Genomic DNA, 135,275 nt, shown 5'->3' with positions numbered 1-135,275 from the left:
TTGCATGATCTCAGCAGCACAGAAAAAGAGCTGTTTGGAGTCCCAGGAAGAGAGGGCAATGGTGCTGTAAATAGTGGGGGAGATCCAAATCCCAAAGGCTACTCCATGCATGGATCTAGGAAAATGGATGTGGGTCTCCATTTTTACTAAGGCCCAGAGCCACAAAGCTGCTTAGGCACTTACATCTGGGTTTAGTCCCCTACATCCCAGGTTTAGGCATCACTGTGCTCCAGAAAAACCTCTGTTCAGCTGCTACCTCACCCTGTAGGTGCCTAAATTTTCACTGTAAAAGTTCCTTAGGTACCTACAGTTCTGTCTGTGGACATGAGCGCTGCTGCCTTACGCTAGGTATCCAGATGCCTGTCTCCTCCCTAAGCTGCAGCACAATCCTGAAATTGGGGTGCCAAGCCTGGCAATGCCCATGACACCTGCAGAAACCTGATTCAGTAGGCATGCCCAGAGCATGGCAATGCCCAAATGCCTTTGTGGTTCTGGGCCTTAGTCAGTCACTTCTCAGGGGAAATTCCCATTGAAGTGAAGCAGCTGAGACTGTGTTTCTTTGATTTTTGCAAAAGATTAAGAATAACCAAAAAAAAACCCCACCCTGAATCAAAGGCAAGTTTCCCCCTCTCACCAAACCCCTGTTTCTTTAGCAAGTGGGAAAAGGGACAGTTAACCAGATTTTGTTTTTAAAAGGTAGGTATGTGATAGAATCATAGTCTTTAAGGTCAGAAGGGACCATTATGATCTTGCTTGTTAGAGTAATGCTACTCCCCTGCTGCTCTGGTTGCAAACACAGAGCACTAGGGGAGGAAAAAAACGATGGCAACATCTTGACTTTAGTCAGCAAAACCATTTCTCAAATTAAATAACATTTCCTAATAAGCAGAATGTGTATGGAAACCTAATGCACAGAGTAACCAGCTGAGGAAGAGGAGGCTAACTGTCCACAGATGGCATAATAAACTGGGTTTTGTATGGCACCTTCAGGCCTTCACCCAGGGCAGCTAAGCTCAGTGCCACCTGATTGTCACTTAGTTTTACAGCTAGGTTAAAGAAGGCAAAAGGGTTTGTTTTGAGCTGTTAAAGTGACTTACCTGTGATCATAAGGGGTGCTAGATTCAGCCTTGGCATAACGCGACTGATGGAACAATTTGCACAGAGCTGAATATGCCCAGGTGTGTCTATGGGTCACTCAGGTCAGACTCCAGATGCTGCTGAGTCCCAGGCCTTTGCACTAAGCACTAGCCCAGAGGGTCCCAAACTTTTTTCCCTCAGGCCCACCTCTGCAGCTACAATAGGCTCCGTGGCCCACTATCAACACACCTCTGTCAGGGAGAGGGGTCCCATGGGGCACGCACAGCCCATCACCTCAGCAGGGATCAGGGCCAGCGAGCAGGTGAAGGGGCCAGGTAGGTGTCACAGCCAACCCCTGCGTACATCTTCCATCTCAGCACCTCACTGAGTGCCTTGCACCTGGTAGCCCTGCCCTAGTCAACCACCCACCACCCTGGCACACCTCACAGGCACCCACCTGCCCGAGAATGAGGGAAGGGCTCGAGGGCCACCAGTGCTGGGCAGAGCTAGGCACTCTGGCTGGGCCTGACTGTTACCTTGATGGTCCCAATCACAGGGTTGTAGACTCCAGGCCATGGGCAGTGGGTACTGCAGGCCAGGGGAAGCTAAGCCTCCCCGAAAAGCCACATGTTGCCCCCAGCTCATGTGCTGCCTCGAGGCCCCTTCCTGCTTCCCACTCTTTCCCCTGTGGCCTCAGCCCAGGCTGCTCCTCTTCCCAGAAGCAGGCGGGGGCTAGGGTGGGCCAGCCAATGGCCAGGGACTCGGGGCGGCTGGGGCCAGTGCTTGGGCTGCCCAGTGCTGGGGCCGCCTGGTGCTGCGGGGCTGGGGATGCTCAGTCAGAGGGGCCTGGGGCTGGGGTGAGGGGGCCAGCAGCTGTGGCTTAGGGCTCTGGCAATGGCAGGCGGGGTGGTGCCTTGGGCAGAAGGGATGGGGGCTAGCCTCCCCTTCACACACTGCCCATACTACAGGCAAAAACAGCAAAACCACTGAGGCCTGGTCCCTAGGCCAGGGGTGGGCAAACTTTTTGGCCCAAGGGCCACATCTGGGAATAGAAATTGTATGGCGGGCCATGAATGCTCACAAAATTGGGGTTGGGATGAGGGCTCTGGGGTGGGGCCAGAAATGAGTTCAGGGTGTGGGAAGGGGCTCCGGGTTGGGGCGGAAGAGTGGAGTGCGGGGGGTGGGGTGGGGAGTGAGGGCTCTGGGGATGAGAGGTTTGGGGTGTAGGAGGGTTCTCTGGACTGGGACAGAGGGATTCGGAGGGCAGAGCAGGGCTGGGGCAGGGGTTTGGGGGTGTGAGGAGAGGCTCAGGGGTGCAGGCTCTGGGCAGTGCTTAAACTGCTCCCGGAAGCAGCAGCATGTCCCTTCTCCAGCTCCTATGCACAAGCATGGCCAGGCAGCTCTGCATGCTGCCTCGTCTGCAGCCACCGCCCCTGCAGCTCCCATTGGAGTGCTGTAGGGGCCATTGCAGTGTGTAGGAGCTGGAGCAGGGCCATCTTGCGGCTTCTGGGAGCTGCATGGAGTGTCCCCCTCCCCCCCCCCGAACCCTGCTCCCCAGCTGCAGAGCTGGAGCACCAGAGAGGGGCAAGCCCCAAACCCCATGCTCCAGCGATGTGGCAGCTCAGTGCAGGACCAGCTGGAGAGTTACCATACTTCAAGTTCCCAAATAGAGGACACTACTGGAGGGAAAGGGGGCAGCTAGACAAGGGGTTACAGTTAGGGGGCGTGCTGGAGGGGGTGTGTGTGTCTATTGGGCGGCGGTATTTGGGGGGGGGTGCTGGAGGAAGACTTTGGGCCTCACTCTCAAGGTGGTGGGCAATGTCGCCCCCTGTCCTGGTAGCAGGATAGCTAGCACAGGCCCAGGATGCAGCACCAGCCCATTAGTCAGTGCCTCCAGGCAGGGTGGGGACGTGGGGCCTGGCCTTGTCATCCCTCCCAGCCAAGTTCTGGGGCCCCACAGCGAGGCAGGAGGCCTGGCTGCGAGGGGCTTGGTGGCTCCGCTTATGGCCACGAACCCTCCAGCTGCTGTGTGTTGGGGCTAGCCATGTCTCCTCACTTGCTGCGCACCACTCAGCAGCGCTGCTTTGTCCTCTACTACCTACCGTGGGCGCTGGGCTCCCCCAGCCCTGGCCACCACTACACTTTAGAGGATTGGGAGGGGGGCAACACCGTGCCTAACCCCAACTCCACCCATGACAGACCACCCAGGACTGCCTCACAGCCCATCGGTTAGGAACCTCTGCACTAGCCCACACTTCCTCCTTTAGCACTTAATCCTGGGAGATGCTGAACACACTCACGGCCCATTAAAAGCAATGGCAGTCCCACGAGGTGCCCCTGGCAATATCAGGCTCTTACTGTTTTGCAGCATGTGCAATGTCCTTGCTCATGTAAAGTCTATAATTCACTACCTCTTACTACAGTAACTGGGCTACATTTTGGGGGCTCTTCAGAAATGTGCAAGGTTCAGGTATTGCATTCCTAAAAGTCTCGGAAAATCTTCAAAGCACGTAAATTGTTGCAGCCGATGAAGTGAGCTGTAGCCCACGAAAGCTTATGCTCAAATAAATTTGTTAGTCTCTAAGGTGCCACAAGTCCTCCTTTTCTTTTTGTAAATTACTTAGGCACCTACGTCCCTTTTTCACTCCACTTAGGAGTCCAAGGTAATGGCTGCAATAGGAGTGTTTCACCCGTGTGGGAGTCCCAGCAAGTGAGCAAGGCATGCCTCATGCGGATGCTGTTTATACTGGCAAAGTTGTGCTTTGTAGCAGTTTAGTAAAACTACCTCTACCCTACCCCGCAAGTGAAACAAACTGTACTGGTAAATGTGCATGGCGGGTGTACTGTATAGCTGCCTCTAAACAAGGAGCATCTGTTAGCACAGCTAGAGTCATCAGAGATCGCACCCCAGCTGTCTGGCAGAAGGCTTTTTACAGTGTGGCTCTGGCCTCGGCCTCACTGATGGGCAGTGGGATGTTGCACGCCACTTTCGAAAATGAGCCTTAAGCCCAGCTCCTCAAAGGTATGTAGGCGATTGACTTCAGCGAGCGTTACATACCAAAATACAATTGCGGCTCTGTGCCAAAGTCACTGAGGTGCTTTTTTAAAAAAAATGTTTCATTCATCAATAAAGTGCCTGATAAGAATTTTCACAGTCTAGTCCATAACGCAGGTAATAAATAATTATTGCTTTCCAGCTGCTAGATCTTAATTATTGTCGTTGTGGCTTTTGGATTATTAGGCTGCATGATAAAATGCTGCCCCCCTGAAGCAGTTCCGTGTTCCGGCTGGAGTTTCCCTGGAGCACTACTATGTGGGGGCTTGTAGTCTGAGTATTTTTTGTATTGCTTGCTGTGCTTGCAGGAGAAAAAACAACAATGCCCATTTCAGCAAATGTGTAAAGGGGATTGCCTTCTCTGTAATAATATTAACGTGCAAGATTTTTTTTTAGTCAACAATGCTTAAAATAGCTATTGGGAGGAAGGAAAGGGCAGGGGCCAGCAGCTAGTTTGAGCACGGAAAGCATTTTGTCCAAGAACTTGCTTGTTGTATATAGATTAAGCGGCTCACAGTAGTGCAACATTTGCGTTTCACCCAGCCTGGCAAGATGTAACTGAGCATCATCCCAGTCATTCTGATATGCTGCAGCTTTAAATAAATCAGTCGCTTCCAAGGCACTTTCTTTCAGGTTGAATCTGTTGTTTTTTGATGAGTAGTTTATGATACATAGGCCCTTTGGGCCAATTCTGTTCTCAGTTAAACTAAATAATTCAGCTGTAGTTTGAGTGCTATCGAGTTAAATGCAGTTAGTGCAGTATTTAGCTCACTAACTACATTTGATTGTGGGCCAAATTCTCTCCTGGTGGGAAGTGGTGGAACTCCAGTGACATCGGTGGCGGTTGGCTCTTTATCTTCCTATTTTAAATGTCCTTTGTGCTTCTATACCAGTGGTGGGCAAACTATGGCCCACGGGACTGTCCTGCCCAGCCCTTGAGCTCCTGGCTGGGGAGGCTAGCCCCCGGCCCCTCCCCTGCTGTCCCCATTCCCCCCCCGGCCTCAGCTCGTCGTGGCACCCGCGCTCTGGGTCGCGGGGCTGCGAGCTCCTGACGGACAGCGGTGTGGCTGACTCCGGCTGGGTGGCACGACTGCCAGACGTGCTGCTCTAAGCGGCATGGTAAGGGGGTGGGGAGTGGGGGGGGCTTGGCTTAGGGGCAGAGGATCCCGGGGGGGCAGTCAGGGGACAGGGAGCGGTTGGATGGGGTGGAGGTTCTGGGGATGGGGGGGGGAGAGGGGTGTGGTCAGGGGATGGGGTGTTGGATAGGTGAGTGGGAGTCCGGGGAGGGGGGCCTGTCGGGGGCGGGGGTGTGGATAGGGGTCGGGGCAATTAGAGGACAGGGAGCATGGGGGGTTGGATAGAGGGAGGTTAGGGGAGGGGCTGGTCAGGGGACAAGGAGCGGCGGGGGTTGGATGGGTTGGGTGTTCTGGGGGGGACAGTCGGGGGCGGGAAGTGGGAGGGGGCAGATAGGCTGTTTGGGGACGCACAGCCTTCCCTACCCGCCCTCCATACAGTTTTGGAACCCCTGTTCTATACAGAATAGTCTTGGTTTAGGGACATTGCTTTTTGCTTTCTTTTTTTTTTTAATATTACAGTTATTCCCACCCCATTGATGGTTTTAGACATTCTAAGGACTTCTCATTGTGTTACACTAATTTCCACTGTTTATCTGATGTATGCTTTATATTTGTCATTGTCTATGTTATACAATGAGTTAGATCATTTACACACACACACAGTTTTAAAAATATGTTTGTGTACATTTCTCCGGAGAAACTGTTCTTTGGGGTACGGTTAATTTTACAGTAGCTGTCTTATGCCATGTTTAAACAAAGATTGCTGGGTAGAATTTGCCAGGATTATCCAATAGTAACTTTATTAACTCCATATAAGTATTTGCAGGTGAAACTTAACACAGCAGCAGGAAACTGGTTGGGTGCTAAGAACAGTTGCTCTAGCACTTGCTGCTTTTGCATGTGCTTCATTTAAAGATGTTATCTCCTTCAGTCAGTTTTTCTAGTTTCAGTTTTCAGTAGTAGTTTTGCTCACATGCCCCACTGTTTTTTTAAAACTTGAAAAAAAAAATCCCACAGTCACTTTTAAAATAAACTATTTTGTTCTTGCCATGTATCTGCAACAGAAACAACACGAATGGCTGTGACACAGCTACAGCAATTTGAATACTTTCCCAACCAGGAAATATGACTCTCTACCAGGGCAGGAAAAGGTTAGATCCTTTTTGGACTGATAAATATTGGGCCAAATTCTTTCTTGGTGTAAACCACACCATTGAATGGCATTAAAACATATTTACTTCCGTGTCTGTGCTGGAGCCAGCCTATTTGCATAGGATGTACTGGACCAAGTTCATCCATGGTGTAACTCCACTGACTTTTGTGTAACTTTACAACTAATACACTATTTTTTTCAGTCACGGGAAGTAGCACTGCTGGTAAATTACCTCCCCAACATCCTCAGCTGTCTTAATTACAAGCCTCTGAAGTATGCATATAAAAAATCACCACCCAGAAGACATTTGTACCTTGGGTTTTCTTCTTTGCACCAGAAAGCAGTTAATGTATGGAATGATTTGAGAACGGAGGGATCCATATGTTGCTATATCATTAGCACAGATAGGAATCTTTTCCACATTCATTTTTTGGTTTCCATCATGTTTTGCTTCCTCCTGTGACTAACCATCTTTAACAAGTGGGTTTTTTTTAAAACCAGTTCTACCTTTCACACTGTCACACTAATGCTGCCTTAAGACCACTGCATAAATCAATGGCCCGATCCTGTGTTCAGCCACAACGATGCATTTCCCGCTGAAGCTACAGAGATTTGTACCCTTTCATCCACATGAAGAACTGGGCCCATGGGCACTTCCAGAATTCCAATGTAGAATTTGTATTACGGTGATACCCAGAGGCCTCAGTCAGCATCGAGGCCTCATTTGCTGGATGATGTACAAGATTCAGTCTTTACCTTTTAGATTAACATCCTGTAGTTTAACATCTTGATGTGGGAAAATCCTGTAGTAATGCAGTGGCCTAACCAGGAAGGCAGGAACAACTTAGTGAGCTGAGTAAATCATGAAAGCTGAGATGGCCCAACATTTTGCAATGAGTGAATGTTTTTGCCTCAGTTTGGTATGTACAGGAGGAGTATGTGAGGGGGAGAGTTTATGAGGGGAGTTGAGGCCTAAAAGGATCTACGAGGGTACAAGGAAAATAAATTAATCCGACAATGTTGTATGTGAGGAGTAGGGAGCCTAAATCAGTGGTACAAAATAGGGTAGCCCCTTTGCCCCCCAAGACACAGTCCAGTGTCCACACAGTACATAGAATATAATCCACAAATCAGATATATAATTCTAATGCCATTTGTTCTATACTGCAGATCTTCAAGGTGAAGAAGAATGGGCCTTACTTGGGCCATTGCCTATGCAAATTGCAACTGTCCTTTCTGTATCTGAAATTTATACTTTTCATTTACCAAAACATTCTCTGCCCCACTGGTTTCAGTTTCCAGGTGGGTGACTGTATACAAATTGCTGGCATTTAAAACATGTAGTATTCAAGGAATGTACTACTCAAGCCAAACCTTTTGCACATGAAGATTACTTGTCATACGGAAAAGTAGGAGTTGATAATTTACCACACTGGCTGTTGCCAAAGCACAACTAGAAAGCCACCAGCTGTGTGTGAACGGAAGTTTTATAGTCATGCTGTTCCCTGATAGGAAGTTTCTGAGAAAGCTTTGTATTTTCTTCAGTTGTTAACTGTCAGAATTTTGTGGTCCAGCATTCTAGTATTTCTATATATATTTCTAGATTCTAGTATAGTATCTCATCAATAACCAGGAATAACATGCAAAGCATTGGTATTCTTTGGAGAGACACGGAGAGAGGGAACAGGGAACTAATGTAGCATAGTAATACTTACATTACTTAGCTACTGGTTTGTGCTACTTCAGCAGCACAAAATAGCCCTAAAGCCAGCTTAACCAGCAGCCTGAGGATTCCCCCTGCACTAAAGAATCTGGTAGTGCTGTAGAGCAGAGGTTCTCAAACTGTGGTCCATTCAGGTGGGCCATGGATAGTTCCCTCTAAGGTACATGCCTGGGCAGCCACACACAAAAGAATACAGGGCCATGCACTTAATTAGTGGAGCCGCGCAGGCGTGGCTCCACTGATTAAGTGCTTGGACCCTGGAGAAGACACACATGTAAGGTGAGGTGGTGGCCTTGACGGGAATAGGGGGTAGGTGGGAGGGGGCAGTGGGGTGAAAAGAGGGGATGGGGGGAATTTGGGATGTGCAGGGCTGCGGCGGCCAGAGAAAGAGGCTACTTTCTCCAGCTCCAGGGCTGTGGCTGCCAGGGAGACACCCCCCTGCCCCTTCCCAGCCCCAGCTTGGGGGCTAATGTGGCCTGGGAGAGAGGGCACATCCATCATATTAGAAAGGTAAGACTACGGACATTGAAATATGAGTTGTGTGCTTTTATTTATAAAACAAAAAAACTTTAATTATTATAAAGTTTTTTATATATATAGCGCTTTTATCCAAAGCACTTTACAATAGTTAGCTAACGGTACAAACAACGTTTGGAAAGATCATTTAGTGGTCTGCTGAGACCCTCTGCAATTTTCAGGCGGTCTGTGGAAAAAAAAAGTTTGAGAGCCACTACTGTAGAGCCTTCTACAGTAGACCCTGGCTGGCCCTCAACGTAAGGGGCATGCCCAGCTGTCAGAATGGCCCCTTGGGGGCAGTGAGCATTCAATGTAAGTTAGCATACCTGAGACTCCGCTACTCTGTGCCAAGGGAGAGGGCCTGCACAATCTGACTCCAGTTCAGCCAGATTGAAGGACCTGGCCTCAACGCTCTGAACTAGATTTGGGGCCCAATCCTGAGCAGCCTCCATGCTCAAAGAAGTCAGTGGAAGTCGAGGATGCTCAGATCTCCTAGGAGAGCATGCAGAACAGGCTCCTTAAATCTCTTATAACTTACAGATATACATTACTACATATGCACAACATAGTGTATCTTATATAATTATAACTTACATATATACACTACTAGATATGCACAACATAGTGTATTCTATTCCTAATGTAAATTCTTGCAAGGGGGAGGATAAACCAATTTTTAAGGCGTCTCACCCTTTAGCTCTGTTTTCCTGCAAGGTCCCCACTGCTACAGCTCCTGCAGTTTGAGACATCTTGAATTTTATAGAGGCATACAGTTTTCACAGCTTCCTTTCTCATTTGTTAAGCTTAACTTCCAGAAAAATTAAAATATTCCTGCATTGTTTGAGTACAGATTGAAAATCTATTATAAAACAGTTTAGAAAACCCAGTAAATTATGAACTGGTCAATCCTTTAGGGATTAGTATTCTGCACTGCTGCACTAGAGACCCAGGTTTGAGTCCCAGCCTCACTCTTCCTCATTTATGCTGGTAGGGACTGGGAGTATTTAATAGGAAATATGCTCTGCCCCAAGGGAAGGTGGATGTCACATTCCTGAAGAGCACCTCCTCTGGCGAGTTAAGGGATGGCACTGGAAGAACTCTAAACAGATTGCCCAGACATCCTCATCCTGAAGGCCGGTGATGTAAAGCACAGCAGGGGTGGTGCAAGACACTCCAGACTTGCACCACTAGTTTGGAAATTTAAGATAAGGAAGTTACCAAATTCACAGGATTTTTGTGATGATTAATTCACCAAAAGTATAGCTCTCTGAGATCCTTGTATAACACACTGTACACATATGAGATATGATTGTAATATGTCACCAACACTGCCTCATGTGGTCAATGAGTCAGTCCTGAATGGATGTAATTGCTATAACCCCAGTGGGCCATCATTTATACAGATTTACATAATTTCAGACCCCAGACTGACTGGGACAGAAAAAGGATGTTACAGATAGCATAGGGCTATACTTAAACCCAGCCTGGGGCACACACATGAATCACACTGATTTAACTAAATGGATATCTAAATCAATTTTGCTGAATCAGTGCAGTCCCTTGTGCGGACACTCATTAAATTGATTTAAGCATTGTTAATATCAAGTGAAGGTAATTCAATGTAAGGCACTCTGAGGGTATGTCAACATTGCACACTCTCTTACGGTGGTTTGTAGAATACATGCACTGCACGCCCCGCCCCGCTTCCCCCACAGGGGTATAAATAGCAGTGTAGATGCATTGCTTAGCCACATACAGACATGCCAGAACCTCAGGGTATGTATCCTACATGTCTTTTGCCATGCCCAAGCAGTGCATCCCCTATCTACACTGCTATTTTTAGCATTGTAATGTCCCGCTTCCTCCATGTGACATAGCCTTTCCCTGCTCCCTCCCCCTTTCAGAGCCTTTCACTGCTGCTTGTAGCTACACATCACAGTGTAGATGAAGCCTGCTTTTCACTGAAGTGTGTAGCTACACATACCCTACACGCAGCCACCAGTGTAGACAAGGCCTTAAACCGATTTAAGAGGTACCCACACAAGGGAATTGCACTGATGATTTTAGAAACCAATTTAGTTAATTTCTGTGTGTAGACAACCCCTTATTATTTGTAGATTTTCATTTTAATCCTCCTCCATCCCCCATCAAAGGGCTGCTTTATACTTAGTAGTTCTCTTGAGACTCCTATTCTTTTCTCTGTCAATATACGTAAAATCATGAGCTGGAAGTCAGCTCAGTTTAAAAAGTATATATATATTCAGGCTGGGGTCACTTCAGGTAAAAACTACGGCATTGATTTCCCTTCCCTAAGCAACAACAAACCCAACTTCAGCCATTCACTAGGAAACTGCAGCCACTGCCAGAAGCACATTGTGTGTTAGCCATGGCAAGCTGTAAACAGAACAGTTTTTATGCTCCAGCACAGCACAAGGTGACATGTAACATAACTGAATGCAAGTGTCTGACCTTTCGATTGGCTTCTTTCACTCTTAGAAGGACTTGCAAAGGAAACCATAGGTTTTCTTGACTACAGCTTGCTATTTGTTTTTTCCCTTGTTTACATTAACTCTAAGAGATGTTACTAGGAAATACCATGATATTCATAAGCCTGAGCCAAAAAATAAAAATCTACCCCTCATTCCAAAATGAACTCATCCTCCTCTATTCCTCTGTATTAGGAAACCAATTTTAAATGAGGATTTAAAACAGTTTCCATAAACACAGGCCCCAATTAAAGAAAGAACTTAAAGCATAAAATGGGACTATTCATGTACTTAAAGTTACACACGTATTTAAAGCACTTGCCTGAACTGGGACGTCAGTTGTGCAGACCAGATTGAATGGCGCACAACACTGCTCACACACAAACCGACTGAAGAGTAACCTGAGCCTGAGCCACCTAATTCTGCTGCTTATTTTGACCAAAAGTGTTACCAAAGTTTAATAAGTCACAGGTGGGTCTCTTTTGCTGGCCTCCTCCTCCCTGGCCTCCCCATTCCCACCACTGAGTGCCTTCACAGCTTCTTCTCACCTTTTGCAGGATCCTGGGTATATTTCAACACCTTGCCCAGAAGATCAAGAAGGTTTAAATAAATACAAAATTAATACGATACATAATACAAACTAAAGAGCTCTGGGAAAATTAACAGAATTAAATAGAGTGTTTTCAAAGATCATTTTAATGCCTTTTTTGGGTACAGTCTTTATTGACCCAGACTTCAAGCCTTCTTAGCGCTGAATGCTTTCCCCTCCCACTGGCATCAAAGGGAGTTGTGTAGGCTCAGCATCTGCCAGGGCTGCACCCAGAATGAAGCAATGATCTGATGATGCGGATACAAGTGTCATGACTAGAGATGGGCTGGAGTTGCAAAGATTGGTCTGTGGCGGAACTTTGCCAACGTTCAGGGATGTTGGAATCTTTTGGGTTCCACAACAATAATGCTTAGCATTTACGTGGTGCTTCGCAGTTCAAAGGCACTGACTGATTGACTCTCAAACCATCCCTGGGAGCAGTGGTGCAAGTAAGCCAGTACGGTCAGGTTCGCTGTACCATTAAGACATTTATTGCTGGAACACTATACCAGAAGGACACATTTTCAAGAATTAATTGTTGAGCCCTGCGCAGATAAAAATTGATATCTGAGGATGTGTATCTCCACAGATAGCACTCGGTATCTGCTAAACCGCAGGGCTCTCCGGAAACTGAAGCAGCGAAAGGAGTAGAACATGGGGCTGCCACTCCCAGGAGCCAGCGCCCTGTGCTGGCAGCTCCTCCGGCGTGGCTGTACCTCCCCCAACACCTCCATGCAGCTGCATCTCCTGTCTGGAGTCTGTACAGCCCCGCCGGAGGACAGGGGAGGGGGCGGGGATCGGGGCAGGGAGCCTGGGAATAGCAGCCCCATGTTCTGCTCCTTTCACCATTGCGGTTCCTGGGAGAGCCCTGTGGTTCCACAGATACCGATTTATTTCCACGGAAATCCGCATCCACAGGGTATAAATGTGTATCTGAGCAGAGCTCTAGCCATGGCACATTTTTTGTGAGGGGGGGGGTGAGGGGGTTGGTACCATACCACTAAGAGTTAAAATCTACTTGCACCACTGCCTGGGAGGTACGTAAAGTAATTGTGTCCTCATTTTACCTTTAACAAAATCCATACACATGTAGAAACTGAGGCAGAGAGGTGAAGTGACTTGCCCAAGGGTACATAGCAAGTCAGTGGCATTTCTAGGAAGAGGCTGCAGGAGCTCCACGAGACCTTTAGATCAGAAGAGCACAAAACCAAATAGGTACTAGCCATAATCATCATCCATTGACTTCAGTGGGAGAAGGAATGAATCCTTAAACAGCATTAATGAACTAAGAACCAGAAGTAGCAATATAGCAACAGGGCTACTGCACTGTAGTGTCACTATCCCTGCCTGCAGAGACTGAGTATGCTGCCTCCACAGTGCTTCCACTCATTTATAAAAAGTGGGCCAGTCGAAGTGCCCAGATCCTGACTGTACATTTGTGGACCTTCAGTAGGCCATGCACAGTGATGACTGGTGTGTTTCCATCTGGTGTAGAAAACAAATCAAAATGCTCAGGCTTAAAATTCTTCTGTACCTGTCCTGTACATTAATTTCACTTACCCACACAAGTTATTTTACGTGTATCACCCATTAAATCTATGTTTTACTGGTCACTCAGGATAAGAGAGGGCTGTGTACAGCAAAACATTCAGCAGACTTTGAACTTAAATTACCACTGTGTACCACTTAACCATGGAATCCACAAAAGCTCATCTGAAATATTGTATTGGATTAAACACAAGTATCCCACTGTACTTTTCCATTAACTTTAGAATCATTAGTGAGGACCACAGCCATCTAGAAGAAAACTTCTCTAGGCTTAATTCCAGTGTATTTTTTAAAGAATCTCTGAAGAAGAAGAGTTGGATGTGCATAATGTGCCTTTTCCTTGCTCACACTCAGAAATTTTAGAATTGCTTAGCGTGGAAGGTGCTGACCTTGTGGCTAAATGCTTCCTCGAGGTAAATTCAGAGAGCTTGAATCGGTTACTAAGATTGCATAAGAGCAAATTATTGTCTAGTACATTAAATGAGTTGGACATTCTACTCTCTGGATGATGTTACATAGATTTTCTGAATTTGCTGGACCAAATTCATCTGTGGTGTAACTCACTGATGTCAGTGAAGTTAGACCAGTGGTAAACTAATCCACCAGTCACTCAAAGTCTGTATATATCAGATTTTCCATATTGTATGAGATGCTTAATTGCTTGATCAAAAAGTTGTTTTCTCCACATGCCATAGGAAGAACCAGGGATATATTCTTCATGCTACAGTATTTCCTTTGAAAGGTCTAGTTACTAGAAAGAGGAAGCATAGCCCCATGGTTAGGCCACTAGCCCAGGACTTGGGAGACAGTGGCTTAATTTCCTGTTCTGCCAGATTTCCTGTGTGACCTTGCATAAATCAATCATTTAGCCTCTCCATGCCTCAGTTCCATATCTGTAAAATGGGGATAATAGCACTTCCTTCCCTCACAGGAGTGTTGGGAGAATAACTGCGTTAAAGACTGTGAGGCAATCAGATACTACGGTAATGGTGGGGGCACAGAACTACTGAAGATAGACAGACTCTGCTAGGGAGGCAGCATGGTCTAATGCAGTGGTCCCCAAACTTTTTATGTCATGCCCCCCCTTATCTGTAATGGGATCTGTCCTCCCTCCTGGTAGCTGCGGTTGGGAGCTGGGGCCAGAGCCACAGCAGGGGGCTGGCATGGGAACCGAGCCACAGCTGGGGACCAGGAATGGGAGCAGGAGTGGAGTTGCAGCCAGGGCTATGGGTGGGGCTGGAACAGGCCTGGGTGGTAGGGGCGCCGGAATGAGGGAGGGGCGGTGGGCCCAAGGGCCCATTGCCTCATCACTTTTAAAAGTGGGAGGGCTATGCCTCCCACTTTTTACTGGCTGTAAGGGTCAGTAACAGGGGAGTGGGGGCGGAGAGGAGTGAGAAGGCGGGCGATGCCTGGTGGGGGGGAGCGGTGATATGGGGGGCGGGGACTGTGGCCCTCCCACTTTTAGAAGGGGCACCTCTCTGCCCCCATGGGGGCTGGCCTGGGCCTCACTGTGTGCCCCACAGTTTTGGGACCACTGTTCTGAGAGTAATAGTACAGGATTGTGAGTCAGGAACCTTGGCTCTGTACCTGTCACTTCATCTTTCTGTGCTGCAGTTTCCCCATCTATAAAAATGCATGCTTTGAGATCCCCGGCTGTAAAAGCGCTATGTAAGTGCAAATTATTGGCATTAGAAATATATGCTCATATTTTCAGAAATGTGCTTATATAATTTGCATGCACAACAACAATTGCATGCAAAATCTTAAGAACTGCATTAGCCTTGCATGTGAATAATTACACACACACACAAAAAATCACTCACAATTTTAGAGGCAGTTTGAGGCCCTTTGAAAATTTGGGCTAACAGGTCACTGGGTTACTAAATGGAGACATGTTCGTACCATATTTGCACTACCAGTACTGTGTGGTAATGATATTGAGTGATTAAAAATAAAAGCCAGCTAAAACATGATGCATTAGATGCACACAGGCTTGTACAAAACACGATAAAAGAAAAATTTCAAGTGTAAGGGTGCCTGCCTACAAAATTGAATCTTAGATGTTAATAAGTGATTGACATTTGTGTGCTTTACACAACTTGCTCTGCTAGTCACACTGTTCCCAAGTTACTATAGTAACTACTTACTTGGCTGCCTTGCCACAGTAACTCATTATAGTAACAGTAGGGAGAAATTAGTATTGAGGAAATTACAGTTACTCACACCTTCTTGTCAACTGTCTGTAATGGGCCACTCTTTTACCACTTCAAAAGTTCTTTTTCTCCCTTGGTATCCTTCTGTTAATTGATTTATCTTGTTAGACTGACCTCACACTTGATAAAGCAACCCCCATCCTTTAATGTATTTATACCTGCTCCTGTATTTTCACTCCATGCATCTGATGAAGTGGGTTCTAACCCATGAAAGCTTATGCCCAAATAAATTTGTTAGTCTCTAAGGTGCCACAAGGACTCCTCGTTATTCCCTAGGAGGTGATTAGAAGATCACACAGACATAAAAGCTATCCAGTGAAGTGACTATATGTATGCTGTGTGTTCTCACAACTTATTGTTGACATTTAATTCAGGAGTAGTACGCTGAAGAGTAACACCCTCTTCTATTTTTTCTATTCAATGAACAGTAAAGATAAAAAGCAGGAAGTGACAACCCAGCTGATCTGAAAACAAGTAACACTCAGGACCCATATATAGCACTTTCCCCCTCCAATGTTCTTGCAAACATTAGCTATGGTACTCAGACACAATGTTTGAAAAGTGGTCATGAATTCTGGCTGCCTCATTTTTTTTGATATTGAAGATGTCTCAAATTGGGCGCTCAGAAATGAAGGTATCCAAGATCAGTGATCCTTTTTGAAAATTTGGGCTTTAATGTCCAGGCTCCATGTCAGTCTAGTAGAAGAAAGAGCTGGGAGGTTCTGAATAGCCATGCTGAGTGGTATTGAAAAGTTTTCCCTATTTCAAGTAGCCTCTGGCACAGATATGCATAGGGATTCACCACATGTTTGAAAAATACTCAAATTTGTCCTGATCATTTTCTTAATTGTTCCTAGCCTTTTCAACATGTGTGTGCAGGTGATAGGATTTTTCTGGAGATTTACATTATCTCATTGTTTTGCCAGTTTCTTTACCACACCCTGATGTTCTTGGTTGATATTCTGTTTGATTAGATGGAATTATGAAGTTGGGCAGATTGAGAGTGTGGCCTCTAGTACTTTGCTTGTTTGTGAGAATATTTTCCAAGAAATCTATAGGCCGGATTCCCCTTGCAAAGGAAATTCTTCACTGACATAAAGCTGGTGGAGACAGCTCATGCATCAGCCAGCTCCTGCCAGAAGGAGGAATGGGGGAAGGAGAAGTGTGCTGAAGATCCACTCTTTTATGCCAGTCGTCCATTGACATAAGTTCCCTTAGGAATCTTTGGTCCAAGCAGATGACTCCCTCACCTGCTCTGGTGCAATGAGCAGAGCAAGGATCCAAGGGAGAACTGAGCTCAGAAGTCATGGAGTGGAAGTAGGCCTCAGAAAATACCTTGGGTTACTACTGTATTTTTAAATTCTGGCATGATATGAATCCAGAGCTCATCAATTTGAGGATAGGCTGAGGTCTAAATTGATGTTACAACTCTTGTAGCAGCTTGACTGCAGTGAAATAACTTTCAAATATGTCAGGGCATGACATGTAATCAATATGGTAGCTGCAGGTCTCCTGGTGACACTGCTTGGTGGAGCTGGATAGTGTAGCATTTAGTAGACTAGAATATTGCCTAATGATCTGCAACCACCTCTGTGGAAATAGAGGTCTGGCCCACATATCTGTGATGAATAAACAGCAGTGCCAGCTCTGTTAGTTTTTGCTGCTTGAAAACCAGGTAATAATTTCCACCTCACAGAGCTTGCCGTCTCCATAGGCAACATGCATTGAGGTGATTGAGCAGTTACTAAACATTCTGAAGCCCTGGCTGACCACTTGTTTACATCCCAAGTCCATTGCACCGTGCTTGTACTGTAGAACAAGATATCTTTAGCTTGCTTAAGATCATACATTATTTTTCTCTGCAAGGCTGTATAGAAGTATCTGTACATTTCGTGGGAAGAGATCAGCCCGCACAGGAATTCTACACTATTTTTAGAGGCATAATTCATGGAGTCCTTGCTCTTTGATGCTGCCATTATTTGTTTGGAGCAGGCATGTGCATTCCTTCTGCAGAAGTTTCTGGTAGTTCTCATTGCAGTGGCTCTTTGGACATGATAAAGAAAAAAAACGGGCTTCGGATACCTCACTCAAGAGATTGGGGCCCCACCAGAGAGGGGAAAATAGGAAAAGAAACAGGAACTTCTTTGTGAAAGAAAATCACCACAGAACTGAGAGAAGAAGTGAAATTAAGGTAAAAATGGTTGTTTTTAGGAAAGTTTGTAAATATGCTACTCTTGTAGCTCAGCAGTTCCCAAACTGTGATCAGTGGACAGCTGGCTGGATTGATTGTGCTGGTTTCAACTCCTTGTTTCCAGCTGCAAAACTGCACTGAACATCATCTAAAAATCACATTAAATATTTCCCTGTTACTTTTCCATACAGAGGGTTGGAGTCAATGAGGGAATGTCTTGATTAAAATGTAGTCCACACTATGAAAAGGTTTGAGAATGCTAGAGCCTGAGTGTTCTGGCTCTCGCTACTAGTAAAACATTACGTGAATGCAGCTGCAACCTTAGAATGCCTGCTATTATAAACATAATAAGTCAGATGCTTGTCTCAGCATGGAATAAAATAACACATGGACTATTATTCTGTGTACCTGAGAGTTCAGAAGCAGAAACAAGCATATCTGTAAAGGCAGCAGGAAAGAAATACCGAGATAAAAATCAATAATGGCAAAGTTCACTATTCTGTATTAAAGCTGTGCATTAAAATTTCTCTAAAACACATGTGCTGTCATAGTAACAGTGGGCCAGAGTTACAAAAGGTAAATAAGAACATAATATAAGAATGTAAGTGTGCTGGAAGATCATGCCAAGGCCCCTAGGCCTCAGCTGAACACTGACAAATACATAACTGTACCCTGTGTGTTAGCATTGTTCAGATAGGTATTAGAGTTTTATATCTAGACTTTATGAAATGCTTATAAATTGCTGCATGCAATAAATATCACTCATACTACCTGTATCCCATGTTATGGGGTAGTATTTCAGTGTTTGCTCTGTAACTGTAAATCACCAGACCGGGGGGAAGCATTAACAAGTGTGAAATATTAATTTCCAATAGGAAGTGTTATCTTTTGCCTTACAAAAGAAGGTCCATCTACAGAAGACAAACCATTGTGGAACAACAGAAGAGAAAAGGCTTTGTGGATTGCTCCCTCTCCCCCACTCCGTGAAGAAGAGATGTGCACCTGAATTCCGCCCAACAGCTGAATTTACAACTAGAAGCAGAATGGGAAAAGGAATCAAAAGCCCTAACAACAAGGAACTGTATCTTTTATGTTGCTTGCAGTCTGAGGGGAAAGGATTATTGACAAAAGCAAAAGATAAGCAAAAAAATCGCCCGTGCTTAGCCTGGGTTAGCCCTAAAGGACATCTAGAGCTTGCTTGTTATAGAAGCTTCTATTGCCTTTTGAAACTTATGACTGTAACTTGTTTGCATATATACCTGCTTTAACCTTGTAAAGAAGAGTTATTTCCTTTTCCTAGTTAATAAATCTTTAGATAGTTTATTATAGGATTGGCTACAAGTGTTGTCTTTGGTGTAAGATGCAAGGTGCAATTAACTGTAAGTGGCTGGTCCTTTGGGACTGGGAATAACCTGAATATTGTTGTGATTTGTGGTATAAAGGACCATTTATCACAAAGGCAGGCTTAGCTGGTGACAAGATAAATTGGAGTACCCCAGGGGATTGTCTGTGACTCCATGGTTAGGCTGTTATACTGTTTGAGGAGAATTCACTTGATACTTGGTGGGGGAAAGCTAAGTATAGAACTCACACCCAGTTTGGGGTTTGTGCCCTGCTTTTTAACAGTTGGTACTGTTTAAACCTCATGCTCTTGAGCCAATGTAGGACAGCTTGATAATCAGAACAGCCATACTGGGTCAGACCAATGGTTCACGTAGCCCAGTATCCTGTCTTCCAACAGTGGCCGGTGCCAGATGCATCACAGGGAATGAACAGAACAATTACTGAGTTATCTATCCCATCCTCCAGTACCAGCTTCTGGCAGTCAGAGGTTTAGGGACACCAAGAGCATGCAATTGCATCCCTGACCATCATGGTTAATGGACTTATGATCCATGAATTTATCTACTTTTTTTAACCCATTTATATTTTTGGCCTTCACAACATCCCCTGGCAATGAGTTCCACAGGTTGACTGTGCATTGTGTGAAGTAGTACTTCCCTTTGTTTCTTTTAAACCTGCTACCTATTAATTTCAGTGGATGATCCCTGATCCTTGTGTTATGTGAACAGGTAGACAAACACTTCCCTATTCACTTTCTCCACACCATTCATGCTTTTAGAGATCTCTACCATGTCCCCCCTTAGTTGTGTCTTTTCAAAGCTGAACAATTCCAGTCTTTTTCATCTCTCCTCCTATGGAAGATGTTCCATACTCTCTAATCAGTTTTGTTGCCCTTCTCTGTACCTTTTCCAACTCTAATATATCTTTTTTGAGATGGGGTGACCAGAACTGCATGCGGTATTCAAGGTGTGGTCATACCATGCATTTATATAGTGGTGTTATGATATTTTTTGTCTTATTCTCTTTCCTACTGGCTCCTAACATGCTGTTAGCTTTTTTGACTGCCGCTGCACATTGAGCAGATGTTTTCAGAGAACTATCCACAATGACTCCAAGATCTCTTGAGTGAATCTACTGTGAAAACTTGAACTATATATTTAAGTTACTTAGGAAATTATATGAAAGCCATAATATACCCCACAACTTCCATAAGAGAGAATCTTAATCTGTCCCCATAATATCAGAGAGTAATATGTCTCCTCACAGAAATTAAATGAATATACATCATCTCTTGATAGTCTGGCGGATGTAATGCTGATCCTTATATCACAGACTTGGTAACCTTCTCATCCTTTGGGTAATATTTTGCATCTATTGCCCTCAGAACTAGGCAGTATTATATTCCTTGACCAAAGCTATGTTAAGATGGAGTTAAGGTTAAAAATACATGTAAGTAACCCTGAGTAAAAGACATTACAGGGATGTTGTAATTATCTAAAAAAACCTAAGCACTATACAACACAGGAATATTAGAATTCTTTTAAATTTAACCTTAAATCTGAATATTTCATGGTAGGGTGCAATGGGTTGCTCTACTCACCTCTGGATAGCACCTCCTTGTGGCTCATCTGGAGAATTAGGCTGATACCCCTTCCGTCAGTTTCTCCTCTGTAGCCCCTCTCTTTTCCTCAGGAGATGCAGTGTCCGCTTTGTGACTCCGCCCCCTGGTTAGGTAACTATTGTGGTTCCCCCTTCCAGGGGGAGTGTATCACAACAAGCTTCCTACTCTCCAGCAGTCTCAAGCAGTCTTCTGCTTCATTGCCTCTTAGGGCTTGTCTACGCTTCAAAATTAAGTTGACTTTATCTAATTCAATCTTGAGCCTCGGAATTAATTAAGTCAATTGTGCATAGCCACACCATACTCATTGTCTTGATGGAATGCGTCCTCACTAGCAGTGCCTGCATTGATGCACAAAGCAGTGCATCGTGGGTAGCTATACCAAAGTGAAACTTGCCGCCGTGTGTTTTGGGAAGTTTGTGCAATGCCTCATGGGACCAAAACATTGTCGCAGGGGAGAATGGGAACATTGCATCAGCATCCCATGATGCACTGTGCTCCCTTCCTCATATCAATGGCAAACAACCCAGTGGTTTTCGTGCCTTAAAACTGCTGCGCGTACGCCATAACCCCAGAAGCATGGAGCCTGCTCAGCTGTGCACTTTTGCTGTGAGCATCTCAAACACCTCGCATCTTCTCCTGCAGTATTTCCAGAGCCGAAGTAGGGTCCACCGTGCGGAACATAGCAACGTCCTGCAAACAGCCCTGTTGCAAGCCATTGAAAAAAACAATTCACAGTTGCTGCTGGCAGTCACAGAGCAGCTGCACTCTGTTGAGAGCCGTTTCTAGTCCTGTGAAACAAGCATTGACTGGTGGGACCGCATTGTTTTGCAGGTATGGGATAACGAGCAGTGGGTGCAGAACTTGCGAATGCAGAAGACCACCTTCCAGGAACTTTGTGCAGAGCTTTCCCCTGCCCTGCAGTTCAGCAACACAAAAATGAGAGCTGGTCTGACAGTGGAGAAGTGAGTGGCAATTGCTATTTGGAAGCTTGCAATGCCAGACAGTTACCAGTCAGTGGGGAATCAATTTGGAATAGGTAAATCAACTGTGGGAGCTGCTGTGCTCCACGTGTGCAGAGCCATTAATTGACTTCTGCTACAAAGGGTAGTGAGTCTGGGAAATGTGCAGGACATAGTGGATGGTTTTGCCACAATGGGGTTCCCTAATTACGGTGGGGCGACAGATGGCATGCATATCCCCCTCTTGGCACCAGACCACCTTGCCAAAGAGTACATAAACCAAAAGGGATACTTTTCAATGGTGTTGCAAGCGCTGGTGGATCATACGGTTAGGATAGGATGGTTCATGGGAAAAGTTCATCACATGCACATCTTTAGGAACTCGGGTCAGTTCAAAAGGCTGCAATTCGGGACTTTCTTTCCAGACAACAAAATGAACATTGACGATGTTGAGATGCGTATTTTCTTTTGACTTTTCAGAGAGCCAAATTTTTCAAAAAAACATTTTTTTAAAAAATTGGTTTTGGGTCAACCCAAAACCAAATTTTTTCTAATTTTTTTGGAATTGCCAGCAAATCAGAAACTCCATTATTTTCTCAGCTCTACACTGATCTACTGTCATCTCTGTTCATTGACCAGCAAGGCTAAAAATTGGTCCAGTAATTCTCTTAATCAAGGAAGCGATTACATAGGCACAACACTATTTCTGCGCAAATCCTCTAATTATCACTGGTTCTATATTAAGTGAGGTCAACTGGAACAACTTGCTAAAGAAACAAAGACAGGTTTAAAAGACACACATCTTCTGTCCACTTAAGTGACACAATGTCAAGAACTCTTTTAAATTAGATCCCCAACAAATGCAAGATGCACCAAAATATAACACACAATTGACAACCTGCCTGTGAAAGAAATGGAACTGTTCAATTAATGCACTGTGCCACACACCAAACTATGGCCCCAGCCCACAAATTACTCCAGCATGTACTTTACTTAGTACGACTACTCAAGCATGAGCTTAAAGTCCTTTGCTTATAGGAACAGATCTATTAACGAAAATAGATCAGATGCTGATCTCAGTTATACTGGTGTTAATCTGGCGTGATGCCACTGAAATCAAGAGTAACTCTGGATTTATATCCTTGTAACTGAGATCAGAATCTGGCCCAGTATAGGTTTGTGTAAGATGGTTATAAGTTCAAGTGCTAGTGGAAATTTTTCATCATATATTTAAGAATGTCATGCACATGGTCACCAGTTAACAATAACCATATACTTGAAACAGAAATACATACTGTACTATGTACTAATTACGTACTGGAATACATCTGAAACATTAAACTAATAAATCAGATATACATGAAACATATCATACAAACAGTATGTAGTAAATCAAACTAAATATTAAACATTGCAGTATAATACAAAGCAGGAAAATTCAGATTTAGGAGGCCTAATTCACCCAGTTGAATCGTAGAGTATGGTAGATCAAACCCCTTTGAGAGTCCCTCTCTGGCTTTCATATGAATATATATCTGTCAGACCAGACCATCTGTCTCTTGGCAGCATTTTGAGCAGTCATATGGGGGAATTACAGTAGATGTCTCAAGTGTACTTTCTTGGGCCTCAGTCATAACTCTAGCTAAAAAATATTAGCTTGCTCCATAGCCAACACGTCTGTATATGTATTAGTGCACTAGTGTATTAAATCCCTGTCCTTCAAACATTTATGCATGGGAGTAACTTTGCAAATGTGAGTAGTCCAGTTTGGTTCAATGGGACTCGGGCAAGTAAAGTAACTCCTGCTCATTAAGGCTTAGAGGGGCAGAGCCTTGTAGAGGAAAGGCTGAAAACACAATTATCTCACAATACAAATACTATAGTATAGCATAGAATACTGCTGTATTTTTTTTTTAATAAGTGCAAACAACACTGGGGGGAGGGGCCTGAGATCCATGCTCCTCATGATCATTATTTCTTTAAGTTGTACGTGGGAAAATACCACACTGGGCTGCATTTCAAAACACAACACTGTGCTTTTCAATTAAGAGAAAGGGTCAGATTCTCAGTCCTTCCTATTGTCTCAGCCTAATAAAAATGAAAAAGAGTCCATTTGCTGAAGGTAAAGAAATATCTTCAGATGCTAATATGTCTGGTACATTTAGCTTTCTGAATATCAAAAGACCAATAGCATCTTACGATGTTTTATAATGTTCTGATATATTTTGGTGTTTTCCTTTAGAGGCCAAGAATTCTTAAGCCCAATTCCTTTTGATAAATGTTAGTTAAAAATATATCTTTTTCTTTTTTGACCCATCTCTGTGGTATTTTCTTTTGTGGACCTGCTATATATGTCCTGGTCTAACTGAGCTGTATCGTAAGCCAACTTTTATGCATTCCAGGGGTTGCTGAGGGACCAGAACGGCTCTAGACATAAATCAGAGTAGCTTCAGAATTTACAAGCCGGGGATCACTCCTACAAAAAGAAACCCTTTTTCTGTAGCCAACCCCGCTGTGCTAGGAGCTGAAATGGTGATGTGCTGAATCAGTGCATTTGCGGCTGTCCTGGCCCACCCCTCCCTGGCCTCCACTAACTTTTGGGGCTGTGCTGGTTGGGTGCAGACCTCTCTGGCAGGAGGCTATGGTGTGGACATTATGGTGTTCAGTGATCACTCAGTGCAAGAACGCTGCTTTATGCCAAATCCAGTTCCAACTGGCTGTGCATAAGAACAAGCGCTTCTGCCAGGACACTCTGTTGGGGAAGTTCAGCCCTTAAAGGCACAATTCCCTGTACCACAGCTAGGCCTTGTGCTGTTCCAGGCTCCAAGCAGACTTTCTCCCCTGGGACTGTGCCAAGGTCTGTGCTGGCAGAATGAGTCCAAGCCCCTTCGACATGTTTAAACCCAGCTTTGCACAGCTGTCGAGAATTTATCAGTCCAGGCACAAACACCTACTCACTGGCCCTTTGCTACAATAATTGCTGGTGAGGGAAAGCTAACGATATTTTACTTGCCCCTCAAGAAAATTACTTGCCTTGACAATAATTGGTTTAAACTATACATATGTTGGGCTGTGTGTGTGGTCTGGTGAGACAGCAATTAATATGGTTGTTTGTTAGGCTGAAAGAAACAGACCTGGATGTCAGAGGCGTCTGACTGGAGAACTCCTCCTGTAACTAACATTCCCTTGTCTTTGGAACGGGTTCCTCTGGGCAGTTGTCAGAGCCCTGTGTTCTTTAGGGGGTGGCTCTGGGTGCAGTGAGTTGTTTAGAGGTCAACTGGCTTTTTATTTGGTTTGGAGCTCAGAAGTTTCTGAAGTGCGTATTTGTTTGTGTTTTAATCTCTGCCACTGCAGTACTGGGCTGCCACAGTGACAGACACTAGAGAGATTAACAAATAAATAATGCATCTTGTCAGAGCCATAAAAGTAACAAGCTGAGACAGAGGAATAAGAATTTTGCTAGAACTATTTTTAATGACCTATCTACCAATCAGGGATAGTTTCCCATTTCTTCTAGATTCCCTCCTTATCTCACCCAATCTCCTTAGAGAGCTAGAACAGAGATTATTTTTAAAATACAAGAAGGTATCTGTGTAACACAGGTTACCAAGGGAGGCTTTGGAATCCCCATTACGGGAGGTTTTTAAGAACAGGTTAGACTGTCAGGAATAGTCTAGATATACCTAATCCTGCCTCAGCACAGGGGGCGGACTAGATGACCTGTTAGGGTCCCTTCCAGCCCTCCATTTCTATGATTCTATAAACAGCTTTCTCAATTAAATTGCCCAATAATCTCAGCTAAGTGTTGCATGAACCACAGCAGGATAGGGCCCTGAACATTTCAGGAAAGAAAGACAATTGGTGCAGGATAAACACTAGGCTGCTCTGCTCTGAATTACACTGGTTCTCCTACTAGGTCAATAGACCTTCTTGACTGAATTACAGCTTTGAATTTCGTGGGGGATCATTCATCTAATGGTATACAGACTTTATTGTTGATAACTAGGTGAGGACTTATGACCCCTTAAAACTGATGAACTGGGAATAGACTACTAGTAAGGCTTGAACAGCTAGTCCTGGAAGTAAGGTCCCGATCCTGTAATGTGTTGAGCACTCTCAATTCCTACAACAGTTAATGGTTTATGAGGGCACCCATCACCTTTATGGAGGCAATGGGCTTGGACCTATCTGTACCAAACTCAGCATCTATCCAGATCATATACAGTGTCAAAAACCTGCTCTGTCTGTGGTATAGCCTGGCACTTTATTTGGCATCATGCTGCACACAGGTGCAGAGACTTTTCCATCTGTCTGGAGACGTTACTGTGAATGGTTCCTGGAAACTCTGACTCTTATCTTCTTGCAGCAAGCACTGCTGTGTGTTGAGTATTGACATGAGGTATTATATGAGCCTATCTCCTAAAGCAGTTTACGAAGAAAATAAAAAAATAAATTAAACACTGTGACGCAGGAGTTAACAAACAACTTATCCTGCAGTTTGAGAACCTTTGTGGGGTTTTATTTTTAGTTGGGCATGGGGGGAGCAGAGATTAGTTTATATCTAGCGGCACATCTGGGACTTGTATGCAACAATGCGTGTGTATGTCCGTGACAGTGGCAGCAGCAGAGGGTGAAATGTCAAAGCGGAACTTTCCAGCTGAACCCTTCAGTCAGTCACACAGCTGTAGTGTATGAAAGGGGAATGAGCTTCAGTATTAACCAGAGCTGTTGGCAGCTGGGCTAGAACACTGGCTTGCATTTCTTTTTATTCCATTCTACAGTGTATTTAAATCAAGACAAGTGCTTTTTCTCCTTTAACCCTGGCCTTTCTCCTTTAACCTCTTGTTTAAGAAAGCATCTAAATCAGATGCAAGAGGAATAAGTCACCCTCCTTCTCCAGACAGAACACTTCAGACTTTTTTCAGTAATTTTACAGCTGAAATAAAATGTTGCAACCATGTTTCAAGTGTAAGGAGGATATGGGGGTCCAGGTAGGGAGCAGGGTGCCCGCAAACCTAACTGCACCACCTCAGAAATAAACTCAGTAAGGGTGTGTGTCCAAATATATATCTTTGCAAATTTGCCAATTTCTAGCCACAGATTTTTCACTGACAACCTGTCCCTTTAGCCTAGCCAAAACCTATGCAAGAATCAGGGCTGAGGTACATCCATAGAAATCACTTGCTCACATCCTATTTTGCCCTCCCTATCCCATGTGGTCTACTAGGATGTGCTGTGGAATCCTACATCCAGAAGTCCATTCAAAAGTTCCAACAGCTCCTTCAGTTTAGTGAAGAAAGTTAGCCTCCATAACCTACATAATTCTACATAATTCTAGCAGCAAAAATCCCTTTCCAATCCATCTAAAAGTGATTCCATCAAACAGTTCTTGGCAAAAATGTGTTTTCTTCTCCCCATTGGTCTGATGGGATTCTCACATCTCTCTTTGCAGTCTATAGAAATCAGTCCTTCTGTGTATATAACTAATAACATGTATCCCCAGGGCAGGTAATGATGTCACTCACTGATTAAACGGAGCGCTTGGTTTCAGCTCACTTCTTAGAAAGTATAAATCAGTGCCGTAAAACATTCTGCAAAGTCACTGCACGTATTAGACAGTGAAGAGCTGATTCTAGACTGTGGCCCGGAAAACTTCAGTTTGGTTGTTTAACATCCAGGTCTGAACTACACATAATAATATAGACTCAGGTGCAATCCTAAATCCAGAAAGGCCAGCCCTGTGCTAAACATAGAGACTGTAGCATTCTCCTCTCAATGCTGGGGATGGTATCGGTCTGACCTTTCTTCCACTACTGTCGTTGGCTGGTCCCCATTAGACTGCATGAACTTTCAGTGCACGCAAACAGTAACCATGATGCAACTTAGTCACATATTACATTAGGAAGCACTGCAAGTTTAAAAATAGCTTTCCTCATTGGAGTACAAACTACTCATGCTCCCGGGAGGGGGCGAGGGAAACAGTAGGCAGAGGCTCCACCAAGCTGTTTGTATGATCCTAAATACAATACTCAGGTTCAGACAACACCCAGGTATTGTAGGAAACTGATTCAGAGACCAGCTCTGATCTCATCTTCACTGACTTGGTGCCAGGATAATACCATTATTAACTTAAAAGGATTAACTCTTGATTTACACTTGTGTCAGCTAACTCAGAATCTGACCCTGAAAAGCACGTATTAAATTATTTAAAACCTGTATTCAGAAACAGCAGAGCCCTGCTAATTGGCACTAATGACTGGAAGACCCACTGCGAGTGACTGGATTTTGTGAATCAGCAAACCAAACAAAGACTAAAAAACAAGGCTATTGCCTGACAGGATGTGAATTGGATATTGGTTTTAATTAGTGATGACAGACAGTTCACAAGATACCAGTAACTAACTGTACTCCCATATATTGAGTAAACATAATAGTCTTAGTAATATGACTCTGTACAGCAGCTGCTATTAAACCTTTGCTGAGGTATAGCTGAGAGGAGATTGAATTCTCTAGAAATGCAAGATTTTGCTTCCTTGCTGAAGTGACATGAACTGCGCCACCTAGCTTGGATTTTGAGAAGAATGCTGGAGCAATTTGTATAGTGGGGGTGCTGAGAGCCATTGAACCAAACTATAAACCCTGTATATCAGCGGTGGGCAAACTTTTTGGCCCAAAGGCCACATCTGGGTGGGGAAATTGCATGCAGGGCCATGAATGTAGGGCTGGGGCAGGGGGTTGGGGTGTGGGACGGGGTGCGGTGTGCAGGAAGGGGCTCAGGGCAAGGGCTTGGGGCAGAGGAGGGATGCTGGGTGTAAGAGGGGGCTCCGGGAAGGGGGTTGGTGTGCAGGAGGCGGTGCACAGTGCGGGAGGGGGCTCAGGGCAGGGGGTTGGGGTGCAGGAGGGGTGCGGGGTGCAGCAGGGAGCTCAGGGCAAGGGGTTGGGGTGCAGGAGGGGTGCGGGGTGTGGCGGGGGCTGGGGTGCAGGCAGGGGGCTCAAGGCAGGGAGTTGGGGGTACGGGGTGTGGGAGGGGTTTGGGCTCCGGCCCAGCACTGCTTACCTGGAGTGGCTCCGGGGTGGCAGCAATGTGCACCAGGGCCAGGGCAGACTCCCTGCCCGCCTGCCCTGGCCCTGGCCCCGCACCGCTCCGGGAAGCGGCCAGCACCACGTCCCTGCGGCCCCTGGGGGAGGGGGGGCAGAGAGCTCCGTGCCCTGCTCTTGCCTGTGGGTACCTCCCCCGAAGCTCCCTATTCCCGGCTAATGGGAGCTTCGGGGGAGGTACCTACAGGCACCACCCTCTTCCACCCTCTCACTTCACGACTTCAGCCAAGCTTCACAGTCATCATTGCTGTGTACAGTTGTCAAGGTTCCTCCCCCACTCTGAACTCTAGGGTACAGATGTGGGGACCAGCATGAAAAACCTCCTAAGCTTATCTTTACCAGCTTAGGTCAAAACTTCCCCAAGGTACAAAATATTCCACCTGTTGTCCTTGGACTGGCTGCTACCACCACCAAACTAATACTGGTTACTGGGGAAGAGCTGTTTGGATGCGTCCTTCCCCCCAAAATACTTCCCAAAACCTTGCACCCCACTTCCTGGACAAGGTTTGGTAAAAAGCCTCACCAATTTGCCTAGGTGACTACAGACCCAGACCCTTGGATCTTAAGAACAATGAACAATCCTCCCAACACTTGCACCCCCCCTTTCCTGGGAAATGTTGGATAAAAAGCCTCACCAATTTGCATAGGTGACCACAGACCCAAACCCTTGGATCTGAGAACAATGAAAAAGCATTCAGTTTCTTACAAGAAGACTTTTAATAAAAATAGAAGTAAATAGAAATGAAGAAATCCCCCCTGTAAAATCAGGATGGTAGATATCTTACAGGGTAATTAGATTCAAAAACATAGAGAACCCCTCTAGGCAAAACCTTAAGTTACAAAAAAGATACACAGACAGAAATAGTTATTCTATTCAGCACAATTCTTTTCTCAGCCATTTAAAGAAATCATAATCTAACACATACCTAGCTAGATTACTTACTAAAAGTTCTAAGACTCCATTCCTGGTCTATCCCCGGCAGAAACCAGCATATAGACAGACACAGACCCTTTGTTTCTCTCCCTCCTCCCAGCTTTTGAAAGTATCTTGTCTCCTCATTGGTCATTTTGGTCAGGTGCCAGCGAGGTTAACTTTAGCTTCTTAACCCTTTACAGGTGAGAGGAGCTTTCCCCTGGCCAGGAGGGATTTCAAAGGGGTTTACCCTTCCCTTTATATTTATGACAACAGTATTAAATTGTTTGTTTAAAACTTATACTGTGTATATAGTCTTTTGTCTGGTGAAAAAAATTTCCCTGGAACCTATCCCACCCTCCTCCCCATTTAAAGTAATTCTTATGGGGAAATTGGATTCGCTTAACATCGTTTTGCTTACAGTCACATTTTTCAGGAACATAACTACAACGTTAAGCGAGGAGTTACTACTGTATCAGCAAATTGGTCTAATGATACAAACAAGAACTGAGTTTTAAAGGTTAAAGGCTGCACCGTATAACTGATTTTAAAAACTGTTGACCAGGACAGCACTGCCAAAGTTGAGGAACTTTTGGAATCCGTCAAATGACTTATGTCCACAGTGAGGTGTGAGAAGGACTGCAAAAAGGGAAACAGATGCAGCCATGTTGTCGGGCTTTCTGTTTTCTCCACACCCAAACCTTCCTAATTCTTCAGGGAAAACGCAAATCTTCCAGATAACTAACAATGGGCTGGGTTATTCAAGTGTAATAAATTGGGTCACACAATTGGTCACCAACCCTAATCCACAGCAAGAAAAAAAAATTTCCTGTGATGCTTCTAACCAGTCATTACTTGGTCCAGTGTCTGTCTGTGCTGTTTGCTCTGCTTAGAAGTATTTCCTGAGTAGAGGGCCTCTAGTCTGTATAGTATCAATCACACTGTTAGTGATTAAACAGTGCCAAGGAGTTAATTCTAGTACATTGGAGTACACTAGGGAGACTGGAGGAGCAGTTTACACATGTGAAATGGAGTTAGCGTGGGTGTGATTAGCCACTTTTACAGAAAAAACAAATGATTCAGGAGGATCTCATATGTTTGGCATCTTCTAGAGCAGTGGTTCTCAAACTGTGGGTCAGGACCTCAAAGTGGGTCATGACCCCATTGTAATGGGGTTACTAGGGCTGGCGTTAAACTTGCTGGGGCCCTGAGTCCGACTGACTGGAGCTGTAGCCAAAGCCTAAGGGCTTCAGCCCTCTGTGGCGAGGCTCAGGCTTTGGCCCTCCTGCCCAGGCGCTGGGGTTTTGGCTTTGGCCTTCCTCTTACCAGGGGTGCCAGGGCTCAGCTTCGCTCCCCTTCCCTCCCCCCAGCTTGGGTCATGTAGTAATTTTTATTGTCAGAAGGGGGTTGCAGTGCAATGAAGTTTGTGAACCCCTGTCCTAGAGTGATCAGGCTTCCTTAGCCTTTATTTTACCAAAGGATTTCTCTGCAAAACAGATAAAATTTCTTTATCTAAATTAAAGTCACTATTTCAATGTATATTATTAAGAAAAATGAATACATTTCAAACACTAATTGTCATGAGATCATTAAGTTTGATCTTGACCTACCCAATAGCTTATTAATGCATTTCAAAAGTAATTGTCAGCTGAGAGATTGCTATTTGAATTGGACATCAGCTCCCAGAATGTTCAATGAGCACATCCCCAGCACAGGGCTATCCCATTTGTCGCTGTGATTCACCACAAGGGGCTTTGCAAAGGGCTTACAGAACATTATGGTCCAGTGCAAGGTTGTTTATAGAAACCAAAGAAGAACCATAGTCCCTTCCTCCCCCCATACATGTGCTAAATTATATCTGACACAAAAGAGAAAGTTTGATGTTTACACTTAACCTCAACTTCACTTTCATTTGCAGAGCTAAAAACAGGAGGTAACAAAAATAGATTACAAGGCTTGGGCACAGGTTCAAGTTATTAATGATGCAAGTGCAAAAGTTCACTTGACGTTACAGTATAATTCTTGGCTGCTCTAACATACATTTTGCCCTTCTTATATTCTTTTTATAAATACTTCTGTTCTTTTTAATGAGATTTTAGTACTGATGAAGGGAGCAGCATGACAGCCTGATGTCCTCCTTTAGTTGTAGATCCCCCAACATTAGACATGTCAAAGTTTGAAATTCAGGTTAAAGTAAATCTTATATATATGTGGAAGGAAAGGACCATTTCAAGATCTCCTCTACTAGTTTTGTCTTGTGTCTCCATAAGGTGGGACAAAGGCCAGTGTCATGATTTGAGATTCTGAAGGGTCAAGGGGAGGAGATTACAAACAAGAAGGAACTGGGCACAATATCTAGCAAATTCCAATCTGAATTGCAGCAAGGTGTGAAGGCTTGTGTGTTGCCAAGCCAGGAAAGTGTGCAGTGTGGGTAGGAGCAGAGGAATGGTCACATGGGAAAGTGGCAAATCTTCGTCTCCCAGGCTTGGGATAGTGCCCTGGAATACAGAGATAATTTAGGACACCTGCTTCTTCCTCATGTGATTGGGCCTCTACTACCACCCATACCACAGAAGGAATTGGAGTCATAGGCTGGTGATGTGATACAAACATGATTCCTTCACAACATAAGAGTCTGTTGAAGAGGGTGGGTGGGGCTTGGCTCAGCACATGTGAACAGGGTAATTTTGAATGACCTGAATTTGTACCTGAACCATTCACCTAGTCTTAGTGTCGGATCCAACAGGCATAAAAGTCCATGACTATTGATTTCACTGGGAGTTGAGATAATGTTTGCATTAGGGAATTGCAATACACCACAACAATGTGCAGAATAAATAGTCATGCCACAAAGCTCAGGAATAGCATGAAAGGTGATTATCATAGGTCAGCTAACGTGAATTCACAAGTTTCAGGTTTGGTTTAACGGCACCTAGCTCAGGTAGGGTAGGATACCTAGCTCAGGTAGGGTAGGATTTCTATCAGAGCTACTCTCTGGAGCCTAGTAAAAAATGGAAAACCATCTAAGACCTCACTGATATACCAGGAACAAAGTGTAGAATTATGTACAAAAGTAACTGCATTCAAAAATAAAACAATGTAAAATTTTAGAGCCTGCAAGACCACCCATTCCTACTTCTTGTTCAGCCAATCGCTCAGACAAACAAGTTTGTTTACATTTACATTTGCCTGCTTCTTGTTTCCAATGTCACCTGAAAGTGAGAACAGGCGTTTGCATGGCACTGTTGTAGCCAGTGTCACAAGATATTTACATGCCAGATGTGACAAAGATTCATAGGTTCCTTCATGCTTCAACCACCATTCCAGAGGACATGTGTCCATGAATCATAGAATCTCAGGGTTGGAAGGGACCTCAGGAGATCATCTAGTCCAAACCCCTGCTCAAAGCAGGACCAATCCCCAACTAAATCACCCCAGCCAGGGCTTTGCCAAGCCTGACCTTAAAAACCTCTAAGGAAGGAGATTCCACCACTTCCCTAGGTAACCCATTCCAGTGCTTTACCATCCTCCTAGTGAAAAAGTTTTTCCTAATATCCAACCTAAACCTCCCCCATTGCACCTTGAGACCATTACTCCTTGTTCTGTCATCTGCTACCACTGAGAACAGTCTAGATCAATCCTCTTTGGAACCCCCCTTTCAGGTAGTTGAAAGCAGCTATCAAATCTCCCCTCATTCTTCTCTTCTGCAGACTAAACAATCCCAGTTCTCTCAGCCTCTCCTCATAAGTCCAGCCCCCTAATCATTTTTGTTGCCCTCCGCTGGACTCTTTCCAATTTTTCCACATCCTTCTTGTAGTGTGGGGCCCAAAACTAGACACAGTACTCTAGATGAGGCCTCACCAATGTCGAATAGAGGGGAATGATCACGTCTCTCAATCTACTGGCAATGGTCCTACTTATACAGTCCCAAAATGCTGTTAGCCTTCTTGGCAACAAGGGCACACTGTTGACTCATATCCAGCTTCTTGTCCACTGTAATCCCTAGGTCCTTTTCTGCAGAACTACTGCCTAGCCACTTGGTCCCTACTCTGTAGCCATGCATGGGATTCTTCCGTTCTAAGTGCAGGACTCTGCATTTGTCCTTGTTGAACCTCATCAGATTTCTTTTGGCCCAATCCTCTAATTTCTCTAGGTCCCTCTGTATCCTATCCCTACCCTCCAGCGTATCTACCATGCCTCCCAGTTTAGTGTCATCTTCAAATTTGCTGAGGGTGCAGTCCATGCCATCCTCCAGATCATTAATGAAGATATTGAACAAAACTAGCCCCCGGACTGACCCTTGGGGTATTCTGCTTGATACCAGCTGCCAACTAGATATGGAGCCATTGATCTCTACCCGTTAAGCCCGATGATCTAGCCAGCTTTCTATCCACCTTATAGTCCATTCATCCAGCTCATACTTCTTTAACTTGCTGGCAAGAATATTGTGGGAGACCGTATCAAAAGCTTTTCTAAAGTCAAGGAATAACACATCTACTGCTTTCCCCTCATCCACAGAGCCAGTTATCTCATCATAGAAGGCAATTAGGTTAGTCAGGCATGACTTGCCCTTGGTGAATCCATGCTGACTGTTCCTGATCACTTTCCTCTCCTCTAAGTGCTTCAGAATTGACTCCTTGAGGACCTGCTCCATGATTTTTCCAGGGACTGAGGTGAGGCTGACTGGCCTGTAGTTCCCCAGATCCTCCTCCTTCCCTTTTTAAAGGATGGGCACTACATTAGCCTTTTTCCAGTCATCCAGGACCTCCCCCGATCACCATGAGTTTTCAAAGATAATGGCCAATTGCTCTGCAATCACACCCGCCAACTCCTTTAGCACCCTCGGATGCAGTGCATCAGGCCCATGGACTTGTGCTCATCCAGCTTTTCTAAATAGTCCTGAAACACTTCTTTCTCCACAGAGGGCTGGTCACCTCCTCCCCATATTGTGCTGGCCAGTGCAGTAGTCTGGGAGCTGACCTTGCTCGTGAAGACAGAGGCAAAAAAAAGCATTGAGTACATTAGCTTTTTCCACATCCTCTGTCACTAGGTTGCCTCCCATATTCAGTAAGGGGCCCACACTTTCCTTGACCTTCTTCTTGTTGCTAACATACCTGAAGAAACCCTTCTTAGTTACTCTTAACATCTCTTGCTAACTGCAACTCCAGTCGTGATTTGGCCTTCCTGATTTCACTCCTGCATGCCTGAGCAATATTTTTATACTCCTCCCTGGTCATTTGTCCAGTCTTCCACTTCTTGTAAGCTTCTTTTTTGTGTTTAAGATCAGCAAGGATTTCACTGTTAAGCCAAGCTGGTCACCTGCCATATTTACTATTCTTTCTATACATCGGGATAGTTTGTTCCTGTAACCTCAATAAGGATTCTTTAAAAAACAGCCAGTTCTCCTGGACTCCTTTCCCCTTCATGTTATTCTCCCAGGGGATCCTGCCCATCAGTTCCCTGAGGGAGTCAAAGTCTGCTTTTCTGAAGTCCAGGGTCCATATTCTGCTGCTCTCCTTTCTTGATCCTGAACTCGACCATCTGCTTCCATGCTGATGGCGGGTTTTGTTCAATAACAATCCAAAGCAGTGCGGACCAACACATGTTCATTTTCTTCATCTGAGTCAGATGCCATCAACGGAAGGTTGATTTTCTTTTTTGGTGGTTCGGGTTCTGTAGTTTCCGCATTGGAATGTTGCTGTTTTAAGACTTCTGAAAACATGCTCCACACCTCATCCCTCTCAGATTTTGGATGGCACTTCAGATTTTTAAACCTTGGGTCGAGTGCTGTAGCTATCTTTAGAAATCTCACTTTGGTACCTTCTTTGAGTTTTGTCAAATCTGCGGTGAAGGTGTTCTTAAAATGAACAAAATGTGCTGGGTCATCATCTGAGACTGCTGTAACGTGAAATATATGGCAGAATGCAGGTAAAACAGAACAGGAGACATAAAATTCTCCCCCAAGAAGTTCAGTCACAAATTTAATTAACGCTTTTTTTTTTTAACGAGCATCATCAGCATGGAAGCATGTCCTCTGGAATGGTGGCTGAAGCATGAAGGAGCATACGAATGTTTAGCATATCTGGCACATAAATACCTTGTAATGCTGGCTACAAAATTGCCATGCGAATGCCTGTTCTCACTTTCAGGTGATACTGTAAATAAGAAACAGGATCTGCCGTAAATGTAAATAAATTTGTTTGTCTGAGTGATTGGCTGAACAGGAAGTAGGACTGAGTGGACTTGTGGGCTCTAAAGTTTTCCATTGTTTTGTTTTGGAGAACAGTTATTCTTTAACAAAAATAAATAAATCTATATTTGTAAATTACACTTTCACAGTAAAGAGATTGCATGACAGTACTTGTATGAGGTGAATTGAAAAATACTATTTCTTTTGTTTATCATTTTTACAGTTCAAATATTTGTAATAAAAAATAATAAAATAAAGTGAGCACTCTACACTTTGTATTCTGTGTTGTAAGTGAAATCAATATATTTGAAAATATAGGAAAAACATCCAAAAATATTTAATAAATTTCAATTGGTATTCTATTGTTTAACAGTGCGATTAAAACTGTGATTAATTGCAATTAATTTTAATCATGATTAATTTTTTTGAGTAATTGCGTGACTTAAATTAATCGACAGCCCTAATATGAATGCATGTTTCTGACACTTTCCTTTTCAGCCAACAAATTTTACTCACAAATGCTTGCAAAAAGCGAGCTCACAAATATCAAAGAAATTGGATGGTTTTGTTCAGATCAGTGTTTGCAAATAAATTTTTGCACTGTTAACCTAGCTCTTCTCCTAACTGCAAGATTTATTCCACTGTAGAATACTCCCTCCCTCACCCCCAGGTAAGCAGTGGGCACCCTCTGTTCTGAATCATTTAAAACTGGACAATGCACTAAAAAACAGCCTGTATTTTGTAATCCTGCCAACTTCCTCAATGAGGGGACTAGATTATCTAATAGGCCTTTTGCATTGGTAATTTCTCAGTTTCTAACATTAGTCTCTGTGTCTAAGGCTAATTAGCCTTGCTGAAAAAGGGCATAATGTTGAAGGTTTAAATACATCCAAGCAATTTCAAATATTTACAACTTTTTTAACAGAGACTCTTGTGTGGCTGGGAGTCTGCATGTGGCTCCCTACTAGATGCTGCATTTCCTGTAACATTCCTGTCCTGGATCTAAAAGCAGAAGAGCTGCTTGCCGGCAAGATGGGCTTCCTGCAAGGTCAAGAGTGAACCTTCACTACAGTGCTTTCCTCACTAAACACTGCCCCGAGGTTTGTTTGCTGCCCACCCTTTGTAGCCATGACAACAGTTGTTGGGTAATGAACTGTTGGTAGGATCCCAGCCAGGAGCAAGACTCTCCCCGCAAAAGATATGATGTCATATCATCAAAATCCAAGTGTTCCCCCTCCCCCCCGCCCTTTTTAAATACTGACCTACTTCATGTTAGTTCCTGGAAAAGAAATCTTCTGTTGCATCCTGTCTCTGATAACCAGACCCCAATAATAACCCCGCACCTTCCCCCACATAATTAAAGGGTCACTCATTGCCCTTTAGAATCTCATTAACCACAGAGCGTGTATTGTTTGTGCTGTTCTTTTTAATAATTTTTTTGATGATATGCAAGAGCAAAAATGGTATTAATAATTCACTGAACCGGTTTATATGGAAGTTATCCAAACAATGAAGTAAGGATAACTAAACAACTATGCCAACAAAACAGAACAGATCTATGAGCCTATACATATTTAAAACAAACAATATTTTGAAAGGTCTCATTAAAACACAGAAAAATCCTCCACTGTGAATGGGAGATATTTTTAAAACTGCCTAAGCCACAAATGTGTATGTTCTGAAATCACCAATGCTACTTATAACTTAATATGACAAACAAGAGAAGTAATTCTGTATTTGATTGCGTTGGCCTAAAATTTAGGATAAAGCCACTAACTTCCACTCAGTTACCGTGGATTTACACAGGTGTAAATGAAAGCAGAATTTGGCCCATAATTTTTAAGTGACTAACATCCAGGTGATCAAACATCAAACTTCTACCTGTCTTCTGCACGTGTAGCTCTTTGAAAGGTAAATTTGGAGGTCTGATCCTAAAAGTGCTCTGTGTGTGAAACTGCCACTGTCTTCAGCGGCAGCTTTTGTAGGATTGGGCCTGGGAAAGTTGAATAATAGATTGAGACAAGTGAAAAAAAATTAGAAATCAAAAGTTTGGAATGCAGGAAAGAGAGTGGAGTGTGAACAGCGCTGGTTCAAGCAAATCTGGGACTCCCTAAGTCCCTGGCTTCAGTGCCCAAAACTGAATACACAATCAGCTGCGCACATAGAAAATGGAGGAAAGAGGGTGGAGAAACGACTCCACCTTCCTAGGAAATGACTGCCTAGGAAGCAGTACTGCGGAAAAGATTCTGGGGATAGTGGATTATAAGCTAAATATGACTCAACTGTGGAACACTGCAAAAAGAAATAAAAAATCAAAACCCCCCAAAAAACCCAAACATCATTCTGGGATGTATTAGCAGGACTGCTGTAAGCAAGACACGAGAAGTAATTCTTTCACTCTACTCCACACTCATTAGGCCTCAGCTAGAGTATTGTGTCCAGTTCTGGGCTCCACGTTTCAGAAAAGATGTGGACAAATTGGAGAAAGTCCAGCGAAGAGCAACACAAATGATTAAAGGTCTAGAAAACATGACCCGATGAGGGAAGATTGAAAAAATTGGATTTGTTTAGTCTGGAGAAGACGGAAGGGGGACATGATAACAGTTTTCAAGTACATAAAAGGATGTTAAAAGGAGGAGGAAGAAGAAAAATTGTTCTCCTTAAATTCTGAGGATAGGACAAGAAACAATGGGCTTAAATTGCAGCAAGGGCAGTTTAGGTTGGACATTAGGAAAAACTTCCTAACTGTCAGGGTGGTTAAACACTGGAATAAATTGCCTAGGGAGCTTGTGGAATCTCCACCATTGGAGATTTTTAAGAGCAGGTTCGACAAACACCTGTCAGGGATGGTCTAGATAATACTTAGTTCTGCCATGCATGCAGGGGACTGCACTAGAAGACCTCTCAAGGTGCCTTCCAGTCCTATGATTCTATAATCTTGTCTTCCCCACCCTAAATTTCTTTGTCTTGCCAGCCAAATTAGGTGGGGGCATGGGACATCTGTATTGCATAGAGAACTGGTGAGAGTTTGTGGAGAGTTGGCGGGGACAGTGCATGGGAATTTTCTCCTAAACAAGAAGAGAGGAAAATGCATTAGGCTTCAGGGTCAAAAGTAGTAGGAAAAATTCTAATTCCCCAGATAGCTCCTTTTATCCCCACAGAGCTCTTGATCAGTATAAGGCAGCTCAGACTCCACAGCACAAGAAGCAGGAACAAGTACTATTCTGTCTCTGGTGAGGTTGTGCCGCCTGCAGCTCAGGCTTGGTGGCATGGTCTTACCCGTCCTTACAGTGATATTCAGGAAGGAAAAGGACTGTTGAAATTCACCCCTGTGCATGGTGGTCACCTTCCAGCTCCAGCTAACATCACAAGAATGGAACTTCAGGAGGTAAGTGTATGAAATTCCATTTCTTTTGCCTTATGCAAAATTCATAAAACTGCATAAAGACTTTATGTAAAAATATGAGCTCTTAACCTCCATTCTGTAATAACCAGCACTTTGTCATTACAATGCAGACTGCAGAGCTTCCATTTAGTTGCAACAACTGAAAGAAGAGAAAAGGAGTATTTGTGGCACCTTAGAGACTAACAAATTTATTTGAGCATAAACTTTCGTGAGCTACAGCTCACTTCATCTGATGAGAAGAGAAGAGAGTTTGCTTTTTTTTTTTTTTTTAAAGTGTTTGTATTTCAAAGACTGGAACATCAAAGCCTTGTGTAAAATCCAGGAAAACTAGTTCAGCAACATTAAAGATTTGCATAACAACTCACCTTCCTTTTGGGGTCAGGACTGCAAGCATAGTTGAAAAGGTGCCCAAACAATTTGTTAATGGCTTTGCATAAAGCTGTTAATGGGGTTTGTGCAAAGCAACTGAAAGCCTGTTTGAACAACGCTGACATCTAGTGTCTGGATCCTCAATCTGAATGATGCAAAAAAGTCAGATGGTTCATTTCTTCCATCATGTTAAAGGTGACCTGCACATCAAAAGTGAAAATTCCTTGTCCTGAGCTAACCAAGTTGCTTGTTCTGAGTAACCCCGCTAACCAGGCTCTGGACCTGATCCTTAAACAGACTGAAGCCATTGGGAGTCTTTCCATTAATTACAATGGGCTTTGGATCAAGCTTTAAGAGGGGCATAAGAAACTAAATACTCTGTAGGTTTTGAAAAGTTACAAATAGTTTTTCCATCTGCTTCTGGGGTTCCTGCCCCAGGGCAACCCCTAAGCCAGTCCCCAGTACTGCTCTGGGATATTCAGGTGGTTTCCCATGCCACTTCCAGTCATAGGAGGCTCAGCCCTCCAGCTGAGCCCCAGATAGTCCACCCCTCCCAGGGTTGTCAGTGAACAGAAAAGGGGGAATTAACACACATGAATTATACTACCACTGTGGTAAAGCTCTCTTCCTCCAGAAAGCCCTGGTTGAGCTGTGCTTCCAGCTAAGGTCAGACAAATGAAGAGGAATAGCACTGGGCCCTCCCTTGCTCCAGGGAGGAGTTCCTGCCTTCAGCCAAACCTCTCTCCAGAGAGCTGAAGACTTGCTCTACAACCAAATATGCTAGGCTTCTTGCTTTAAGCTCCTCCTTCCGGGTCTAACATCTCTTATAGGTACGGTAGGGCAGGGCCACCTGTGCCCACATCAGCTCTGTAACCCTATGTTGCCGAGTGTTGGCACACCATCCTTATCAGCTGTCAGGAATACACAGATTGGTACTGGCAAAATGAAAAAATCTCAACACTCACCCAGCCACATTCACTCCATATTTTGGAGTTACCTAAGATCTTTCCCCTTCCTTTCTACTCTGCCTTATAAGATGAGGTGTGCAGGGTGCACCAGAGTTTTACCTAGTATTGCAATACAGAGTGCCCAGCATGATTCTGGGAAGCTTTCAAGCTTGTGAGATCCCCCTTCCTGTTCCATGAATTTAATGGCTGTAGCCAGGCCCCTGTTCCAGCCTCCTCAGCACAAAAAAACAGAGGTTCTTTTGATGTAAAAGGAGAAAAAAAAAAACCCTTTGTCACAAAAAGACCTTGTTTATTTGTTCAAGTCAACAAAACAAACCCAAGTTCTGGCACTGAGGGCTCCCAGTGTCTCTGAGCTGCTTACTCATAGTTCAAAATGGTAAATAAACAAAAGTACCCACACAGAAGAAGGGCTTAAGGAGTAAGTTCAGCCACTTCAACAAACCAGATCACTAGTTTCCCTCACGCCACCCCTCCTCTTCATTGATAATTGGATGCTACTGTCCTTCTTTCACTTCCTAAACTAAAAAGGGACTCCTTTGGGTGTGAACTTGCATCATCCTGACAAGATGCTGCTTCATTCTGCTAGGAGTGGGATGAGATGACCCCTTTGGGCTCCTGAGGGGCCTGAACCATACATTGTAGCAGCTGTCCCGGGGAAGGAAAGGCAATTTCTAAACTGACCATAGCTCCTAGTGTTTGGCGATTCACCCCATTTTGTGGCCTGGTTTGGGACTCCCAGTCAGGTTGGCTAAACTGAGATAATTCCTGGTTTTGCTCAGCCGCAGAACATATGGAACATATGACTGGATGACAGCACTAACCCTGCCAATGGCTCAAACCTCTCTCTACCACTCACATGATCCAAGACCTATATATACATGTTGTCATGTGGGAAAGGGCCATGCACTTTCCTTTGAAATCCTTGCTGCTTCTAGAATCCTTTAGAAATTCTTGTTCCCACGTGAGTGGGGGAGGGGAGTAACCAAAGGAAGTGGGGAGTTTGTGGGGCGAGGTCTAAGGGTAGCTGCTGCAGGCTATTCATTTTTGTGTTTCAGAGCATAACCTGAATACCAGTTGGGATCAAGAAGGAATCTCCATCCAACCTCCCTTATATAGAGTTACATAATTAAGAGCATTATGGGAGTTTATATCATCTTCCAAAGCATCTGGTATTGGTCATGGTCAGAGACAGGATACCAGACGAGATGAACCATCAGTTACCACCACCACACTATGAGAAACAAAGTTCCTATGCTATATAGTTTGGTGAGGTTATTAATATGCTTTAACTCACTTGGATCACCTTCCTATTCCTCTCCTATAGCCACTGACTTGTGGGCACTGGTAGAATAGTAAGAAACATCAAATATGAAGCCTTGAAAATACTGCACATAATCATGCTCCGTGATGACTGGACAGGGCAAAGGGGACAGAAAAGGTTAATTCATTGTCCTGACAATGACTATGATTGTGATGGAATTAGAGAAAAAACTTCAATGAGGTTTACAATCTCAAGGCTGATCTTAGGCTGGCTCTAGTAGCTGCAGGCCTAATGCTTGCAATGGCAACTGTAGTTTGACGACTATGAAACTAACGGAAACTGTTTCAAGAAGACTTGAGATAGTACATAATGCACTTTGATTTTTTCAGCTGAAAGAAAAAAAAAGAGAGAGAAAAACTTTTAACAAGAGCCTTGCACAGGAGCTTGGAAAACAGCTTACTATGCCAGGAATAACAATATAGCAGCATCTAGTGGGCATTTTCCTTCTGGTTACATACTGTATTTGAAATGCTATCATGTTACACCCACACACTGCTGAAAGCTTGTCTGATATATTGTGCAAACTGACAGAAAAACATTAATAGTTCTGGTAATAAATGAACTGCTGTTTCAGGTAAAGAGCAAAAATGACGAGTATAAGCTATGGCCAGTCAATCCCTCTTATATATTTTCCTCCCTTGTTTAAATTGTGATCAAGACTGGAAGAGGTTTTAAGACCTAAAGAGAGCAATTAAAGAATACAAAGCCAGATATAGGTTGAGCTGGTTTGAGTCAGGTAGAAGTTCTCAGAAGACCTAGAATTGTGTGTAAATAACCTCAGTGCTCTACTTCCTTGTACTGAAGAATATAGACTATTATCACCTTTTATTTATATTAGCACCTGTGGGCTCCAACCTAGCTCATGGCCCCTTCGTGATAGGCACTGTAAAAACATAAAGTAAGACTTGCTCCCTGCCCCAAAGATCTTACAATCTAAATATACAGGACAGGCACAGGGTGAGGGGGGAAACAGGATGGTGAAACCACATGACCCATTAAATAAACCCAGGTCTCCAGACCATTATCTTATCCCCTTGAAGACCATGCTTTATCCTTATTAATGGTCCAAACCTTGTAATAGTGTTGTTACAAACTACAATACTTTGGACAGGTTTCAGAGTAGCAGCCGTGTTAGTCTGTATCCGCAAAAAGAAAAGGAGGACTTGTGGCACCTTAGAGACTAACCAATTTATTTGAGCATAAGCTTTCATGATGCATCCGATGAAGTGCACCCTGATATTCTATGATTCTATGATTCTAAGTGAGCTGTAGCTCACGAAAGCTTATGCTCAAATAAATTGGTTAGTCTCTAAGGTGTCACAAGTCCTCCTTTTCTTTTTGACAATACTTTGGGTCGCTATTGGAGCAAACAATAGTGTTTATTTTTTGCCAAGGATGACCTAGCTGGGGCCGAATTCTGCATTCCTTTCTCATTAAAAACTCACCTTGCTCGAGTAAGGAATGCAGGCTCAGGCACCTGAGTTGCCTGTTCCACCTACTTCTGCCTTGCCCCGCCCTTGCCATACATACAGTGGACTGAATGGTCTTGTTTGTCCTTAGTTCCTGATTCTCTGAGTTGAGTGCAGTGGTCACTAGCAAGTTAGGAAAATAAAACCAGAGAAATCAGGCTCCCTGATTAACCATATTTCCCAGAAAAAGAGTCCAGTTTTCAATTTTTTATTTTGACACCTGCTAAATGCAGTAGCCACAGAGTCAGGATGTAGAAGAAATAGCTTCTTTATGGGGGTGGTGGCTGTGATAAGCTATGCAGCAAATGATTTATTGCCGTTTTTGCAGACAGCAGGGCAGCCACCACCCAGAGCGCCACATGGTGTGAGTTTGCTTTGCATCACTAGAGGGCATGAAAAAGTAAAATTTTCTGAAAAGAGAGAAGAATCCCACCTCCATTTAAAAAATATCAGAACAGGGCAATAGACATGCCAGAGAAGCCAAGAAAAGTGGTTTCTTACTAACAACAGGGCAGGAGGCCATTGGCCTTGGAGGTTTTGGCAACGTGTCCATTTCTGGCAACTGATGACACACCGAGACAAGAAGACTGCTGAGGAAAGGATCAGCGGATGAGTTGTATTAGCAGGGAAAGTGACAAAATATTCAGAATAGCTTGTTATTGCAATTAAATAGTTTAAACAGACAACTTCATAGGCATCTGAATGGTTCAGGAAACTGGTAATGGGATAATGTCCCATGCTTTTGACTTTTCAGGCACTGATTCATATCCAGCTGGGATCAGAAGTGACCAACAGTTGTTCCCATGTGAAGGCTAATTAGCAACCTCCAAAATAGCTAGTGGCCTCAGACCAGTTCCCACTGGCCAAGTACCCTTTAAATTAGTGCTATATGCTTGTGCTCCCCCATCTGTTGTCTCTTGTGTTATATTTAGACAGCAAGCTCTTTGAGGCAGGGACCATCTTTTTGTTGTATTTCTATGCAGTGCACAATGGGGTTCTGGTCCAGGACTGGGGCGCCTAGGCACTACAATAATACAAATAAATAATAACCACAAGAAGTCTGGAGCTCAGATCTTTGGTAGTAGAGGAGCATCTTCAAAAACCTGAGAAGGGATAGGTTAAATGTGGCATAATTCTTAAGAGCTTAGTATTTCCTACTAATATTCACAACTCATTTTGTTAATCTCTGTACATTCAGGATATGGGGGTGGGGCGTTTCTTTTACAACATACTCACTCTTCCACAACTTGGAGTCAACTGTGAGAACCCAAGGTAGGTGAAAATTAACTTTCTGAAGTTATGTAGTCAGTGAGGGTAGCAGCAATTTAAAAAATTCACATCTGTAGCTCATGTTTCCCTAGAAACAAGGTGAGAATGAATTCAGCAATGCATGAACCTTTCTGCACAGTCAAGGCCCTGGGCTATAAATCTTTGGATCAGAGAGTAGGAGAAGTGCTAAAGGGTAGTGCTTGGGTTCACAGTTGGGCTGGTATTCGGTTACATATTTGATCATTCAGATAGCAAAGATTGCAGAATAATAATTACAGAATAACCATCATTTTACCAGGACTTTCCTGGGGAACAGTTTTTTGGGGTCTAGTGAAGGTGAATGGAATTGAATGTGTTTCAGGTTCAAGCAGATTGTCCTCAAGGTTTGCTTTTTAGGTTTGATTGTTTTAGTGTTAAAAATTATTGTTCAGGAAAATATGAAAGTCTTAGGGATTTTAATTATTCGGGTGCTTGATCTTGGCTGTCCTCACCTTCATAGAATCATAGAATATCAGGGTTGGAAGGGACCTCAGGAGGTCATCTAGTCCAACCCTCTGCTCAAAGCAGGACCAATCCCCAACTAAATCATCCCAGCCAGGGCTTTGTCAAGCCTGACCTTAAAAATATCTAGGGAAGGAGATTCCACCACCTCCCTAGGTAACGCATTCCAGTGCTTCACCACCCTCCTAGTGAAAAAGTTTTTCCTGATATCCAACCTAAACCTGTCAGGTGCATGACAAGGAATGGGGGAGGGGAGGAGGGAGAACAGTATGTTTTTAATGTATGTCTATTGTTAATACTATGCGGTTTATGATTTTGTATTGTCATTGTTGCTGTTCTTCATAGTTTTCAATTTTGAAAGAAGAGGAAAAATATTATTTTTTTAACAACTAATACCCATAAAGTTTAGGAGAGTCACAAATGCACAGTAAATGAAATAAATAAATATTTCTGAGTGGCCATAGCCAAATCCATTTGTTAGCTTTCCCCCCCTGCTAATTAATTAATATTTTGGGAAAAGACTGAGCTTGATAAGTTTATGGAGGGGATGGTATAACGAGACTGCGTATAATGGCATGTAGCCGATCTGTGACTGCTGGCAGCAAATAACTCCTGGCTGGTGATGGGACACTGGATGGGGAGGGCTCTGAATTACTACAGAGAATTCTTTCTCAGGTGTCTGGCTGGTTGGTCTTGCCCACATGCTCAGGGTCTAACTTGTCACCATATTTGGGATTGGGAAGAAATTTCCCCCCTGGTCAGATTGGCAGAGACCCTGGGGACTTTTCGCCTTCCTCTGCAGCACTGGGCACACGGGTCACTTGTAGGTTTAAACTAGTGTAAATGATGGATTCGCTGTAATTTTAAGTCTTTAAATCATGATCTGAGGACTTCAGTAACTCAGCCAGAGGTTAGGGGTCTATTACAGGAGTGGGTGGGTGAGGTTCTCTGGCTGCAATGTGCAGGAGGTCAGACTAGATGATCATGAGGGTCCTTTCTGACCTTAAAGTCTATGAGTGTCAGTCTAATAAGGACAAAATCCTCAGTACTGAAGAACACTACGAATTCAATCAAGGCAATTACCCACACCCCTTCACAGGCAAAGGTGGGTGGGATGGGCCAAGCACAAAGAATGTTATAGATTGAACCATCCTGCTTGGTTAAGAGCAATATGCCCACATTCTTAAACACATGACTTCTCAAAGCTAATGAGCATGATTTTACAATTAAGACTGTACGCTTACAAGTGAGACCTACAATTACCGTACAGTGCCCTGTTAGCTGACCTGGTATTCAACAGTGCAAGTATAGAGCCGTTGCTAGGCTCTTCTATCCTTGCCTCTTTTGGAGGAGGATGGTGTTGTACTTTACTGGCTACAGACCTGATCCAAGATCCATCCAAGTCAATGGAAAGATTCCCATTGACTTCAGTGGGTTTTAGATCAGATCCTAGAAGGGCATTAAGAATTTGCAGTGCATGAATATCCTCCAGGCCTTCAGCTTTAATGTCAGTTCACTTATTGTCTTTTAGATCTAAAAATTGCCCTATAGATATTCAATCGTCTGAAGCAATCTGAAGCATTTTCTTTAAATATTTACTTTTCAAAAGGTTAAGGTGAGCATTCTAGTTATGGTTCCATTTTCAAATGATCCACTCCCCCTCCTAAAATCCATACTTCACCTCCACAGCAGCCTTAAATGAAGTTAGTTACACAGTCAGGTAGTCACACACAACAGCATTTAACTAATATTTAAAACTGAAAATATTGCTATGCTGGAAACCATTAATCAAGCATGCCTTGATCTATAGATCAGTCAAGGTAAGGGTTAGGGTTGGGTTAAAGTCAGTGGATGTACTACGCACCCTTCATTCAGGGTAAGTTGAAGGAACAATTAAATTACTCTTTATATAGTGAGAGCTGAAACAATGAAAAGCTTCCACCCAAGGCACTGGCCAGCATGGCAAGGCCTAAACAGATGCTAAACCATGTGGGCAAAGAGTTTTCCCTGGGGACAGATTGCAAGCACTTGGGTTGGAGCATGGACTGGCTGCAGCTGTGTGTCTCTGAGTCTGAGAGAGGCAGAAAGTGCCCAGAAAGCCAGCAGACAGCAATAGAAGCTGTGGTGAGCATGGCTCTGGATGGAAACCATGAGACAAAGTTTCTTTTGGGAACAGTTTTTGATTAAAAGGCTAAATGAGAGTCAACAGTGTAACACTTGCTAAAAAAACAACAACCCACACATCATTCTGGGATGTATTAGCAGGAGTGCTGTTAGCAAGACATTAGAAGTAATTCTTTCGCTCTACTCCACACTCATTAAGCCTCAGCTGGAGTATTGTGTCCAGTTCTGGGCTCCACGTTTCAGAAAGGATGTGGATAAATTGGAGAAAGTCCAGCGAAGAGCAACACAAATGATTAAAGGTCTAGAAAACATGACCCTATGAGGGAAGACTGAAAAAATTGGATTTGTTTAGTCTGGAGAAGACTGAAGGGGGACATGATGATAATTTTCAAGTGCATAAAAGGTTGTTACAAGGAAGAGAGAGAAAAATTGTTCTCCTTAACCTCAGGATAGGACAAGAAGAAATGTGCTTAAATTGCGGCAAGGGCAGTTTAGGTTAGACATTAGGGAGGTTGTGGAATCTCCACCATTGTCGAACCTGCTCTTAAAAATCTCCAAACACCTGTCAGGGATGGTCTAGATAATACTTAGTCCTGCCATGAGTGCAGGGGACTGAACTAAATGACCTCTTAAGGTACCTTCCAGTCCTACAATTCTATGATTTCTTGGGGCAATGTAAATCTTGGAAGTCAGATCCAAGAGAAATTTTAGAACTTCTGTCATCTGTGGCCTACCTGATGGTGTAGAATATTGAGGTGAGGAATTTCATGATTATTTTCTATTCCTGCCTGTGGTTTCTTAAAAAAAATTTCACTTCCAGACTAAAAGAATTTCTGACAACAGACTCCAACTCCAGGCTCTGGTAGCAATAATAGAGTTTGTATCATACTATTGTAATGCTAGAGTTTCCCATGCCATCTGGGGTCTTCACGCAGACAGTGTGTTTACCAATGAATGTGACCCAAACAACTCAGCATTGCTTGGTGGGGATGAAATCTAGTGCCAAATGCTGTCTCTGCCAAGCTAGACTGCTTGGCGCCAGTCCCACTCTTCTGGGGAATTGTCTGCAGAAATACAATTTAATATTGTATAGTGTCATAGCTACAGGGCCAGCTGTACCATTGACTTCTCTACTGCAGTGGAATCTCAGATTCTCCCATTCTTGAGTCAGGTCCCTGGGCTACAGTACCCTGTGTATCAAGTGTGCTTACCCAGCAGGTCCAACTGGGTTTGGTACCTTGTGGTTCTTCTCTTTGGGAGTCTGTGATCCATGAAATACAGCTTCCCATGACAGCCTTCTTTTATTTCTTATTGGCTTGTGGACTCCTCTGTGCTAACCCCAGATGCTTTTGTTTGCTTGTAACCTTTAAGATGAACCCCCAAGACAGCTATTTTTGGTGCTTGATTTTTTGGAATTGCTCTTTTAAAATCTAACAAAAGCCTAAGTTACAGATGTATTTTTTTTCTTTTTAATAAAATTTACCTTTTTTAAGAACAGGATTGGATTTTTGGTGTCCTAGGAGGTTTGTGCATGTTGTTTGATTAGCTGGTAGCCACAGCTAATTTCCTTTGTTTCCTTTCTCAGCTCTTCCCCGGAGAGGGGGTGAAAGGGCTTGAGGGTATCCCACAGGGAGGAATTCCCAAGTGCTCCTTCCTGGGTTCAAAGGGGGTTTTGTAGCATTTGGGCAGTGGCAGCGTTTACCAAACCAAGGTCAGAGAAAAGCTGTGACCTTGGGAGTGTAATACAAGCCTGAACTGGCAAGTGTTCATTTTTTAAATCCTTGCAGCACCCACTTCTGCACTCGGAGTGACAGAGTTGGGATTCAGCCTTGACAGCCCCTCTCCAGCCATTCCCCATCATTGAGGTTCCATTTCAGCAAGTAGCTGTGGATATTCTGCATCCTTTCCCTAAAATACACCGAGAGGAAAATTGTACATACTGACTTTAATGGATTTTGCCATCCGATGGCAGGAAGCAGTAGCTCTAGGCAACACCAGGGCTAAAAATGTGTGCCAGGCATTAACAGACATTTTTGCCAGGGTAGGTTGGCCCTCTGACAGCCTTATGGATTTGGGAACTAACTTCCTGGCAGGGACCATGAAATGTCTTTGGGAAGCTCATGGGGTGAACCCCTTACCACCATCAAACAAATGGCCTAGTGGAGAAGTTTAATGGGACTTTGGGGGCCATGATACGCTAATTCGTGAATAAGCGCTCCAATGATTGGGAGTTGCAGCAGTTGCTCTTTGCCTACAGGGCTGTACCACATCCCATTTGGGATTTTCACATTTTGAACTCATTTATAGCCACAAAGTTAAGGGGCCATTATAGTAGGTAAAGCAGCAATGGGAGGGGGTTACATCTTCTCCAGAAACTAACATTTTGAACTTTGTAACCAACCTGCAAAACACCCTCAAAGACTCACTAGCCCTTGTTCGAAAAAACCTACAGGATGCTCAACAAGAGCAAAAGGCCTGGTATAATAAACATGCCACAGAGCGTTCCTTCAGAGGAGGTGACCAAGTCATGGTCCTGAAAGTGCTCTAGGCCAATAAGATGGAAGCATTGTGGGAGGGGCCATTTATGGCCATTTAGGGGCCATCCGAGAGCGCCTGGGAGCTGGTAATTACCTCATAGCGTTCCCAGATCTTACCCTAAAACCTAAAGAATTTGAAGAGCCAGATACAAAGGCTATTAAAAGAATTCAGTGTGGAGCTTTACAGTTCAGGGAGGCTTTGAAAGACCATTTTAACAGTGAGCCAGAATAGTGTCCTCTTGTTGTAGTGTGCCCTACCTGGCTTGTTCTTTTGTGGCTGGGGGCTGATTGCTGTTCATGTAGGGATAGAACACTGTCAACGCACCTATTAATTTTGTTTGTGAATGATCCTACGAGTTGTGTGACACTGTGCAGTAAAAGGTAATTGGCTGCTTTCAGAACTGCTGAGCACTCGACAGGATACGTTGTGAACTAATAAGGATGAATTATGTTCCAAATAATAGAATTTTATTCTGTAACAAAATCAGTGCAACCCCCCACCCTGCAATTTTACAACAAATCCATTAAAAATTTAATTTACTATGTTTTATTGTGAGAATAGAATTTAGGAAGGGGAAAAAACATTCATGTCTATTTAAGCTACTCATACACTGTCCTGTGAAAGCCACAGTGAGTGCAAGTGAAGCTGTGATTGTCTTTAATGTCCCCCAGGATGGAATGGTCAGGGAAGTGCAGCAACCCCTGAGGCCATGTGGAATGTTGAGGGTGGGGGGTATAGGGAGATCCTGATACTGAGTTCTCAATAGGCTGCAAAGGTAGGGAAGCCCTGCATTGTTGAACCAGAGGTCTACTACTGTCTGCAGTATCTGTGTTTGCTACCTAAGAAGCCTCATTTTGTCCTGGTGCATCTCCCTCTCCTTTTCCTGCTGGGACTCTTGGGCCTTTCTCCTCTCTACTCTTTCACTCTCCAGGCTGTCCACAACGTTCATTCTCCTGGCCCTGTGCTCTCAGTATGATGCAGCACTAGCTCACAGGATCTCATTGAACATCTTATCTTAAGTCCTCTTCTTTCTCCTCCTTATCTGGCTCAGGCTTCTGCAGGCATGGAGGGGGAGACCCTCAAGGCCACAATGGCAGCAGCTGAAGATAAAACACACAATGGTACCATTGTCAGCATATTCACTATGTAAAGCGAAACCTAAGATGCTGAACTCACTTCCCTCGCTCCCCTAAAGTTTTAAGCGCTAGATTCTCACTTCTTCTTGGGATTGCTTGTGCACGACACCAGTCACAGCGCTCGTCACGGTGAGTATGGCCTGCTGGCGGTTGGGGTTGCACAATTCTAGTAGCATAGGGCAATGGCACTGAATACTGGCACTATTTTCCACAGGCGGTGATTATTTTAGCTGGCATCTCACTCCTGAGTGTAACAAAGGCAGAGAGAGAACAGCTGCTGTTGGTCTCCCGAAGCTGCCCGGGCGTGTATGCTGCTTGCCTGCATATTGCAAAGGTGCCTGCTGAAGTTATTGCTGAATGGTGTGGGAAAGTGTCCTACTGTGGAGGAAGAAATAATGCAGCCCTCCCTAGAAACCTACTCTGGAGGGGCCTTCCCTATAATTGAAAATGTATGTACACACTGAGGTTCCTTCACCTGCACTGGGCTTGTCTTTGCTGGACTGGCTGGATTGCGGGGGAGTCAAAAACAGGTCCTGGCTCACTGTGCAGTGGATTCCCCTGGTCACCTGTCCCTCATACTCCTTCTCCTCCTTGCTGGTCACAGCAGGAACTTGTGACTCAGGCTCCTTGGATGTATCCATGGCGGTGTGGTGGTAGGGTCTTTGCTGAGTATGGCACACAGCCCTTTGTAAAAGCAGCAGGTCTGAGGCTGAGCACTGGATCAATTGTTGGCCTCCCTGGCCTTCTGGTATGCCTGCCGCAACTGCTTGGCTTTCACACGACACTACTGCTGGTTCCTGTTGTAGCCCTTCTCCTGTATCCTTCGAGCTATCTGCTCACAGACATTGATGTTTCTGTGGCTGTTTTGGAGCTGTACCTTCACAGCCTTTTCTCCCCACAGACCCAGGACTTGGGAGCCAATATCTCCTGTCTACTCCAGGCAGGAGCGCATCTGGAGCCTGGAGCCGTTACGATCAGCTGGCCAGTCGCACTCAACAATGGAGAGCTGCTAGGTGTGCTCGCTAAGCCAGGCAATCAGGAAAAGGAATTTCAAAAATTTGCAGGGCTTTAAAGGGGAGCGGGGCTTCCAGTCTTTGTGACCCCTGGGCAGTGGAGTTCACAATGGTGACCAGAGTCATTAATGTGGGGCATTATGGGACAGCTGTTGGAGGACAATTAGAGTCAACAAAACTATCACAGTGTCTACACTCACACTGCATCAACCTAAGTATATTGACCATGACTCTGTGCCTCTCAGGGAGGTGGTATTACTATGTCAGTGTAACGGGGCATTTACCTCAGTGGGAGACAAATTTAAGTATAGACACTGTGACAGGATCGGGCCAGATGGCTACAGGAAAGTGATAGAAGGCAGATATATTAGCCCCAGGTTAAGTAGGTCCCTTTTCCCTGGGTAAGGTAACAGGGAAGGTTCCAGAACAATCAGGAACTTTCTGGAAACAATTAAGGCAGACAGGCTGATTAGAACACCTGCAGCCAATCAAGAAGCTGCTAGAATCAATTAAGGCAGGCAAATCAGAGCACCTGGGTTTAAAAAGGAGCTCACTTCAGTTCGTGGTGCGCGTGTGAGTAGCTGGGAGCAATAGGCGCAAGAAGCTGAGAGTGAGAAGGCGTACTACTGGAAGACTGAGAAGTACAAGCATTATCAGACATCAGGAGCAAGGTCCTGTGGTGAGAATAAAGATGATGTTGGGAGGAGGCCACGGGGAAGTAGCGCAGGGAGTTGTAGCTGTCACGCAGCTGTTACAGGAGCCACTGTAGACGGCTGCAATCCATAGGGCCCTGGGCTAGAATTTGGAGTAGAGGGCGGGCCTGGGTTCCCTCCATCCCCCCAACTCCCTACTTGATACTGGAGGAGTTGAACTGGACTGTGGGTTCCACCAGGGGGGAAAGTCTCTGGCCTGTTCCCCGATCCACTAGGTGGATCAACAGAGACTGCGGGGATTGTTCTTCCTTTCCCCATGCTGGCCAGTGATGAGGCTGAGTGAACGGCAGATCTGAGCCACAAAAGTGGCCAAACCGAGGGCTGCCGTGAACCTCTGAGGCGAGAATATTCACCAATAAGCACAGGACCCAACAAGGCAGAGGAGGAACTTTGTCACAACACTTGCACAACTAGGTTGACATAAGTTGCCTTGCGTCAAACTAACTTTGTAGTGTAGACCATGCCTAAGCCTTTGAACTCTGGGCTAACACAACTATAGGTAGGATACACCGCTCTCTGCTAGTTCCTCTCTGCTCCCCCCAATAACTACACATAGCTGGTGAACAAAACAAGTTACACCTAAGCACACACTCATGAGGTTAAAAGGGGAAAAGGTAGAGAATACAGGATAATGAAGTTCCACAATCTGACTCTTTGCTGTATTTAAATTTGTTCTGCACTCATATGCCACAGAAATGGGTGTGGATCTCTGGTCAGGCAGGTATGCACTAGGCAAACCAGGAGACTGCTAGAGTTAGGTGCCCCTGCACAAAAGGTGAGAATTGGGAGAGACGTAGCAGGAGGGGTTCAAAGGAGATCGATCCTCTTGTGGAAGATTATAGATTTTCAGGCAAGGAGGAAGCTGGGTTGTTCATGGGTAAAATTTTAACCTGTTTTTTTCATGTGTGAATTTGTGAATCACTCAATTCCTAATCGATATTTTACAATGTTATAGAACACAGAAAAGTCACTCGTTTACAAAAGGGCTGTATTAATAATATATTGTCTAATCTGACAATACCACAGCACGAGTGGGTACTTAGACCGTAAACCCCTTGGAGCAGGGATTGTCATTTTTTTCTGCTTGGACAGTACCTAGCGCTATGGGGTCCTGGTCCACGACTGGGGCACCTAGATTCTATGCTAATACAAATAAATAATGAGATGGGGGGTTTTATGATAATCTTAGGCCACTCTTCTACCAAAAGCCATAGCAAGAAAATAAAGTACACCTCTATGTCCCTGGAGATCCTTTTAAAACACTCAAAAAGAGGTTGTTAACCTCCATTAGAGTTCTTCTACTTAAAAACTTGGTTACTTTTTTTTAAGTTGTTTGCATTATTCCAGTGGTTTTTACAGGCACAGCTAACCAAGTGGAACATGGAGTTTTACACTGAAATAGACACGTAGAAACTGGAAACCAAATGCTACATTATTCCTACTGTTTTCTTTTGTTAGGCCAAAAGGTAATGTTAACAAGCACACGCTGACTGATCCCTAGAATTTCCTCTTCGTCTCCAATTCCTCGTACAGCGTGTTTTTCCGTTGCTAAGTACATTTTTTGAACCCAGGTGGAACAAGCTCTCTCTTCCACACACACTAGACACTTAGAAGCAAAGTTAATCATACTTTAGCACTTAACCTGTAACCTTGCAAGCCTAGCAGTTTTAATAAATGGTGCTGTACCTTTAAACCCTGCAAGTTAAACCAGCCAAGTGAGGAGAGCAGTGTAAGGTCCAGCCCCTGAAAGCAGCTTCAGACACCTCACCCAGCGTCATTGCAAAGGGACAGGCAGCCCTGACAGTGCTCTGGTGAGAGTTCTATCAACATGGCAAAGCACATGACCTTCTCTTTCCTCCTCGTTCTCACTATGGCAAGCTCATCCTTTGCCCGTCGAAAGCTTTTAGTGTTTCTGATCGATGGCTTTCGTTATGATTACATCAATGACAATGAACTGGAGTCCCTGCCTGGCTTTAAAGAGATTGTGGACAGGGGAGTGAAAGTGGATTACATGACCCCAGACTTTCCCAGTCTTTCCTATCCAAATTATTACACGCTGATGACTGGTGAGTACTTTCTTTTATGTGTTGTGATGCTCTTAAGAGCTGTCAGCTAGCTTCTTAGATTAAGTTAAGGTCATTGGATTTTGCTACACAGAGGGATGAATATACTCTAGGTTAGGGTTTCAGCTGTACTGTTATCCTTAGTGAGGTCTAAAAAGTATTACAGTACTGACTCTGAATTTCAATGAAGACAGCAAGACAAATAAATCTATCAAGTCTCTCCAATCTAAAGTAAAGTTGGACACATGCTGTGTAAATATAATCTTGCTAAGAAGTTAGGATTTGTTTTCACAAGTTTGCTTTTTCACTAGCTCACCAGCTATGTAGTTTTCATAATAAAGTTTCTTGAAAATTATTGTAATTGCTGTATACCTAACCTGTAGGCATAGGTGATCTCTAGTTGCTTCTCCTGTTGCATTTCATTTTCTCTGAGATACAGTACACACAAAATTCCTCAGATCTGAGTAATATGCCATTTTTCATGGTTGTCTGGAATATCTATAATGCTTGAATACTGTATAACTAAGTGTCTTTTTCTTTCTGAGTTAGAAAGTAGAAATGGATGGGAAACATTTGGAATGTAAACATACAAAGTATGTCTGGAGACTCAATTTATGCATTTAACAAGGACTAATATAAAGTGAGAATGACCAAAGTATGTCTTGTTTTCAGAAAGCAGAGCTGCTCTAGACAGTTCTGCATTAAACTGGTCTTTAAATAAAACTGACATCCTGCTTTGGCCATTAGATTATGGGGATTTATTGAATTCTGTTTTAACTCTCCCCTAAGACCCCGTATTTGCAAAAGACTATGAAGCATCCAATTAGAAATGAAAGAGTGTAAAGATTCTTGCTTTTGCTTATTCCCATTACATCTTGCCATTTTCTGAATGCCAAGAAAGGGTTCTTACAAAGCAGGCAATGTGATCAAGATATTACAAATGCCCATTCGATCTGTTTTCATAGTATATTTTAAAATTAGTTTCTTTGTAACTCAGCATGATGCTAGACAGCTATGCAGTAGCAGAATAGCTAAGTACATTAGGAAAGTTACTTTAGAGAATAAACGTCAGCTAAACAATCAGAAATGAAGAATTACTGTAAGCAGGGAATAGACTTTCTCAAACTTGAATGTCTCCCCAATTATTCAATAAACAAGACCTTCAGATTAACTAGAAAAAAGTCAATTCTTTTCTAGCCAGGCAGTGGCTTTGTCTGTCCATAGAACAATACAATGCCTAGCAGTTCATGTACTGCTTGTTTAGAAATAAATAGATGCCACTATAAATCAAAAAGCTGACATCAGTTTTGCCTGGTTTGTTTCAAAATTACTTAACCCTTCCTTCCCCAGCTTGGAAGAAAATGCCCCTTTTCAATGCTCATTTCTTAGAAAATGCACATCTTTTCATCACCGCCCAGGGCAAGCCCATGAAAAACGCTGTTTTGCAAAGTAAACGCCCTTATAAAGAATAAAAGTGCAACTGCACCATGGATCACTTTCTTGCTATATAAACAAATCACGTCAGCACTTCATATTTGTAAAAAGACTTTGCCCGAAATTGGCCCAAGCACAAAAAGTGCAGAAGAAGTGATTGCTTTCCCTCACCGTCAAGCTTGACCATCACAACCATTAGGTTTATATAGGCAGAGCCTCCTAGTGGGGACAGAAGGGGCAGTTTGCCCCGATATCTGTTCAAGAGGGCCCTAAACCAAGTGGTGTTGCGACTGGTGCACAGGGTCACACCACTACTCAAATTTGGCCCAGCCACCCCTCCATCATAACAGATTCCTGGACCTCCCCTTAGAGGTAATTTGTTTTTTGAAGGGTTGGGGGCCTCAGTTTCAGATTTTGCCCTCATCTCCCAAAGAATCCCTTTCGGTTTTATATACAGGTGGAGTGAAATCCACAATCTGTTCATCTCTTTGAGAGTGTAGCCCTGAAGCCCGTAGGGCTGGCTTAGCCTGCATTATATCCAGCTGTAACACAAGAAACCTACAGGCCCATATCCTGTAAGACATTAGTTTAAGCAAATTAGTATAAATTAGCATAAGTATAGTAGGCCTGTGACCTTTGGCAGATAAATAGTGTGACAGTCACCCCTTAGAGGCACCAAGTACACCTGTCACCCCTTGCTCAAACAGTTCTTGTGGTGATCACTTCCATGTTCCTTGCGGTAACCTTTTACTGTTAAATTCCAGCTCCTGCATTGAGCAAGATATCCTTAGTTCCCCAAAATCTAAGGGGGGAGTGAGTGTTTGGACTCATGCCAGAAGACTGTGAATGAGACATACAAGGACCATCAAGGTTCCTTCTCCACTCTGAACTCTAGGGTACAGATGTGGGAAGCTGCATGAGAAACCCCCTAAGCTTATTTTTACCAGCTTAGGTTAAAACTTCCCCAAGGTACAAACTATTTTACCTTTTGCCCTTGTACTTTATCGCTGCCACCACCAAACGTCTAACAAATATATAACAGGGAAAGAGCCCGCTTGGAAACGTCTTTCCCCCCAAAATCCTCCCAAGCCCTACCCCCTCTTTCCTGGGGAAGGCTTGATAAAAATCCTCACCAACTTGCATAGGTGAACACAGACCGAAACCCTTAGATCTTAAGAACAAGGAAAAAGCAATCAGGCTCTTAAAAGAAGAATTTTAATTGAAGAAAAAGTAAAAGAATCACCTCTGTAAAATCAGGATGGTAAATACCTTACAGGATAATCAGATTCAAAACATAGAGAATCCCTCTAGGCAAAACCTTAAGTTACAGAAAGACACAAAAACAGGAATATACTTTCCATTCAGCACAACTTATTTTATCAGCCATTTAAACAAAACAGAATCTAACGCATATCTAACTAGATTGCTTATTAGCCCTTTACAGGAGCTCTGACCTGCATTCCTGCTCTGGTCCCGGCAAAAGCAACACACAGACAGAGAGAACCCTTTGTTTCCCCCTTCCCCCCCCTCCAGCTTTGAAAGTATCTTGTCTCCTCATTGGTCATTTTGGTCAGGTGCCAGCGAGGTTATCTTTAGCTTCTTAACCCTTTACAGGTGAAAGCGTTTTTTCCTCTGGCCAGGAGGTGGTTAACCTTCCCTTTATATTTATGACAACCATGTTACTGCATAATCTTTAGCAAAACATGTGTGGTGTCACAGATCCCATCTGTCACATTGCTCCTAATGATAAGTGTTGGCACAAGTCCCAACCCGTGGATCGCTCCTTCGCATGCCTTTGGAAACATTTTGGACAATACAGTACCAATTTAACAATTGTTCATCTTTGATTAGGTCTGGGACCTTTCCCACTTCTACAAATTACAATGCAGCAGTAATTGTGTTTGCAACATATTCTTCATACTCCTCAATAGTTACAAAGACAGCAAGGTCCCCTTTAACATGTGTATAAACTTTAAACAGCACAAAACTCACACCCCCAACATCGGAATCATTGCCATGCCATGCCAGAGACAGGGCTGGTCCTTTGTCTCTCACCACTAGGTACTCAAGGAAGGGTGGGAGTATGAAAATCTAAGAACTTATGCAAAGAATGATACCACAGATATCCCCGGTACTGTACTATTCTTATCTTTTTTCATGGGGCTTGAAGCTCTTCTGGCTTTACTCATTTTAATAACAATCTCTAAGGCTTTACTTTGCCCTCAGTGTGAGCCTCCTTGCCATCCACCCTGAGGCTTCCAACAAGATGTTGGTTTTAATTCTGAGTAGCCTGATTTGGGACAAGAACCTTATGACCTTTTGATCAACTAGCCATCAATACAATGATTATTAACTATTAAAAGGGTCAGGCAACAAGAGCTTGAAACATGTGCTACTTCAAAGATCCTACATACAGAAATCTCACATGTGCTCTTGAGGTTCCATAGAATTTATAAAGGAATTTAGATGATGAAACAGGAATATTAGTTCTTTTACATTACCACAGTTCTCACACCCTGGCTCGAAGCTACAGTATAATTTGCAAAGCAAAAATCTTGTCAGAGTCCCATTGTAATTACATTTCAATGTCATGTGTCATCCAAGGATCTCAAAGCATTACAATTGTAGGTGTAGAAGTACAGCTGAGAAGGATAGATCTTTGCAAGTAGAGTACATGGATTTATTTAAAACATGGAAATGAATGGTAGGGCTATGGGAAAGTGGCATATAGAGGCCATTGGGAATTCTAATATTTATCCAGGTCCAGGTCTAGCAGCTGCAGCACACGTTTCCTTATACCATCTTGTTCCGAGCTGGAGTGCTCATTTCCAAGGGTAACATTGTCGCTCAATCACCAGACCCCTCTAAGGACAAGAAAGTTGGCAATTTCTGCCAAATGTAATGGTGCTTTTTGTGATATGAGCATCTGCTTACTGGGTTAACCAACCCAATTCCTAGATGCTGGGGGAAGTAGTTAGCACAAAGTCTGATGAAGAGGCAAGTATTAACTCAAGCTCATAATTACATGGTTCAATGCCCTACTAACAGCATTATTAACAACCTCATGTTAATAGAGAATAATGAATGCTTGCAGGATACTGACTATCATATTTCTCATATGATGAAGCATGTGCCTGGTTTTTGCTACATAACTAAAATTATCTGGGCTACAACTTAGTCAAAGAAGAGACTAAATTTAGTTCCAAAGTAAGCTTCTGTAAGAGACAAGACCAAGAGAATGTTTCATATTTTAAAACTCAAATGAAATGTTAAAGAAAACATGTTTTTAAACATATAAACATTACCCATGCAGTGCCTGAAACACAAACACTGGAGCACTTAGAAGCTGAGTGAAATCAATTATAAACCAAAATGAAACGCACTGCACTAATTTACTTTGTCCACGCTGAGAGCCATGGCAAAAGTGAAAAAAGAGCATAGTGACAAATAGTTTGAATGTTAAAGTTTTTTCCTTCTCTTTTGACAATCAAAGGCATTATTAGCAACAGCATTAACATGTTTGTTTATGACGTATGATTTTAAAGTTGACAGTGTCCCCCCTTCTTGAGTGATGTACTGTTAAATTTCAAATGGCATACTGTGAATCACATACTGTAGCTGGCTTTGCAGCACCACTACATATGGGCTGGTTACCCCACCGGAGAATCTATGGGTATGATTACACCACAGTCAGCTAGTTTTGACCTAGTGGCAGTAAGGCAGTGGCACAAGCTACCCCTCCCCCGGCCCAAATACAACCCTGCCCAGAACCTTAGGTACATATGCAAGCAGCTAACTTGTGGCGCTTCCCATGCTGCTGAGACTACACTGCTCAAGTGCGTCTAAACCAGCGTCACTCATTCTTCCTGACTGTAGTGTCAACATACCCATAGCCTTACAACATTATCAAGGCAAGGCCTGAGGAGGTGGTGGAATGCTATCCATGGGAGTTAGAGAGGCTTCCCAAGTCTTGGGAGGTCTTAATTTTGTTGACCCAGGCATTCTATAAAGTACACGCCTCATGTTGTACATCCACCAATCTGAGACAGGGTATGGTTCTGAGTGCCAAATATTTCCCTTTGGATCTCAAAAACGTTGTGAACCTTTGGGTTTGTTTTTACTGAAAAAATGTCCCCAGAATGGAAAACAGAAAATGTTTGTACAACTCTAGAGATAAGTTCATATGCCACAAATTGAAGCATAGAGCTTTTTGCTCATCCGGTAACTAAAACCTTGTATTGCACATCTGTCTATTTATGGTACTTCTAAGACTCTGCCTGTTACCAACTAATAGTAGCACTAGCAGTAGCTGGACACCAATATCTCTAGGTATTTATATATCCAAAGCTAAAGGTATAGTAACCATTCACCACTGGAAGACTGTAAAAAGTTCATATACTTTCTAGTCATCAGTTCAATGGTCTACACACCATTTAGTAGAGGCATCCATTAGATCCTCTTAAAATATAGACCTTAGACCAAAAGGCACTATAATCATTAATATACTAGTGTAAGGGTTCATGACATCCCCTGCTACATGGTCAAATGGATCCTCCTTAGAAATCAAAAGCATGTTACTGAGCTTTCTTTCTCATCCATTTGACATAAGATTTCCACCAGTACTGCACATTTATGTATATCCTAGGCCAGTGAAATCTCTCCTGTAGCTCAGCTTGATTTTGGAGGATCATAACAGTATTGTAAAATCTTCATTAATAAGCTCTTCTGGGGCCACACATTGTCTGTTCACATCTTGCAGGTGTCATTTTTGCCTGGGGCCCCACAGATGGCAGGACACATCATCCATAGCAGCTCTCTCTTTGTGCTTCCTTTGGCACCCTACTGAATGTTCTCAGTAGTTTCAGACAAGTAAATGAAAGAATTAACACGAGCATCACCTTTGAGGTCCTTCTGGACTTCAGCAAGATGCAGGCCCAATGGCATCTGGCGATAAAGTAGAGCAGCAGGTGCTGTAACTGACAGGCAGAACATGGGGCCTTCAGGAGACACCATTCACTTTGACATGCCTCCAGCCCAATAAGATTGACGTTGTATAAAGCAGCAACACCATGAGAATTGCTTTAGACTAGCGAATATGATGGCTCTGATTTTACAGGCCTACACCCTCACTTCTCTAATCAATGGCAACAGGAGCATGACAGTGCCCAACGTGATTCACACTGATCTCCACTGAGGAGAGAGGTTGGAGCAAAGAGCTGTAGAATTTTCCTAAACCCATTTACATAGTACAATTGAATCAATTTTCTTTTTTTACTTTTTGATTGAGTGAAACTGTAATCATGTTTGTACACCTGACTGTGAAGATCCTAGCACTCTGTTGGTGCTATGCAAATGAAAGAATATAGTAGTAGTAATAAATAATAATATGATGATGTCAGATTACCTGGCATTATTCCCTTTATTCTGTCATTTTGAATGAAGTAGTGATGCCAGACTGAATATTTCCCTTCTCTGGCGAAGATCATGGGATATTGGGAGATATGTCAAGCACAGTTTATAAAAATAGGTACTTGCTAGTCCAACTGGTTCTAGGCAAACCTCCAAAGGGTGCAGCATAGGGATTGGCTTGTGTAATCGAGCTCTGAACCCAAACATCCCCAGGCTGGGAGAGGTGAGTTTGTTTTCAGATTCAGTATTTCAGATTGGTTTGTTCTGTTAGAGAGACCTGAGGCCCAGTGCTCATTTTTATAACATTGTAGGCAACACAAATGTCTGCTCACTTTGCACATGCACTGTTAGATGCACTTAAGCAAATCCCTGATTTGCACTTGCCCATTGGGAATGCATGTCAAAATCAGACCAGCACCATTTGTATCCAGATCTGAACTTCCCATCAATTGGGGATGGCAAGGCCCAATTCTGGGTCCATCTCAAGTTTTTAGGTTTGTTTCCTAAATATCTAGGAATTCCAGTGCTACTGACCAAGTTCTCCAGGACCTAGAAACAGTGAGAGAAAAGGTTCTCTAGCAAGAACTGGAGAGGCAGTGTACTCTAGTGGTTAGGATATTGGACTGGGAGTCACAAGAACTGCTTTTGATTCCCAGCTTGGTGTGTGAACTTGGCAAGTGGATTCTCTCTGTCTTTCAGAGTAGCAGCCGTGTTAGTCTGTATCTGCAAAAAGAACAGGAGTACTTGTGGCACCTTAGAGCCTAACCAATTTATTTGAGCATAAGCTTTTGTGGGCTACAGCCCACTTCATCGAATGCATAGAATGGAACATACAATAAGAGATATATATACATACAGAGAACATGAAAAGGTGGAAGTTGCCAGACCAACTCTAAGAGGCTAATTAATTAAGATGAGCTATTATCAGCAGGAGAAAAATACCTTTTGTAGTGATAATCAAGATGGCCCATTTCAGAGAGTTGACAAGAAGGTGTGAGGATACTTAGCATGGGGAAATAGATTCAATTTGTGTAATGACCCAGCCAATCCCAGTCTCTATTCAAGCCCAAGTTAATGGTATCTATTTCTGCATGTTAAGTATCCTCACACCTGCTTGTCAACTGTCTGAAATGGGCCATCTGGATTATCACTATAAAAGGTTTTTTTCTCCTGCTGATAATAGCTCATCTTAATTAATTAGCTTCTTAGAGTTGGTCTGGCAACTTCCACCTTTTCATGATCTCTGTATGTATATATATCTTCTTACTATATGTTCCATTCTATGCATCTGATGAAGTGGGCTGTAGCCCATGAAAGCTCATGCTCAAATAAATTGGTTAGTCTCTAAGGTGCCACAAGTACTCCTGTTCTCTGTGTCTTTGTTTCCCCTCCCAACCTTTGTTAGTTTTGCCTATTTAGACTGCAGTAAGACAGGAGATATGTCTCACTATGCATGTGTACAATACCTAGCACAATCACCCCCAGTTTTACTTGGGGGGATGGGACTCTAGGCACTATTATAATACAAGTGATAAGTAACAATAAAGAAATTCCAGTGGGTCTCAGTGTCAGCTATGTCAGAAAGCAGAAATACCACAGGAAACTAGAAAGTGCAGAGGTACATGCAGGGCTTCTTTTATACATACATTTTTCTGAACTTTTTATAATGAAATTGTAAAAAAATCAAGTTAATTTCAGACTGAGGAATAAGCACCAGCCTAAGCTTCATCTGAACCACTCTACCCACTCCTATTGCTAAACAGACGACATTTATCTTTTGTTGCTGTAGAAATGACAGACCTGTTGGATTAGGCTTAACTTTTGCAGGTCAGAGAGACCAAAGCACAAAACAAAACAAGCAAGTAAATAGCGGTGACAGAACTTATATCAGCCCAGTTTTCTAAATAAAAAATCAGCCATGTGCAGCCAAAGTGCAAACCCTTTCTAAAAAACGAGACTTACTTTAGCCTGTTCTCTCCTTCATATGGGGAAGGTCTGGAGTGAAATCCTGTGACCACTGAAGACAGGAGTTTTGCCAATTACTTCAATAGGGCCAGGATTTCGCCTCTGGGTCTTAAAGAGGTCTAGATCAGACTGCCATACGCTCCAAAGCACATTCCTCTGATAGTCCACTTTGGAATTTAGAAACTTCCTTAGGTTGAACCCCACCACATGTCCCTCCTGGCTTAGCTCCCTGGAAAACCCTGCATTAAGGGTTAGCAGCTGTTCAGACAGAGAGCTTTAACTCTTTCCCTGCCTCGCACAGGATGGGATCTATGCCCTCCATTACACTGTGACTGTATTATTCCCTGGTGTTTCCTTTTATTCTATCTGCATGGTAAGGGACTCAGAAGAAAGCATATACTGTACCGACTTCACCCCAGCTGCAGGGAAACCTTTATGCAAATCTAAAAGAAAGCCACAAAGGATTGCTTGAGTGACTCGTTCCTTTGTTTGAGAGAAATCCAGAGGCTAGCTTTGGGCAACTGCTTTTCTGCCTTCTCATATGAGGAACACTAGGTTTCTTCTTTTTTATATTTCTGTATCGCCTGTGTGTCTGATTAGGACACTGCATCGATATACTATGGTGTCTTCAATACATTGATTACTATACCCAGCTCTGGCTCCATTTCATCTGACCTGCCTGATGCAATGGGGTGGCTTACCCAGTGCCTGACTGAAACTGGAGATTGGATGCGGACCAGCTGGCTGAGACTCAGTCTAAACAAGACCAAGGAAATACTGGTAGTTTGGGAAACGCAACAGAAAGAGATGGCAGAGATTATATCAGCATCCCCTAATGACAGGGTGCAACTCTGATTTGTCTCTTAGGTTAGCAATTTGGGAGTGTTCATAGATCCATTGCTGCTCAGGTATCTGACCTGAAGAAGAGCTCTGTATAAGCTCAAAAGCTTGTCCTGTTCACCAACAGAAGTTGGTCCAATAAAAGATATTACCTCACCACCTTATCCCTCTAATATCCTGGGACTGACATGGCTACAATACTGCAAACGGGTATCTATTATCACCTCTGGCAAAAACAGTTTGGGTCTGTTTACACTTAAAACTCTACAGTGGTACAGCTGCAGCATCGTTCTCCCAACACTGTAATAAATCCACCTCTCCAAAAGGCACTATCTAGGTTGAAGCAAGAATTTCATGCTGTCTACATGGGGACTTAGGTCAGTTAAGCACACCATTCGGCGGGGATGGGGGGCAATTTTTCACAACCCTGAGCAACATAGGTGGGTCGATCTAATTTTCTAAGTGTAGACCAGCTCTAAGTTTCATCTGGGCTTGGAGAGAAATGTATCATTCCTTTCAGATGGAGAAATGGTACTTTTATCATCAAATAGAAGTGTGATGGGTATACAAATCCCACACTGGTCAACCAGAGATTAAGGAACTGCTCTGGACTCAGCCAGCCCCACTCTTCCACACCTGTAGGAAGTGCACCAACTGGAGGAGTTAAAAGGAAGGGGAGCAGCTCATTTGGGGGCAGACCAGGGAAGAGAGGATCAGCTCCATCAGCTCCAATGGAGAAGAGCTGAGGGAAAGGCAGAATCTCTCCCAAAGACAACTGCCCATAGGTCCCCCTCTGAGGGAAGGGAGGACCTCCTACAGAGACAGCCTGAGATGGAAGCATTCCCCTCTCTCATACAAACTCCAGTCTTTGTTAATCCTCTTTATTTTGTTTGGGCTACCCCAGCAGGGGAAAGCCCTAGGACTGATGTGGCCTAGGAGGTTGGGCCATACCACAGGAGGAGACAGTTGCTGCCCAAGAGAGGTACCGCACTACACACAGCTGCCAGAGGCTGCCTTGTGCGTGCTTGGACATCCTTCACACCATCTTAACCCAGACGGCGATTTTGAGACAATCACCGGGTGTAATAGAAGGTGGCTCAGGGAGGGCAGCCTTATGCATCCCCTGGCTTTCAGAGCACTGACAGCCTTCAAAGGGCCCAGAGCCCTTACCAACAACCCCCCTGCAAGTCATGGGCCTAAGCCCTGACCATTAGGTAATGCCACCCTACTAACAAACCACTGAGCGAGGACCATCACAAGAGGTGAAACTCAGACTCATGGCCTTCCCTCCCCCATCTAACCATATTACACCCCTCAAGAGAATCCTGAGAAATTAAATTAGGCTTGAAGCATATCCTAAACATACACTAATCAGCACTTTGTTAGACAAGTGGGGGCAGTGACTTACACAGTCAAAGCCCCCAAAAAGAAATAGGAGGCTGTTAGCTCATGTCTCTCCTACAACTGCAATGACAGTGGCATCATACAGGAGAGAGGCATTTTAATGAGGTAATTGAGGGCTTTACAGGTCAAAGCCAACATCTTAAACTCCACCCAGAAACAAACTGGAAGCCCATGTTTTCTATGGGAAGTGCTACTTAGTAATGACCTGACCCAACACACATTGAAGTCAATGAAATAGATTTTAATGGGAGCCAGATCAGGTCTTGCGTCAGTAGCCTCATTATTGGAACAACTTGAACTATGTATTGATCTTGGGTATTACCCATTAATCCAGGTGGCTATTGAATGAGCAAGGGTAGTGATTTTGGAGTGGGTGCTGTTTGGGGCAGTTGATTGCATATTTTTTTAAATTTCATCCTTGGGGTCAATATATTTTGCTGTTGGCAAAAGTGCCTAGAGCCAGTGGGGGAAAGGTGCTTGGAGGAGAGCTGAATACAGAAAATAAATGTAGCATCCTAAATTAGCTGTAGCAGGTAAACATGCAAATGCTTTTGCTGACAACCTTCTCAAAGTGTATGGTAGCCACTATATTCTTAGGAATTATCTCCTCTGTTTTTTCTGTTACTTGGCAAAGGGATGTTTTTTTACTGCCATTACAGTCACTTTATCTTACTGACATTTGTATATGGCATCTGCCTTTTGCCCTGTTGCTCCTCTTGAGATTGTCCAGTTAATGTTTAATTATATAAGGATGCAACAACAGTGATAGTAAGAATATAGCATTTTGTTTTGGTAGCCATCTAAAAGCATGTGATGTAATTTTGCCAGGTACCAGTTGTTAAAAAGATCACAACAATTTATTTTCTTTGGCTTGAGAAAATGCCTTACCGTAGAAGACTTAAAGAGCTTAATCTGTTTAGCTTTTCAAAATTAAATATAAGAGGGGACTTGATTACCGTTTACCTTCACAGGGAGAAAGTACCAGGAGCTAAATGGCTCTTTAATCTAGTGAGAAAGACATAACAAGAATCAATTGCTGGTGGTTAAAGCCACACAAAAATCAAATTAGAAATAAGGCATACATTTTTACAGTGCTAATGGTGGTTAACCACTGGCACAAACTACCAAGGGAGATGAAGTATTCTCCATCTCTTGATGTCTTTAGCTCATGACTGGATGCCTTTTGGAAAAAGTACATTAGTCAAACAAGTTATTGAACTCTATTCAGGGCAACAGGTGAAATCTTCTGGCTAGAGCCCTGCACAGATAGAAAATTTGTATCCACATCTGAGCAGCGATCCACAACCATGGTCTGCGGATATAAAGCGGATATCTGGAGATCTGCAGGGCTCTACTTAAGGCTTGTTTTAAGCAGGAGGGAACACTAGCTGATCTAAGGGTCACTTTGGGCCTTAAAATCTATGAATCTGAAAAATATTTTAAATGATCTTTTGTGCTTACTCCTTATAATAAAATCTATTGCAAGTTTGAAACTTTAGCTCCCCCACGATCACCCATTATGGGTGTATTGTAATAGTTTGTTATTGTAAGAGCATGAACATCTGCATGTTTTTAAATTGCAGCAAAGGGGGTTTAGGTTGGACATTAGGAAAAACTTGCCTAGTGAGGTTGTGGAATCGCCTTCACAGGAGACTTTTAAGAGCAGGTTAGACAAACACCTGTCTGGGATGGGCTAGACAATACTTAGTCCTGTCATGAGTGCAGGGGACTGGATTAGATGACCTCTCGAGGTCCCTTCCAGTCCTATGATTATATGTGGAAACTCTGCAGAGTCCAGCTCATTCTGCAGATTTTTCAGAATACAAAGTTCCTTTGCAAAATGTGATGGGAGCCTTGAGAATGAAAACTGATGTCCCATGGCCTTGTTGAGCTTGCAATTAAAAGAAAATAAATTGAATCTACAGCAATATGAGCTTCACACTGATCTGAATAATTCTCTGTTCTCTCTTTAACAAACAATTAATTAAACCTCACAGCAACCGTTAGGACAGTATTATTCTACCTACTAGACAGGTGGATAAACTGACAGCAATAGTATATTGAACCTTAAACCCCTAAGTCATGGGTTCAAATCCAACCCAAATACATGGAGGCTGAAGGTCATTGTTATATGAAGTCTCTTTGGTAGCCTCAGTCCTGTTCCCAGTGAAGAGATTATATTACACAGAAAGTGATTGCAAATGGCACAAATAGACAATCTGGCTACAAGCTTCCACTGCAGGCCAGGCCTGAATGGACCTGGAGACTGAACTACTCTTCCTAGTCCCGGAAGTGGTTGCTCCTATGCAGGGTAGTACAGAGGTGAAATGATATCAGGAAGCTTGTGCTGCTGCTGTCGGTATTATGACTGTTCTGTGGATAAACAGAAGTGTTAACGCTCTAGAGCTTTCAGGCTGGCACCATTCACAAGCACAAAATTTACTTAGGGGGATGAGCACCCAGCGGCACAAACTTCAGGAGTCAGAATTGCCACACTATTCTACTACAAAGAGTGAGGTTGGTATGCACCAGGGATGGACTTCATGCAGACTCTGAACTGTCCCACAAGGGAGTTGAAGACAGACCAGGGAAGGGGATGGATTTCTTCCCCCAACCCTATGCATAGTTTCCCCATACAAAGGCCGTTTCTACTGTTATAATGAAGGGTGTTTGTAGGTAGCAGTAAGTGTGTCTTTGACCTATGGGCAATCACAGACCTCAGTGAAGCTGATGGGCACGTTAGCTGCCTTTCATTCAGCCTAAATGGAGCAATTAAATGCCACCTGGTTTAGTGATCGCTGAAACAATAGAATCCACTGCCCAAGTCACAGATCAGCATGGTATGGTTGAAGTAGAAGCTGAGCCTTAAGGCCAGTGGCTAGAACTGAAGGCAAATGCAGAGACTGGGAACAGATTGGATTGCAGCTGCATGTCTGTGTGTGTGTCAGAAGGAGAAAGCTCAAAACAGAAAAGCAGCCAGGAGACCACCATAGAAGCACTGATGATCCCTGAGAGGAAGCCAAGAGAGAGAGCTTCTTTTGGGCTGAATTTGAATTAGGAGCAAAGAAAATAGCTCCTGTCTGTTCCTACCACATTTAAGAAACAGGACTTTGTGTAAATTCTTTATAAACAGGATTACACCCAAGAAATGACTATAATCAATTTCAGTTCCTAACGGAAACAATCCATCGAGCTCTAAAGATGGGCTGACCACTCAGGCCATAAGAAAGGCAACAGTACTTTGGCTCTATGCACAGCAGGAGAGGTCAGAGGTCGGGCAAAAGGTGCATTAAAAGGGGATAGAATGGAAGGATGCCATAAATCATTTAACCAGTTGCACACTACTGGATGTATGTGGAACAAAGCATTCATCCAGGGTGCCTCATGTCACAGCTATGACACTTTGAAATGCTATTGAAATATTGCCACTTCACGCAGCAGCTCACTGGACGAGGCCCATTCCATGGCTGGGCCTGTGTTGCTAGTCCCAGAATAACTCTTCCAGAGACAAGACACTGCAGTGCAACTATTCTGTATCACGCTGGGCGTGCAACCGTTTGGGAGTTCCAGCAGGTACTTCTTCACAAGCGGAATTTTTTGAAATTAAAAAATTCTTAAAATTAAAAATAAACCACATGCTACTTTTCCACTTGGGGCGGGGTAGACGTGCAGGGTTCAGGTTGGGGGAGAAATAGCTTGTGTCATTAATTCAATCAATGTATAGCCGAGAAAGTGATTAAAAAACCCTTCTCAAGACCATATATACTCAAATAAAATGAAGTCCTCCACTCAAAAGATCTCATTTTAAAAATAATGTTGAGGTTATTTTAGTTGAAACTGCTACACTTGTTCTCACAATAATCAAAACCTGTTATCTTGGTCCTCGCCATCTCTCTGACTCACAGGCTAATGATGAAAGTGTCTCACACGTACATCAGTTGTTTTTTTAAGATGCGTAAATCATGAACTTTCAGAGCAACTTAATCTTGAACATTGCCTTTTAAAAAAGCCAAGCTCATGATTAACTCTTAAAGTACATGATGCTATCTTCTGGTAATGCATGGAAATTACAGACACCCATCAAGAAATAGATGAAACTAGTTTCTTTTGTTGTATGTTAAATTTACAACAAACTTCTGTCAAAACCAATACTGAGCTTGTCTGGCAAAACACTGTAAACTGCTCTCCAGTGGATGCTCGTCAAACTGTGTCATAAAGACTTTAGGTGAAGGGATGCTGATTTGAACATCTCTGTGACTGTTAGATCCCATTATTTTTGCTTTGCTTTTGCACCATCCATCAAGCAACACTTCCCCATTGGGAGGGATTTTGTTGAAACATGTGTCTTGTTAATCATGTGCAAGGAATGTATTTTCTGTGTTAAAGGGTTCTGAACATCTCACTGCATCTTATATGTTAGAAATCAACTGAAAGCCAACTTCATCTCCTGACTTTCATGGAACTGAGGCTGTAACTGGCAGTCTTCGTACAAGGCAGTTTGTCTTAAAGGTGCACAAAGCTTCCGGTGGATATGCATGTGTAATAAGGACGTGGGCCCCATTGTCGGGAAGGAATTTTCCTCCAGGGCAGATTGGAAGAGGCGCTGGGGGGTTTTCACCTTCCTCTGTAGCATGGGGCACGGGTCACTTGCTGGAGGATTCTCTGCTCCTTGAAGTCTTTAAACCATGATTTGAGGACTTCAATAGCTCAGACATAGGTGAAAGGTTTATTGCAGGAGTGGGTGGGTGAGATTCTGTGGCCTGGATTGTGCAGGAGGTCAGACTAGATGATCATAATGGTCCCTTCTGACTTTAATATCTGTGAGTCTCCTCCGTGTGCAAATATTACAAACACCCAGCAAATACAGGAGAGATGTGTAGGACAAACAGAAGTGCAGGCTCCATGACATCATTCCACTGAAGTGTAAGCCACATTCATAAGGGCCCTATGTAACTGTATCGCTCTGTACAGATTTAACACCAGTATTTCATATGCTCCTTTGACCTTGGTGTGGCTACAATTTAGGTCTAAGCAGAGAATTATATATGCAGTAAACATGATTTTTAATATCAGTGCTGGCATCAACTGAGGTGTCAATATAATTAATAATGGAAAAATTACATATTACTGTCAATAGGTGTTAAGAGTCTCATTCAGTATTGCTGCAAAGGGTAACTTTGCAAGACACAAGAGAAGTGTAAACTCAACCATTATCTGTAGATAAACACGGACATTGAAAAATCTCCCAGGAACCAAAAAACTATTCTTAACATCAAAACAGCTTCTGGCCAATCACACACCAAGCAACCTCCCTCAAATTCTCTCTTAAAACTCACTTCTTCCAGTTAGTCTTCAGGTGCCAAATTTTTCAAAATGACCTCTAAGATTGTGGCTAGGAAGATAGAAAGCTGGACTGAGACCCCTGTAAAAATGTGGCTCCCACTCTTTCACCTTTTCAGGGCTCACCGTGCCTATTCGTATGTCTATATTAGGGTGCTGGAGCAATTTGTATAGTGGGGGTGCTAAAAGCCATTGAACCAAACTGTAAACCCTGAATATGATGGAAACCACTTCAAGCCAGAGGGTGCAGCAGCTCCCCCAGCACTCCTAGTTCCAGCACCTATGGTCTGTATCATATTATTTCTCTCTCTCTCTCTCTCAATTAGATTGCAAGGGCTTTTGAGCCAAGGCAGGGACCCATTCTTCCCCTATGTTGGTAAAGCACTGTTTACTCTTATGGAATATATAATAATGGTTCTGATTCTGCTATCTTTGTGCACGCTGAGTAGTACCTTGCTACCAGAGTAGTCCCAGTGAGCTTATCAGAGCTGTTTATATAGCAAGGCACTACTCAGGCTGAGGAAGGGTGGCAGAATGCAGCCCTGTATTGGAGAATAAATACCAAACTTGAAGCCTTTCTTCTTACTGTCACTGAGGCCACATTTACACTACCCGCTGGATTGGCGGGTAGTGATCAATCTATCGGAGATCGATTTATCGTGTCTAGTGTAGACGCAATAAATTGATCCCCGATCACTCTGCTGTCGACTCTGGAACTCCACCAGGGCGAGAGGCGGAATCAGAGTCGACGGGGGAGCAGTGGCCATCGATCCCGTGCTGCGAGGATGCGAAGTAAGTGATTCTAAGTCGATCTAAGATACGTTGACTTCAGCTATGCTATTCTCATAGCTGAAGTTGAGTATCTTAGATCGATTCTCCCCCCGCAGCGTAGACCAGGCCTGAGGTTGTCTTTTTTGTTTTTCCAGCTGTAGACCTTATTCTAAACAGTTGAACAAACCATGATGCTTTAAATATTGTACTGGAGAGAATGTCACTGATGCTGCACACAAGAGCAAACACAGGGAAAATATAATTTTCCACAAACTGCCCTTTGTTTATTTTTATTTTTTAAATAATACTTTAATGATCTGCGGTTCTCAAACCGCTTCACTGCCTTCACCTTGCATTCTGGGGGATTTGGACTGCGTGTGTCTTTAAAAAGGTCTCAGACTTGGCAGAGGTCTCAACTTCAGAAGGACTCAAACTAGTCAAAATCTGGCATCCATGTTTGCTAAAGCCACAGTGATTGGTTTGTCTGGGCTAAGTAGTGCAGGGGGTACATTATAGACATGAGGACAGAGATGATCTAGGAGCGGGGTACCATGGTTTAGAGGACTGAGTTTGGGATTGGAATCAATCCCAACTGGAAGAAAGTTCTTGAGTTTTAATCCTGGCTCCGCTGCTGACTGACCACGTTGCCTTAGGTAAGTCGTGGGGCCAGATATTTTTAAACTGGCTTCTAATTGTGGATGCCTCGACTTTATGTGCCCAACTGTAGAACCTCATTCTCATTTATACTTAGGCCCCTTTACACCGTTCTGGCAGTGTAAGGGAGCCTTAAAATGGGTAAATGTAAAAGGCCCTCAATGTAAAGAAGCCTCAGTGTCCCTGATCACTAGGATTAGATTTTCAGAAAGGTTGAATATCCATAGCTCCAAATAAGGTCAAAGGGAGCTGCTGGTTCACAGTATCTCTGAAAGCCCAGGCCCTATGTGTATAAATGTTAGGGACCCAAAAACTGAGGCACCCAGCATTAGAAGCCATCATTTTCAAGAGTTTTAACCTCTCTGCCTCGATTTACCCATCTGTAAAATGGGAAGAATAATTATTATCTTGCCTAATTCACCAGGGCATTGTGAGGATTCATTAGCTATTGTTTTTCCAGTACTTTGGAAATAGAAAGTGACAGATAAGTGATAAGAGTGGAAGCTAAACACACTCTTTTCCTTTTTAGGTCGCCACTGTGAAGTCCATCAGATGACTGGAAACTACATGTGGGACCCAAGTACAAATACATCTTTTGACATTGGTGTGAATAGAGAGAGCCTGTTACCTCTTTGGTGGAATGGATCGGAGCCTTTGTGGGTCACCATGACGAAAGCAAAGAAGAAAGTTAATATGTATTACTGGCCTGGTTAGTATCTCTAAATGCAGTTCCTCAAAACCACCATCTAATGTTGCATGTTTAAAAATTATGGACAGCTAGGTAGGATGATTCTCGAATACCTTGCAGGTATGAAATAGAAACAACAATTGCAAGTATGTTTTTTAACACTCACACATGGCAATTCTATTTAATTTTTTAAGAATTTTGATTGAAATATGCACATGCTATAGATTATATTAAAATAACTATTTATTAAAGCTTTAGCTTACAAAAATGACAGGCAATAACTGAACCTTTACTTTTAATAGGAAATGCTCAGTCTGGCTAAGAAACACATGTGGTGTATAGAGTAAGAACAAGCACTTTTCATGGTCTCCCAGCATTGACACTCAGGTTATCTTTTCCAGACCTGAAGAAGAGCGCTGTGAAGCTCAAAAGCTTGTCTCTTCCCCCAACGGAAGTTGGTCTAATAAAAGATATTACCTCCCCCACATTGTGTGTCTCATATCCTGGGACCTACACAGCTACAACACCACTGCAAACATCATCTCTATCAGATGGAAATGTTACATATATGCACCATGGACAAGTTACAAATACACATATGCAAGGCACTTAGCTTTTCACTTCTTGACTTTTTGTCATTTTAACACTGTAGTCCAAGCATTGCATTAACATACTTTTATATACATATAATTGACTAGAGGGTCACATATCAGAATCACAGAGTTGGAAATCTCCAGGATCAGTGGGCACAGCAGAAGAAGCTGACCCAATTGTTCAGGCTCCCTGCCACTTCATCTCATCCCCTTACACCACACATGTGCCCAGTCACGTCCTCCTAGCACAATGCTGCATAACAACATTCAAGAGAAAGGACAACAGCTCACAGGAACAGACAGAAATGGCAACACAAGATGGTTTATGTTCCACACGCTTACAGTCAGAGAAATTAGCCAAATCATTGCTATGTTACTGAATAAAGCAGGAAACTTTGTATTGAAACATTGCTCCATGGGCCCAATTACACAAATACTTGCTACCAGCAGCGTGCCTACTTTCTGAGCACCCAAAACCAAAGCCTATTTTTATGGAAATGCACTGTGGAATTTAACAGATATGAAACCAATAAGCTTCTGTAGAAATGTAATAGTCATCGATAGAAATTGCTCTAAAACCTATAGAATTTAATAATTTTTAAAGGCTTTTATTTTTTTAAACCTCCTATAGAATTTTATAGCATGGATAGAATTCTCTTAAATTCTATAGGAAGGTTAAAAAACCCTATAGAAATCCTATCGTTTGCTATTGCATGCCACAGGACTTTTCCCTAAGGGAGACCTCTACCATCTCTTTCACTCTATGGTGAGCGCGTGGTTGTTTTTGAGTAAAGTTCTCTGAGGAAGAGATGAGTATGGGGGACATATATAGTGTGCCCAGCAGAAAACTAATGGATTTTGGCATATACCTACTTTTTTCCATTGATCGTGCTGCCTGCTGGAGAGTTGTTAGTGCATCTACTGATGTGTATTACCTGTGTCACCTGCTGCTAGGTACCGTGAGTGAAATCCTGTCCCTATTGAAATCATGGGGAGTTTTGTCATTGACTTCAGTAGTGCCAGGATTTCACTCTCAGATTAGGATTGCCAGATTTCCATTATCTATAGCCCTTACAGCAGGCATCTTAGCTGGAGTTATTATGGCAAAGCACTTAAGCAGATGCTTAATTGTAAGCATGTGAATAGTCCCAATGGAAACATCTGATTTAATGGAGGGGACAAGGTGACCCTTCAGCTAATAGGATTCTATAGAAAAGTAATAGGGTTCTATAGAATTCACTCCAAATACAATAGAATATAATAAAGAATGAGATTTTTTGAACCATTTTATAGAATTCCCTAGCAGGGTATAGAATGCGCTTTTAAATTCTATGGAGCTGTTAACATTAAAAATTAGGGCTGCCAAGCAATTAAAAATTAATCACGATTAATCGTGCGATTAAAAAATTAATCACGATTAATCGCATTGTTAAACAATAATAGAATACCATTTCTTTAAAGATTTTTGGATGTTTTCTACATTTTCTAATATATTGATTTCAACTACAACATAGAATACAAACTGTACGGTGCTCACTTTATATTATTATTTTTCTTAACAAATATTTGCACTGTAAAAAACAAAAGAAATAGTATTTTTCAATTCACCTAATACAGGTACTGTAGTTCTTCTTTATCATGAAAGATAAACTACAAATGTAGAATTATGTACAAAAAATAACTGCACTCAAAAATAAAACAATGTCAAACTTTAGAGCCTACAAGTCCACTCAGTCCTACTTCAGCCAATCGCTCAGACAGACAAGTTTGGTTACATTTACAGGAGATAATGCTGCCTGCTTCTTGTTTACAAGGTCACCTGAAAGTGAGAACAGGCGTTCACATGGCATTGTTGTAGTCGGCGTCACAAGATATTTAGGTGCCAGTTGCACTAAAGATTCATATGTCCCTTCATGCTTCAACTACTATTCCAGAGGACATGATGCCTAGCACAGTTTCTGCTCAATAATGATCCAAAGCACTGTGGACCAACACATGTTCATTTTCATCATCTGCAGTGGTGCAAGTAAAAATCATTTCTTGCCAGTACTGCACGCATGGGAGGGACATACGGCGGGGCACGTGACCTCCCCATGTGACCCTCCATGTGACTCCTCCCCTCCCCACCCCCAGCCCAGGGCCCCCGCACTCTCCCCATCCCCTCTGATACCCCTCTTTATATATATAAACATCAACATGCTTGTCTATTCACTTTCCCCCAAAATATGTAGTAGTCAGTCTGTTTATATGGAATATGGGAGTTGGATGAGGAGCCATTTCAGCATACTTATGAATTATTAAAAGACAAATTTTAAATAGAACTGTATCCTCAACTACTTTATAATATTGCACCCAAACATTGCATTTCAATGGCGGATTCAACTTCCTTTATAGGAACAGACTCTTGAAACTTTTACCAGCCCACAAAAGTGGTCCATAGTCATGCAGACAGTCCCATTGTCTTCAATGGGATTGATCAAATGATTAAGGGTTTACAGGATTAGGTTCCAAGTTTGTAAATTGTTCTGGATGAAACTGACAATGCCTGAGCTGTCAGATCAGAAGGAGCTTCATTTGAATAAAAGTGGGCAGATGTGTGATAAGCCTTAGCTCCACTGCTAAGATGAGGAACATATTTTCAGCAAAGTTCTTGGCAGATTCCTGAGGCAGCTGGCTGGTTTAAGGTTGTCAGTGTCCGGTATTATAATCTTCACTTATAGTTCTCTCACACACAAAGCTGGAAAATGAGGCATTTGTTTTCTTTTTTTGCTGCTCCACTTCCAGTTAACAAAATGCATGTTAGACTAGTTTGACTGCAAAGAAGAATTCTGTGTAGACTGGGGACAACAGCTGATTCCCATCAGAACTGGGCTGACAGAATCCAAACATCGTCTGGTCAGTGCAAGCAGAGACATTCCAATAACGATTTGGACTTGATGTGATGCAGTATGGATGTCATGGATAATTCAGACCAATGGGGAGAAACAGAATCAAAAACACTGTTTAAACACCTTTTGTCCCCACCACTTGAGGACTCCTGACCAATGTAACAGCACAATACATATGCTAACAAACTTAAACAAAGCCTTTGTTTAAGCTTGTTAGCATATGTATTGTGCGGATAAAGCCATATAAAGAATGAATGTTCTCCCAAGCCGTGTTCTGCTCCTTTAAGGAGCAGAGTGCAGACCCCTCCCCCCTTCCAGAGGGGGTGGCTAGCCCCAAGTCTTTCTGGTACCCCATACCTGCTAAAAATCTCTTGCCGGTACTGCGTATTGGAGGGTACCACCCTACTTGCACCCTTGATCATCTAAGTCAGATGCCACCAGCAGAAAGTTGATTTTCTTTCTTGGTGGTTCAGGTTCTATAGTTTCCGCATCTGAGTGTTGTTCTTTTAAGACTTCTGAAAGCATGCTCCAAACCTTGTCCCTCTCAGATTTTGGAAGGCACTTCAGATTCTTAAACCTTGGTTTATAGTAAATAGTGCTATAGCTATTTTTAGAAACCTCACGTTGGTACCTTCTTTTCATTTTGTCAAATCTGCTGTGAAAGTGTTCTTAAAACGAACATGTGCTGGGTCATCATCCAAGATTGCTATAACATGAAATATATGGCAGAAGGAGGGTAAAACAGAACAGGAGACATACAGTTCTCCCTCCAGGAGTTCAGTCACAAATTTAATTAACACATTTTTTTTTAAACAAGCATCATCAGCATGGAAGCATGTTCTCTGGAATGGTGGCCGAAGCATGGAAGGGGCATACAAATGTTTAGCATATCTGGCACGTAAATACCTTACAATGCTGGCTACAAAAGTGCCATGCGAACACCTGTTCTCACTTTCAGGTGACGTTGTAAATAAGGAGGCGGCAGCAGTATTTCCCGTAAATGTGTTGCCGGCACAGACTACCCGAGGCAAGCAACAGCTGGGTTCGTTGCCTGATGTGCGTCGCGCCAATGACCACAACGGGGTGGAGAAGCAGAGAGGTTTATTTGGAGCTCCAAATAGGGCACAGGGAGACTGAGCTGTCTCAAATCCTGCAGCAGTGCAGCAGATTCCAGTATACATTTTATACCTTTGCCTACTTCATTACACAAGCTTATGCAACCAATTACCTGTTGCCCCGTACAATACCGTAGCCAATCACAGAGGGTTCAAGGAGCAAAGGGGCCTTGGTTTATCCGGGCCTAGAGCAGGAGGGCTTCCTCGACACTCGTGGTCTTCCACCCTCCCGAGTTACCTAGTGTAGTGCCCAGTGTCCCCAACAAATGTAAACAAACTTGTTTGTCTTAGCGATTGGCTGAACAAGAGGTGGGACTGAGTGGACTTGTAGGCTCTAAAGTTTGACATTGTTTTGCTTTTGAGTGCAGTTAAATAACAGAAAAAAATCTACATTTGTAAATTACGCTATCACAATAAAGAGATTGCACTACTGTACTTGTATGAGGGGAATTGAAAAATGCTATTTCTTTTGTCTATCATTTTTACAGTGCAAATATTTGTAATAAAAATAATATAAAGTGAGCACTGGACACTGTGTTCTGTGTTGTAAATGAAATCAATATATTTGAAAATGTAGAAAAACATTCAAAACTATTTAATAAATTTCAATTAGTATTTTATTGTTTAACAGCATGATTAGTTTTTTTAATTGCAATTAACTTTGTTGAGTTAATTGTATGAGTTAACTGAGATTAATAGACAGCCCTATTAAAAAGGTATAATTCTCTATTAATTTCTACAAGATTTTTCCGTAAGGTGAATTATCCAGAAAGAAGAAAGAAGGGTCGGGACAGACAGATACAGAAAGGCGGCAAAGCAGAAGTGATGGTATAAAACTACTAAGGGTGCACGTTCCATACAGTTTTTACACTCAGGATTGTGTGACCTCCCAACATTTGATTTTTGTTTGCGTATAATATGGGGCAACTTGGAAATTTGTTGCAGGTTCTCATCAGGAAGAATTTGGGATGCTCTAACAGCCACAGAGAGGTAGGCCAGATTCATTGTGCTTGGTGCTGGGAGGTACAATTTGCCTTCTGATCAATAATAAAGATTAATCCAAACAGACATTCATACACAAAACAAGTGCCATCTAGCTAATAAGTGGGACTACACTTTCCTCATAAGAATCAGACGGTTTTGAGACATGAATTTGGGGTCTAAAACATATGGAAATATGAAAGGGAGGATGCTGACGTTATGTATGAAGTTCGGTGTTCAAGAGAAGCTAATCTAAAAAGTTAGTAATTAAGAACATAGAAAGCAGGAAAGGCCTCTGTTGTGAATAATTATCTATCACTTTATCTGTGAGATGCAAAACATAACAAAGCTAAAATGCAGGCAGAGTTTATCTGAGTGGAAACATAAAAGCAAAAATATCCCCACCAATAGTTCCTAATTGCTGTCTGTGTTAAAACATCAGTGTTCTAAGCATTTGGTTTTATGGAACATTTGCTCCTTCCTAATCACTGCACAAAGAGGCCTGTTTCAGGGATGAGCAAACATAATTTATTAAGCAGTTTCCGTTCTCACAGTCTTTATCCATGGGTGAAATATCAGTTATCCTTTAAACGATTTGCTGCTAAGTAATGTACAGCAAATTGTACTGTATCTGAAGTGAAATGTATGGCCCTATGTACTCACTAATTCACTTTGAAGCACTGATGTTCCAGTGGACCATGGGGCTTCGGAGGATTGCTATTGCATTTTAGCTGTAACAGAAGCACGGCAGTAAAAGGATTAAAGTTCTCTTTCTTCTTTTCTCAGTGAGTTATAAGGTGGACTTTAACCAATAACCCTGTAGCTGCCCAATTTTTCGACTATATAGCCAGGTTTGCTTTAAGTATAGAGGCCTCTATTTTAAATGTGAAAAAGAAAAAAAAAACAAAACAAAAAACACCATTTTTCATTTAAATAAGATATTTTCCAGACCTTTGTGCAGGCCTGGAATGTTTTCAGAACTTTGTGTTATGACACTTAACGCCCAACTGTTAAATAAATATTTAGAAATTCAAGTTAGAAATGACAGAGGTTCAAGTCTCTGTGTCAAATAAAGAAAGATGCAGAACGGAATCTATATCATTGTGAAAGGGGTCCTCATTCCTGCCCCAATCCCAGAAGTTTAGTATTTTAAAACAATAGGTCAGTGCTGTGCAAAATGGTGCAACAAAAATATCTGATATTAGAGCTGTGCATACAATGCAAAAACATTTTTTCACAATCAGTTGAATTTTAAAACACATTCACTTTACCTAGTTTTGCACACGTCTTATGTTTGCTTTTCATTGATGATATAGTGAACAAATTTACCAGGAGTTATGATCGCTGACACAGTGAATTTTAAGTAATTATTACTGAATGTTCATAGCAAGAAAATTATGATTTTGTAAGAAGCAGCCTGATTTTAAATTATGTTCAAGAAAGAGGGAATAAATATATACCATGTGACTTTGGTGTCTCATCGAAGAAGCCTGAATTTCAAATATTTAATACTCTCAATGAACTGCCCACATACAGACCAAGAAGTAGTACCAGAAATTATTTCTATCTGTAACTACCATATCATGCTGATCACTTGGCAGTCTAGAAACAGCTAAGAGAGAGAGATATCTGAGCAACTAAGTTACCCTCAGCCCAAGGAGGTTAATACTATAAACAAAAGTTTAGAAAATAACTCTGAAAAACTACATTTGAGAAAACTGCAACCTGCCTGAAGACAATATGTGAACAGAAAAAGAGGCTAAATTAATCAAATTGATTATATTTGTATGCATAATTAGTCATCCTACTTAAAACACTCAGAAGTATATCTGATCCAAATTTGAGCCAGTTTGGATCTGTAGTTCTAGATCAGGCTCATTACAGAGATAGGGCCAAACCACAAAATTCTGGTCTGGCTTTGGATCCAGACTTCTCCTAAATGCAAGGTGCAGAGGAGAAGTTGGATCAAAAGTTCCAGTTCAGGCCTGTCTCTGTATAACACTAATAACACATGCCCAAACATAGAGAGATGCTATGCTCCATCATGATATTTGAGATCAGCTGCAGCCCAGTGCTCTTCTGCCAGTATCTACTGGAGGCAAGAAGCTTTCAGTGAAGCACTGTGAGCTCTAGAATTCATTCTGTCCCTTGGTGAGCCAGAGTTCAAGTTTGTCAGCCTTCAGTGCATGAGGTGAGACTCCCTTGTTTGCTCAAGCATTTGCTTGAGGTTGGGTTAGATAGGAATTGGGTGTCTTCTATTAATGTTTTGGCATGGATAATAATGGGGGCTGTTCACTGTTAATGTCAGTTACATGTAGCATTCAGTATTTTAATTGCTATGTGAATATGCTTAGTGGCTGTATTATGGGCCCAATATTTATGTATACATTAAATCCAGTTACAGGTAGAATAGACAAAAGTGGAGAAAAAAGCTCTTGCTAATAAAGAGTAAAGGGATTCAGCCCTCGTCTTGGAAGTGTGTAGACTGCTAAGCCAAACTTTTAATTACTCTATTTACTATAGGCCAGCAGCCTTAAAACCACCTAAGTAACACAGGGCCAAACAGCAGCAGGGACTTACTATGACGGCCGGGCAAATACTGATTTTTTTGCTTGCTTGGCAATTTCAAAGAACTGGGGAAAGAACAAAGTTCTACTTAGATTTTGAGCCTTTGTAGCCATCTTGAATGATTTACATTAAATTCTAGGAAATTGTGAACCAAAAAAGTAGTTTTAAACAGAAAAATAATCAAAGTGTTTCATTTACAAAATGTCTAACTAAAATGTTTGTGTTTTTTGGGGGCGGGGGAGGGAGTGGGGGAGGTTCAAGAGGATTAATTTGGCAAAACTAACATGAACTTGAAAAAGATTTTGGGGTCACTGATCTGCATTTTTTTGCTGAAAAAATGTTTCAGTCAAAAAATTTTGTCCAGCTTTATTGACTACCCAGACTTCCTGCAGCACATCTCTGTGCTACTGCTATGGAAGGCTATTTAAAACAGAGGTTGAATCTACAGCCAGTTGTATGGATTTTGCCACTCATCAATTCTAAATAAGTGTACAATGAGGCATATGGTGGCCACACAGCACATTTACTTGGTTGATGGCCATGCATTCAATTCATATGGGTCAGTGAAATGTTCATAATTCCATGTGATAAATACACTACAGTGAGGAATGCATCAGAAATGCCTTAGATTAAGGCCAATTTTTTTCAAGAGTGGTTGTTTAAAACTAGGCTTTTAAATCCATACTGAAGCATGTAAATGAGTTGCCTGATTTTCAAAATGTGAGCACTAACCAATATCATTTGAGTTCAGTGGGAGCTGCTAGGGGCTCAGCACTTTTCAGCTTCTTTACATATGCACTTAAATAAGAATTTAGGAGACTAACTTTAGGCAACCACTTTTGGAAATCTTGGTCTGAGTAGATAGATCACAATATGTCAATAAAGTATTAAATTCAGTATACTGATCTTGAAGTGATATCATAGAATTATAGGTCTGAAAGGGCCCTCAAGAGGTCCTCTAGTCCAGTCCCCTGCACTCGTGGCAGGACTAAGTATTATCTAGACCATCCCTGACAGGTGTTTGTCTAACCTGTTCTTAAAAATCTCCAGTGGTGGAGATTCCACAACCTCCCTAAGCAAGTTATTCCAGTGCTTAACCACCCTGACAGTTAGAAGGTTTTTCCTAATGTCCAACCTAAACCTCCCTTGCTGCAATTTAAGGCCATTGCTTCTTGTCCTATCCTCAGAGATAAAGGAGAACAATTTTTCTCGCTCTTCCATGTAACAACCTTGTATGTACTTGTATGCGGGCCGCAGTGCCAAGGGATTCATATCTGCAGCTATGGAGAAGCATCAATGTGTCAGTATAGCCTGCTTTATTTGGGTATTTTTTATTTTTCCTTGCATTGTGAGTTGGCAATATGAGCTCAACAAGGTTGAGATGCAGAAAACTGACAAATGGCTTTTTTTGAGAGTCCTATTAAGCAATTGTGACTGTGGTCGCTGGAGAGGCCATACTCAGATTGCTTAACCAGGGCAAACTGAAAAGGATAGGGCAGATGATCCCCAAAACTGGTGGTTTATTCTATAATTAGATTTCACCAATCTGCAGGGATAATCCAGAGTAGATCTGGAGACCTTAGTCTTGCGACTTAGATTTTCCCTGATAAAGTTAAGTGGATCTGAGATAAAACAGGATCAGGCCTGACTTCCTTTACAGCTGAAACAAGCTGTGGTCACAGCAGGGCTTCCTTGGCTGAAGAATAGGTAATGTATATTGTTGTATTCATTAGCATAAAGCAATTAACAAAACAGTTCACATGTAGTCTACTAAAAATTTCAAAGAGGAATGAAGACAATAATATTATTACACCTCAAGTCCCATCTAAATAATAATATCCCATTTCGATTTTTGAATCAATAGAACACAGTAATGAAATAGTATAGACAGGAACAGAAGTTTAGTATTTATAAGATAATTAGCACCTACAAGTTTACCTACAAGATACAGATAAACACAGACAAATACAAATAGTGTCTATTCTTAATTCTCTAACAGTACAGGCCTACATTTCAAGGATTCTCACCTATTTAATATGGTTTTACTATCTATCGATAAGGAATGGGCCTTTTTACCATTTCAATATTCTTCTAATATTAAGGATCCTTAAGTGTTGTTTTCAGGTCACATAGCCTGCTGGTTACACAACCCTCACTGGCTCAGCATCACAGCAACATAAAACAGCGCTGTGCATAGGTGTTGACTCCATGGGTGCACTGGGGCTGGAGCACCCCCGGGGAAAAAATGGTGAGTGCTGAGCACCCACCAGCAGCCACTCTACCAGAGCCTCCCCATCTGCCCAGTGCCTCCTGACCACCAGCAGGCCCCACCAATCAGTGCCTCCCTCTTCCTCCCAGCACCTACTGCCTGCTACGGATCAGCTGTTTCACGGTATCAAGAGGTGCTGGAGGGGAGGAGGGAGGGCGCAGTCTGCTCAGGGGAGGACTGGGTGTGGAAAGGGCGGGGCAGAGAAGAGGCAGGGAGGGGGCGGAGCAGGAGTGGAAAAAAGGCAGGGTGGGGTGGGGCCTTGGGGGAAGGGATGGAGTGTGGGCGGGCCTTGGTTGGAGCCCCCCCCCGGCAGATTAAAAACTCAGCATCTATGGTGTTGTGTAACCTTATTTCCTCCTCCAGCAGAATCTAGCTTCCAGCATTGCTTAAAGCATAGTTCTTTAATCCCAAAGGTTTAGCAAAGTGGCCCAAATTGTGACAGTTTCAGAGAGCTGATAACACCACTTTAGGGTAGAAAAAAAAATCTCTCTTGTTGACCTAGCAACACCTCAAAATATTTTACTACATATTAGTCTGGAGAAGAGAACACTGAGAGGGGATATGGTAACCATTTTCAAGTACAGAAACGGTTGTTACAAGGAGGAGGGAGAAGAATTGTTCTTAACCTCTGAGGCTAGGACAAGAAGCAATCGGTTTAAATTCCAGCAAGGAGGTTTAGATTGGACATTAGGAAAAACTGTCGGGGTGGTTAAGCACTGGAATAAATTGCCTAGGGAGGTTGTGGAATCACCATCATTGGAGATTTTTAAGAGCAGGTTTGACAAATACCTGTTAGGGATGGGCTAGATAATACTTAGTCCTGCCTGAGTGCAGGGGACTGGACTAGATGACCTCTCAAGGTTCCTTCCAGTCCTATGATTCTATGCCATGAAGCCATTTTGTAAAAGCTCTCTCTCTCTCTCTCTCTGTGTGTGTCCTGGGAATATCCCAGGAAGTGTATATTACTGTGATTTGAGGGTTCCTGGGTGTTTAAAGCTAAATTGCATGAATTTTGTGTTGCTGAGCTATACAGTTATAAATATTAATGTCACCCACTAGTGCAGTAATCAGACATAAAAAAACTTGTTCTCCTGTGTTAAAAGCCCATGTTCTCCTGCAGGATATGTTGCCAGAAGTTGCTGTGCCACAAAACACATTGTATTTTGCTAGGAAAGTCTGCAGGTTACTAAGAGAATTAATTGACTTAAACTGTTTTACTAAGAACCGCTAAGAATGAGATCTAACAGTTCAGTTCCAGTCTCATATGTTAAAATATATTTTATGGAGGGTATTTTTATGGTAGGTGTTGTGTTTAATTGGAAAATCTACTTTAGGAATAATAATCTAGATCTCTGTTACACTGGATACTTGGGAATGAAGGAAAGTGATTGTATTCTTGAAAACTATTACAAAAGGAGCCAACTTGGTGGTCTAAATGGCGAAGACATGCCACACAGGAATCAGGGAAGGTCATACCAACATGGCCCTTTTAGAAGAGGAAAAGGATAAAATTAATGGATTACAGAGGACCTCCATCAAATACTCTCCATACATACAAATGCTGTGCCATCTTTCATTAATTAAGAATGTGAAATGAATGACAGATGTCATTTTGGCTCTGACAGTCTTCAAAATCTCCAGCAGATATGGCCAGAAATACAAGAAACGTTCACCTTCCCATGCTCCCCAGTGCTTGTCACTTATAATCAAAAACAAAACATACAATATTTGTCTTGTCTTTTTAGGCTGCGAGGTTGAAATCCTTGGTGTCAGACCTAGTTTTTGTCGACCATATTTCAGTGTCCCAACAGACTCCAATTTCTCTGATGCTGTCAGTGATGCTCTGGAGTCATTGAGGTAAGTCACCCAAAATTCTTCATCACAGTATTTATTTTCTCAAACATTAGTATTTGAGCAGCAATAGCTTTTTCTTAAGGCACTTTCTTGAGGATTAGTGACCATCTTGAAGGACCTGATGAAGCCAAGTTTGGTTCTGCTGTTATACCATGGACACAGAAAAATATGTATTTTCAATAACTTTCTTCTTGCTTATGATATGGCACGAATAATGATTAATTATTTTCCATATCGTGGCTATTAGTAGAGAAATGAGGCTCAATCCATTTATATATCAGACTGTTAGAATCAACTCATTTAGCCACAAAAAGACTTTAATCATTGAAAGGCGACTGGAGTTATTGAATGTTCAGCTCTTTTGAGATTTAAGTCAGGCCACCTATTTAGAAGCTGAATGCTAGATTCCGTATACAAATTTTCCATACACAGATGGGCCCAACCTATACAATTCAGATCTGGATTTGAGCAACCTCAAGTGGAAGTTTGTTCAGATCCAAGCTTTTGGTTCAGCCATTTCTCAATCAAATGTTAATCAGGGAGAGTCCTGCTTAGCTTTTAAAACCAGGTAAGATCTGGGGTATTCAAGACCAACATGGCCCCATTCTCGAGGCCCCATGGACCAAACCTCTTCATTAGTAACTTTCTGTTTTAACTATAATGTAGTCATTTCCAGGATACACTTACTCTATTAAATACTTAATCTATTATATCATTTGAATTGTTGTATCATTACCTTTCAAATGTTGTAGACTGTATAAGTGCTGTATAAGTCTAGAAAGATTATCATTGAAAAAAATGGGTGTGGAACAGTGTTCAACTTGAATATAAGTTTCCAAATCTTCAGAGTGTGTATAAACTTGCTCTTGTATATAAAACTAAAGGAACCTCAGGTTCAAACCACCCCTTAGTCTTGCATAAGTATATCATGAAAATTACCTTTTAGGCAGAATCTGGAGTCTCATACTTCAGAGTGCATTTTGAAAGTTAAGGAAAACAAACTTCTCCCATTACACAATTGCAATTTTCAAGCTATATAAAACTTTGTTGTATCTAAACCAAATTCCTTTAAACTTGTCAAATGTACAAGTCTTCAGTGAGGATTGAAAATCCAGTCATGCAAACCATTAATAGTACTTACTCACCTAAACAGGCCCTTTGAAATCAATGGGATTACTTGCATGTGTAAACATTATTTGCTTGAGTAAAGTGTTGTAGGACAGGGTTAAATTTTCAAAAGTTCTTAAGTGATATAGGAGCCTAAGTTTCACTGAAAGTCAATCTTAAGTCCACATTCAAAATTTTAAACTTAACCTACTTTGAGTAGAACATATGCAAATAAAGTATCTGAAAAACGTCTTGCCTGGTGTGAAAGGTGTCCTTCACATTCAGATAAGACAAGCAGCTGAGAACCACCTTTGTGGCTTTCAGGTATCCTGAGCACTGCTGCCACACAGCTGAGGAATCAATCCAATAATTCAGTGCAGGGTTCTTCTTACTCATGCGGTTTATGAGGTGACTGGAAACCTGACATTAAATGGTTTCCCTGTTTGTGTGATTTTTGGGTGGATGGAGGGATGGATAGATGGATGAACGGACAGATGTGAGGCAATTCACCTGCTAGACTTTATTTGTTAAGAATTCCTTAATCATCAGCATTCAGCTTATTGAGTGATGAGAAAGAACTGAAAATGGTCATTGAAATCCTCATTGTAGGGATAGCGTATCAGGCTGGGAGCAGGCATGTTTGCTGCTTCCTGGTTGGTTTCTGTGAGGCAAGGGGCGTAAGAGGGTTTGGAGAGAGTCTAGTCTTGGACTTGGTGGATTTTGAACATTATTAAAGTTTGATGAAGTAATGACTGAGCCGTGAAAGATCTAGTCCCTCAAGCTGTTCTTTTGGAAAACTGAAGCCCACTGGAAAGATCTCCATTGCTCATTCCCTCAGACACACAAGGCTGCTAGCTGGTGCCTTCAGTTAAAAAAAAAAAAAAAAAAAGGGCAAGAATATGAGAGAGTCAGTTTCACAGCTCACCAGGGGAGAGAGCTGGTGATTTCAATTAACAGAGCAAACTGGTGGTACTGTAATATCTACAGTAAACACCACCTGCAGCCATGTGAGGAGCCAAAACACTGCAGATGCAGTTGGACCTGGAGAGCTACAACCACCTCTAATTTCCTATTTCCATTTCAAGAAGTTCCTCTCCGAGTCCCTCTTTAACTTCAGCCGGAGGGACTGAGTTCCATTTCTTTAAACCCGCATCCATGTAGCTGCTACCTATCTGCATAAACACAGCAAGGGAAGATTGATGGAGAGTGGGAGTGATAGAAAATAAAATTAGTCTTAAGTATTAATATGACAGTTACTTACAGAAAAGGGGGATAGGGAAGGAAGGGGAAAGCAAGGAGAGAAGAGGGGATTAAGATTTATAAAATATCTTCCCCTTATTCCTCATTTTCTCTCTCATTTCTTTTTTCTATCCCCATCATCCATTTTCACTACTTTAAGAAACAATGGATTGTTTTACTGTACTGTTGTGCTAGATGTAAAGCTTGAAATATAGTTATTTTAGATGTGTAAATTTGTGCCCTCAATCTCAGGGTAAAAGACACTGCCATTAGTCATTTCCATTATTATTACACATGGCCAGGAGAGCTTCTGGTTCTTGGCGCTGTAAAAGGCAGATAAATAGATCCATTCCCAATTGTAAAATGCCTCCTTTCCACACACTAAATACATTTTAAACCAGCTAACCTATGGCTGAAATGAACTACATGTGGGAAAAAGGCCCGTGGCAAGGTCATCCTCCCACATAAAGACAAGAATGCCAAGTGTTACACACCAGGTTGTCAGTCAGTTGGTTAATATTTGAAGCTGCAGTTAGAAAAGACTGAAATTAAAATCCCCCAAATGTGCATTTTAGCTGTGAGGCAGTCATTAGAAGTTAATGTATTGGGTCCACACCTGCTCTCACTAAAGTCAATAGCAAAACCTGAACTGATGTCAGTGAAAGCAGGATAGGGCCTTTTATGAGTGCCGGCATGGTGTAGGGATAAGTCTTGGGTCTGGAAACAGGAACTCCTGAGTCTAATCTTGTAGTGAAATCCTGGATCCATTGAAGGGAGTTTTGTCACTGACTTCAGTGGGAACAAGATTTCACATCTGGAGTGTCCACTGACTTGCTTTGGGCTCAGTCCAACTCCTGTTGATGTCAAAGGAAAGATTGTTTCAGGAAGATTTCCCATTTCTTTGAATCAAGCCCCTTGAGAAAGTCACTTTAGCCAACATTTTCAAAACTACATGCCCAACGTTAAGCTCCCGTGTCCATATTTAGAAGCCAAATTTTACATATACACATTTGAAAATCTGTGTAGGCCAAAATCTGTGTCTCATTTTCCTGTAAAATGGTGTCATGAAGATAAGGTCATGTTTGTGCAGTACTTTGAAAATGTAAAGTATTTCTTGGTTACACCATATACTCCGCTGTTTTCAGCATTCTTTATGGAAAAAATGATAGCTTACAAGAGCTCAGTCTTGTAAGGTTCTGGCCACTCCCGCTCGGATCCTGCAAACCTCTTATGTATGTGCTTAACTTTAGGCATGTGATTTGTCCCATAAAAATCACATGCTTGAAGTTAAGCATTTATCCTACAGGATTGAGCCTTTACTAAGAAATTTCATACCTCAGTCTAAATAAGTCCATTCATCTCATACGATGAAGAATAAGTAATACTTAGATTCTATACGGCTTTTATATTGAACTAAATGATGATTTGGGAATGGGTGAGGAGAGAAAACACACCTCAGATAAAAGTATTTGAAGGCTGTAAACATCAAAAAAGAAGAGAACTATTCAGAGAGAGGTTCAAAAGGTACATCTGTAGTAGAAGTAATCAGATGAATTTAAGAAAAATTAATTTAAACTGAATAGTGGGGAAATATTGTTAACAATGAGATCTGTTAAACTGTGGATTGTCTCCAGAGGGATGAAATAAAGGCACCTTCACTTCAAATATTTTAAATTAGAGTAGACAAAGAATGAGAAAATGTTTTGTACTGAATAAGTAACAGAGATAGGCTGGATTGCCTAAGGGTATGTCTACACTATGAAATTAGGTTGAATTTATAGAAGTCTTTTTTTAGAAATCATTTTTAGATAGTCGATTCTGTCTGTCCCCACACAAAATGCTCTAAGTGCATTAAGTGCACTAACTCAGCGGAGTGCTTCCACAGTACCGAGGCAAGCGTTGACTTCCGGAGTGTTGCACTGTGGGTAGCTATCCCACAGTTCCCGCAGTCTCTGCTGCCCACTGGAATTCTGAGTAGAGATCCCAATGCCTGATGGGGCAAAAAACATTGTCGGAGGTGGTTCTGGGTACATGTCATCAGGCCCTTCCTCCTTCCCTCCCTCTTTGAAAGCAACGGCAGACAATCATTTCGCACCTTTTTTCCTGAGTTACCTGTGCAGATGCCATACCACAGCAAGCATGGAGCCCACTCAGCTCACTGTCACCTTATGTCTCCTGGGTGCTGGCAGATCTACTGTGGGGGCTGCTGTGATTTAAGTAGCCAATGCAATCAAAGATCTGCTGATATCAAGGGTAGTGACCCTGGGAAATGTGCAGGTCATAGTGGATGGCTTTGCTGCAATGGGATTCCCTAACTGTGGTGGGGCGATAGATGGAGGAGAGGAAAGTGATCAGGAACAGTCAGCATGGATTCACCAAGGGCAAGTCATGCCTGACTAATCTAATTGCCTTCTATGATGAGATAACTGGCTCTGTGGATGAGGGGAAAGCAGTGGACGTGTTGTTCCTTGACTTTAGCAAAGCTTTTGACACAGTCTCCCACAGTATTCTTGCCAGCAAGTTAAAGTAGTATGGGCTGGATGAATGGACAATAAGGTGGATAGAAAGTTGGCTAGATTGTCGGGCTCAATGGGTAGTGATCAATGGCTCCATGTCTAGTTGGCAGCCGGTATCAAGTGGAGTGCCCCAAGGGTCGGTCCTGGGGCCGGTTTTGTTCAATATCTTCATAAATGATCTGGAGGATGGTGTGGATTGCACTCTCAGCAAGTTTGGAGATGACACTAAACTGGGAGGAGAGGTAGATACGCTGGAGGGAAGGGATAGGATACAGGGGGCCCTAGACAAATTAGAGGATTAGGCCAAAAGAAATCTGACGAGGTTCAACAAGTGCAGAGTCCTGCACTTAGGATGGAAGAATCCCGTGCACCGCTACAGACTAGGGACCGAATGGCTTGGCAGCAGTTCTGAAGAAAAGGACCTACGGGTTACAGTGAACAAGAAGCTGGATATGAGTCAACAGTGTGCCCTTGTTGCCAAGAAGGTCAATGGCATTTTGGGATATATATGTAGGGGCATCGCCAGCAGATCGAGGGACGTGATCGTTCCTCTCTATTCAACATTGAGTGAGGCCTCATCTGGAGTACTGTGTCCAGTTTTGGGCCCCACACTGCAAGAAGGATGTGGAAAAATTGGAAAGAGTCCAGCAGAGGGCAATAAAAATGATTAGGGGACTGAAACACATGACTTATGAGGAGAGGCTGAGGGAATTGGGATTGTTTAGTCTGAGGAAGAGAAGAATGAGGGGGGGATTTGATAGCTGCTTTCAACTACCTGAAAGGGGGTTCCAAAGAGGATGGATCTAGACTGTTCTCAGTGGTAGCTGATGACAGAACAAGGAGTAATGGTCTCAAGTTGCAGTGGGGGATGTTTAGGTTGGATATTAGGAAAAACTTTTTCACTAGGAGGATGGTAAAGCACTGGAATGCGTTACCTAGGGAGGTGGTGGAATCTCCTTCCTTAGAAGTTTTTAAGGTCAAGCTTGACAAAGCCCTGGCTGGGATGATTTAGTTGGGGATTGGTCCTGCTTTGAGCAGGGGGTTGGACTAGATGACCTCCTGAGGTCCCTTCCAACCCTGATATTCTATGGAACCCATACCCCTATCTTGGCACCGGAGCACCAAGCCAGCAAGTACATAAACCGCAAGGGGTACTTTTCAATAGTGCTGCAAGCACTGGTGGATCACAAGGGACGTTTCACCAACATCAACGTGGGATGGCCAGGAAAGGTACATGATGCTCGCATCTTCAGGAACTCTGGACTGTTTCAAAAGCTGCATGAAGGGACTTTATTCCCAGACCAGAAAATAACCATTGGGGATGTTGAAATGCCTATAGTTATCCTTGGGGACCCAGCCTACCCCTTAATGCCATGGCTCATGAAGCTGTACACAGGCAGCCTGGACAGAAGTCAAGAGCTGTTCAACTACAGGCTGAGCAAGTGCAGAATGGTGGTAGAATGTGCATTTGGACATTTAAAAGCGCGCTGGCGCAGTTTACTGACTCGGTTAGACCTCAGTGAAACCAATATTCCCACTGGTTATTACTACTTGCTGTGAGCTCCACAATATCTGTGAGAGTAAGGGGGAGACGTTTATGGTGGGGTGGGAGGTTGAGGCAAATTGCCTGGCTGCTGGTTACGCGCAGCCAGACACCAGGGCGGTTAGAAGAGCACAGGAGGGCACGGTGCGCATCAGAGAAGCTTTGAAAACCAGTTTCATGACTGGCCAGGCTACGGTGTGAAAGTTCTGTTTGTTTCTACTTGATGAAACCCCCTGCCCCTTGGTTCACTTTACTTCCCTGTAAGCTAACCACCCTCCCATCCTCCCTTCGATCACCGCTTGCAGAGGCAATAAAGTCATTGTTGCTTCACATTCATGCATTCTTTATTAATTCATCACACAAATAGGGGGATAACTGCCAAGGTACCCCGGGAGGGGTGGTGGAGGAGAGAAGCACTAGGAAGGGTGGTGGAGGAGGGATGGACAAGGCCACTCAGCACTTTAAAAGTTTAAAAGTTTAAAACTTATTGAATGCCAGCCTTCTGTTGCTTGGGCAATCCTCTGGGGTGGAGTGGCTGGATGGCCGGAGGCCCCCCCACTGCGTTCTTGGGTGTCTAGGTGAGGAGGCTATGGAACTTGGGGAGGAGGGCAGTTGGTTACACAGGGGCTGTAGCGGCGGTCTGTGCTCCAGCTGCCTTTCCTGCAGCTCAACCATATGCTGTGCATATTAGTTTGATCCTCCAGCAGCCTCAGCACTGAATCCTGCCTCCTCTCATCATGCTGCTGCCACCTTTCAGCTTCAGCTCTCTCTTCAGCCCGCCACTTACTCTCATCAGCCTTCCACCTCTCCTCCTGGTCATTTTGTGCTTTCCTGCACTCTGACATTGTCTGCGCTCTGCCAGTGTGCGAGGACAGTATGAGCTCAGAGAACATTTCATCACGACTGTGTTTTTTTTGCTTCTAATCTTCACTAGCCTCTGGGAAGGAGAAGATCCTGTGATCCTTGAAACACATGCAGCTGGTGGAGAAAAAAAGGGACAGTGGTATTTAAAAAGACACATTTTATAGAACAATGGGTACACTCTTTCACGGTAAACCTTGCTGTTAACATTACATACATAGCACATGTGCTTTCATTACAAGGTCACATTTTGCCTCCCCGCACCACATGGCTAATCCCTCCCCCGTCCCCGTGGCTAACAGCGGGGAACATTTCTGTTCAGCCACAGGCAAACAGCCCAGCAGGAATGGGCACCTCTGAATGTCCCCTTAAGAAAAGCACCCTATTTCAACCAGGTGCCCATGAATGATATCACTCTCCTGAGGATAACACAGAGAGATAAAGAACAGATGTTGTTTCAAAGCCAGCAAACATACACTACAATGCTTTGTTGTACAATGATTCCCGAGTACGTGCTACTGGCCTGGTGTGGTAAAGTGTCCTACCATGGTGGATGGAATAATGCTGCCCTCCCCAGAAACCTTTTGCAAAGGTTTTGGGAGTACATCCAGGAGAGCCGCAAATGCCAGGGCAAATTAATCATTAAACATGCTTGCTTTTAAAACATGTATAGTATTTTGAAAGGTACACTCACCAGAGGTCCCTTCTCCACCTGGCGGGTCCAGAAGGCAGCCTTGGGTGGGTTCGGGGGGTACTGGCTCCAGGTCCAGGGTGAGAAACAGTTCCTGGCTGTCAGGAAAACTGGTTTCTCTGCTTGCTTGCTGTGAGCTATCATCTTCCTCGTCCCCAAAACCTGCTTCTGTGTTGCCTCCATCTCCATTGAAGGAGTCAAACAACACGGCTGGGGTAGTGGTGGCTGAACCCCCTAAAATGGCATGCAGCTCATCATAGAAGCGGCAAGTTTGGGGCTCTGACCCAGAGCAGCTGTTTACCTCTCTGGTTTTCTGGTAGGCTTAAGTTTCATGCGGCACTGCTTCGGATCCCTGTTATGGCCTCTGTCCTTCATGCCCTGGGAGATTTTGACAAAGGTTTTGGCATTTCAAAAACTGGAACGGAGTTCTGATAGCACGGATTCCTCTCCCCATACAGCGATCAGATCCCGTACCTCCCGTTCGGTCCATGCTGGAGCTCTTTTGCGATTCTGGGACTCCATCATGGTCACCTCGGCTGATGAGCTCTGCACTCACCTGCAGCTTGCCATGCTGGCCAAACAGGAAATTGAAATTCAAAAGTTTGCGGGCCTTTTCCTGTCTAGCTGGCCAGTGCATCTGAGTTGAGAGTGCTGTCCAGAGCAGTCACAATGGAGCACTCTGGGATAGCTCCTGGAGGCCAATACCATCTAATTGCATCCACAGTACCCCAAATTCAACCGAGCAAGGCCGATTTCAGCGCTAATCCCCTTGGCAGGGGTGGAGTAAGGAAATTGATTTTAAGAGCCCTTTAAGTAAAAAAAAAAAAAAGGGCTTTGCCGTGTGGACGGGTGCAGGGTTAAATCGATTTAACGCTGCTAAATTTGACCTCGACTCCTAGTGTCGACCAGGGCTAACACAGCGGTTCTCAACCTTTTCCATGTCAGGACCTCATTTTCTGCACTGGGATCTCCCTCCCATCCAGCTAAGACAGTCTTTTCCATTTAGCAATTTTGGAAAGACTAGGTGGTCACAACCCCAACCCCTGTTCGCAACTCACAGGTTGAGAATCCCTGACCTAACACATTCTTCCAATCTCTAACTTCCATGATTTCCCCCACACCACCCCCTTTGTTTTGACTGGTGTGCCCAACAAAAGATGTGAATTTCAGATTATCTTGGGATCTGTCTCCAAAACTGGCTGAAGTCCATGAGTAAAAAGGAAAACTAATTAAAATAAATACAGTATTCTACATTAATGGGTCAAAACATTGTATTAGCATTAATGTAAACTGCAGTGTTTTGGACCATTACTGTAGAATACTATTTTAATAAAGGAAGCCAGGTCTAAGAAACACACACAAAATCTTGTTGCAGTGATCCTAATGCAGATGATGGTATATACTGTTGATAACATATCCTTGATATATACGAGGCAAGTTAAGGTTTAATTCAATGTTCACATGAATAAGAATGAGTAGTATTGGCCCCTGAAAAAGTAAAACAAGGTACATGTTGGAACCTGTCTTTTTTGCTATGTTGCAACCCCAGAAATGGCAGTGCAGAAATGGCAGCAGTGTATTATGAACGCATTGATGTGGAAGGCCACCATTTTGGTCCTTCATCTGTTCAGAGGAAGAACGCTTTGAAGGCACTGGACAAAGTATTGAACAACATGACCAAACTAATCAAGGTCAGTGATGTGACAAAAGATTGAGTGCTTTGGTATTCTTCATTTTTCTTTCTACCCTGATCCTTGTTACCATTAAAGCTCCTTTGCAACAATTCACTGGTTAATATGCATGTGGCATTTCAAAGGCTCCAAGCTATTAGTACCTCTCCCTTTGTAAAGTTTCCTTCCTGCATTGGACAACTGCTTGGTAGTGAAAGGTTCCTTGTTATACCTGGTGTTTATAGTTATGATCTGCCTACTTTCTTGAACATAGTACTTAGCTGAATGAGTCAGTTCAATGTTATAATGAGTTACCCCTTCCACCTTAAAATAACTCCACTGTTGCAACAAATGTTGCTAAAGAGAGATTTCTGAAACAGTATTTAACTGAGACCATAAAACAATGTTGTTTGAGGAGGTTAAAAAATGGCTCTGCAAGACATTATGGAGGATGTTATGCATATTCATACTCAGGGGTTAAATTCCGCCGGAGTTGTCCAGAGCGGAGTTCCGGTAAATATTTTTAAATCCACAGGGCTGATGCCCCAAACCCCAGTGCTTCCAAGGGGGCCTCTGGGAATTACTCTTTGAGAATTTAAGTCCTGTTCATACCCATACAATGGCAGTTAAGGTTGCATTTCTGCAATAACAGAGCTTATTGATTTTGCTGGGAACTTAAGGCATGATACTGCTGCCCTTCATTTAATTTCAGTAGACACCCTGTATTGGTCTCCGGTGGTTTGCATGGCAATATCACTAGCCCCAGGAAGCTGTAAACCAGCAGGGACATTGCTCTTTTCAGAAACAGAGTTGTCAACTGGAATTTACACTAGGGAGATGAGTAAAGACTACTCATTTTTATAAGGGCTGTAGAATCAGACAATTACCTTTTATGGCAGATTTATGGTGTCTCTGTATCTTGCAACTTTGCTTTAAAAATTATCCAGCTGATTTTATAGCAGGGAATGAGCACATCAGGCTGCTGTGTAAAAGCCAGTTCTGTGAATTTCTCTGCTACCAGGAAGCATGAAGTGCTATTGGTAACTGTCCACAATGGTAAATACACCTTGAGGTATTAATTTCCTCAGCAATGAGTAATATGAGGAAGGGAGTGAAAAATATCTCAATAAACTATAAGACCACCAGTTTTATATTTGAGGGAAATGACTGACCCACACAGATGGAAATGGGAAAGTTTTTCTCAGTCTATTTGGACTAAACAGAAAAAGAGATTAGGTCAGATCCTGGTCTCAGTGAACTCCCATTCACTTAGATGAGATTGGGATTTGGTGCATAGCCGTTTGTATGAAATGTTCATTAACAACAAATGCATAGGACTGAAATACTACCTATAACTAGAGACAGTGCCAGGAAGTTTGATGGCACTTATCCAGAGGAGGATTAGGATCGAGATAGGGTTTGATGGTCAGGTTTAAATTTGAATCAATAGTAAGATTTGGATTCAAATGAGATAGTGCCAAATTCTTGTGACCAGCATTTGAAAAATCTCAGGCCAAAATAATGGAAAATCTCATGAGATCTGTCTGAACAGACCAAGACCAAACTTTTTGTTGTTGTTATTTACTGTAAAGTATCCCAGGCAAAACCCATCCCCACAGTAATTCCACTGATTGCAGCAGAACTTAGGCAAGAATGAATTCAGCCGCCTAGCACAGAACTTTGACTCAGGAACACACTGTATTCTTTTCAAACTGTAATTGCTGTCTTCACTAATTTGACAGGACAAGGGCCTTCAGAATGACCTGAATGTCATTTTTTTCTCGGATCATGGGATGACTGACATTTCCTGGTTGGACAAAGTGATTGAGTTGAAGAACTATATCAATATGACTGATATTATCCAAGTAAAGGACCGAGGCCCTGTTGTGAGCCTGTGGCCAACTAAGGAGAAGCAGACGGAGGCAAGCAAAAGAATCACCTTGTTATTTCTTCTGTTTTATACCAATCATTTCTCAGCTTTAGTCTGAATCCCAGGAGTCCAATTCTGCCCTCAGATATGCATGTACAGGTCCTACCGAAGTCAACAGGAGTTGCATATCAGAAGGCAGAATTTGGTCCTGTGATTCCAGTTTCACCTAATGATGGATGATAAAGTGCAAAACATTTTTGAGTAAAAGTCACATCATGCAAATCAAAAACTATAATTTTTCTCTGCATTATATTCTTTATGCAAATACACACACACACACACCCATCCCATATTAGCAACATCTATTTGCTTTAGGCAGAGAGGTAGACTTGTTTTCTACTTTTTTAATACTATAAAACACTATGCCAACATTTTCTAACCTGGTGCCTGACACTAGACTTAATTAGGCTAACATTAATCCATAAATAAATGTTCAAGGGGACCTAAGCACCCCCAGCTTCCACTGAGATCAAGAGGAGCACAGCATGTCTCAAAATCAAGTAAGTTCTACATCCATTTTTAGGCACCTATATAGAACCCTAACTTTCAGCATCCAGGCTGGGATTTTCAAAGAAGTTTAAGGGAGTTAAGTGCCCTAATTCCATTGAATTTCAATAGCATTTGGGCATCTAACTTAATTAGGCTCATTTGAAAATTCTGGCATTTTTTTTTTTTACACAACAATGGCAATCTCTTTACAACAATTTTGAAGCATTAGCATTTTTGATTCAATAAATGATAAAAGCCGAAAACTGCTGGTTTTGAGACTGTTGGAAATAAAATTATGGAAACCAAGTGAAGTTCTAGACTAATTTTCTTAAAGTGCAATATGGTTAACAAATAAGAATGCCCCATTGACAGTTAACCAAAAAACACACTCTTGAAAAACTATTACTGTTTTCCATAGAATCAGAGAAAGTAGACATATTAAGTGATCTACAGTCCAGGTACCTGCTAGTGCAAAATTGTTTCCTACAGTTCATCTTCTGTTGGTTGCAGTTTCATAACTCACTTGTACATTGTAGATTAAATGATTATAGGAGAGGGCAAAGTCTGTAGATTTCTGCACAAAAACAGCCACTTTAGGAAACAGAGCTGGTATTGTACTGACTTGATGGTCTGACCATTTGAAGCCAGTGCCAGGGTTTAAAGTGGTCTCAAAGGAATGCCAGAGCTTTCATGTAGGGCTCGCACAGTTATTAAAATACTCATAATGCCCTCTTTCTGGATGCTGACCTGCCTCAGTCTCATAACAGAGGCCTCTACATTTTTTGGCTGGATCTGGAAACCACCAGCCACCTGTAATGCTTGCTGCTCACATTGACAGAGCTCATGCCCCCATTCAACAAAGCACCTGCTTAACTTCCATTAAATGGCTCTATATCCCTGGATAGTGATGGAATGCAGGGTGTTGCTGCATGGGGACGTTTTTCTGATGGATTTTTCTTCAGGACTCCAGAGCACAGAGTAATCAGTAGTACCCATTTCACTTCCCTAATGGGAGTTTCTGGGGCTTTTTTTAAGGAAATGAAATTTATCATCTTTCCCTAGGAATGCTACTGCCCAGAGTGGGCTGTCCTCCCTAACCTTCCCATTATCTAAGGGCTTGGGTACACTTGCAAGTTGGAGCTCATTAAATCAGCCCCGGGCGCCTAACTCTTGAGGTGTCCACACTGGCAAGGGACTTAGAGCGCCTGGACTCTGAAGCTGGAGCGCTCCTGGTAATCCACCTCCATGAGAAGCATAAAGCTTGCTGCGCTCTGGCTGAAACGCGCGGGTGTCAGTGTGGACGACGTGTTGCATTACTGCTCTGTGATTGGTCTCTGGAAACATCCCATAATCCCCTGACGTCAAGTGGCCACTCTGGTCATTGTTTTGAACTCAGCTGCAGGTATGCGGATATCCCCTTTCAAAGCTCCGTTTCTGACAGCCGGCTGCTTATCTGCTCTGTGGAATGCTGTGAGTGTGTGAGAGGGACAGGCAGTGGGGAGGGGGTCTGCTGCTGCCTGAACTTACAAGACAGCATGCTGACACACACTCTGTCCCCAAAACACACTCTCTCTCCCCCACATACACACAACACACTCCCTGTCACACTCCCCCTCATTTGAAAAGCAGCTGCAGCCACTTGCACACTGGGATAGCTACCACAATGCACTGCTCTCTGTGGTCTCTCTAATTTGGCCACACCCCTGCGCTTGCAGCTGACAGTGTGAACACGCAGCAGTGTTTTCCCTGCTGCAGTCTCCAAAGGCCGGTTTAACTCCCGGCTCTCTACATCTGCAAGTGTGGCCAAGTCCTCAAGAGTGCATTTGAGTTTGCAGCTGATCATTTAGGGCTAGTCTATACTGAAAAGTTACATCAGAATAGCCACGTCTCTCAGGGGGTGTGGAAATCCCCCATGCCCCCCCGAGACTTTGTTAAGATGACCTAACCCCCAGTGTAGACAGTGTTAGGTAAATGGAAGTAGTCTTCCATCAACCTAGCTACCACCTGTAGGATTATCTAGAGTGATGGGCCAACTCCTCCTGTCGCTGTAGTGAGCATCCACACTGAAGCCCTACCGAGGTGCAGCTGCAGTACTGTAGCTCTGCCACTGTAGCATTTTAAGTGTAGACAGCCCTAGGAGGCAGTTACTGTAACAGCACCAGCAGTAACCATCTCAAAGCTATCAGTGTGGACAGACTCCAGGAAGTTCAGCCTTTTTCCTGCAAGCCAGACTCTCCCACTCTTAACTCATGTGAAGTATTCCCAGCACGATACTTTTGAGTAGTCCAATTCAATTTTAAAACAACAGGACTATTCATGAATTAAGGTTCAACTCAACATAAGAGTGGCAGGATTTGACCCAGTGAGTCCAGTTATTAGACTCTGGTGCATTGTTTCTTGATGGTGGCTGTAATTGTGGAGCATTTCCATGTGAGGTGTATATTTGGCCAGGGAAGAAGTTAAAAAAAGCAAATCCATCCTGCACGCATCTGAAACTATCACTTAAATATTCAGGCCATTGGCCTCACTTCACTTAAAGGCTGGGAACATTACCACACAATTAATGCATCTATCCTTCCATGTAGGTTATAACAATGAAAACTGTTGGGGAAGAGAGATATATACCCTTAAGTTAAAAAATGACCCTTCTCAACAATATGTTCTCTAAGTATTTCTGCTGAATAATTTGGGTTACATTTTTATGCAGAAATTCTAGACAATAGGATAATATTAATAAGCTAATTGAACTTACATAGTGCTGAGCATCTTCAAAGCTCCAATAAAACACTGATGAATTAATATCACAGCATCGTTATGAGACCGATGAGTGCTATTACCTCAAACAGGGGCCCAGGGCAACTGCCCCTCAAATCCTCTCCCTCCCCACCCCAGGCCCAGGTTGCTCTGCCTACTAGAGCACACTTTTTTTCACTGTTTAATTCAGTGTCTCCATAATTGTTTCCAGTGCTGTAGCTCAGTGTACATCTGTGCACATGTGTGTATACACACAAATTGTGTTTGCGTGTGTGGCAAATTTTCAAAGGAGCCTCCTAAAATACACCTACCAAATTTGCATAAACACCCATTTGCACCTGCAGAGTCTCATATTTGCATGCATTAATGAATATTTGTGCACACAACTGGACACTTACGAAGATAAGCTATCTGGTTTAAAAATGCAGAAGTTTCTCCTCACCAACAGATGCAGATGCAATTTTTACAGGCAGATGGTTTTATAATGTTTGTTTCTTTTACAGGTGCATAATAAACTGAAAGCTGTGCAACACATGAATGTTTATAGCACAGAGGAAATTCCAGACAGATTCTATTACAAAAAAGGGAAATTTGTGTCTCCTTTAACTCTTGTGGCTGAGGAAGGATGGTTCATAGCAGAGGTAAACCATATGAACAAATTATTGACTTACCAGTCTGGTTAAAAAATATAATATATAAAATGAATAAGAAAAAAGATGGAAAATTATAAGATTAATGGTGAGTTATACTATTGACTCAGAGTTTAGCTGGGATAAATACTACCGCCTCACATTTAAATACTAGAAATGTACGTTTAAATGAAACTAATGGTGTGACAACTACATTGAATCTAAGTTAAGATTGGTCCTTTGTCCTGTTGTGGAATAATAAGAGTTGAAACTTATTCCCTTTTGCATATAATTATTTTTCCTCTTCATCCAGTTTACCCTTTCCTTTCAGCCTTCCTCTGGTTAGGTTCAGGGATTACTTTCTTTTGCAACCTAAGATTATCCTAATGTATGACAATATTTCCTCCACCACAGTACCCTCAACTTGGTTCCCCGGGTACTTTTCTGACATCATATTGTCCCTTAAAAATACTATCTGCTCTCTTGACTTCCCCTCATTTCCAATTATTTACTACCATCTCCCCACCACTAAGCTCTACATTACTACAATTTTCAACAATTCCTTTGCTTCTGGTAATTTCCCCACCCTCTATTTAATGCAAAGGGGGTGGGTTTTTTTGTTATAGAAAAAAAAAACATTCATAAGGAACCCGTGCCCAAAGGTGATATAAAATACAGCATTTACTCAAAAGAGTAACTGTTTTAGGTGTATGTAAGTGAATGATTACAAGTGGTTGAAGATGAGCATTTTGTTATCTGCCATAAGCACAACTATGTTAATGAAGCATGTGTGTGTATATGCATGGATTATGCATGCATGCATGCATGCATAATCAAGAGCACTGATTTCTATGCATAGGACTCAGTTAAACCACCACTGAAATGCAATCACTTCTGGGGTGGAATACAACTGCTATTTCAGAGTGCCTTCCACAAAGGTGTTAAATGCCCATGGGAGGCACTCATCTTGCAGTGCATACAGACGCAACCACAGTCTGAAGACAGGAAATGAAGAATACCTTATCCAATTGAAACTGCAAGGATGAATTTTAGTAGGCAAATTGTTAATTAAATATTACAGAACTCAGTTAGTATACAGCGTTTAACATCGAAGCATTTTTTTTTAAAATAGTGGAATTTGTTATAGAGATTTTCATACAAGTTCTTCATTATTATAAAATATTACTCCTAGTATTTAGTATTTATATTTCATTCAAGTCTTTCAAAGTGCATTGCATATAGGATTGGTCAGGAAATAGTTTTCCCATCCCGTGATAATTTTCAAGATTTTGAAAAGTTTTCCCATCTCAAATTGGGACAAAAAAAATCAAAATCCTGAAAAAAAATTTGAAACTAAAAGAGTTTTGAACCAAAAATCCAAAACTTTTTGGTTTCAAAAATGTCAAAAGGTGACATTTCAACATTTTTCAAAACTTCTTTTCCAACTTTTTTTTTAAGTTGGGAAATTCATCAAAACTCTTTCCACAAATAACTTTTTGGCGAAAAAATTTTCCTCAAAAAATTCTCGAGCAGCTTTAACAACAAATGTTATTTAAGCCTCACAATGCTGAGGCTAGGTAACTATGGTTGTACACATTTTATAGAGGGGTAAATGAAGACACCACTATGGTAAGTGATTTGTCCAAAGTCACTTAGTAGTGACATAAGTCAGTAACAGAGTTGGAAATAGAACCTAGGAGTACTGGCCCCCAGTCTTTCTAATAATTATACCACACTTGCCTCACAAATTAACATAGCTAAACAGAACAGCTCCTTTTATGCCTGTCATATCGTTATCTGACTGCCACATTTCCAACATAACACCTCTAGTATGTGATGGGGAGTTTCAATGCCTCCTTTAAAAAAATCATTCTTGAATACGGATGGCGAGCTGCACATTTTCAGTTTAAAAATCTAAATGCCACTGTTGAGTTTCAAGAGTATATAAAAAAGTATCTGAAACCATTTTCTTTAATTGATTTTAGAAAAAAGGTTGTAACTAAAACCCTTTGTACAGTACCAGCTTAACATTCAGAACACTTATGTATACTGAAAAAAATTTAAATAATGGAAATTTGACAATCCCTTCATAACAGTCGAGCAAACATTGCTTACTACAAAATTATTCCTCCCTATTGTTTCTGATTTTCAAGAATGCCCTCTCATGCATTCACTCAATTCTTCCACAGCCCGGGTGTATTTTCATTACCAGAGACTCAGATTTGAAAAAGAAGCTGTGTCATATTTTTGAAGTAATAATTGAGATTTCAATTATTTTTCTGCCCAAACCACTGAAGAGTTTGCCAAGCTCTTTCCTATTGTGTTCACCTTTTACATTTTTTTTTAAATACTTTCCATTGTTAGTAGTATTCTCTGAGCACTGCTGGCACTATTTTTGAGCAGAAAGGGGGAATGTCTCTGGAATTTTCTACCCTCTCCATACGTTCCAGACTTCACTTTTGCATTTCAGTATCCAAAGCTCAATACTCCCCCTCCCCACCTTTTTTTTTTTTAGTTCTGTTGGTTTGGGTGTTGATATTATTTTGTTCCTCCTGAACCATTACTCATTCTTTACCTCAGTTTAATTTTCCCTATAAAATATTTGTGCTTCAGTACCTCTATACTTAATGCTTTGCTTGCTGGCCTGTATATATGTTATGTACCTCTACTGCTGTACTTTCTGCAGTTTAAACAAGCTGAATTTGTAGTTACAGGCAAACAGAAGTATGTAGGAGAACTTTAGAATGTCAAGAGGGTTAGGGAATTGCGTGGCCTTGTACATTAGTGGTTCACCATTCGAGATCAATGTTCAGTCTTGGTTTAAGTTAGACATGAGAAACAGGTTTGTCAAATCTCATCCTTCCTCCCATTTGTGCATATCACAAAATCACCGCACATGCTGGCACAGTTCTGAGCGACTGGTACTCTCCTCTCAGCAGAAGCCCAGGACTGGGTTGTGAGTTAGGAGTGTGGTGTCCTGGGAACACTATGTTGGGAAGCTGGCATAGCACGTGCCCATACTCTGCTTGCCTGAAGCCAGTGCTATTAATGACCCTATGCAACTATTTGCCAATGTAAAAGAAAGTAACAGGTTTTCTGACCCAAATACCAGCAAATGAGATAAAAGTTGCTATGTTTCTGACTTCATTTCACAGCAGCAGTAAGGTACTATTCTCTTTGTACTCTTGGGCTGGTGATCGAAGGGCATTCTGTTTCGTGAGTATGGCATTACTCGGGAAACAGCTGAGTCCATAACATCTGGCAGTGTTTTTAAAGGGATTAACTTCAGCCACGTCATCATGATATCTCCAAAGAAACTTTGCAACTTAGATAAGACTTGGCATGACTTGAGTGGATGCCTACAAATGCTGTACAACTTGTTCTATGGTGAGCAGCCCATTAGTTTTCTGGAACTCCATAAAGCAGAATAGCGGTGTAGGCAGGCACTATAGTAGGAGACCATACAAAAAAGCAGACTGACTCCATTTTCTCTTCTGCTTGCTCTGAGTGCTGTCAGTGAAATCGATGGAGACAAGGCAACAGATTTAATTTGTCAACTAGAACTGTTCAATTATCTTGTACATCTGCTGACTGTTATATACAAAGAAATGCACGGATACGCAAGGGCTTCCTGCAGTTAGCAGTCTAAAGATCTACACTTTATAATAAAATTTTGTATAGATCCCACAGTTTCTATCCATGGTCAATTGTTTGGGGGAGGGGGAGGGAAGAAGAGAGAATAAAATCAGATAATAAATATAAACAACATGGAAATGGATCTTAACTCAGTCTGTCTCATCACTGATCCGAGTTTACAGGAGCTATGGATACAAAGTGTACACACTGGCTCTCTAGTCTTTGGCCTGGCCACTCAGTGCCACTGTCACTCATCAGTCAGGAGAATTTTAACATATTATTAGTTGATGAAGTGAAATACTATTTAGAAGTCACTGAAGAGATTACAATTATTTCTCACTGATCACCCAGCTCTAGTCCTGATCCGATGCCCGGGTCTGGTGTTAGTAGGCACTGCTAAACATGCCATTTTTGGATGTAAAAGTGAGATCCTGATTCCTGACCACTTGTGTTCATTCAGGACTCATGGTCCTTTTACAAACAGTAGGTGTGTTAACTCCGGGGTTCTGGCAAAATTCCAACTCTGATAATTACATTATGGCCTTCATAAATTCCCTCTGCAGTTTCAGACACAACTATGTTGTCTTCTTTATTTCATGCCCTAAAATATTTGTGTGGTGTTCAACAGCTGCAACATTTCATTCCAGGGAGGATGCAATCCAGTGATGGAGGAAATAACCCTCCAATATTGTTTGTATGTCAGTTTGTTAAGATCTCTAGGAGCCTCCTAGATTACAAATACTACTATGAATTTTTCCTAAGTATTAGTTACTGTGGAGCTGGAGAGACTGATTCCAGAGAAATGTTTAAAAGTACTATTTCTGTGTAACATGGTTAAGTGAAAACAAACTGGAGATACGATGACCTTGTACAAGCATCTGAAGAATGTCCCCAGCAAAAACTTCCTAAATCAGGTCTATGGAATAGTCTCCTAAAGGAAGCCTCATTGCTTCAATAATAAAACAAGCAAACAAGACAAAATATTTGAGAATTTGTTGTAGGGAAGAGTCCTGTGTTGATTGGATTGACTGGATGAAATGGACCAACTTATTTAATAGATCTTTTCCTTTTCTGGCTTTTATGACATTGGTAATGAGGGCAAAGTACAAAATTAAATGTAAATTATTCCACTGAATTGAACAACAGAAATTGGTCAGAAAGTGGCATTGCTAGGAAGCAGCCATAGAAGAACTCAGTGTTATGGACTAGCTCTGTATCTATATTCACCCACCAGAAACATTCAGAGAAGAAGGGAATAGAAACTGGAAAGGTTATCTTCCCTGTTAGCTACCCTCAGGCTCAGGGCCTGAAGTTGTGGCATTGTATACAACTGAAGGTAATAAAAATATAAGAATATTCTTATGTGCCTTCGTTTTACATCTGTATTCTATTGTAATAAATCAAGTGCCATTTCAGTATACTTGCTATGTCCCCTATTGGTGACTATATCCTGCCCTTTCAGGGGCTGGACTTGATGATCTAATAAGTCTTTTCCCTCTCTGACTACTATGATCCTATGACTATGGCGGCAGAACATAAACTCCATTATAAAATAAAGGTTATGATACATTATTAATTACCCAGTTCTTTCATTATTTAAAGGCTCCCTCTTATGGCATTTATATGTTAACCTGTGTTTTGTTTTTCTTCCCCAGAGTAAAGAGAAACTTCCATTTTGGGAGAATGGCACAGGGAAAAAGGAGGCCTGGCAAAATGGGTGGCATGGATATGACAATGAGCTCATGAACATGAGGGGATTCTTCCTCGCATATGGGCCAGGTAGGCCAAATGAATGATCAGATAACCACAAACTCCCTACCCCACCCCGCCTCTACAATAGCTTCAGAGAAAAGGCAGATCCACAGTGCTGCACTGTTTTGGGTGGAGCGTTGATGTAGAAGTTAATTCTGGACATGGAGCCTGTCCATCACAGCCCATATGAAAGTAGAGCAAGCTTGCTCTCCTTTTAGCCTCTAGATCTTATGTGAAACTGGGGAAGAAACAATGATTACATTTGCTTTGCCGTTCAGACATCATGCACTTTGTATGGCTGCCTAAAGTAGGTGTGCAGGAACCTACCACTATGATCGCCCAAGCCTTGGATCAGCATTGAGTACCCCTTCCTGTTAATGTACTCACACATGGGCACATCAATAGGTCCTGTATTGTTTGGGATCCTCAGTTGTTTAAATCCTTCAGTGTTCTTTGGCACATTGGCCTCTCATGATGTGTTGCTATGTACACTTCCATGACATGCACACTATCATGGACTTCCCAACCAACTGTAATTATCTGGGATGAAATGGAGTCTCAGACCCTGATCTCTGTGTGATGTATATTATGCTATTTCTATACTACTACAAATATACAGGGTGCACAGGACTTCATCTGCAGATCTGAACACACTCTGGAGGTGTGTACCATTATCCCCATTTTACAGATGGGGAAACTAAGCACAGAGACATCAAGTGATTTGCCCAGGGCTACACAGGAAATCTCCTAATTCTCAAAACAGTTTCCAATCCATTGAACATTGCTGTTCTCAGCTAGGCTTGAGCTCTTTTAACTCTATATGAAATATAGGTATCCTTTTTTAGTCTTGGCAAAGGGCTCATGAAGGCAGAGTAGCCCCTTTGATAGCATCCATGTGGTTATTACTTATATCGTACAACTGCTGCATCATTACATAGAGAATTTCTGTGTCCCAGTTTGTCAGACCCTTTAAATATTGAATAGTGCATGCTCTTCACAGATGAGGGAGGAAAAAATAGAATCAAAATCTTTTACACAGTCATTGCAAAGCAAAACTGTCTGCTGAAAAGGCAGCAGAGCAATGTTTAAATGCACAAACACTTAAACATTTAAATAGCTCCTGTGTTTAATAGTTCCATTCTCTTTTCTTATTTGCCCCATTAATTTTAACAGATAATTTTGTATCCTACTCGCAAGACTTTCTATTAGTCTCTGGAAAGACATAAGGTCCCCATCCCACCTGATTCCTTGTTTATTGGATGCTCCTGCAATTCAAAGCCTCAAGCAAAAGAAATTATCCAACGTTAAATCCTCCTTGCCATTCAGACACCAAAACATATCTTTGCATTTCTTTGTTTCAGATTTCAAATCTAACTTCAGGGCGCCTCCAATCAGATCGGTCGATGTTTACAACATCATGTGCAATATTGCAGGAATAAAGCCACTATCGAACAATGGATCCTGGTCCAGAGTGGAGTGTATGCTAAAAAATAATGCCAGTTTGGCACAGTTATTCCAGTGGAGCAGCTGTGTGCTGGCATTAATTCTACTTTTATTGTTTGCATAACAGATCTCGTTACTCTGGCCCCAAAACAATATTGATCACTGTGACCAGTAACTTGATTTTTGTTTGTTTGGGTAGAATTCTTTATCTGAATAATGGCTTCAGTAACAGAATACTGTCTGGGTAAATTGCACCTATTCACCCAAATTCATCCCTCGAGTTACACGGGGGATAAATCACTGTGGTTATAACAAATGCAAAGCCAAATATTGCTTTCATTTACACTGTTGTAAATCTATACAGCAGTGTCAATGAGAGCAGAATGTGGCTCATTGTGAGAGTGAGTGAGTTAGTTACTCCAGGAGATAGAGAATGAATTCCCCCTCATACTACCATATCTAACTAAGGAGATGCTTTCACCTCTGCTTAGTTAGGGGCTCAAGACTGGATATAGTCCTTTGTAATTTTACCGGATTGTTTTGTTCTGGATTATTTCTTTCTCTCTGCTACAGCCCTGCCCTCTCCTCACAAAGCAGTTACATGCATGGTGTGCACTGCCCCATTGCTGTAAACAGGAAAAAACAGCCTCTCTCAACTAAGCTACAATAAACACAACCCTAAGAAAAAGTAGGCATGGGAGCATTCAAGAACCATAGCATCCTTCTTTCCCCATACTTTGTCTTTCCTTCTCCCTTAAGAGCATCAGCCCCCTCAGTACTCCATTAGCTCATAGAACCATAGAAACCTAGGGTTAGAAGGGACCACAAGGGTCATCTAAGTCTAATCCTCTGCCAAGAGGCAGGATTATTTGTTTCTCAACCATCGAATATAGAGGCCATTCCTGCACCCATTCAAGTCAGAAGAGTTTTACCATGGACTTGAATGAGTTTGAGAGCAAGCGGAGAGTGAGAGTTCCACAATGAGGCCAAACCTGAACTCAGGTCATCCATGTGGCAGTTTATTAGAACAGCCCATTGGTGATTTTTAAATTTAACGTCCCACTTGCCTATACAGAGGGCACCATTTATTTCACAATTCTAAGGCCACCAAATTTGCTACCCATATTTTTACCTCAGAATCTAAGATTCATTAGGAAAACAAAAACAGAACATTTTTAGCCTTTAAGCTTGAGAATAAAACCTTGAAAATGTGAATCAAGCGTCTACTGATACAGTAGCCCTGGGAGATATGAACTGTCTTGTTCTTCTTACTAGGACATTGACTCTGAAACCAAAAGATGACAGTTTAAATATGAACTATTTCACTGCTTATCATTTTAGGAGAAAAATCCAGCCAAATATGTTTTAGCCCCAAAAGGCCGCACTGTGGCAAGAGCCCCGACTGTCCCAGCTGCCAAAACTTCCAGCCTTCCCACAAGTTCCATGATGCCAGCACGCACTGTCAATGCAAAAACTTCCATGGATGTTGACAACTGAAAGCAGAGGGATGACAGAAAATAAACTGCATTTCATATCAGAATAAAGAACACAGGGACTATTCTGGTAATTGCAATCTTCATTTTCTGCTTAATTCATTAAAAACCTCCCAGTTACATCTAAATGAACTGGCCACCACATTTCCAGTCTGCTGCAGAATACAGGGCCTTTCTAATTGAGGCCCAGCTTATGGAGGTCTTGTCTATAAATCTTCAAGGAGAAAACTCATTTCCATATGCCAAAATTCTACCAGGTTTCTGTCTATCATAGAAATGTAAGGCTGGAAGGGACCTCAAGAGGTCAGCTAGGCCATCCCTCCCATGCTGAGGCACTCAAAATCTGAAATGATTTTAATGGCAATTAGCTCTGATGACGTGTCACTGTCAGAAGTCTAGAATTTTATTCTGCACCCAGCAGTGGGGTATCTGAATCCTTGTATGACTAACAGGAAGGCCTGGCCCTTCTAACTCCATGGAATGGCATTTGTACTACTCAATCACATGCACTCAACAAAGAAGGCGAAAGAGAAAGATAGAAACACAATAAATTCAAAGTGCACAAGTGAAGAAATGAGGTGTAACCATGCTGCAGAGGGCCTTAGCCATAACTCAAAATATGCCAGTGACAAGTATAATAAAACAGTTTGGAACACAACTGGCCTCTTCTCTGTGCCTTTCCAGATGAAGTAGCGAAACATAACACCATATGGTCTCGGTGGTCCAATACATCAGCTGAACTCTTGAGAGTTTTCAGCATCTGTTGCTTTTCTACCAGCAGCATCAGTGAAGAGCATGGTTTTAAGTGATTCCAGTTCAAGCAATGGAGCGTGCAATACTCGTGGCTCTTTTCCCTTCAGAAGGTGATTTCTGCAGCAGGGAGACATGTTTATACTGGTGGACTTTCAAAAGACTTTTTATCCTTTAACCAGTGCTATAGTAGTGAGAGGAGGAGCTTACAGGAGATATCCAGGTTTGACATTCAAAGCCATTTCTCAAAGAAGGATGACAGGATGAGGACAAAAAATTATACTGAATGAATATTTCATCACAGGGACCTCAAACCCAGTCCTAAATTGTATTGGTAAAGTTAGATAGGGATAGACTCTTGCGGTTTCATATCTACACTGGAGCTGAAAGGCGTAATTTCCAGTTTGGAAATGCTCGATACAGCATGCCAAAAATAGTCGTGGCTACATGGACAGTGGGATGGGCTAGCTGAGTGCATACTTAGGGTCTCAGATAGGATTGAATTCAGAACAGATAGCCCATCCTCCTGCCCCTGTAGTCGCAGTATGCGGCTAGTTTTAGCACTCTAGGTTGATCAGAGCCAGCAGAGTGTGACAACCCCAGATGGAAATTACACCTTCAGCTAGAGTGCAGACATACCCTGGATGGTAATCCATCTCGGAGGTTAAAGTCCCAAGATTAAGGTAAACCAGAACAAAAACAGGGAGGCAGAGATAGCAAATCCCAACTAAGAACCTGATTATGCCAATTTTACATTGAAACTATATCTCTAGATTGAGGTTCTAGTCAACATAAAATGGTAGAATCTGGCCCTCAACCAATAGCTATTTTATTTATTTCAGAAGATTAATTTTGCTTAGTTGTTAAAACATTTTGCTGCTATACTGCTTGATGTTAAATATGGGGGATCTACATGCATTTTAAAATGTTAGTAATAAGAGATTTACACATCTTTACATAATTTTATTTTTTAAATGTTTTCACTGTAAAAAAAAACCCACCATATCTAGAAAAGAGACATTTAGGGTTTGGTCCTGCAAGGACCCCAAGAACCCTTAACTCCTCGCAATGCTGATGGGAGTACAGGGCACTCAGCTTTACCTCAAAGGAGAGGCTCAGCACATTCTCAGTATGAACTCCTGTGGAAAGATTAGGGTCCTTCCTAGATAAAATAAACCTCTAAAAATTAATGAGCATACAAACCCAGAGTAAAGCACATTTTGGGTTGGTTTGGTACAGTTAATTTAAGGATAAATGATTACAGCATGAAAAAAATCAAATTAAACTTGACAAAAGACTTCTGTAATAGCGGTAAAGGTTTATGTAATGTCTTTTTAAAGGTCAAGTGAACCATCAAATCAATTGGGGGAAAAAAAAAGAAAATCAGCCTTTGTTATCAGGCTGTTGAGTATAAAAGGCAATTTAGGGCTTTCTAAGCATTTGCAGTGGCTGTGAAACAAGCATCTATTGTTCAAAGTTCCCCGTTGCTCTTTAATGGACCAGGCTCAATGAATTCATTGGAGCACATTTTTTTAAAAGTGAGAGAATTATCAGTATAAAAGATAACCAAATGACTAAATTACACAGTTTTGTTTGAAAACCAACAGGATATATAAAACACACACTAATCCCTTGACATTCTGGAGTCTTAAATCCTATAATAAAAAGGTTTCAATATTCTCTTACAGAGAAAAAAAGAGCTCAAAGGCAGCACAGGGCCAGATTCTGATTTCAATTACACTAGTGTAAATCAGGAATAACTGTTCAATTGAGTTATTCCACATTTAGATCAGTAAATGAGATCAACATTGCCCCACTACTGCATGTGAGGAACAGTTAGAAAAGTAAGTGTCCATATTCAGAAATTCTGAGTGTTTGCAAATATTGCAAAGTACATTTTCAAAATGTATGAGAATCTCATGGGGTTTAATGAAAACATCCTATGATAAAGCACTTCAAAATGTGTTCAATCTGTGAAAGGAAAATTCTGTAATAGATTAATATCAAGTTGGTCATCTCCAAGAGAACTGAGAATCGGGTATGTTTTAGAAGTGCATCTTGCTTTTTTGGTATTTTTGTACCACTATATTGATTCATGCTCTGGTTCAAAAATCAGAGCATTTTGCCTGTAGCGTCCTTATCTGTGTAACAAATAACTGAGGTGAATGTATTTTTAAAACCATGGTTCTAAGTGATGCTTTCCAATAATGATGGATTGTGAATGGGTGAATAATTATAAGAACACTGCATGATTTCTGTTAAAAATGGTATACATTTTTGTAAATAATGTAAGATTTAAAAAAAAATCCTAGAACACCTTGTCTTTCCTGGTTAATTGTTATATCAAAGTGTAGTCACGTTGGTCCACTTCTCACTTACAAAAATAGAGATACTGCAGTGTAAACAGTGTTTGAAGCTTATACTGACTAATCACCAGTGGGATGAATGATAACATTGTTTAAAAATGGTAAAGTCCTCAAAATATGCATGTAAATTAGATATTAAATAAATTGCACAAGATAATGTGGCTTGCATGTTGGATAATTTTTCCAGGGGTATTATAATAAAGTTAACCTTTTGAATCTGTTTGGTTTTTTTCCCTTCTAACTGCATGTATAAACATAGCAATATTAAACAACAGCACTGTCCATTGGTATCTCTACATCAACTAGGGACATATCTGTAAACATTTCTAATTCAATTTGTAAATTCCCTGTGGGGCAGGAAAGTCTTTTTGTTTTGTATCTGTACAGCACCTAGCACAATGAGGTGCAACAGATTTTGCTACTCACCACTGGTATGCCTCCTTGTGGCTCATCTGGGGATTAGCTTGCCACTGGTTGGATCCCCCTTCCTGTGGTCGTTCAACCCGTCATCTCAATCTCACCTTCCAGAACTCTGAGTAATCTTCTTTGTGACTTGGCCCTCTGGCCAATCACTATAGTCCTCCCCTTTTGGAGTCTCTCAAAGTCTCTCTGGACAAGGTGCACCTCTGCTGTTCCAGGAAGTCCTCCATTGTCTGTCCAGGGCTGTGCCACTTCCCCAGTGGCTGGTAGGAAACCTGGGCCCAGCCTCTACTCCAGGGTTCCAGCCCAAGGACCCTGTGTGCTGCAACTATGGGCTACTTACTCCCAGACCTGTTTGCTACTTCTCCGGGCTCTGTTCTACTCCTTCCTTCTATCCTCTGGGTTTACCAACTATCCAAGCTTCCTCCACTTCCCAGAGCTACTTCCCCCTATAGCTTCTCGCCAGACCCGGTAATCTCCAACACACCTCCCTCCTGTAAGGGAGTGATTGCAGACGACTTCCCCCTGCAGTTCCCTTCTGGTCTCAGCTTCTTAGCCTTATAGAAACCCTGCCTGTTCCTGTCCAGGTTAGCATCATCCTTAATTAAGAGTTATTGATCCCTGGCTCCCTTCCAGATGCAGCCTATCTCGTTAATTGGCCCATCTAGACTACCTTAACACCTTCAGGGCTAGTGTGAGGTAAACACCCATCATATGGGGCCCTGGTCCTTGACTGGGGCACCTAGCTCCTACAGTGAGACAAATAAATAATAATAATAATAATGGATGTAGTGCTGACTATCATGAGTAGTCCCACTAACTACCTTGCAAACAATTCTGCTGCAGGCTGAAAGTTGACATGGAGCAATTCTGTCAGCCCAGATGAAAGCATCTGTAGTAGAGACCAGAATTTATTACCACTCTTATGCGGCCCATATAAAGTAAGATGTTAGGGTTCATTTACCAGTGGACAGATGCACACATCACATACACCATCACAACTGGCACTGTATTTATTAGCACCCTTTAGAAAAGGCAGAATGACCCTTTCAACCCTAGAAATGGTCAGAGCAGAGCAAAATTGAGGCCTAATGGAGAAAGTAGGGCAGTCTGCACTGTTGCCTCTGATCTGTAGATAAATACAGAGCTGCCACCTCTAGGGATACTAGCCTGGTGCCTCTCATGAGCAGTAAATTCACACAAAGATTGTTAAAATAAATAAAGTGATTTTTAAACCCCACAGAAACAGAAGGAAATGAAACACTACCACTCTCACTCCGGTCAGAGCTCCTCTACCTGTCCAAGAACTGTAGCACAGAATGCTCCTAGCACCATGTGCTCTTTCCAGGGTGACAGGAGTAATTGGGGAAAGAGGCTGCGGTCCTCTTTTCACACATTGCTTTTCAAGGCACTGAAGCAGTGAACATAGAAACTAAAAGTCAGCAAATTAATGACTGAGATGCAGGGTTATATTGTGCCTGTAAACAGAAAAGGAGGACTTGTGGCACCTTAGAGACTAACAAATTTATTTGAGCATAAGCTTTCGTGAGCTACAGCTCACTTCATCGGATGCATTCAGTGGAAAATACAGTGGGGAGATTTATATACCTAGAGAACATGAAACAATGGGTGTTACCATACACACTGTAACGAGAGTGATCAGGTAAGGTGAGTTATTACCAGCAGGAGAGCGGGGGTGGCGGGGGGGGGGCGGGGAAACCTTTTGTAGTGATAATCAAGGTGGGCCATTTCCAGCAGTTGACAAGAACGTCTGAGGAACAGTGGTGGGCGGGAATAAACATGGGGAAATAGTTTTACTTTGTGTAATGACCCATCCACTCCCAGTCTTTAGTCAAGCCTAAGTTAATTGTATCCAGTTTGCAAATTAATTCCAAGTCAGCAGTCTCTCGTTGGAGTCTGTTTCTGAAGTTTTTTTTGTTGAAGAATTGCCACTTTTAGGTCTGTAATCAAGTGACCAAAGAGATTGAAGTGTTCTCCGACTGGTTTTTGAACGTTATAATTCTTGACATCTGATTTGTGTCCATTTATTCTTTTACGTAGGGACTGTCCGGTTTGGCCAATGTACATGGCAGAGGGGCATTGCTGGCACATGATGGCATATATCACATTGGTAGATGTGCAGGTGAATGAGTAGAAACCACTGCCAAGCTTGGGGGAGGCAGAGAGGTACTGTACCAAAGACAACAACAGGTGGCATTCTGTCAGTAGAGAAACTATGTGCTCCAGTTACCTCCAGAGCTGCTGGGGAGTACACCCAGAAGTAGCAATTACTGCAACACAGAATCTCCCTCAGCGCAGTGCTGGACCCAGATAAGCAGGCAGTAAGGAAGTGGGAAAGGACCAAGGTGCAGCACCAACCACGCACACTTCTGGGTGGCAGTCAAGGATCATGAGTCATTAATCATTACTGAGAACACTAGTGTGATATAAATGTGTTATACAGAGCTTAGTCATTAAACACATCAGTCACCTGTGCCCCTAAGCTCTACAATCTCCTACTTTGTCTTTGGTCCTTTCCCACGTTTTGGTCTGACATCAGCCAGAGCACCACCATCACCTTATGGTACACAATCTGCTGGTCTGAGCCTTAGGCTGCAAACTCCCACTTCAGACCTCAACACTCATTTTGCCTGTCTTCAGAGGTCAAAGCCTCCTCTCAGGTGGCTCTCAGCAATTACCACATACAGCCAATAAAACCACTCTAGCTTAAATAAACCAAAGTTTACTTTCATGGAAAAGAGAGACAGGATCAATGGAAATAAATCACAACATTTCATACCAAAGTTAAAGGCTACCACAAACCTCACTAGGCAGGCAGAAAAGGCTCCCCTGAGTTACAAGTAAAGATTAAGGAGGAAAAGTCATGACCCTGCCTTTCCTTCTAGTTAACTTTCCTCTGGTCTCAACTTCCCGCTCACATGCCTCTCCCCAGTCCTGTTCCCCTGAGAGCCCCTTTTCTATCAATTTATTCTGCCTCTGGCCTGCATGGATGTTGATTCCAAACTCCCACACATGCAGGTGACTCATCCATCAAACCTGCTTGGCCAGTGGGATTGATTTACTAACTTTCCTACCTCCCACTGTGGCCAATAAGCCCTTCTCTTCTCCAGCTCCCTTCACTATTTATCACTGGATGATTTTTCCAATCATACTTTCAGGCTATTCTGTAGTTCACTTTGGGAACACCAGCACACATTGCTAACAGCCCCTTGTCTGGCCAGACTGGCTATTTACTCTGATACATCACCTACTACCAGGAAGCTGCACATACACTATATACAAAAGTTTGAAACAGCATAGCATAGACATAAAAACAGATAATAATGACATAAAAATTGTTTATCCCTCTTAAATAGGATGGTTGGTGGATAGCATTTCAGATGGCTGCAACTTCATTTATCAGATTTAGTTTTTGATTGGTAGTTTCAAGTATTCATCTACCACTTGTGAGCAGTGCGTTACCACTTACTCTTGAAGAGTAATTTAAAAAATACAGCTCAAAGTCCATTGATCTGTTCTTGGTAAGTGGGGCCAGGAGAGAGCCTGTATTGGAGAGGTTAGGGACAGAAAGGCCTGTGTTGGGTAGGAGCCAGCTGGGGCAGGCCAGAAAGATGCAAGTTGTTCCTCCTCCAAACCAGACCCTATGGATTTTCCAAATGGAAAGGTAATACACTCTAGGCAGTGTTCTCTTTTACATGCAGTCTCTACCCACTGTGGAACTCCTTTAAATGAAGGCACCAAGAGCAGCCATGACCAGGAGCCATAGTACCATAGAACTGGGATGAGGATCTTGGAGAAGTAGACGTGGAAGCACAAGGCAGGCACAGAAGCATAGTGCCTTTATCAAGATCTAGGAGGGTAGGGGCACAGATACTCAGCTCATTCCACTGGGAAACAAGCCCCACGCACCTGACAGAATAACTGAGGAAAACTGGAAGAACCACCCTGTGAAGCTTTCCTCCTCCTCAACCTTCTCCTGAAGGTTTCATCATGGGTGTTAGTGATCTACTCTTGGTTATTAAAGCAAAGTCTCAAATTCACTACAAACCATAGACTGGAATAGCCAGGAGCTTCAGTCATTCAAGATAACTGTATGCACTATACCTACCTCCACCAAATCTGGCTTTGGCTAGTGCAATTAGACCCTTACTTTCATGAACAGTAAATGTACAAGCAATTTTTAAAAATCTATAGATTCCCCCAGTGGTTTAAACACAGAGCTGAGGGCAAGAACTGTGATTTCAACGCTCAGCATTGTTTACACTATTGGAGTGACACAGTAACTATTGAATGATATAGATAACATAACATCATGTGACTATTATTCAAGCCATCTGAATTGCATGTTGCAAACCAAGTATTTCATATATAGACATACCCAGACATTTTTTTGTCCAGTTCATTATCATCTAGAATGCTCTAAGCAAAGAATAACAATACTTTGCACTTACCTAACACCTTCCATCTCAGGTTCTCAAAGCGCTTTACAAAACCCAGTTAAGCTTTACAATAGCCCTTTCAGATTTGGCACAATTGGGCTGACTGATTCACTTGTTGATTGAAAAATAGCTAGAGATAGACAGGTGACAAAGGGGGCAGGGGGGACGAATAACACAGTGATGTTCTCCTTACTTTTCGTCCAGAATCCCAAAGTAGCTGTGTGTTTCTGATATCAATTTCACTTCTTATAGTTTTAAGATTTTTTATATTTAAATGGTTACATCAAAGTTTCCTGTTTAACACTCCACTGATATGAACTGGCCAATTCACATCGCTCAGAGCTACTGTTTCTGTCTCTGTTCCTCTCTTCAACCTTTATCATATAGTACAGCATTGAGGTTTTTACTGCAAACATAAGGAAATGTGTTATGCTAGAAATGTATATTTAAAAAACAGATGGTCACACTTTGCAGAAATTGATAAAACCAATAGAGAAGTGCTGGTCCACGTATGAGTTCAGATAAGTCCTTCAGTGTAGATTTTTTTTTATTTCACCAGATCTGCATCTCTATATTCATAACCCTCCATTTTTAAACAAAACATTTATATTTTATAAAAGATAAAACTAGCAGAGGATCTATTGACTTTCTTTTCTGTTAATGGAATTTCTCTTGTTTTTCTGAGATGTAATTAACTGAACATCCAGGGACCAAAGTGTAGGAAACCAGCATAGAAAAGAAGGGACTACATTAAATGAAAAATAAAGAAGACCATGCCTACCATCCAGTCCACAAATGAGACTCCTAAATCAATCGCCAGAAATATTTAGAGTGAATGTTCTACAATACTGTCCATTGTGTGATATCCTTTCTAACCTGGTAACATGTCACAAACTCCTCCCACTGGAGATTCAGGACCATGTCCTTATCCACATAAATCAGGCTGATGGTGAGAAGCCCCATCTACACTAGGATATTGATGAGTGGCTGACTGTGGAATCAGGTCTCAGTCATATTTTCTGGAAGCATGTTGAAGATGATGTGATAGGTTCAGTCACAGAGACCCCCTTGGGACTGTCACCTGATGTGCTGAGATTACCTCTGAGCCCATTTTCTCTGCCAGTTTGGGCCTCCAGAACCCTGCCTTGTTGAGCCAGACATGCAAGCCTGCTGCAACACAGACCCAGGGGCTGAACCATGCCCCAAAGCTGCAGACTTAACTGAAAACAGCTTAAGAAGTTCTCCTGTCTCCAGCACCCAGACTTCCAGCTCCCAATGGGATCCAAACCCCAAATAAATCTGTTTTACTCAGTATATTTATACAGGGTAAACTCATAAATTGTCTGCCCTCTATAACACCGATAGAGAGATACGCACAGCTGCTTGCTCCCCCAGGTATTAATCACTTACTCTGGGTTAATTAATAAACAGAAGCGATTTTATTAAGTATAAAAAGTAGGATTTAAGTGGTTTCAAGTAATAATGGCTTCCACTTAACATGTTTACCTTAGTAATACAAGTTTATATCTGATTCTCCTGTCTCCAGACATAGAAATAATACATGCAAACAAATGGGATGAACACAAGCAGTAGATCATAAGCTTTTGTAATGATACCTTACAAGAGACCTTTTGCATAAAGCATATTCCAGTTACATTATTTTTACACTCATAAGCATATTTCCATAAACATATGGAGTGCAACATCACAGATGGTTTTATCCCATCTACGCTAGCAAACAAAGTTTTCAGCGTTGGTTCAGTTGCCAAATGTTGCCAACAATAGATTAATTTCCCGCCTGGTCTGAACTCCTTATCTTGTCTTGGAATGGGACAAGCATTTGACATCATGGACTGACCACAGCACAAAGTAGAATATTTCCTAGTATGCTCAACTAAACGGAACAGAAATAGCCACCTACACGGTAGCAGATTCATCCCAGCCTGTGATCTGTGGACAACAATGATGGAGCACCTTTTAGTGGTCATGGAGAGCTGGCTGGTCATATAGGGCTAACTCTCTACCATGTTTCTCACTGCTAAACTACATTAAAGAGTTAAAAATACATACTTTCCTAATATTACTTTTCCCTGTAAACAACTGCTGTAGTGGCAACAGAGGTGTGACATGACTACAAATGAGAAAGGAGGTGAATGAATATGGGTCCACAGTGTGAAAAAGTGTGAAAAACCATGTTTTATGACAACATTCCTTTAATAGCTGCACTGAAAGACTACTCCACTGAAACAAAATTACATGAAAAAAAATACATTTAAAGAATGTTATTAAGATGGCAAAGTCAAGCACTCAAAAGATGGGAAGTTCCATAATAAAAGTTCTCTGTGCAACCTTAATTCTTCCCCATTGTAGCTATGGGTTATGACACAGTAATTAATTACATGATTCCACAAATATTTTTCCTGTGGAAAAAAGGCAAGCTCTTTTAATCTCTTTACTCATCTATTGGTCAGTCAATCCATCTCACTATTCTTCCTCCTGAGTATTTTTGTTTATCTTTTTCGATCTCTTCCCAATTTGTCAATAACTATATTTTAATTGGGCGGGGGGGAGTGGGCTGGAAATGAACACAACATTCCACACATGGTCACAAAAGAGCCATAAAGAGAAGAACTGTTGTGCTCTGAAATGTGTCCACCTATGCAGGCCAAAATTGCATTAGACTTTTGCTAATTTGCAAACTCTTGTCTAATTCACTGCACACTGAGGTCTCTTTCAGCATTATAGCCTCTCAAATTTATCCTCCCTATCAATTAGCTAGGGTTTGCATTATTTTGACTCAGATGTATTTTACATCCTGTGACTGGGTGTGTATATCCTGCACTGGATGAGAGAGGGTTAACCCCACACTTTGGGCAGCGGAAGTCCCACCCTCTCAGACCGTGCTGGGCATGCTCCAACTACTGTCTCAGTATAAAAGGGAGCAGCCTGGCTCATTCTGGGCTGACCACTGGAGGGGAAACACCTTGGGTGGAGGCTCCAGCTGAAGAGCCATCACAGCCTTTGCCTGTGGGAACTGGAGACCCTGAGAGCCAGACTGGAGGGTTGCAGCTGACAGAGCTGCAGGGAAACACCCACTTTAAGGAGCCTGGAAACCCTGATGCTCGATAGAATACAGCATCTGGAAGCATGGTAGGAAGTGATCCAGGGAGGATGCACGAGTGGTACCTTCCACCCAAATGAGGTCAGGATGTTTCGGTGGGAGTCTCCGCTGACCCAGAGACGGACTGCTCTGCCACTGCCAGGGCCCTGGCTCAAGGCCCGGTGCATTCAGATGGACCTGGGCCTCCTGACCCAGGCTGTCATCCCCCTGGTGATGGCCCCTTCCTTTTCCCTGGGCCAGACTGCCCTGCATCTAGGGACTGTGATATTTACTCTGGCCATTAGGCTGATCTACCTGTACCAGAGGGCTGTTAGATGGACCCTAGCCATTAGGTCATGTTGTATTGACTCTAGCCGCTAGACTACTAGCTACTAAGTCAGGCTGCCCTGAGCGCAAGGCCATCTGTAATTGACTATAGCCACTAGGCTGTGCTGCCCTGAATACAAGGGCCGCTGGAATTGACTCTGGCCATTAGGCTGAGCTGCCCTGACCCCAAGTTCCACTATACCATCTCCAGCCTCTGGGCCATGCAGCTTCTGTCCTAAAGACCGTCAGGAAGACTGTGACGGCGGTGGTATCACAACCCTTCCCCACCCCAAAAGGGGGATGGGGTGTGTATATCCCGCAACACACCTCTTCCCTATTACACAGTGATGTCATGAGGCTTAGCTAATATATGTATAGTACTTTGTAATTCTGAGACGATAGCCACTATAGAAATGTGAAATATTAATATATTCTCATACAGAGGCAGTTAAACCAAAACTGGCAAATGTATTAGATATGTCATGGTTTCCTACTGTCCACATAATTCCAGAGACTTAGCACAGGCCATAAACAGCACATTTCAAACTCTTGGTAGTAATGTCTAGAATGCTGGTTAGTCATGCCTTGAGTATAGCGGTGAATGCCCCAAAGGCATACAAATACAGCAGCTTTTAATAATATTTTTATGGAATTCCTGACAGGACAGGATAGTTTGTTGGTAATTACCAGCATACGGATAAAGTCCCCTGCTTAAAGCCTCATAAAACAGAGAAGCAAATCAAAACCAGTGCACAAAGAATTATTTTTTTCCATTAGTTCTGAATTCTTCTGTTGGATCAAAAAAAAAAAAGTAACCTGAACAAACAGTGCTGCAAGGGTGTAAAGAATCTGGAAGTAGGAACCTCTCAGTACCTTTGTGGCATCACTTTCCTTTTTGTATATTAATAGCTAGGAATATCAAGCAGCTACAAAGAGTACAACCTCGTAAATTACAGAGCCACAGCTGAGAAAACACAGTAGGAAAGGTATTTACCAACTGTAAATCAATCACCAGTAAATCTTCAAGAAAACTGAATGGTCTGTTTTAAAGACAAAATATAATCAACCACTGAAGTTCTAGCAGTATTAAACCAGTGTCTTCTGAGAGACAAAGAAAATGAAGTAAACGATATAAAATAATACAACGAATAAACATTGGCATGTCAAATAAAAGTGTAGTTGGGCTGGCAGAAATACCAGAGCTTCCTTTCTGCCTAATGGGGTTGTGAAGCTTTCATAGGTTTTTATTTGAAATACAAGCCGTGACTTTGTCTTACTCCTCTCTCCCCCATTAAGCGGTCCATTTCCACTTGGAATTTATGTAAAAAGTCGAAATATAAAAAAGTCTTCCATGTTGTTTTCGTGAATTCTATAGATCTAACGTATCTCCTTGTCTGTTCTTTCTCTCTTTTTTGAGCTCATATTGTGCTAGTGAAGGATGTCAGCTTGACAGCCCTGGAAATTGAAGTCCTCGAATGACAGCTACAGAAGCGCTGACACTGTAAGCTTCCCCACATTGCTCTGACAGTGTGCCTCCAACCAGGGCTGGAGGGAGTGAGAGGGTAGCTCTGTTTCCATTTTCATCCCACCGTCGCCCTCTGGCCGAGTGTGACAAAGCCAAATAGTGGCAATTTTGTCATGTGCTGTTGGTGATGGGGTCACCTGACCTCCGCAAACGAGACTGAGACCACCAGCTTATTTCTCATACTCCGCTGAACTGCCATCAGCTGGTAACAGCTACTCCTGCCCAAGAGTAGATTTGAACTGGTGATCTAGTAGCAAAAGGTGTTGTAACGCTTTACCAACCCCATTCCCTCAGCCCTTATATTATTTCTTTTTTGTGCTGAGCAGGGTTTTGGTTTGATTTTAATTTTTACCTTATAAGATGAAGAATAATGAGGAAGCTCATATGCAGATTTAAAAAAAAATATTGTGGAGGGGTCACACTGTATTGGCAGAGGACAAAGACAAAGGGGAGAGACTTCTGTATTTAATGATACATTGCTACATCCCCGTTATTACCTGACTCAGAGCTCCCTCTTCTGGCTTCAAATAGGGTTGCCCTTCTACTTCAATATAAACCCAGCAGCACATTAAGAGATTGCTAGGAAATAGAAAAGAAACATTTAGCACCTTTGCTGAAGATTAAAGGGAACAGAAATCATGGCAGAGTGCAACAGTCTGACACCTACCCAAGTAGACAAAGCTGGAGGTATTTATAAATTGCCTTCCAAAATGTGCTGGTGATTTGTAGGAGAATGGGGAGAAAGAGATAAAAAGGAAAAGTTGGCTGGTGTGTGTTATAGAGCACAAAACTGAAAGTATGAAATGATCCAAGAAAGCACACTCTGTAACATACTGTACTATCATTCAGAGCATTAATGCAGCGGTAGTGACAAAGTGGGCTGAGGCGGGGGAAGGTGCTTTGATGTACACTCTACAAGTTTTGGAATATATTTCTGAATATTCTAGGAAGATAGACCCACACCACAAAATTCTGATATAGATCCAGACTTGAAACCCTTCAGAGCTCCAGGGTGTTCACTGTGATGTCCAAAGGCTGTTCCCCACACGCTCCTAACCAGGAAATTGGAACCACGAGAGATTACCTCCATTTTAGATTTTGCCCAGCCCAGAAACAGCATAAAACATTAGGATTTTTGGGGTGTGATCTAAAACCCATTGAAGTCCATGGAAAGACTATCCAGTTTCAAAATAGAATCACAGAAGATTAGGGTTGGAAGACACCTCAGGAGGTCATCTAGTCCAACCCCCTGCTCAAAGCAGGACCAACACCAACTAAATCATCCCAGCAGGGCTTTGTCAAGCCGGGCCTTAAAAACCTCTAAGGAAGGAGATTCCACCACCTCTGTAGGTAACCCATTCCAGTGCTTCACCACCCTCCTAGTGAAATAGTTTTTCCTAATATTCCAACTAGACCACCTCCACTGCAACTTGAGACCATTGCTCCTTGTTCTGTCATCTGCCACCACTTGCAACCCTCTTTCAGGTAGTTGAAGGCTGCTATTAAATCCCCCCCGCACTCTTCTCTTCTGCTGACTAAATAAGCCCAGTTCCCGCAGCCTCTCCTCTCATAAGTCATTTGTCCTAACCCCCTAATCATTTTTGTTGGCCTCCACTGGACTCTCTCCAGTTTTTCCACATCCTTTCTGTAGTGGGGGGCCCAAAACTGGATGCAGTACTCCAGATGTGGCCTCACCACTGCCGAATAGAATCACTTCCCTCGTTCTGCTGATAATGCTCCTACTAATGCAGCCCAATATGCCATTAGCCTTCTTGGCAACAAGGGCACACTTCTGACTCACATCCAGCTTCTCGTCCACTGTAATCCCCAGGTCCTTTTCTGCAGAACTGCTGCTTAGCCAGTCGGTCCCCAGCCTGGAGCAGTGCATGGGATTCTTCTGTCCTAAGTGCAGGACTTTGCACTTGTCCTTGTTGAACCTCATCAGGTTTCTTTTATCCCAATCCTCCAATTTGTATCAGTCACTCTGGACCCTATCCCTAACCTCCAGCATATCTACCTCTCCCCCCAGTTTAGCATCAGCCACGAACTTGCTGAGGGTGCAATCCATCCCACCATCCAGATCATTAAATAAATATGTTGAACAATACCAGCCCAGGACAGACGCCCGGGGCAGTCCACTTGATACCAGCTGCCAACTAGATATCGAGCTGTCGATCATTATCCATTGAGACTGATGATCTAGCCTGCTTTCTATCCATCTTCTAGTTCATTCATCCAATCTATACTTTTCTAACTTGCTGGCAAGAATACTGTGGGAGACCGTATCAAAAGCTCTGCTAAAATCAAGGTATATCATGTCCACCACTTTTCCCATATCCACAGAGCCAGTTATCTCATCATAGAAGGCAATCAGGTTGGTCATGATTTGCCCTTGGTGAGTCCATGTTGACTGTTCCTGATCACCTTCCTCTCCTCCAAGTGCTTCAAAATGGATTCCTTGAGGACCTGCTCCATGATTTCTGTACAGACTGACTTGTTTTAAGGAGCTGGTAACGAAGGACACAACTTTCAGATCCAGGATTTTCTTTTAGAGAACTTGTTTTAGAGAAAGCACAATAGAGTGAAATTTCAATCTGATCTGAATCACTTTCAGATCCACCCCCTCCGCTCCCAAAACACAGGGTGTTTTGGTTCAGGTTTATCTCTAATAATTTAGAACCTTCAAAAATACAAAAGATTGGAACATCCAGTACATGATGATAACGAGACTAGACATTAGGAATACACTTTGAGGTATAGTTGAAAAGATGCTCCTGGTTGTCTAGGAAGCAGTTCCATAACTGTGTATCACCCCCTCCCATCTAATTACAAGTGAGGGAGAAGAGATGATTTACTGAATCTCAATTAGAACGGAAGCAGCATACATAATGAATCATAACAAAATCCAAATGCTACTGAAATCCGAGAGGAAAATGACAATTTTTCAAGAGATGATTTTTGTTGCTTTTATGTTCACCACAATTTATTTAGTTAGTTCAAAGTGTAAAGCAACTGTTCAGTGTGTCATATGGACTTTTCCTTCCCAATAGGGAAGTCCTCTCAGATGCTCACATAACCCCATGGGTCACATATTTTCCCAATTTATTCGGCCCTTGTTGTGGCAAAGCTCTTTCTGGGGGAGGGTCAGAACTTCCAGCTGTAGATGTAATTTAATTGTTTTTAAAGGGCTGTGTGATGTATAGAGAGTCCAGGCAATATAGATGGAGAGTGAGAGCAGGAAACATCAGAAGTCAAAGAAGAGAAGAATAAAAAAAGAAATTAAAAAAAAGGATCAAAGGAAATATCCCACTCCTCAGTGCGCCTTCTTTCCTCTTCTCTGAGCTGAGGAAACTATCAGCAGTGAACAATTTATCATACTTAGTGCTTATTAAATTTGTAAAGTGTAAAAAGATCGCTAATTTGACAAATGCATTTGCTGTTGTTCACATTAATTCCATTAATATTTCAGGTGCAAACATACCTCAGCCCATGTCTCACTTGCAAACTGTTCACTGCAAGTATTCCTCTGCTTGTTGAAATCATGATTTGCGATTGGTGTTATTTTTTCGCGGATTGGCTATAAGAGAAATAGTTCGCAAAATACTTTGGAATAAAAGTTGCTATATGTTCTGTGAAAATGGTAATGACTTACACAGTCACAATCTGCTTATACTGAGGAAGGAACTTTATTTGAGTACATATTATGATGTTCTATAGCTTCATCTGTCAACAGCAGCTGATAACCTTCCCCCTTGCGAAAATTTACACAGAACCAGAGGTGAAAGCAAGCCAGTATGGCCTGTACACAGCTGATCCTACTGACAGGGCTGCTGATGGGGGGTGGGGGAGAGGTGGGAGCGGGGGGATGGGTGGGGAAATGGCAGCTGCCCCAGGGCCCGGCGATTTAAAAGGATCAGGGGCTCCTGGCAGCGGCTGGAGCCCCTGGCCCTTTAAATCACCGCTGGAACCCCGGGGCTCCTGGCCGCCGATGCTACCCTGGGCTCCGGTGACAATTTAAAGGGCCCGGAGCTCCCAGCCGCCACTGCCACTACGACGCCAGTGACCAAAGCCCCAGGCCCTTTAAATCACCGCCGGAGCCCCGAGCTGGGCCTCAGAGCTGCCCCCCCTTGCCCAAGACCTGGGCCACCCTGTGTACTCGTAAGTCCCTTAAGTTACTTTCATTCCTGCACAGAACAATATGAAAGTGCTCACTGAACGAGCAGCGGCTTCCAACTCCCCTCCCCTGCCACGGGCAGGGTTCACGTTGATGTAGCGAATAAAAACCAACTCTCCTGCCAGTGATTTAAAGGCAGGAAGTGGGTGTGACAGAACGTGATGATATGAGCAGTTAGTCCCTGTTCTACTCCCTCGGGGTGAGAGTGGGGGCAGGGGAGGGGAAGATACCTCCTCCCTCCAGCCCCTCATCCTTCAGTTTTATCAGAAAGAAAACATATGGGCTGGGGAGAAAAAATGGGAGTGTTTGGATGGGGAGGCGAGTGGATTTGGGTAGAAGAAGTGAAGACACTTCCGTGGCAGAACTGAAGGAGGTAAGGAAGGAATCGGAGATTTCCTTTCTTCTCCTTTGCCGCTTCACAGTACAATTAATTCTACGCCCCACAATTGATTCTGCTTCTCCACCCCCACAGGCACACCCCTACCTTCCTGCAGGTTCCTGAGCTGAGGCTGCAATCTCTTCCCCAGCTGCCTCCGGCTACTGTGCCTCCTCACTTCTCTCTCAGGCCTGGGCGGGGGGCGTGCGGGAGGAGATAGTAAAAGAAGAGCTTCCTCCCAACCTCAAGCCTGCTGGAGCCTCCCTCCCACCAGGCCTTAGGGGACCATGGGCAGGAGGAGCCAGTGAAGGAGCTGTGGAGGAAATTGGGAGTACCTGCTCCCATGCTGGCTCTGAACTCTAAGGGCTCCGTTCACACTGGGGCAAGACTAAGGAGGAGGAGAGCTCGGCTTTCTACACTTCGCTGTCCTTCACGTATGCAGTAGCTCTGGTTGGCTGCCCATCCCCCGGAGGAAGGGAAATGGAAGAGGCAGACAATCAGAATGGGAAATGCAAACAGTTTGACAGTAGTTTTCCCTGTGGACCTCTAAGAGGATCTGAAAGAGAATAGTATATGGAGAAACCCCTTAGAGATGGTAGGTCTGAAAGTGGTAGTCTCTCTCTGCTCCACTGCCTAGCCTCTAGGTTAACTTTTCTGAAGGCTCCTAAGTCACTTAGGAGCTTTTTGAAAAAAATTCCTTTATTTAGAGCTTTCCCCAAGCTCCCTCCTATCGGGCTGGCTGCTACAGCTCTGAAGAGATCATGCACACATCCTCACATGACATAGATTTAAAATGTTACCAAGGGAAGCTCATATGCTTGTACTGGACTGGCTTTAAAAATAGACAAAAGTCCATTAAGCTCAGGCAAGTGAAGGCTTTGCAGGGTAGGCAGCACTTTACTTACCCCATTTTGAGTCAGATCATAGAAGCATAGAAGATGAGAGTTGGACGAGACCTCAGGAGGTCATCTAGTCCAACCCCCTGCTCAAAGCAGGAGCAACACCAACTAAATCATCCCAGCCAGGGCTTTGTCAAGCTGGGCCTTAAAAACCTCTAAGGGTGGAGATTCCACCACCTTCCTAGGTAACCCATTCCAGTGCTTCACCACCCTCCTAGTGAAATAGTGTTTCCTAATATCGAACCTAGACCTCCCCCACAGCAACTTGAGACCATTACTCCTTGTTCTGTTATCTGCCACCACTGAGAACAGCTGAACTCCATCCTTTTTGGAACCCCCCTTCAGGTAGCTGAAGCCTGCTATCAAATCCCCCCTCACTCTTCTCTTCTGCAGATTAAACAAGCCCAATTCCCTCAGCCTTTCTTTGTAAGTCATGTGCCCCAGCCCCCTAATAATTTTTGTTGGCCTCTGTTGGACTCTCTCCAATTTGTCCACATCCTTTCTGTAGCGGGAGGCCCAAAACTGGATGCAGTACTCCAGATGTGGCCTCACCAGTGTCGAATAGAGGGGAATAATCACTTCCCTCAATCTGCTGGCAATGCTCCTACTAATGCAGCTCAATATCCATTAGCCTTCTTGGCAACAAGGGCACACTGTTGACTCATATCCAGCTTCTCATTCACTGTAATTCCCAGGTCCTTTTCTGCAGAACTGCTGCTTAGCCAGTCAGTCCCCAGCCTGGAGCAGTGCATGGGATTCTTCCATCCTAAGTGCAGGACTCTGCACTTGTCCTTGTTGAACCTCATCAGATTTCTTTTATCCCAATCCTCCAATTTATATAGGTCACTCTGGACCCTATCTCTACCCTCCAGCATATCTACCTCTTCCCCCCCGTTTAGCATCAGCCGTGAACTTGCTGAGGGTGCAATCCATCCCATCATCCAGATCATTAATGAATATGTTGAAGAATACCAGCCCAGAACAGATCCCCAGGGCACTCTGCTTGATACTGTCTGCTAACTAGACGTCAAGCCGTTGATCACTACCCGTTGAGCCCGACAATCTAGCCAGCTTTCTATCCAACTTATAGTCCATTCATCCAATCTATACTTTTTCACTTGCAGGCAAGGATGCTGTGGGAGACCATATCAAAAGCTTTGCTAAAGTCAAGATATATCACGTCCACTGCTTTCCCCATCCACAGAGCCAGTTATCTCATCATAGAAGGCAATCACGTTGGTCAGCCATGACTTGCCCTTGGTGAAACCATGTTGACTGTTCCTGATCACCTTCCTCTCCTCCAAATACTTCAAAATGGATTCCTTGAGAACCTGCTCCATGATTTTTCCAGGGACTGAGGTGAGGCTGACCGGTTTGTAGTTCCCCGGGTTCTCCTTCCCTTTTTTATGTACTGTGTACATAAAAAAGTACTTTTTAATATACTGTTGTGCTGCTGTTAGCTGGCTCTGATCATACATTTGTGTGTCAGTTTTGCCTACTAGCTTTTAAATGTCACCAGCCTCCACTGGGATTAGGTGGGTGTATCCCACATGACCAATTTTTCTGAGATTGCAGGAGTGGGCACTGATGGCTCTTGAGAGGCCTTCTGTTGCTCTTAAGAAAATAATATTTTACTCAGCACGTACATACATATATCAATTTGTGAATATTAATTTGTCCTCACAATGAGCTTGTGAGGTAAATGTTTCTTTCCATTGTACAGATAACAGGGGGAAGAGAGGCTCAGTGGCTTAGCCAAGACCACATACTTAGGCCACAGAGCCAGAGCAAGACTTAAAACTCAGCAGTCTCTGGTTCCAAGTTTAGCGCTCAGAGCAAGCTCTCTCCCCACCTCCAGTTCACTGCATGGGCTTTTTGCGGTTATGTCATCTGCTAGATTTAAGTGCACTAATGCTAATGGAAGTCATCTACAGGAAATCAGCAAGAACAAATGTCTCAGAATATTCTATTCTAGAATAACCATTCCAAAGAAGAACTGAAACCAACCTGAATGCATCCGATGAAGTGGGCTGTAGCTCACGAAAGCTTACGCTCAAATATATTTGTTAGTCTCTAAGGTGCCATAAGTCCTCCTTTTCTTTTTGTGAAACCAAACTAGTTTGTTTTGTATATTAATGGCAAACAGCATTACTGCCCATACACACACATGCGTGTACACACACGAAAAGAGAATGGATAGCAAGCTGAAGCTTGATGAGATGTAGGATAGGCTGTTTTCAAATTTATATCTGGAAGCAGGCTGAGATCATGCAATGTGCCAATTTGCAACCACACGAACATGTTATAAATCCCTTCAGACACTTCTTCCAGGAAGTCTGTTAGCCTTAGTGTCCCCTTAAATAAGTGTTACAGAGATAGGGGATAGATAATATTAATTCTGTACAAAGCCATGCAAAAACTGTGGAATGCTACTCACTCACTATAGATAGATGCAAACTTCACTGCTCACTCACTCCATTTTCTGTTGCCTTGCATCCAATTCCCTACCTTTTATCTGAATGCTGTCTCTTTGAATTATAATTTGTGGGGGGCAGGAACCTTGTCTTCTTATTAACTGTAGGATGCCCAGACACACTGTGATATTATAGACAACTCAATAATAAGTAAAAATAAATAAATAATCCCTCAAAATCTGAATGTACAACTATGTGGCAACTGACTCCTGACTACAGTGACACCATGGGTGCTGTATGGTTGGAGCCGGTGTTCCAAGGGAAGCACCCAATTGGCAGTTTTATCACTTTTTGTTGAAATACATCTTCCAGAATCAAAGTAGTCCATTTTGTTCCATCTCATGTGAACACAGGGAGCTCTGAACATCCAATGAAGATAAACCTAAGTTTGTTCCTGGCTGCAAGTTTATCTGATGTGTGAATTTACAGTGCCTTCAAGGACACTGAATACCCCTGGTGAAATGCTGACCCCCTGAAAGACAATGGTGAAACTTCCATGGGGCCAGGATTTCACCCCAGATTTTCATTGACATTGTGCCAGGTAGTACCAGGTACACTATCCCTTTTGCTGAGAAGAGCACATATCACCATCAATTGTTTTCATTAAGTTTTGTTAATTAAGGGCAGATCAGGGGTGCCTGGGGACACTCAGCACCTCAGAGGACTGGGCCCTACAGATGTGGTAAATCATTCTGCAGAAGTACGAATACTAAACACTGGGAGTGGGTTGCTGACTCAGCAGATAAAGGTTGCTTACCTTTACCTTGTTGCTGATTTCAATTTCTTATTTTGTTTAAATGCTTCATGCATTGGGCAATGACATTTCTCATAATCGCCTCCCTTTTGCCTCTCAATAATAATTCCATAATTTTTATTTTGAATTTCTGTAATTTAACCACACTTCTGTACTTTTCAATTATCACGGTATTTTATGCTGCAATGGGAGCACATTTAGTTCCATAGACTTTCCCTGAGCAGGTGGGAAAATCTTAATGGTAGAGGATGAGGATGTTTGAGGGAAGGTAAGTCAGTCACAACCCTAGTTTGGATGGATTAGCTATGTCTTCCTCTATGTTTGTGTATTATGTTACACACTGAGATGCAATCCTGATTGGGCCCCTGGATGCATACGCAATAGAAATAATAAACAATAGTAGTTGGGGATGTATCTTTCTGGATACTGATCTAATAAAAAAAAATCTACACAGCACCAAGATCTTCAAACAGAATTACATAGAAATAAATGAAAAGAAAACCATAGAAAGTGCTAAGTTCACCCTGAAATATTATGGTTGATGGGCCAGATTCTCTGCTGCTGTAAATCAGCAGTGCATTGATTCACACCAGCTCAGGATCTAAGCCAGTATTTCTTTCTACAACAGTAACTGCTTCAGACTATATGAAAACAATTTGGCCTGTCATAAAATAGCAATAATTACTACTTTGGCATCCAACACTGCAAAGGTGCCCACCACATTGAAGATGTCAGACTCTCTGCTGGTGCTCTCACATTTGCATTAGAAGTACATTAGTACGCCAAGACTGTTACAGGTACGTAACTGAGATCACCTAGACGCAAGTCCAGACAAAAGCAGACTTATTGTTCAAAGCTAGCTGAGGAAAAGTCACAATTCGGTGGGGAAGTGTATAAAATGGCAAAGTGCCACAGACACAAAAACTAACGGTTTCCACAATTAAAACAGAACACAAGGAAATTCAGGAGAAGTTTGCTTTGTATTCCAACTACTCTCCATGCCCCTCTCTTTCCTTTCCTCACTTCATTCGTTACTCCCTAACCTCCTTAACTCTGTCCCCTTCACACCTGTGTATTGTCAGTATGGAGCATTATGGGACAGCTCCTGAAAGCCAGTAACTTTTGGTACAAGCATCGCAGTGTCTACATGGACACTGCGTCAAACTAATTACATCGACTGTGACTTTTTACCACTTGGGGAGGTGGTGTTACTAAATCGGTGTAGAGCAAAACACACATTGGTGGGAGCCAAATTTAAGTGAAGACACTTCCACAGGTAGGTCGACGCACGGCAGCTTACGTCAACCTGTGTAGTGTAGACCAGGCCTTAGACTGTAAGCTCTTCAGTGCAGAGACCATCTTTTATTCTAGGTTTAACTAACACAATGGGATGGGGGGTTGGGGCCCCTAGGGTACTGCAACAGAAATGCACCATTCATAATAAGTAACAGTACAAAATACCTTGAGAGGCCAACCACCGCCCACCCAAAAAAACAACCCCCGCCCAGTCTTCATGAAACACTGATGACACTGATTTAAGAGAAAAATTATTTGTATATTATTGGAAACGAACGTAAATATATTAGCAGAGTTCTGTTAAAGGACAAAGAACTATTTTCTCTGCAAACAAGATAAAATTCAGGGATCAATTATGCTTTATGTCTGATTTTCATGCAGTCTCCTTTTGTAGATGAAATGCCAGAATGCAAACTGGATAAACAAATACCAGTCTTATTAAAGAGGACATATTTAGTACCCATTATCTGGAGAATACTGGAGGAAGGGAGGTTGAGAAAGAAGAACAAGAATCTATTCTAAGTGGTAACTGCTGAGCACAAATTGAAAAGGGCCAGAGATTAATCACACTTTAAGAAATAAAATACAGTCAATCATAGAGGCTGAATTTTAAATGCCAATTGCTCTTGTTTGGACAGTGACAGTAAGGCCTATTATACTGATAGATGTGGCTCATGGCTAAGTTTTTTGGGGGGATCCTAATAATAAACCACTTGGTAAGTGTTCATACATGATAGCTAGAGAAACTTAAGGAGGAGGAGGAAGATGGAAGACAAAGCCATAGGAACGGAAACTTAAGGAGAAACTTAATAAGGAGGAGGAAGATGGAAGACAAAGCCATAGGAACGGAAATGAATTAACCAGACTCTGTCTTTTTTGAGAGATTGGAGGAACAACATACTGGATAAAGGGCTCAGCCTGCAAAGGGCTGAACTGCCTCAACTCCCACTGTAGGAACTTACAGAGCTCAACAACTCCACGAGTTGCTGTGCACGTTGCATTGTAGAGGCCAAAATGAAGACTGAATTGAAAACACCTCCCTTTTACAGTTTCTTTTTCACAGTACTCAGGTCTTTCTGGATGCACCATCAGAGAGGTTGAGTAGCGTTTCTTTGCAGAAGCTGAAGTGCGGATGAAATCAATGGCACTATTAGACACCCCACTTCCAAAAATAACTCCTGTTCAAAAAGGCTACGGGTCGGTATAAATGCCGAGCTCCCTAGGATGAGCTCTGAGGATCAGTTCAAAATCAATGAACAATTTCCCATGAAGTTTCACAGGACAGTTTTTGCTGTTTCTGGTGATCTCACAGTCTTCAAATTTCTCTCGTCTACAACGTTCAAGGAAATGGTGATTTGTCCATTGAAAGTATGTGCAAAAGTTCAAATTTCAAATTCTGAAGGGGTTTTTATAATTATTTATTTAGGAACTTTTAACAGGTATACAAACCACTGGCTTATAAACATCTATCATTAGAACACTGAACTTATCATTCTGGTTAGAGAAACATCAAGTGTAACAATCATTAAATCTCCCCTTTCACCACCATTTATCCCCATTCAACCGACCTGTATTTTTTTGTAACCTGACTGGTATGAGGTAACATTGAAACAGTATCTTGAAGATATTTTCTTTTATTGTGCTACATACCAAAGTTGCTGGTCCTCTTTTATAGATCACAGCCCATTCAGCTTGGGTAACTTGTCTAACCAGATCCTTCTCTCACCATGTCATATACAGACATTTTTTGTTAGGAAAGTTCTCTGCAAAAATTGATCATTAGTTATAATGTTTTTGTTTGTTTCCTTATTGACCAGGATCCATTGCTTCTATTGAAGTTAGCTTTCATTATAGAACTTTCCTAGATAGTTGAGAAACATGACAACTAACTTGAAGATACAGCTGCCACGGGGCTTGTCTTCACTACTGGGGTAAATCAACCTAAGTTACGGTACTCCAGCTGTGTGAATAACGTAGCTGGAGTCGACGTAGCCTCGGTCGATGTACCCTGGTGTCCTCACTGCACTGCATTGATGGGAGATGCTCTCTGGTCAACTTACCTTACTCTTCTCAGTGAGATGGAGTATCGGGGTTGACCGGGACAGCTCTCTGCTATCGATTTAGTGAGTCTTCACTAGACCCAATAAATGGACACCCGCTGCATCAATTTCAGTTGCATTGATCTCCCTGGTAGTGAAGATAAGCCCTTAAAGATACAGCTGCCATTGGACAGTGTCCCAGTTAAAGTTATTTAGAAATCAAAAGTAAGTTAGAAAAGTTTTCTGGTGAGCAGCTGGCCAGCTGTATATATTCCATGGCACTCCCAATCAAACTATAAGTTTTAAAGCCACCTGTCTCTTAGAATGAACCTTCTTCCCCTCCCCATAGAAGGGATAGAAAAGGTTCACTTTTATGGGACAGTTTCATCAACTTTTAGGCAATGTGTAAGCTTGAATTTCATGCAAATTAGACAAATTCATGTACCACACTTTCCAATTTAAGTTGCACAAACTACATGGAGCGAATTAAGTGCCCAGTTGATGAAAATAGATTGTTTTATTCCTATTTCAGTAGCGCCTATAGGCTCCAGCCATGATCAAAGCCATACAAACATGTAGTAAGAGATGGTCCCTGCTCTGAAGAGTTTAGCGTCTAGGGCCCTGAAACAGGATGATCTGGCCCTTTTAGAAGGTTGTATCAGGTGTAACCTGCCTCCCCAGGGAAGGCAGTAAGTCCAGGGATCACATGATGGGAACATATGATTCAAAACCAGGCCTGTTTGCAGACCTAGAGTGCAAGCCTGCAGGAAGCAGGAGCCAGCTAGGAGGCTAGAATGTTGGGACCGAGCCTGCTGGAGGAAAACCTCAGCAAGGGCAGGATGAAGAACCCAAGGGTGTGAGCCAGCTAGGATGGCTGGAAGATGGTTGTTTTGAACTTTACACTCCCAAAAGCAAAGACTAACTGAGACTACATTCAGAGGGGGAAGTGAGATTAACTAGGGAAGAAGGCATGGGCGACACAAGCCTCCAGCCCTGCCCCTTCCGCCTGAGGCCCCATCCCTTCTGCAGCCCCTGCCGGAGGCCAGAGCCCCCTCTTCCTGCAACCAGCTAGCTTCCCCAGCCCTGGGGCACCAGGAGAGAGGGGATCATGGCCGTAGCTCCCCCGCAGACTCAGATTACCAAGAGC

General features: G+C 42.7%; 1 protein-coding gene and 1 long non-coding RNA gene across 2 annotated transcripts; both read left to right on the top strand.

Annotated features, from left to right (window-relative positions):
* The first annotated feature begins 16,065 nt into the window (after window positions 1-16,065).
* On the top strand, window positions 16,066-18,955 carry LOC144263603 (uncharacterized). The gene is made up of 2 exons (XR_013345837.1): window positions 16,066-17,627; window positions 18,503-18,955. It is a non-coding gene; the product is annotated as an uncharacterized LOC144263603 (long non-coding RNA).
* A 35,452-nt stretch (window positions 18,956-54,407) lies between these two features.
* Window positions 54,408-107,799, top strand: ENPP6 (ectonucleotide pyrophosphatase/phosphodiesterase 6). The gene is made up of 8 exons (XM_077814534.1): window positions 54,408-54,645; window positions 72,989-73,168; window positions 85,307-85,418; window positions 94,922-95,063; window positions 96,785-96,964; window positions 100,719-100,856; window positions 106,136-106,259; window positions 107,594-107,799. The coding sequence occupies exons 1-8, from the start codon at window positions 54,408-54,410 to the stop codon at window positions 107,797-107,799; spliced, it is 1,320 nt and encodes a 439-aa protein (XP_077670660.1).
* The last annotated feature ends 27,476 nt before the right edge of the window (window positions 107,800-135,275 follow it).

This window comes from Eretmochelys imbricata, chromosome 4 (assembly GCF_965152235.1).
Source record: "Eretmochelys imbricata isolate rEreImb1 chromosome 4, rEreImb1.hap1, whole genome shotgun sequence".
Taxonomy (NCBI): Eukaryota; Metazoa; Chordata; order Testudines; family Cheloniidae; genus Eretmochelys; species Eretmochelys imbricata.
The sequence above is the reverse complement of the archived record's forward strand: the minus strand, read 5'-3'. Positions and strand labels throughout refer to the sequence as shown.

Excerpts from the sequence above, each read along its gene's own strand:
- ENPP6 (XM_077814534.1), top strand. The coding sequence starts at position 54,408 with ATGGCAAAGCACATGACCTTCTCTTTCCTCCTCGTTCTCACTATGGCA. Across the intron at positions 96,965-100,718 it reads CTAAGGAGAAGCAGACGGAG|GTGCATAATAAACTGAAAGC; the intron begins GCAAGCAAAAGA and ends TTTCTTTTACAG. Across the intron at positions 106,260-107,593 it reads CTTCCTCGCATATGGGCCAG|ATTTCAAATCTAACTTCAGG; the intron begins GTAGGCCAAATG and ends TCTTTGTTTCAG.